Source organism: Molothrus aeneus, chromosome 8 (genome assembly GCF_037042795.1).
Source record: "Molothrus aeneus isolate 106 chromosome 8, BPBGC_Maene_1.0, whole genome shotgun sequence".
Classification (NCBI taxonomy): Eukaryota; Metazoa; Chordata; class Aves; order Passeriformes; family Icteridae; genus Molothrus; species Molothrus aeneus.
This window is the reverse complement of record NC_089653.1, coordinates 3,921,533-4,043,428: the sequence shown is the minus strand read 5'-3', so window position 1 is coordinate 4,043,428 and position 121,896 is coordinate 3,921,533. Positions and strand designations below refer to the sequence as shown.

At 48.2% G+C, this 121,896-nt stretch overlaps 2 protein-coding genes across 4 annotated transcripts; both read right to left on the bottom strand.

Annotated features, from left to right (window-relative positions):
- Positions 1–645: 645 nt before the first annotated feature.
- LOC136559600 (putative neutral ceramidase C) lies at positions 646–17,429 on the bottom strand. The gene is made up of 20 exons (XM_066554909.1): positions 17,303–17,429; positions 15,808–15,896; positions 14,693–14,842; positions 13,418–13,594; positions 12,970–13,097; positions 12,495–12,572; positions 11,895–12,015; positions 11,103–11,228; positions 10,735–10,821; positions 8,696–8,800; positions 8,461–8,542; positions 8,030–8,145; positions 6,502–6,596; positions 5,603–5,642; positions 4,683–4,778; positions 4,077–4,172; positions 3,357–3,506; positions 2,556–2,615; positions 1,690–1,778; positions 646–835 (listed from the first exon to the last, which is right to left on the bottom strand). Exons 1-20 carry the CDS (start codon positions 17,427–17,429, stop codon positions 646–648), a joined length of 2,202 nt encoding a protein of 733 aa, XP_066411006.1.
- A 6,786-nt stretch (positions 17,430–24,215) lies between these two features.
- On the bottom strand, positions 24,216–118,609 carry SGMS1 (sphingomyelin synthase 1). Of its 3 annotated transcripts, XM_066554374.1 has the most exons (9): positions 118,495–118,609; positions 92,319–92,437; positions 70,453–70,702; positions 61,429–61,648; positions 38,951–39,776; positions 35,050–35,167; positions 31,633–31,786; positions 30,821–30,987; positions 24,216–26,893 (listed from the first exon to the last, which is right to left on the bottom strand). In XM_066554374.1, the coding sequence occupies exons 5-9, from the start codon at positions 39,568–39,570 to the stop codon at positions 26,711–26,713; spliced, it is 1,242 nt and encodes a 413-aa protein (XP_066410471.1). In that variant the 5' UTR covers positions 39,571–39,776; positions 61,429–61,648; positions 70,453–70,702; positions 92,319–92,437; positions 118,495–118,609; the 3' UTR covers positions 24,216–26,710. The 3 variants fall into 3 exon arrangements, with proteins under 3 accessions (XP_066410471.1, XP_066410472.1, XP_066410473.1); XM_066554375.1 differs by lacking the exon at positions 70,453–70,702; XM_066554376.1 differs by lacking the exons at positions 61,429–61,648; positions 70,453–70,702.
- Positions 118,610–121,896: the final 3,287 nt, after the last annotated feature.

Here is a 121,896-nt window from a genome sequence, read left to right as displayed (position 1 = left end):
CCTCCTGGGAAGATCCTCTACGTTCCTGGGGACTTTTTTGTGGTGGAACCCTTTCAGCCAACGCATCTGGGCGCTGTCCTTGTACCCTGCAGTGGTATTTTCATTCTGTGCTTGTGTGAACTCTTTATGGGCTGGAGAGGAACCACAAACCCTTCTGGTGACCCACCTGTAGGTGACTCTGGGTGCCCTGCTGGCCTTGGGTCCTTCCTGGTGCTCCAGCAAAGCAGCCTGGGGTCTGTTCAGGGCAGCCTCACCCACAGCTTTAACTCATGAATTCAGTTTTACTGATTTCCATCTAATTGCCTCCAGGAGAGCCTATTCACCATCAACAGGCACAGGTTTAATGACTAAAGAAGAATTTCCATCATCATTACAATAAGAATCAGCTGAAACCTGGCCTGGCCAGGACAGGAACCACTTGAATGAGGACACATGAGGAGACACAGCTGCAGGGAAAAGCCAAAACTTCCCAGGAAGTCGATCTTTGCACATCAAATGACAACCAGCACCACTCAAGGGGCAGCAGTGACAAAAAATCCCTCCCAGAACATCATGGAATCACCTGGAGCTGGGAGAGAACCCACAAGAACCATCCAAAGCCCAGACACCAAATCTCCTGTTTATTCCTTTAGGGAAGGGGGTCACCTATGGAGCTGTGAGTTGAAATGCTGAGGATGAGCCCTCAAAGGGGACAGAGATGACACGAAAGAGGGTGGCCCTCTTCTTGTAGTGCCCGAAGTAGCACAGCCGGTACGTGCCGGGCTCCGTGCCAGCCGGGATGTGCCACTCCAGGGTCACGTTGCTCTGGCCACGGGAGCCTTTGCTCCAGTAAAACCTGCAAAACAGGCCCAAAACTGCAGTCAGCAAGGAAATCCACCTTTCAGTGGACCTCACTGCGTGCCATGAGATAAAATACACTTCCCTGGAGCGTCTTCAAGTCCTCTCTGTGCAGGGGCAGAGCTAAACTGAGAGAGTGAATATTCACTTCAATCACAAAATCTATAATTATTGAGCTCAGGACTTTTGGCACCCATTCCCACATCAAAAGCCCATTTTCTTTTAGAGACTCCTTGTGCAAAAGCCTTTCTCCAACCCCCAACACTCTGCAGAGAGTGCTCAGCCTCGAAACCCCACACATCATCTGGACACGAGGGACTTTTCAGCTGGCTCTGAGGGAGCCCTTCTTGGGAAGCTGAGGAAGATTCACCCACAGCTCTGAAAGGTGTCACCAGCCTTGCTGCTTTGTGGATATTTCTCCAGATAGCTGACATCTCCAGCCTTCACGTTTGTTTCTTCCAAGCTTTTAAAAATTATTATCTGTTTATTCTGCACAGCACATCTGGACAGTTTCCCCTGTGAGTGTCTCCTGTTTTCTCTTTGGCATCTTATTCATCCCCACAATGTGCCAGAGGGATGGATATAGGCTAGGAACAAGCTGCACCACAAACCTTCTGTAATTCCTGCCCTTCCTCCTCCCTTTCCCAAATTTGCAAGCCTCCATTCCAGACTCTGGAGCCAAGGGGAACACCAGTTTTGCCAAATTATCCCCCTAAATATGATCTGGAGAGCATCACCTGCAGGGCCAAGACTAACCTGAGGCTAACCGGAGCTCTGGAATGAAGCCCTTCAGGTTAGACTGGAATGAGTCCCTGGATCCTGTGGGACAGGGAAATTGCTCAGGAGACCCACCTTGTGTCCCAGGAGGCGTCGTTCAGCACCACACTCCAGCTGCTGGAAATGCTGGAGTATCTCTCCACTGTCAGGAAGTTATGCACAGTCTGGAATAAAAACACCAGAGTCAGGGCAGACACTGAAGGTACAGGCAGGTCCCCACCTTCTGTGGCACTTTAAACTGGATAGGGACTCTGCTTCCTCATACTTTACTGGCAAATGTGGGAATTGCTGTTACATTTTACTGCCAAAGCACAAATTTAAGCTGATAAATGATGTGAAGAACTTATATGTAGGAAGAAAATAGGCAGTCACAATGTCCATGCAAGGTGAGTGATGGAATGAATTAAGTGCTTTTCTAATTTCCTTTGTTTTGTTAAAATAAAGCAGCAGGGTGGTAGGATGGAAATTAGAGACCAGGTTTGCCCTGGATACCAGCCTGGCCTAACACAGACAGCTTCAATAATATAAAGAGATCATAAACAGCCCAAATTCACTTCGTTGCCCCAAAAAGCTTTCTGATGGTTTGAATTCCCAAAGCACAGCATTCCCATCTTCCCCTGATCTCCCAGCAAAGAAAAAATCCTACCCAAATATCCATTAATCCCAAACACCCCAGTTGTAACATCATTCCATCAATCCCAAACACCCCAATTCCAGCACCATTCCATCAATCCCAAACACCCCAGTTCCAGCACCATTCCATCAGTCCCAAACACCCCAATTCCAGCACCATTCCATCAATCCCAAACACCCCAGTTCCAGCACCATTCCATCAATCCCAAACACCCCAATTCCAGCACCATTCCATCAATCCCAAACACCCCAGTTCCAGCACCATTCCATCAAACACCCCGGTTCCAGCACCATTCCACCACACTTACTGCATTCTCTGCAGAGTTCCTGGGGTTTCCACCCACAAAAGTCACTTTGGCAACTTCTCCCTGAGGGGGAAATTGAGATTGGTATTAAAGGCTGAGCAGCACATTAGGAGCATCCTTTGAAGAGGCCATTTGATGTATTTAAGGGCGGGTTGGTTTTGTGATGTTTTATTGTGCTTGGTTTGTTGTTGCTGTTGTTTTAAATTATTTATAATTTGACTTGTTGCAGCAGCAGTGGACAATCTGTGCTTTGAACTGCTGCTCTGGGCCTTGCCATTCCACTGTGTGCTGGATAAACTCCACCAGTGCACACAGAAAAGGGAGGAAATAAGGGAGATTTTTCAGAATGCCTCCCTGCCTTACTGCAGGGAGTGAGGAGACAGCAATGAGGTGAAACTCTTGCTCTGAACATCTTATCTAAACGCTGAGCATTGAAAACAGAACCATTTCTGACATTTTGATTTCATTTCATTTACATTCCACGGCAGAGGCATCAAAGGTGACCTGATTGCTGCTTGTAAAAAATCCCTGTAAAATATTTGCCTGCTTAATCAACTGCTATTTTGTTTTGAAGCAGAAGGGGAAATCTGCTTTGTGCTGAGTGAGGGGCTTTTATTTCCCCCTTTTTCCACCCATTTTATTCCCATTCAGCACAGTGGCATGGAAATGCTCTGTCCCTGCCTACCAGAGAGATGAAACCTGGTTTGGTCTGAGGGCACCACAACTCACAGGCTTGTGGGGTGAGGGGCAAGGCTTTAAACACAATTTCTCCAGCAGGTTTTAGGGCTTCCCTGAAGCTCTCACCTCTCGATACTTTGGTCTCACTTCTTCCAGCACATCCCCAAAGGTTTTTCCGGCCGGCGCGTTCTCGGCGCTCAGAGAAGGCAGCAGGGTCAGGCTGGTTACGTTGAAAAATGGGGGCTCTGGACCAGGGGACAGCTCCTGAGTGCCATTCTGGGAGAGGGAAGATGTGCTTGTCAAACATCCACATGGACAGCCAGGATTCCCTGAGGAACCACAGCTCTGCCTCCCAGCCTCTGCTGGCACAGATTGTAGGAATAATAAAGTGGGCGTGAAAGGAAAGCAGAGGATCTCCAGCTGTGCAGGAGCAATCCCTGCAGGACACCTGCTGCCCTGTTGCTGGGGTCTCCTAAACCCAGCCCCAGAACATCCCAGGATATTCCTGCCCACTGTTCCTGCCCATTTCACATGGTCACAGTGGTGATGGGCACCGCTGGGTACACCAAAACCACAGCAGATTTTTTTTCCTTTTGGTAGAAAAGCAGCAACTTCAGGCTGTGCTGAACGTTTAGAAGTACTGATTTCCTACACTTGGAGCTGCAAAACCACCAGAATTTCCCAAGTGGTGTCAGGGCCCCATTACAGGAATTATTTTCATACCGTTTCTCAAAGTGGATTCTGAAGAGAAGGCACAGCAGTCAGGTGGCCTCGGTGAGGAACAGCCACCACCATTAAGATTTAGATGTCCCCAGCAGCCTGTGGCATATAGGAAAAGCTGCTTACCAGAGCAATAGCCTTGGCCAGGCCCCTGTACAGCTGGATGTAAGCAGAAAGGGTGTGTGGCCCATAAATAGTCGAGGCAGCCTCGTACCGTTGAAGCTGGAAAGGACAAATTTGGGAGAGGAGGGTTGGGAGGGCTCCTGAGTGGTTTGCACATCCCATCCCAGCCAGCTCAAGATCAGCACTGGGTTGTTTATTCCCTTTCTGATAAGGAGACAGCCCCAACAACTTGCCAGAGTATTTCTGCTGCAATTTCAGGTTACTCCTCATTCTCCAGCCTGCTGCAAACAGGAAGGGCCTGTTTGCTCTTCCAGTTTTCACCCTCTTTGTTTCTCCAATTAGCACAGTTTTCACCCTCTTTGCTCTTCCAATGAGCACAGTTTTCACCCTCTTTTAAAGGCTAATGATGCAACTTGCCACCCCTCCAACTTTTTGGGGTGGGATTCTTCCAACTCCAGTTCTTCCAACCTTCCCTCCCAGTTCTCCCTTCCTGTTTTTGTGGCAAAGTAGAAGAACTCTAAGCACACATAATTTCAAAGGAATTATTAGCCCCTGGAGCCAAAAGGTGAACTCAGTTAGACAGATTCAATCCCCAGTTTTAACACTTACCTGGTATTCCTCATAGGTGGTGATGTAGTGGGTGTAGACATTGCACAGACCTGCAATCACAACGTTCATCCCTGGTGTCCCATGGGAATCAAATTCCTAAGGAAGGAAATAAAACCCTTACCTTGAAACAAAGGAAATAAAATCCTTACCTTGAAACAACTTCTTAATGCACAACTATACTGGGTTTTTTTATTGTTGTTATTGTTATATCAATATTGTTATTATTGTTATGTTAGTTGGTACTATTATTATTATTATTCAGGACAGAATACAAAGTTATGGTGGGAAGGGGGCTGGATGCCCAGGAATGCAAACCTAGAGAGCAATTTGCCTTTTTTAAGATCACCTATTCACTCCCCAAAGAAAAAGAGGACAAAGGACCTCACATTCCAGTAAATCTAGGTTTGGTTTTTTTTTTTGGAAGCTGATGTCTGTATACTCCTAAAAAACTCAGGGATATAAGTATGAGAAAGGCCCAGTGAATTGTGGAGACAGCATCTAGGATTGGGATTTTATTTAGGCTGCAGCCAGGATGTGTCAATCAAATGCAAAAAATACTTTTGCCTTTTTTTTTTTTTTTTTTTTTCAGTTGTTCTCATGTTGCAGAATCCTGGTAGGGATCAAGGAGCTGAACCCCTCCATCCCAGAGCCAAACTTCTGCTGGCATCAATTGTGCCTGGATCCCTGTGGAATTGGCTTAATGGACTGAAACCCGATCAGTTGGTGTTTTGGGGAGGATATTCATTTCTCCTGCCTGTCAGAAAGCAGATGGAAAATCTGTCTGAAGAAAATGGGAGAAGGAAACATCTGTGGGACACGAGCCCCATGAGCCCAGCTGGAAGGAGAGGAGGGAAAAAGCAGGAGGCTCAAGAAAAGAGAATTCCAGATGTGCTGCACTCAGGGGAACCTCAGCAACTCACACTTTGAACAGCTTCCCGCAGCCTGCGTCCAGACATGGTCCTGGGGCATGGAGGGAACAAAGTCAGGCTCCGGAATCATGGAATCTCACAATCATTGAGGCTGGAAAATCCCTGCCAGCCCATGGAGTGCCAGCTGTGCCCAGTGCCCACCTTGTCCCCAGCCCAGAGCCCTGAGTGCCACCTCCAGCCCTTGCTGGGACACCTGCAGGGCTGGGCACTGCAAAGCTCCCTGGGCAGCCCCTGCCAAGGCCTGAGCACCCTTTGCATGCAGAAATTGCTGCTGCTGTCCAAGCTGAGCCTCCCCTGGCCCAGCTTGAGGCCCTTTGCCCTTGTCCTGTCCCTGTTCCCTGGCAGCACAGCCCAACCCCCCTGGAGTTGGGTTCTAAAGCAGGAATTGCTGGCTGGATTTGCAGCACCCACCAGAAATTCCCACAGCAGCTCCAGCACTGCCCAACATCCCTTAAGGTGCTCAAGTTCATCCAAACTCCCAACATCCCTCTGTGCTCAAGTTCAACCAAAACACCTCAAAACTTTTCACACCCATCACCACAGCCAGGGAGGGGCTGGAGGCACCCTGGGGCAGAGTAGAAATAAAGGTACAAGAGATAAATCATTATCCTATTGAAATTTGCATCAACAACAGTCAGTACAATTTGTCATTGTGGCGTTTGTGGTGCCAAAAACAGAATCAAAGTTAACAGATCCTTTGGTTTCCTTGAAACTGTGTTTTGTTATAACCAAAATTATTCAGGATGCCTGTGTTCATCTCAGTCGTTCTCAGGGTGAGTCTGGGGACAATTTTGAGCCTACCCCCCTTTCTACCTGCAGGCAGAACTGTTCCAGGAGGTTTGAGTGAAATCTGGCTGCAGTAAATGCAGCAAGAGCCAAGGAATACCCACGTGAACTCCCCGGGCACGGCAAGGATTGCCAGGGAGCCGATGGCAGCAATCTGCACATCCACGATGTCTGGGTGCCAGGGGTGGGGCCAGGTCATCTGAGGGGGAGGAAAAAATGCATATAAATACTCTGAATCAGTGAAAAAAATAATCTGAGGTGCTCTCCTTCCTACAGTCACCATCCAGGCAGATAAATTTATTTATTTAAAATTTATTTGTAAATTAATTTATATAATATATATTATATATGTAATATTATATATTACATATAATATTATATATTTTATATATTATTAATAATATATAATATATCCTATATATTATATATTATTTATATGTTAATATATAGTATTAATATTATATATTATATATTATAGAATATTATATATTTTATATTATAATATATTATATATTTATATAAAATTTATTTGTAAATTACTTTATATAATATATATTATGTATGCAATATTATATATTACATATTATAATATATATTATATATTTTATATATTATTAATAATGTATATTATATATCCTATATATTATATATTTTATATAGCAATACATTATTGATATTATATATTATTAAATATATATTTTATACTATAATATATATTTATATAAAATTTATTTTTAAATTAAATTTATTTGTGAAACATGTGAGAAGGTGTTTTACCTTCATGTGATGTCTGACCATAAGGGTCACATAAGGCACAAGTAAATACTATGGGTAAGGCCAAAAAAACCCTAAATAAGGTGTTGCCAGAGGGGCAGCTTTGGCAAAGTGGGTAAAGAAGGTCAGGGTAGCACCTAGAAACTCCTCACCTGCATGGAAAAAGGATAGAATTGGGATTGATGAGGAGATGAAAAATCCCACTCCAGCAAGACAAAAAATGGTTTTTTTTCTTTTCTGAGGAGCAATTTGCTGGGGGCAAAACATGAATGACAAAAGCTTGTGAAGCACATCAGAAGCAGGAGGGCTGCCAGAGCATCCCTAAAATGTGCTAAAGCCCTAAGAATAAAGTGTAATTTGCTCTCAGTAACACCATCCTGCATGGAGGAGGAGGCTGGGAGGAGCTGGGGCCTCTTCTGGGGAGAGCTGAGGTGAGGAGCTGATTGAACACGAAGTGACAGCAGGGAAGCTTTTACCGAGGCCGGTGAAAGGAAGAACAATTCATTTCCTTACCCAGATGGCCTCGTTTAAGTGCTCTGAAGAACCCTGGACATGATCCCTCTGCACAGCAGCAACGTTTGCCTCCGTGCCAAGGGAGCATCAGGGGGGAAAAGGGGCAGCAACTTCCAGTTAGAGTTGGAAAGCAGAGCTCAGAAAACACCAAGCCATGCCCTGAGCATGGGGATGGGCTGCATCAGTGGAGCAGCAGCTCTGCAGAGCCCATGCAGCCTGTGCTCCCTCCTTGTCCTTCAGCAGACATCACAAACACTGCCTGGATCTCCCTGACGGGCCCATGAGGGATTGGGATCCCTGATCCCAGCCCAGTGATCCCTGCACTCCCCACAGGTGTGTCCTTACCTCTCCTGTGTTGAAGAGGATGGGTTTGGGTTTGTGGCAGGCTTTGGTTTCGTTCGAGGGCTCTCCCAGCAGCTGGTCCCGGATTTGATCCCAAAATGGGTCCCCTTCCACTGAGCCTTGAGGGGGAAACACCTTTAAACTCTGTTCCTCAGCTGCCCCAGCAGCTCTCAGACACTCCCTGCTCCCAGGGAAGGAGGACAAATGAGCAGGACAGTCCCACAACAGCCCTTTCTTCTCCCTGATCCCCATCTCATCCCCTTGCTCTCCTTCCTTTGGCCATATCCTTTTCCCAAATGCAACACAGACAAACCTGGAAGGTTTGTTTGGTTTCCTGCACCTTCCCAAAACCCATCCCTTTGGAGGCTGTGAAGTGACTCCAGGGCTGTCAGTCCATCTGGGGGATGCCCCACTGGGATCTGCCCCCAAATTACCTTGGGTGAAGTTGAAAGCCCCCACTCCATCAATAGTGCCCGCAGCAAAGCTGTGCCCCAGGGCTGGTTTACAGGTCTGAACCTAAAGCAGGAGGGGAGAAGAACAGGAAAAAGAGACAAACCCCATTTTTCCTCACAGTGGCAGGTGCTGCTGCAGGAAAGGATGGATCAAACCCCATTTTCCCTCACAGTGGCAGGTGCTGCTGGGGAACAGGGATTTTCCTGCTGCTCTCACCGTGTGTGTGGCGTTGAGCTCCACGGACACGCTGCTCATGTTCACCCACTGGTGGGCTGAGCTCAGGGGTCCTCTCACCTCCTGGGAGGCCTTTTCATACAGCTCCTAAGGGACACATGAGGTGGAAAAAAATCCCTGTGGGACCAGCGGTCAGGAAGAGCCATATGGATATTTGCTCATGTTAACGTGTCGCCACATTTCTCTTCCCAGAGAAAAGCAAGGCACAATTCTTCCTGAGAGTATTTCTGAGATTCTCATTGTCTGAACCTCAGAGAAAGGAAAAACAATTCTTATCTCATTTGCTGTGCCTGTGTTTGTGCAAAAGTAGAATGCAATATGGAGATTGTTTATCCAGAGTGATGGGGTTTTGTTTCCTTGTGTGTGTTGGGACTGTGGGGTGACAGTCACGAGATTCTGTGCATTGTGTGCAGAGTTGAGTGCTTGGCAGGTTCAGTTTAGATGTAATGTAATATAGTGTAATATAATATAGAATAATATAGTATAATAAAGTAATTCATTAGCCTTCTGATAAGACGGAGTCAGATGCATCATTCTCTCCCCCCTATCGGGGGTTGCCTGCAAATTCTATATTAATGCAAATCTCTAATTCCCAAAGTCCCTTTGTTTCTGTCACCCCAGAGCCCTGCAAGCTCTCCTTGTCTCAGGGATGGAGGACACTTCTCTTTTACAGCTGAAAAATGTCCCTATTTCAGCAGGATGGCAACTCCCTTCCCCTGGTTGCCACCTCTTGGCATTTCTCACATTTTAGACCAAGCAGAAAAAATGTTTTCTGTGAGAAAGCAGAAGTTTTGCTCTGCTCACTGCCTCAAAGTGCTGCAGGTATTTTCTGCAGTCCTGACAGCTGAAGGTATTTACCACACACACTCAGCCCCTCAGGGAATGGTTTCCAGCCTCAGGTTGGTCCATGGGAAGGGCTGCCAGAAGTTTTACAGGTTTAATGACATTCCTGGAAGGAGCTGAGGGCACAGCCTTGGAAGGGCAGGAGTCTGAGGTGCTAAAGACAACAGCAGTGGGGTTTTCTCCCCTGTGGTTGAGGCACACACCAGCACTCCTGGACTGGGGACAGGGGCACCTAAAGGAAAAGCCACCACCAAGGCTCCTGCTCTCCCTCCTCTGCTGGACACACTGCAGTTCCCACAAGCTCCAGTCCCTGAAATGCTGCCAAAGACTCTCCTTGCACTCACTGCTCTCATCACACAGGAGGGAAACCAGAAAATTCAGTCCAGGGTGGCTTCAGAGCCCACAGGTGACAAAGGGGAGCCTTTAGGGCTGAGGAAATGCAGGGCCAAGCAGAGCGAGGGGAGCACCCTCTGTGGGGGCTTCAGCCACACATTTTACCTCACCTTTGTGTCACTTTGGGAATGTGATGACAAACTGGCCCACAAGTGGGGTATGGTGGTGCCTCTGAGCTCTCCCAGGAGGATTCTCCCCATCATGATGCCTTTGAGATGAATGGGAGGGAGGGGGAGAGGATAAGAGGGGACATTCTCATCATATCCCAGTGAGGAATACTGAGATCAAAACCCCAAACCAGCATTTTCAAACACCTGCAAGGATGTATCTAAATGAATGTATGTGTTTTAAGTCCAAATTCATGTTAAAGTATGGTTTTTAAGTCTAAATTCAGGTTTCCAATCAGATGTGTTGTACCTGTGGAAATTTTTCCCTACCATTAAGATTTCCTACAATGTCCTAACAAATTCCAGGCTCTGAGGTCCTCTTGATTCCAGCAGGCAGAGTCATCACCAGCTGGTTGCAGAGATCATTTACTCAATAAAAACAAAATCAAGGAACTTTGGAGTAATTTGAATCTACAAGCATCCACCAAAACAGGTACAAGATAGATAAAATATGGAATGTAGGAGCTAGAAGATAGAATATGGAATATAGGAGCTAGAAGATAGAATATGGAATATCCAGAGGGAAGGGATCCACAAGGCTCATCAAGTTGCTCAAATGAGCATGAGTTCCTGTCATAGCAGCACTCACACACACTCAGAGAGCAGAATATCCCTTACCTTTGCTTTCAAGTAGATATTTTGCCCTATAATCCTGGTGCTCTCAAACATATCCTTCCCGGGCCCCTTGGCCATGCACATGGCTGCCTGTTGGGAAATTTGTGTGGTGATCAGTGGTTATGGAGAGCATCTGGCACTGCCAGACTGTGGGAACTGAGGGCTCCTTGCAGGCCACATCAAAATTATCCCCAGGGTTGCTACACTCAAGTTAAATTTGGGGCGAACAACCGGAAAATCGGGTGCGCGAGGGACAAAGCGCAGTAAATTCCTGGAAGTGGCATCCAGGATGGCCCAAAAAGAGGGGATTTTTTACTTTTTAGTGCTTTCCCCGCGCGCAGTGGTGAAGCAGAGGGTGGGGACACACTCACCCCTCCGATGGGACAGGTGCTCTGGGGGTTGTCACACGACTCGCCCGTGTTGGCGCAGAAGGGGCCCCGCGTGTTGGGGGACACGTCTCCCAGGTTGGACGAGGCAAAGGCAGCCACAAAAGAGCCCTGCCAAGGACAGAGGAACCTTACAGGGCCTTGCGGGGAAAGCTGCAAAGCCCAGCCCTCCCCACAGCTGCTGTGCTCACCAAGCAGGACCCTGGATTATTCCCAGAGTCACTGGGAGCTCTGGGATGGGGGTCTAGGCACATCCCAGGAGGAGCAGGGGAGGATTGGATGCACATGGCGCCATTTCAGGGAGAACTTCACACCTCCTTGGTGTGCAGACTGTGTTTCCTCCTCCTCCTCCTCCACCTCCTCTTCCACCTTGGCTCTCCCCCAGCTTCTCATGTTGCTGATCAGATGTTTATGGGTCATTGGAGCACCTGGCACAGGATTTTTATCCTTCCAGGCACTGACCATGACTGATTTATGGAGTGAGGACTATTGATACTGACTGCAGGGACACTTCAAGGCTTGAGCACTTCCAGGGATAGGGCAACCACAACCTCCCCAGATTTTAATTAAAATAAATGTGAGTTATTCCTCAAGTCTGAATAACTGCCACTGATTACTAGCTTGGAAAGTCAAAAATATACCTTCCAATTTCCCTTCTGAAAAAGGAAATAAATCAAAGCATTCACCACAGTCCTTGTGTTCCTGTGTGTCCCTGCTGTCCCACCTGACCCCTCCCTGTCCCAGCCCTGTTTCCCCCATTCCCTTGGGTGCTCCCACCTCTCCAGGGAGCATTCCCTTGTTCTTCTCCTGCTCAAACAGGTAGGAGGCATAGCCCACATTGTCACTGTTCACCAGGTGGTTGGAGTTGTTCATGCTCACCGGGTGCACGGCAAACCAGCTGAGCAAGGGTCAAAATTGAAATTAAAGTGAAATTACAAAAGGGAAAATCTGTTCACTCCATGCAGCAGCAATTGACCTATTGAATTTCAATCCTATTGAGTTTTCCTATTCCAAATTTGTGGGAATTTTCTTTGGGAGAATACACACAGAGACTCACGGTGCTTAGGGATGGATTAACAAGAGCAGATTATTCCCCTCCTGTCCCTTCCTAACCAGGAGGGCTCATGGCTGTAACAATCCAGGCCGTGAGACAACAAGAATTTGTCTTGGTGGCCTCACTATCAGGGCCACCAAGAGCTCCTTCAGACCTGAACTGACTCTTGCAGTAACCCATAAATTCTATTTTGCAGGGATTTTTATATTCAAAGGAACCAGGAGGAGTCAGTGATGTAAAAAAGGGGAACAAATGGAACAGCTTCATTCCTATAAAAAATAATGAAGGTATGGAGAAAAACCTGCTGCTCTGCTGGTCAGTACCTGATGAGGCCTAGCTCGTGTCCATCCTCATCTACCATCTTCAGCAGCACCATTTCTTTGTCTGTGTTGGATGAATACCTGGATGGGAACAAAGCAGGGAAATCCCATCAGAGTCAGGGCTGTGCTCTGATCCTCTGGCAGGTTAAATCCCCACTAGGCTGAGCAAGGATGTGAAAAGGTCATTCCAGGTACCACCAGCACACAGCAAGGCCTTGGAGAAGCACCTGGAACCAGGTGGGAAGGTGAGGGGGGAGCTGTGGCTGTCACTGTCCTCAGGAACTGCTCCTCCAGGGAATGGAGAGAACACAAATCCATGCACCAAGGATGGCACTTCAATGCCCTATGACTCTTTATTTGTTAAATAAAGCAGAAAGTCTCATCCTTCACCAATTCCTCGTGCTTGGAGAGGGCAGCTACAGCTTTCAAGCTCTTTTCAAGCAGTTAATTTTTTCCCTCCTGCCTGGGGAGGTTTTACCTGTTGCGCTCGGACTCCGGGTTGGCGAGGTAGGAGAAGGGGCTCCGGTTGATCTGGCTGTTTTCTACTGTGCCTCTGTTTATGAAGAGCCTTCCTTTCTTCATGTTCTCATGGGCAATATCTATGCTCTGCAAAGCAGCAAGACAGGGACTATCAGCCTGTGGGAGGCTATCTGGAAAATCTCGTTTTTTCCCTCCCTGTCCATCCCCAGACCTTTCTTGGAGTTTGGGGGTGCTTGTTTGGGATTTTTTCCTAAACTCATGTAAAATTCTCAAAAATTACAACAACATTTTAACACTACCAACAGCTGTCTCTGAAGAAAGGGTTCAAAGCTCCTGCTTTTTGAGCTGCAAACAAGCAAGCCCACCTCCAAGCAGGCAGGTGCCACCCCAAACACCCCAGCCAGAGCTGTGCTGGGCTCCAGCACCCTGAACTGGGCAACACCAACCTTCACAATGCCATTCACGATGGACTTGAGGGTTGGCTGGACGAGCCCCTTGCTGGTGATCCAGAACAGGGTGTACTGGAAGTACCCCCCAGGCCCTGAGTGGGTGTGGGTCCCGCTGAGGATGACGTTGTCCTGCCGGTACAGCTCGCCGTACTTGCTCCGCAGCTGCTTCAGCACCTGGGGGGGAGGAAGTGCTCCTAAAAACCCTTCTTGAGCCCAAAAAATCCTCAGCCAACCATCCATCCCCCTCCTCACCCTTCTCTTTCTGCCTGGTGCAACAAGGAGTTGTAGCTGTTGGCTTGGCAGGAGGATCAAAATAGGAATATCTGGTAAAAGACCTTTATATCCAACCCAAAGCACATCCCAGGAGGATCCACAGCCCTCCAGCACCTCCCTATCATTGTCACTGCTTTGTAATGAAGGGATGGGACTAGTTTTGGGCTAAGAACCATTTATTGCTCAGATAAACATCAGTCTCAGAGGCTGTGAGGTTTTAGAGGAGCAAGCACTCGGCCATAGCTCAAAGTAGTCACAAGTTCTTTGTTACAAGGCAATATAGAGCTTTCTACACCAATGGATAGGTGCCACAAGGTTCATTTTGCTTTTCCAACCTATGACCTTTGCTTCACTGTGGATACTTTTGTCCAATGGGCTTCTGTCACACTTATATGCTTCCATTATAACTTCTAAACTCTCAGCTCACCCCATACAACCACACCTCTACATTATAAACCCTTCACCATCTTATCAATGCAGTTTTCTACATTTTAAACCCTTCACCACCTTATCAATACAGTTTTCTGCATTATAAACCCTTCACCACCTTATCAATACAGTTTTCTGCATTATAAACCCTTCACCATCTTATCAATGCAGTTTTCTGCATTATAAACCCTTCACCATCTCATCAGTGCAGTTTTTCACTTACTTAAGGCATATTCTTACTTACAACCATAGAAACACAAATTTATGGTTTTTCTGCTTAATGTCTGTGTGTTTTATTTTTACATCAATCCAAACTCCTTCTAAGGCTGCAGATCAAACCCTTCAGTGTCTGTGGAAGTTTCTGGCTTTGTGATTCACATCCCTCTGCTGCATTGGAGGCACCATGATAAATTAGTTGTGATTCCAATGAACTCCTGGTAATCCTCCCACTAACAGGAGAGCGAGCACAGTCCAGCCTCACTTACTGAGCTCTTCTCCAGCAGAGGCACAGCATCAGCCCAAGGAGATCCCAAGGGATTGCTCCCAGCCCTCCCCTGCAGCCCCTTGTACCTCCAGCCGGACTCTCTGGGACACCATGCCGATGTCGGCGCTGACGAAGACGACGCGTCGGGAGCCCTGGGGCTCTGCCACGATGAAGGCTCGGCTGTAGAGGCGGGAGAGGAGCCCCCCGCCCACCTGGTCGGGGTTGGCATAGCCCATCTGCAAGAGAGGAGCTCTCTGGGCACTTCTGTTGGTCACAGTGACTTTGAGATACGTACAAGTCTCTTTGCCCAGCCCGGCGGTCGAAGGAGGAGTCAGGACTCCTCTGGTCTTGTTCTCAAGGTTGTTTATTGTTTCTTATCTATAAAATTCTTTCTCTGGCCTGCTGAGGTCCGTTCAGCAGGACAGTTCCAGGCACTCTGCCTGCCCCTGGGGCGGTGTTATCTTTTTATTCTAAAAACTACGTGTGCATTATTTACCATAACTTCCCAATACCCATCACCTGTGTTAGACAGTGAGCTTCTACCTGAAACCAATCCAAAAGTGCCAGCAGGACCCAGATCATGGAGGCCAAGCAGAAGAAAGAATAAGGACAGGGCACGCCCAAATTCCTCCATCTTGGGACCCCGAGCCTCCTTTCTAAAAACCCCAAAAATCTATTTTTCACCCCGTGACAAACTAACTATTATTCTAAACAAACACTCTTGACTTGTAATTCTTCATATAAAGGTAATTTGCTCCATGAGTCAAAATCAAAGTCACAGGTGCCTTGGGCTCTGTGCCAGGGTCCTTGAGCCCCCTGGCAGGGGCTGGAGCCATCCAGGACAGCCAGAGGGATGTCCTGAGTTCTGACAGAGCTCCATCATAAATACTGAGCCATTTATTCCTCTACTTTTCCCAGGTAGATTTGCCCAGGGGTCATTCAACAACTCCGAGCTGCAGCTCTGCCTTGCCCCGCATTCCATGGAATGGTTGGGCTTGGAAGGGGTCTCAAAGCCCATCCCCTCCCAACCTGCCACCAGCCCACATTGCTCCAAACCTCCAGGAAATTTCAACTTATGTTTGAGGGCAACGCACATTTGGCAAGGCAAAGGCTCTAAACAGGAAATCCTGCCCAAAAAAGTACTCCCAAAGGATGAAAAATCAGAATTTCAGCAACCCCATGAGGAATTTCACCAACTCACCAGAGGCACCTGTGCCACAGGGCCCGTGCAATCAGCTCTGCCAACACCCACCAGGTACTTGGCCTCCTCCACTGTGTTGTTTGTGCAGTCTGTAAGAACATCAAATGGCAGATCAGTGAACACACCAGCCAGCAGAACTGGGGACAGAAGAGGCCAAAGGGCTCTGGCTGAGTGCTCTGAGGGGATTTCCAGCGAGCTCTCCACGTGCAGAGGCTGTGAAGGCCCCTGGGGTGGCAAAGCAGGCATGAAGAACACCCAGGGAGCTCTCCAGAGGGTCACTGGGCTCTGTCAGATGGGTGGTGATGCACAGAGAGGGGGAACCAGCCCAGCAGTCCCAGTTAAACCCTCTAAGCCCACCAGTACCACACAGGAACCAGATCCAAGTGCTGTTTGACACAGCCAATTCAGCTCAGCTGTGGTAAGAAAAAAGGGATGGTGTGTCAGGAGCTTCTGGGAAAGGATGAGGGAAGAGAGAAGGGCACATCCAACACATCCTGTGTCCAGGGCTGGTGCCCTGGTCTTCCCCCAGAAAAGCACAGCCGAGCCAGCTGAAGCTCAGAGTTGGGAAAAACAGTTCTGAGAAGTGATTTCCAGGCAAATGGTGAGGAAAATTTCTCCCAAAGGAGATCAAATCTCACCCCAACCAACAGGAAGGTGCAGGAATCCTTCCAGGATGGGCAAACCCGTGGAAGAAAAGCCATGGATGGCTATCAAATCATAATCAATCAGAAAAGCTATCTGCATCTCAGGAAATCCCAGAGCCACAAATCACTGCAGGCTGAGATAACACTGTGGGAAAACATGAAATATTTCTGTGTGCTTGCCCTGTTCCCACAGCCCTCCCCAGGCAGCTGCTTTGGGATCAGGGGATGCTCCTTCTTCCCAGCCTGGCCTCTCCTGGGCTGTCACTTGAAACACAGGAGAAGGGAAACACTCACACTGGCCACAGGCTGATGCCAGTTCTGTCATTTAAAATGACACCAGCCAAATGAGACACCCCTTTAGAAATACCCATCCTCCTCCCCCAAGAGTTCTGACACGGAGGAGAATCACTTGTGCAAAACTCTGGCATGTTATAGCCTAAAACCATGAAGTTTTGAGTCCCAAATGTGAATTACATCCAATTGGAGACCAAAATCTGGAAGCTGCAAGGTCCCACTGGCAGGATGTTGAGTCCAGGGGATGTGCCTGGGGACGGGGTTGGAGGCATCTGTGGGCTGTGATGGGGTTGGTCAAATCCTGGGAGTGAGGGGCTCTCAGCAGGCACAGAGAGGGAAGGGAGGATGGAAGGAAGGGATGGATCCCTGCAGCCCTGGGGCTGTGCATCCACGCCCAGAGCGCTGCTGCTGTGCTTGGGTGGAAGGAGCACGAGCACAGTGGTGGTGACAGCTCAGCAGTGACCTGGAGACCTCCCCCTGTCCCCCTCTCACTGAAACCCTGCCCTGGGCACCCCCTGGAGCAGGGGCCCTGGAGGGGCTGGGGTAGCTCCACTTGCCATTGGTGTTTTTGGTGAGGAAGTGCAGGACCAGGAGCGCCACGGTGAGGGAGATCATCAGCACCAGGCACGCGATCAGGATCAGCTCCAGCTTGGAGAAGGAGCACCTGGACCTCTTTCCAGCCATGGTGGGGCCACTGTGGGAGCAGAAGGGAGCCCGTGGGACATCCCAGTGAGGGGCACATCCCAGCCAGAGCTCACATCCCACCCTCACAGAGCTGTTTGTTGCTGTGCTGGTGTGAGGGTCCCCAGGACGAGGTGAGAGGATTTGACTCCAAGTTCTCAGAAGGCTGATTATTATATTATATTATATTATATTATATTATATTATATTATATTATATTATATTATATTATATTATATTATATTATATACTAAAACTATACTAAAGAAAGAGAAAGGATCCAGACAGAAGGCTAGAAAAGAATGAATACTAAAAACCCATGACTGACCAGAGAGCCTGACACAGCTGGGCTGGGATTGGTCATTAATTAAAAACAATTCACATGGAACCAATCAAAGATGCACCTGTTGGCAAGCAACCTCCAAACCACATTCCAAGCAATCAGATAATTATTGTTTACATTTCTTTTCTGAGGTTTCTCAGCTTCTCAGGAGAAAAATCCTGGCCAAGGGATTGTTCAGAAAATATCACGGTGACAGTTTGTGTCCCCCAGCCCAGCATCAGAGACAGCAGCAGCACAGAGAAGGATGGGAAATGGAGATTTATCTTTCAGCTTATGACAAAAATGTGTCACTCCCTGACACCAGACCTGACAGCACAAATTCCCAGCCCTGTGTCTCCCAACACACTTTGCTCACCCCTCTGAAGAGATCTGGGAACAAACCCCACAATATTCCACCAGGTCCTGTGTTCTCTGAGTGGCTGTAGGAGATGCTGAAGCTCAGCATAATACTGTCACCATAATAAACATCAATTTAGGAATCTCCCAACCCACACCAGTCTGTGATTATTCTGTGATTAGAGAGGGAAGAATGAGGCAAAGAATCTGATTTTCCTGGTTGGAACCTTTGCCAGCTCTGGTGAAGCTCCTGCCTGCAGGTTATTCCTCACAGGGAATGTGCCCTGGAAACAATGAACCCACAGGAAACAACTGCTGGAATGAGCCCTTCTGCTCCTGACAAGGCTGCAGTGATGAGAAATGACATCAGCAGAGAGCCAAGTGGTCACTGAGCCTTGCTCCAGGTGACCTCTCCTATCAGCTCCTTCTGCCACAGCACTCGTGGCCAGGGCTGAATGTCACAGAGCAAATATTTTAGTGACAACAAATCTAAAGCCACAGGTTTCCTTCCTGCCCTCCTTGTTCCCTGAGCTGTCCAGAACTATCCCAGCACCAGCCTGGATCCCATCAGCACCACACACACCCACTCTGCTCACCACCCCACTGATCAAACTGCCCCAAAACCACTGCAAGGTGCAAACCCCAACCCTCTGGGATCCCAGGGGATCTCCTTACCTGAGCTCCCCTGCCTGTCCCAGCAGCTCCCAGCTCCAGACTGGAAAGTTCAGCTGGAAAATTCTTGCTGAATAACCCCATGAGTCAAGCGTGGCACAAGATAAGGAGAAACCAATCAATAATTGGGATCCCACAAGGAGGTCATGGAAGGTTTTTCCCTGGTGTGTTTCTCTTGAGCTGCACACAGCATCTCCCTCTCCCAAAATGACCTTGCCAGGACTGCTCTGCTGCTCGAGGAATTTGGGAAGGGGATGATTTTTCTTCCTCTGCCCTATCACAGCTTGTCCAGCCTGTGGAATTGTGGCTGGATGTGACTCCTGATTCTCATGGAAGTTCAGTGCTCAGGGTTTCCACGCTCTACTTGAAGAACTTGGAAACGTGATTGTATTTTAAGTGCAAAATACTTTTTTTTCTATTTAGCAAAAACTTTATTTGTTGAAACCCAGCTTTTTTCCTCCACCTGTTTCAAGTGCCAGCTAGGCCAGGATAAATTCTCCAGCTGCTCAAACAGCTTTATCCAAAGGCTTTTGGCACTTTGCTCATCCCCAGAGGGACAGGACCCATCACACCCTGAGATGTTGGTGCAGCAGGGAGGGAAGACCCAACCAGCCACAGCCCTTTCTCCCTCCTGCATTATGGTGGGAATTAAAATCTGGGAGCACCTCTGGGATTTGCCTCCCCTCTCAGGGAAGGGAAAAGAGTTTCCATCACCTTTCCCTGGGTGCATCCCTGCTCCAAGGATCAGCATGGCAGGAACGGCTGCGTCAGCGCCTCAAGGTCACGTTCAGCTCTGCCCTTTGGCTCCGGTGCTTTTTGGACTGGCTGCTGGGGAGAAACAAGATTGCCAGATACCTTATCTTCCTTGGCTGTAATTCCCAAGGAACCTGCAGGGCCTGGAAACAGCCCTGTGGGCTGGCAGAGCTCCCTGGGAATGCTCAGGTCCCAAATCCTTGGGGGGAACTGGAGGGGACAGGCACAACCATGGAGCAGCTGCTCTGCTGGCACAGGGAGGAGCCAGGAACAGGCTGGGCAAGAGCAAGAGCTCTTCCTGCAGGTGGAGCATCAGGAAAAGCTGATTAGAGATGGAGTTTTAGGGAATTGTTCTTGTGATGGAGACTCCTGCCAGCCTCACCCCACAAAATGCAAACAGCTGAGGACAAGTGGCTCGGTAACCACCTGTGGCTGGGGGTGGAGGAGGGAAAGGAAGACTGGTGACAGCTCAAAACATGCCCTGGGCACTATATTTCAGGTTTTTTTCCTGTTGAGGTTCTGGGCACACACAGCTCCCCACCTCCCCTTGGCAGTGTCCAGGCCCAGAACTGCAGAAGCAAGGAGCTTTTTGGTGCAGAAAAGGCACTTTCTGGGCTGCAAACACCTCAGCTTAAAGTGCTAAGGGCTGGGTAGGTCTCTCTGAATGCCTCCCTGCCTGTGGCAATGTGAGGAAGGTGAGAAGTTCCCATAGACCATCCTCCTTCCCCAGACCAGGCGTCCTCCAGCTGCTCCCCGGTGCCATTTTGTGCCAAATCAGTCTAAAGAAAGTGATTTTTTTTTTTTTTAATTTTTTTTTCCAATCTCCATCCTGCTGAAAAAAGGTTCCTCCCCATCAGTGCTACCACGGGACTCTCTGTGACCTCCCCAGGGGCTGCAAACAGCGCAGGGATTCCATCCTGAGCAGGAGAAGTGTTCAAACCCAGCTGGGATGAATGGATCCACCGAAGGAACCAGGCACAGCTGGCACAGGGGAAACCCCTCAACACAGGTGGCCAAATGTGCATTTCTTCCCTCACTGAACCTTCTGCTTCCACATCATTAAGAAAGAGGATTCAAACTACCTCTACACTGGAAAAATAAATAAATTAAGACAATTTACTTTGAAATATAAACCCATGAAGCATTTCCTTCCCTTTCCTCATTTTTCAGTCCCTCATCCCTCCCGAGCCAGACCAGAATATTTCAGAGAAGTGGCCCTTTCCTACAGCACCCAAATTTCACTCTAAAACCAGCATTTCCTGGTCCCTTGGAGAGCTGACTTTCTGTAAACCATCCAAGCTGGGACTGGGTAAAACTAAAACTAACTGGGTAAAACCAAACTTTTCTCTTAAATATGCTCAGGCCATGATATTGTCTGTAAACTTTCTGAAACAAAACCTCTTCTGATGGGGCAATGAAGAGACTAAAAATTACTTTAAAAAAATAAATTAGAAGGATTCCTGAAACTGGCTGCATAATTTTTGTCCCACTTGTTCTAGGGGGGAAAAAAATCCCTTTTTTCACCTGTAATGATGGGCAATTCCCCAGTACCAGTGCCTCACTCAACCCAGCAGAACAGAAACCTTGATTCCAGCCTGTTTGCTACACCCTGGCCAGGTCCTGAGCAGAAAACTGGGATAACCATCAGCTCAGCATGAGCAGGTGGCTGGTGCAGAGCTGAGACCCTGGGTGTGAGGGCCCTCAGAGCTCTCACAGCAGTGAAGAGGCCTCTTACATAATGTTGTTTATTGAACAGAAAATGGCCAAAGTCCTTTCTGCTCAGGGCTCAGGGTGGCAGGAGATAAAAGTGTTTGCACAGAGCTGACAGCAAGAACCCTGCCAGGCTTTGGCAAGGACACCCCAGGGCTGCTCTGTGTGAAAATCCAACACCACACGTGGGTTTTCTTCTCTGCTCTAAACACACAGCCCTGCTCCAAGCAGCAGCTGGAAGTGGGAGCACTTCTTTGTGGTGGCAAAAAGTGATTTTCCTGCTGGAAAACACCCACATGGAGAGTTTAGGAGGAGCAGGTTGAAGGGAAAGGTAGCAAAATTGCAATTTCTGAACTCAAAATCCTGCAGAGGTCAATGAGTGGCAGCTGAGCTGAAGGGATACCTGGCAAATTTAATTAAAATGTTGTCCTGGGGGTCTTTGCCTTTCCTTCCCCACCCTCCCTGGCCTTGCCTCAAGAGCAGGAACTCTCCTGCCCTTCTGCAAAATCAACTCATGGTGACTTTTTGCTGCTAATAATTTATGGCCAGACATGTGAACACCCCAAAATTCCCCAGGTGATGTGCCTTACATCTACCCAGGGGTTAAAGCTTCACCACAAATAGAGAATATTTTGCCACCCCTCATCAGAAGCTGCAGCAGTAGCCCCAGGGAAGCATCAGTCCCAGGAAGAGCCAAGCAGCACATGCCAAGCTAAAAAACTCTGGCACAAAACTGGGAAAACCTCAACACCCAGAAAGAGCAATGCAGACTTGGGTAGATCCAAATTCAATCCCAATGGGGTTTTTTGGGGGGGGAAAAATGGTCATAAAATGAATAAGGTGGGCTGCTCTGTGTCCACCCATGCCATCAGGGGCTGAGCTGCTGCTGCTGCTGAAAGCCAAATTATGGGAGCCCTGTCTGCTCCCAAACCTGCTCCTTCCATCATCTTGGAATCACAGAATATCCTGATTTGGGTGAGACCCCCCCAGGAACCATGAAAATCCAACTCCTGGTCCTGCAGAGTGCCTGAGAGTGGTGGCCAAACCTTTATTGATTTAAACAAAGGGTGCCATGCCCAAACCCTGGTTCTCACTGGCAATCCCTGCCCAAGCTCTGCAGCACACATGGACAGCCAGGGGCAGGAGAGGCACTGAGAGGATGCAAAAGGAAACCACAGAACCTTCTGGCAAACATTTGTGACCAATAGCTGATGAGCTGGATGGGAGAAGTTGCCAAAACAGGAATTTGTGGCTTCTCTTTGGGCAGTGCTCTGGCAGCAGGAAGAGAATGAGCACTGAGCTGTGTTCTGAGGAAAAAGAGGAGGGGGAGGTTGATGGGATTGGGATTGATCTTTCCAGAGCACAGGAAAGCAAAGGGATCACTGCCTTTGCTCTTGTGCTCCTCCAACACCTCCCATGCCTGCATTTAACCTTCCCCACATTCCTGTACCCAGATGGATCTCAGCAACATCAGTGCCCACCCTCCTGGCAGAGATCCTGCTGTGCCCAGCTCTTTCCCCACCCTGAACCTTCCTTTTCCAGCCTTTTCTGGTGCAGGCCCCTCTTCCCACTTTCAGCTTCCTGTCCAGGTTTGCCCCTCCACATCCAAACCTGGCCCTGCCTGTCCTCTAAAGGCACCCTGAGAGCTCAGCTGGAGGCCACAGAGGATGGATTCACCAGGAGATCCACGAGTTCTGTGGGGTTGGGGCAGCACAATGCCAGATTCCAGCTCTTACAGCCTGGTGGTTTGCTGTGTTCACCTCTCTGAGGGGCACCAAGCAAAGAGGAGCAGCAGGAGCTGGGAGGGAGAGGCAACAATGCACCAGGGCAAGGGAATCACTGGGGTGGTGGTTCAGCCTCCAACTGGGACAAGATTGTCCCTAGAAGTCACCCAAGGATCCAGCCCAGGAACACAAAGCTCAGAGGCCAGGTGATGGCAGAGGAGCCCCAGCAGCCCTGGCTGCATTCTCCAGACTGCAGAGGCTGCAGGTGCATCTTACCTGAAGTTTGGGGCTGTTGAAAATCCCAATGCAAGATGTTTTTCATTCCCATCTGTATGGCAGATTACCTTTGTCAAGTGGGCAGTTTGCCTGATCTCTCTCTTTGAGTGACCACATTCACACCTCCCTGGGAGGGGACATCTGCTGATAACAGCTACTGAATGTCCCTGCATGGCTGATAAGAACTGTAACATCCCATTGGGAGATGCTCCGCCCAGAGGGAGGAGCCAAGCATTGCTACCCAGATATAATCCAGAGGTTTTGAGACACCAGCACGGCTTTCTCCACGGGATTCCCCAGAGGAACAGCAGCTGCCTCTCCTCCACTGGATCTTCAGAGGAAGAACACATCCCTCTCTACAGGACCCCCCTTGCTCCAGCAGAACCACCCCTGACACTGCAGGAGGGCTGCAGCCACATTTCCAATGGGACTGCCACCAACACCCTGACCCACAGGGTGTCAGGCTGGGTTCTGACTCTGTCAGTGTTGTTCTAGTGTACTGCATTGTTTATTTTATCATTTTATTTTTTACCTTCCCTATTAAAGAACTGTTATTCCTGCCCCCATATTTTTGCCTGGGAGCCCCTTAATTTCAAATTCATAGCGATTCAGAGGGGTGGGGAGGGTTCACATTCTCCATTTCAGGAGAGGCTCCTGCCTTCCTTAGCAGACTCCTGGCTTTCCAAACCAAGACAGGGGGAAAACACAGAGGGAAATTTGGGATCCTGGCCATCAGCACCATGCCCTGACCCCGAGGCAGGTCCCATCCCACCCAGCCAAGGCAGCACAAGCTCCACAGCCTGGAGTGAGCCAATGCACAGCACCTCTGTCCCAAACCCAACCTGGGCCCCTGCTCCAGAGGCAGCAGCCCCCATTCCCAGGCTCCCTCCCCGAGGCAGCAGCAGGCCCTGCTGAGCACAGATGGGACCATGAGGAGCCAGAGCCATGCACAAAGTCACACACCACAAGGCAGGGTTGAGCAGATTCCATTTAATGTCATGTGCATATATATCCATACATTTATTTATGTCAATGGTTCGGGTGTGCGTGATGCCAGGTCTTGAAAAATCTACTCCTCAGGTTACGTCTGGGAGCACCCAATCTCTCAAAAATCACCTCAAAAATCAGCTGGGCTGGGCTTGGGCTGTTGAAAAACCCACTTTTAGCCCCAAAAAGCAGTGAATTGAAGGCAGAGCAGGCAGAGCTGAGCCCTAAATTCCCACCCAGCTCTGCAAATGCTGTTGCAAAGGGCTTGGCCAAGGAACCCCTCCCTCCTTGCATCCCTCCATCCCTCCCAGGGAGACAGAACTGATAAGGAACATCCCCAGGCAGAGCAGCAGAAGCAGCACCCCATCAGCTCTCCAGGGTTTTGGCCAAGGCTGAGAAACAGGGCAGAGAGGCAGAGATAAAACATCCCCAAAAAAAGAAAAAAAAGGAAAAGGGGAAGGGAAAAGGGAAAAGGGAAAAGGGAAAAGGGAAAAGGGAAAAGGGAAGGGAAGGGAAGGAAAGGAAAGGAAAGGAAAGGAAAGGAAAGGAAAGGAAAGGAAAGGAAAGGAAAGGAAAGGAAAGGAAAGGAAAGGAAAGGAAAGGAAAAAGGATTACAATAAAAATGACACTTTCACCACCACGGACGCACAGAAATTGGCTTTTCTTCTCTTTTTTTTTTTTTTTCTGGCAGCTGCTGGGGGAAGGGATGCCCACCCTGCCCTGTGCTGCGTCCCAGCAGTTGCAGGGTAGATTTTTCAAGGCCTGGAGATGGCTCCCAGGAAGGCTCCTCCCGATTGCATAGCATTTATTTCAGATAATTAAGGCACTGTTTTGCCCAACAGCAATTCCACATCAATGCAGTTTCCATACAGTCCACATCGGATGGCCTACAGTGCAATAACATCAACTTAAAGGCAAGGTTTGGAAGAATAAACCCAGCTTTAAATTTCAACTGAATTATTAAGAAGATAAAAGGAAACTACATTTTTCAAAAGCCTTTTTTATTTTCCTTCACCATTGTTGTTTTACAATACAAATATCACCTTGTGAATACACAAAAAACCTACAGAAGATAACTCTGCTTCACGTAAAATACAGAATGGATATATATATATATATATTTATATATATATTTTTCTCTTCTTCATTCTTTTTTTTTTTTTATAAAAACTATTTTTGTTCTGCACATTGGCAAGTTTAGGATAGGAGACTTCCCCAAACATACAGTATGTATGGTAGGAGTGGAAACTTAAGAATTCCATGCAGTTTCTGCACAAATATTTTAAAGAAATAGATTATCTTTGTTGTTTTTCAACAACACTCCGACAAGGGGATGGAGAAACCATTCATAGTTCACTCAGTGATCATTTGTAAAATTCTTAAAAAACAGGAATTCATGGCTGTTTTGCTTTTTAAAACCCAGCTACCAAGTAGAACAATAAAGTGATTCTTTTTTAGCTTGACCTGCCCACAATGTGTGAGCAAGGTCGGACCCTTTTTTATTTGGTGGGGTGGGAGGTTTTTCCCTACACGTGGCAATTTCAACATTATAAGCAAATTTCCAGTTTAATTTAGCTATAAATGCAAAAATTAGTCATTATACAGTATATATAATTCTGCTTTCATGGAATACTTTATTTTAAATAAAAACATTTAAGACTGCCTACTGACCATACAATCAAGACAAGAAAGGCACTAGAAACATAGACAAATCTCTCTCTCTCCCAAGAAGCATTTTCTTTAAATTTTTTTAACTCTCTATTCTCTGACATGTAAAAATCTTTTTAAATTTAATTTTTTTTTTCATACACATTTTGAAAAATAAAGTTAGGAAATACTTAGAAAATCACTTTACATTTTTTCTCTCTCTTTTTTTTGGTTTTTTTTTTCTTTTTTTTCTTTTTTTTGCACTTTTTTGACACAGTCAGTCACTGCAGAATCTACAAAACCAGGATTTACCAAACCTTTCTGTGTCTATCATCTTATTCGTAGCGCAGGTGCAACAGGTAGAAAGATTTCTTGATTTCACCCAAGGCAGATATTTAGAAACCTTCATATAGTCATTTGCTAGAAAATGGCTTACAGCCCAATCTTTGGGGCAAGAGATATGAAAAGTATGTTTTCCCAAGAAAATAATATGCTTTGTTCCCAGATGTGACTGGAAAGACCAGAACTCATGATATAAAAGCTTTTTCATCTATGTTGTCGCATCATATACAAAGGAACATGGTGATGGGCAAATGCAAATCCCAACTCTATCAACAAGAAATGTATAACAGTGCATGATCAGTTAAATTCTCTTTTATTGTTGTCCAACGCAGATCCTTTGGAGAGAAAAAAAGATCACAGTGCTTACCAGGTAACTGAACAGGTCAGGTCCAGGGGAGCTGCTAAAGAAAGGGCTGGGGAGCGGCGGGTTTTTGTTTATGGCATCTTCTCTGGGAGTTGTGAGCACTTGGGGCAGGTCCTGCAGGGTGACACTGTTACCTGGTGTCACTCACCAGGCGGCTGTACTTGACCTGCCGGCCCCGCGCCAGCGCCGGACACCGCAGGGGCCAGTGGTACGAGCGAGGTACAATGCCTTGCACATTCTTCTCAAAGTACTGGAAGGGCTTGTACCACCACACCCTTGCAAGGAGGTTCGTTTGGGAAGCTTCTTTTAGCACCTGCAGGGGAAGGAGGACAAAAGGAGGATTGCTGAATGGTGGGTCCTTTATTCACACCACCATTCGTTCCTTCGTCCGTCGGTGGTTGGTGCATGGTTGGTGAGGTGTGATTTCAGGGTGTACCTCAGAACCTTGGGTCCCTCCCCTGATCATTCCCTCCCAGGTGTGTCAGTCACCTCTCCTTTCCCCTCCCAGCACTGTCTGTCAATCCTGGAATTCCAGAAGGGCATCGAGTGATTGGCAGTCCAAAGGATGCCCTCTACCCCTGGGGGGGGGCATTGGGCCACCCAGGATTTGTACTGATACTTTCCCTACTCATCTCCCTGGCCCTATTCTCCCCCAACCTCCTAGGAGACCCAGAAAACTTTACACCCTGCCCTGTCCCTTGAGACCTCCTCTCCTGTACCTGGTTGGTGGCTCCCTACCCCTTCCCTCCTCCCTTGTAGGTCCCACCTCGTTATTCCACTGGTTTGGTGCTGCCTGAAGCAAAACACCACAGCCATATTTGCCTAATTGCCAATTAGGTGCCCTCTGATGTTCACTCAGCTTGGGAGGCACTGGGTTCTGTGCCCACGCTCTGCAGCTCCTGTCTCACAAGAGCTGAGGATTCCACACACAATCCAGAGGATTCCACACTTTCACTCTGCTCCTGGGCTCCCAGAGCAGTGGTGGTTCCAAGCTGGAAGTGCTGGAGTCAGGAGTGCCCCCAGTCCTGCTGAGGAATTGCTTCAGCAGAGCTTTGGTGTGGGAATGTTCCTGTCCTGCTGCCTGGTGTGACTGGGGAGGTGGCTGGGGTAAAAGAACAACAACCACACAGTCCAAAGAGCTCTGCTGGAGCTCTTGCTGGTCTCAGAGGCCTGTGGGCCAGGATAAAGCTCTGGATCCAAACCCTCCATCAGAACTGACTCCATTCCTTCACCATCACCTTAAAGCTTCTCCACAGAGGAAAACCTGAGGAGTGGACCCTGTGAAGGGAAGAGGCTCCATCCCACCACCACCAGAGCTCCTGTAGGCCTGGACTTGTCCCCACGTGCCCAGCTACAGCACCCAGCCAGCCAAAAGTGTCTGTGGGGTGAGACACCACACACCCAGCCAGGCAAAAGTGTCTGTGGGGTGAAACACCACACACCCAGCCAGCCAAAAGTGTCTGTGGGGTGAAACACCACACACCCAGGCAGCCAAAAGTGTCTGTGGGGTGAAGCACCACACACCCAGCCAGCCAGAAGTGTCTCTGGGGTGAAACACCACACACCCAGCCAGCCAAAAGTGTCCCTGGGGTGAAGCACGACACATCCAGCTACCCAAAAGTGTCTCTGGGGTGAAGCACCACACACCCAGCCAGCCAGAAGTGTCTCTGGAGTGAAGCACCACAGTGCCGCTGTTTGGTTCAGCAGCAAGGGCCAGACAAGCTCAGGCACGTCCCATCCAGCTATATTGGTAAATATTCCAATAGGTGCTGTCCTGCTTCCTGCTGCTCCCAAAATCTCACCTCCCAAACAGATCCCAGTCTCCCTGCACACACCAAACCTGCTCACCCCTGCCTGCAGGACCTCAGTTGTTTGATGGGCCCACAGGAAAGAAGGAGTGGCCCAAAACAGGTGTCTGCTCTCCTTTGGGAATGAAAACACCATCCCAAAGCAGGATGTTCTGTAAGGATGTGCTCTGTAAGTGCCTCTGAAATTCCATGGGGCTCAGGAATCACTTTGGGGCTGGCTGTGTGCTTGTGGAGCTATGGGAATACATCACACAGGACTCCATTTTCTTCATGGAGGAAAAAGCCCCTTCCTTATTCATGTAACTCCTTTTTAAACAGTTTTACAGACCTCGTGTGTGACTCCAACTGGTCAGGAGCTTTCTTGCCAATTACTTATTTATTAGTAACAAATTGTTATTCTGTATTGATTGGTCACTCAAACTCTCAGTGTGGATGTGCAGGAGAAGTTGTTTGTGAGAGATAGTTTTCATTTTTCTATCTAACTGTGTAAAAACAGTTTATACAGGTGCTGGTTGTTTTTCACCCAGGAACAGATTGTTATGCTAACAAACTGCTCACACCAGGATTGCTTTCACATGGGAACTTGCACAGTGCTAGCTTCCCTTAGAATAAATGACAGGCCAGCCAGAGCAGGCTTGATTTTATAAAGCCTTTCTTTATCATTTTTCTACCTTACTGCAACGTGGAGCCATGAGCAGGGCACATCCCAACCCATCTGGAGGAAGTCAGAACCCTGCCCTGCCCTCCACATGCTCCCAGACTGCTCCCACCTACCTTCTGCTTCTCTCAGCCATGAGCAAGCCCCAGACCAACCACATCCAACCCCTCTGCTGCCTGTTATCCACACCAGAGCCAGGGATCCCTGTATCCACCCACCCAAAGGGAACATGAGCACACGTGTGCACACGAGCACACACAGGGCTCGTATGCTTGAGTTTCATCTCCATGTCAAGCTCATGTGTCAAATAAATCCATTGATGCTTTTAAGGCCAGGCACAAGGCCTAGCAGGAGGAAGGAGAGAGCAGCACACCAATGTGTGCTCAGGGAAGGAGCCAGGGACTGGCATTTCCCAACATCCTGGCAGCTCAGGGCAGCAGTGCTGAGCCACCTCAGGCAGCAGGACAGGAACGTTCCACACCAAAGCTCTGCTGAAGCAATTCCTCAGCAGGACTGGGGGCACTCCTGACTCCAGCACTTCCAGCTTGGAACCACCACTGCTCTGGGAGCCCAGGAGCAGAGTGAAAGCGTGGAATCCTCTGGATTGTGTGTGGAATCCTCAGCTCTTGTGTGACAGGAGCTGCAGAGCGTGGGCACAGAACCCAGTGCCTCCCAAGCTGAGTGAACATCAGAGGGCACCTAATTGGCAATTAGGCAAATATGGCTGTGGTGTTTTGCTTCAGGCAGCACCAAACCAGTGGAATAACGAGGGGGGACCTACATGACCTTTAGGGCCCCTTCCAGCCCATGATGATTCTGTGATAGGATCTAAAATCTGCACTGTCATAATATAAATTCATCTTCTACCATTGTAGGAGGTTTTTATTACACACAATTAACAGCATATGCCACAGATAAGCCAAAGATCTTTGACCATGAGCACAGAAAATATTTGGACACCAATGTGCTGCTATGGAGCTAAAAATGTCTCTTAACTCCTTTGTCCACTATCCAAGGGCAAGACTTGTGCATTTCCTCTCAGAGAGCCACGGAACATGCACAGCTGGAAGGGACCCACAGAGATCACTGATCCAGCCTGTTCTTGCAAAGACACCCCAACAATCCCACCCTGGGCATCCCTGGAGGTGTCCAAGCTCTCCTGGAGCTCTGGCAGCCTCGGGGCTGTGCCCATTCCCTGGGGAGCCTGGACCCAGCACCCTCTGGGGGAAGAACCTTTCCTGATCTCCAGCCTGACCCTGCCCTGCACAGCAGAGGAGGTTTCACCTTCCTCAGCACTGTCAGCTCCTTCCTGATTGCTCCAGTTCACCAGCCAGGAGAACTCTCCACCCCCTGGAAACACTTTCAAAAACCAGTTCCTTTTTAGCTGAGGCCTCCTCCTGCACCTCGAGGGACCTGTGGCACAAGCCACAGAGCACAGGAAACCCCCAGCTGGCCTCAGCCACCAAACTAAACAAAACCAAGGCAAAAGAATCGAAATGGTTTGTTGTTCTGTCAAAAATGTGGCCACCTGGCCCAAATTCAGTAAAGACTTCAAAAAACTGAGGTTACCCAGGGGTGGGAGAGCCCTGCCTGCCTTTGGGAAGCCCTTCCCATATTTTTGTGGTCAAGAACCCAATGAAATGATCCCTCTTTCTCCCCTACAGACCAAATAACTGGGAGGAAGAGAGAGACTCTCCACAGGACATGGGTGAGCCTGGATATTCTCACCCCCCCAGGCTAGAGCAGGAGCACCCAAGGAGTGGCAGGAACTCACTTGCTGGTTGGCCATTGTGTGGTACCACCAGAATAGCCTTGTAGTGATGTAGTAAGCCACCACCACGTCCACAGTGTAGTGGTCATGAGCAAGGAGGATGCAGAACATCCCCACCATGCTGAGAGCCCAGCAGAGCCAGTGGTACCACCAGAGTCGCCGTGGGGAATCTGCAAAGAAGCACAAGCAGGGGTTACTCCCAAGTGGAAGCTTATCAGGACAACTGCAGTGATTAGCAGAGGTCATGGACTGCAATCCTGGCTGACACAGAGATGCCTGGGCTCAGATTAACAGCAGGAATGCTGAGATCACAAAATAAGTATCACTCTCTTAAAGGTGGAACTTTAAAATTGTACTCAGGGGTCATGAGATCCTTGGAAATGAGAAAGGTTATGAAATCTTTTGAGAAAGATATCATATATTCTGGCCAGTCAAATCAACCTGCTTGTGTTTAGATTGTATTTGGGGAAGGAATTGTTCCCTGGCAGGGTGGGCAGGCCCTGGTTCAGATTCCCAGAGCAGCTGGGGCTGCCCCTGCATCCCTGGCAGTGCCCAAGGCCAGGCTGGACAGGGCTGGGAGCAGCCTGGATAGGGGAAGGTGCCCCTGCCATAGAGGGGGTGGGATGAGATGGCTTTTAGGTCCCTCCCAACCCAAACCCTTACAATCCCTCTAGTGTGAAGAATTTTCCCCCAATACCCAGCATGAGGCTGTTATGGAACACACAGATATTTCAACTGGAACTGGGCTGATGAGCACAACAGAAACCCCTCAGTGAGGAAGGCAGCACACCAGGGGAGGGCAGCAGGGCACTCACACTCTTTGATGAACAGGTAGGTGAGGGTGAGGATGACGGTGTGGCCGCTGTACAGGTAATCCCCACACATGTTGTGGGAGCCCGTGATGGACAAGCCTCCGCCAGCAATCAACTTCATTATCCTTCTCAGGTGAGATTCCCAGTCTCCAAAGAGCTGGTGGGACAGCAAAACACAAAAGCACAGTAAAATATCACAGCTCAAAGCAATGGTTTTAAGCAGCAATTTGGCCTTTCAGTTCTCTATTGTATTTGCAGGGTGCCCATGGCAGGGAGGAATGATGAATCTGACTCCATGTTCTCAGAAGGTTAATTTATTACTTTATAATATTATATTATATTAAAGAATGCTATATTATATTAAAGAATACTATACTATACTATACTAAAGAATACAAGAAGAAGGATACCTACTAAATGCTCAAAAGCTAATAATGAAAACTCGTGACTCTCTCCAGAGTCCCAACACAGCTTGGCCCCAACTGGCCAAAGAGTGAAAACAACTCCCAGCAGAATCCAATGAAACAATCTCCAAACACATTCCACATGTGAGCACAACACAGGAGAAGCAAATGAGATAAGAATTGTTTTCCTTTTCTCTGAGGCTTCTCAGCTTCCCAGGAGAAAAATCCTGGGCAAATGGATTTTATCAGAGAATGTGAATGCCACAGTTCTGCTCCCCTTCTGCTTGGATCCACAAGATCAATCAGCAGATAAATAAATCCTCAGCTTTTCCCAAAAGCTGGCAGCACATTTCTAGCAGGAAAAAGACTGGGAATGAGACATGAGTGTTTTGATGCTTTGCACCTCTTGTAGCTGGTGCTCAGGTGAGATTTTCCTTCTGTTCAAGAGGCAGCACACTCTAAAATAAACAAGGTTTAATTTAGTTCATGTTGTTGGTAACAGCACAGGCCCTGCTGGTGATCATCCAACAGAAACCAGGAGGAACTGCCCAGACTGAACAGCCAAAGCCAGGATCTGATGAACAGAGGAGCATCTCAGTCCAAACCCCAAGGCCTTGGAAAATCCTGCTAGATCATTTCCTTCTGCTTCCCACTCCAAGAGAAACATCTGTGCTGTCTGTCAGAGCACAGGGCCACACTTGTGCTTTGAATCCAAACAGGGATCTCCCTCCACACCCAGATTTGCTCTGACCCACCCCAGCCATGACACTGGCTCATGGAATATTCCTGGAAAAACTTCAGTTTGCCCAAGGAAAGCCAAATCCAAGCAAACCAAGTCCTTCCCAGAGGACACTCTGCTCCCCCTCCCGAGTGACCGAGGGCAGCTGGCACTGCCCAACACTTTTGCTGCTCTTAACCAAGGCCAAATATTAAACAAATTCACAAAAACTGTAAGCCATGGGCCAACCAGGATGTGTGGAGAAGCTCTGGGACCTATCAGGAAGCAGGGACTAATGGATCAATGCACACCTGTGCTGCATCCTCACCTAATTTTATGGTGTTTGCAAATCCAAGGACACCACTGAACTGTCAGAAGGAAACACACACACACACACACACACCCCCAGGCTGGCCATTATGTTTTTATTTTAAAGCTTGGCCTTGCTTTAAGAAGTGGAAATTAATAATTTCTGACAGACTGGAACATGTTCTTTGCAGGAATTAAACATTTCCTGCTAACAGTTGCTCACAAACACTAAACTGCTCCCCAAAGCCCACTTTTCACAATCACACAGAACTCAATAAGGTGTTGAGAGGTTATTCTTTTCCCACCAGGACATTTAGGGCTTTCAAGAAAACTCCTTAATCTTATCAGGGCCCTCAGTTTGTCTCTACTTGAGTAATGAGAAGGATTTGCCAAGGCCATAAATTCCCCAAATTCCCCAAACAGGCAGATTTATTCACTTCAGCCCATAAATACCTGTGTTCTCTCTTTTTAAATTTCCGAGCAGCAGGCTGTTCAAGCACAGGGCTGAATCCTTTCCTACTCATTTCTCTTTCCAAAATCCCTCAAAAAACACAAAGTTCTGCCTTGGCAAACACTGGCTGGACTTCCCTGAGGAACCAAAGCTTTATTTGGATGTGCCAATCCTCACCAAAACAACGCCAGCACATGAATCAAGTCCAATCAGGATTTTACAACCTGTACCTCAGCACGTGGATCAAGTCCAATCAGGCTTTTATTACCTGTACCTCAGTGATTTTTACAACTTCCAGCTGACTTATGGCTGTGCTTGTGCCCTTTCTCCTGCTTCAGCTGTGTCACAGCACAGCCAGCCCCAGGAACTGCAGCAAGGACCAGGATTCCAGCAATGCTGGAGTGACCAGGGGTGGATGCAACACCACCAGCTCTGTCCCATCTCCACCCTGAGCATTGAATCACCCTCCCAGAGTGACCACAAGGGTCAACACCTCTGTCCCAGTAGCCTGGTTTCAGCCACAGCTTTCACAATTTATCCCTGGGAGTCAGGGCTGGACTGGGGAGGAGGTGAGAAGTCCTTGTGCTAACAGAATTGCAAAAATATGTGCAGGAGACAGCCTTAGGAAAGTTTCTCTGGGCCATTTTCAACCACAAATCCTATTTAGATTTGACACACTGAGGTGTGTATTCATTTAGAAATCAGTGACTCACACATGGCAAAGGTTGCACACCTTCAGCAGCTTCAGTGGGGACAGGAACATGCTGATCATGCAAATTAGCTGAAAATGCCACAGAATTTGGGTAGCTCAGTGCTTTGAAAAGGCTGAGAATCCCTGCACCTCCACTGAGAGGGCAGCCAGTGACCTGCAGAAGGGTGTCCCTGTCACACCAAACCAGCACTCTCAAATTAAAATTATAGAATGGTTTGGGCTGGTTTGGGCTTGAAGTTCACCCATTCCACCCCTGCCATGTCAGGGACACCTTCCACCATCCCAGGCTGCTCTGGGCCCCAATGTCCAGCCTGGCCTTGGGCACTGCCAGGGATCCAGGGGCAGCCCCAGCTGCTCTGGGCACCCTGTGCCAGGGCCTGCCCACCCTGCCAGGGAACAATTCCTCATTCCCAATGTCCCATCCAGCCCTGCCCTCTGTCAATCTGAACCCATTCCCTGTGTCCTGTCCCTCCAGTTCCTGTTGCAGGGTCCCTCTCCAGCTCCCCTGTGTCCCTTCAGGCCCTGGCAGGAGCTGTGAGGTCTCCCCACACCCTTCCCTTCTCCAGGCTGAGCATTCCCAGCTCTCCCAGCCTGGCTCCAGACCCCTCAGCATCTCCATGACCTCCTCTGGACCTGCTCCAACAATTCCATGTCCTCCTTATGTTGGAGACACCAGAACTGTGCACAGAATTCCAGGTGGGCTCTCACCTGAGCAGGGCAGGGGGGCAGAATCCCCTCCCTCAGAAACACTTTTTTGACAAAGCAGTTTTGGGAAGAGCAGGATGAAGGGGAAACAGGCAGATGAGGGCAGGCAGGAGGAATTTACCTTTGGAGAGCACTTGAAATGCATTCCAGGTACTGGGAGTGTAGTCACATACATGGTAATACACCGGTACAGGTATAGTGTGCCAACGATACAGAAAAATCTTCTGCTAATTATAGACCTGGCAGGGAGAAAAAACAGGCACAAATAAGGAGGCAAACAAAATCCACAAAGGGAAATAAAACAAAGCAGCAGCTGGTTCCTCCTGATGCTTTGGAAACTCGTGACACTATCAGCTTACACCTGGGAATGCTGAACTACCCCACAAATATTCCCACGCCTTCCAGGCCAGGAACACAGCAGCAACACAGCTCACACTGCCTTTGAAGGTGAATACAGGAAATCTAAGGATTAGGATGCAAAAGCCTGTGCAGACTGGCTGCTGAAGACATTAAAGGGGATTTCATGCCCCACACCCCTCCATTACTGTGGCCAGTCACTGATTTCCTATCTGAGGCAGGGGATAAAGTTACAGGATTTTCATTGTGGGATGAAAAGGAGTAAGTTTATTTCAGCTGACACACAATTCAGTGATTACAAAGGGTCTCCTGTATAACCCAGAGGAGTGAGAGAACACATCTTCCTGAGCAGCATTATAAAGGAAGCAGTTCACATCAGCAAGGAAAGCTCCCAAATAAAAATGCAGAACTGGCCTGGCTGCAGGACAGGGTGTTTGCAGGGAAGCCACTCAGCAGCCACAGCTGCAGAGACATTTATTAGTGAGGGCTGATGCTCACAGAGAGGGCAGATGCACATCTGGGGTACTGTGAGGTGCTTCTGCAAAACCAGCATGAGCACCTGGGGGTAAAGGATGGATGGGCTCAGGAGGGACAGCCAGCCCCACAACCTAAAAACACCTCCAAGAAAGACAATTAAACCTCTCCTGGCACATCCACCAGGACAGGAGCAGCCTCTGGAGAGATCCTAAGGAGAGATCACTGCCAGGGTTACAGAAATCAGGGGTAAATCCAATTACAGCAATCGCCCTTCATGTGCCACTGGCTACAGACCCTGTGGGTTTGGGTCATTTTAAATCACTGCTCTTTGCACTCATGGCCATTTCAAGCTGCAGGTTCTGGCATTCATAGAATCCAAGAACAGAGTGGATTGGAAGAAACCTTCAAGATCATCTCATTCCACTGTCCCCAAGTGCTCCAAGCCCCAGTGTCCAGCCTGGCCTTGGGCACTGCCAGGGATCCAGGGGCAGCCCCAGCTGCTCTGGGCACCCTGTGCCAGGGCCTGCCCACCCTGCCAGGGAACAATTCCTCATTCCCAATATCCCATCCAGCCCTGCCCTCTGGCACTGGGAAGCCATTCCCTGGGTCCTGTCCCTCCAAGCCCTTCAAAAGAGTCTCTCTCCTTCCTTCTTGGAGGTTCCCTTCAGGCACTGGAATTCAGTCGTTGCTATTTTGCTCACTTAAAAAAAATAATATTCCTATCAAGCTGAGCTCTTTCAAAAATCAAAATTGGCCAGCTTTTACATTTTTCAGTGCTTTTGGCACGGTTATTAAACTGGAGTGCTCCACTCTTGGAGGGGTATGAGTTTGCAGTGCCAGATCAGTAACACCTTGAGTGCCTTGATTTATCAGGAAAAATTCAACTCTTGCAGGCTAAACACATTTTGCACTGGAGTACTCTCTGCTGTAACACACTATTCCAGACTTTTTTCTTCCCTCTCCTGGTGTAAACATGTGAGTTAAGAATGATAATTATTAATCTTGTTCCACAAACTGAAATTTAAGTGTGGAGGGCACCACTCCAGTAGAGCAGGGGTTCTCCTCTGCAGAATTTTTCCTCTCATATCTCACCCCTGTGGCTTTTAGAACCAGACACGAACCTGTTTTTTTTCTTTTTAACATTAAGGCAAACAGGGAGTTGGGGATTAAAGGCTGAGCAACACCATATTCTGAGAGACCAAAGAAGCATTTTTCCAAGCACTGAATTTCTTTTTTTAATCAAAACTACCACTTGATTTTGCTGGATTTGGCATATTTTAACTTGGGAAAATCTGAGAGAGCTCTGCACTGTAATAGAAAGTAAAAATAAATGTAAAACCCCTCCTATTTCCCTTTCTGCCAGGAGGATTTGTGTGAATGTGAGACTCAGAGCCAGCCAGCAAGTCCAACCTCCACATGTATTCCTGGCCCAGAGAGCTCCAGCCCAGCTCTGCAGACCTCAGCAGGGAGCAGGCTGCTCCTTCAGCCCCATGAGCCAAACACAATCCTGGCATTGTGCTTCTCCCACAGCATCTGGGAATGCTTCCCAGGGAAGTTCATCTGCCTCAGCAGCTTCCTTGAGCTCCCTGTGGAAACTCCAGAGTGCCCAGCCAGACCTGCTCCTGCCTTCTGGAGAGACACCAGCCCAATCCCATGCCATGGACAGCATTAGAATCATGGAATCACAGAACGTTTGCCTTGGAAAGGACCTTAAAGCCCATCCAGTGCCACCCCTGCCATGGGGGCAGGGACACCTTCCACCGTCCCAGGCTGCTCCAAGCCCCAGTGTCCAACTTGGCCCTGGGCACCTCCAGGGATGAGGAAGCAGAAGTGAGGAAGGCCCATCTGGCCCAATGCCCTCCCTTTATTCCTGAATTAAGTTTCAAAGGGAGGGGATAACCCCACCACAAAAGGGATTCAGCTTTTCTGCAGCACTGAGTCACCACCCCTTTGGTGTGCACCATCCAAAACCACAAGAACAAGGTTCTCCAGATGAAGCCACCTCACTGGGCTCCTGTTCCTGCCAGCACCTCCTGCTCTTCCCTTTCTCCTGCTCTTCCCTTTCTCCTGCTCAGCCACAGCTCGGGACCTTGATCCCTCTGCTCATGGATAGAAAAGAGGGATTTTGGTCCTTGAAACATTCCATGATCAGTGCATAGACTGACCAAGCTCTGGGACTCCCTGGCATTTTCCCCTAACACCAGAAAAGGCCCTTCCAAAGGGGACTTGCCATGGCAGAGGGTTGGAATGGGATGACATTTAGGGTCTCCTCCAGCCCCAAACATTCTGTGATTCCATAACAAAAATAAAAACAGACACCCCAAGGCAAATGGGGACACAGTATGGGGGAACCTTCACAGTGATGTGTATGAACCTTCACATACATCACTGCCAGTGACACCAATGTATGTATGTTACATCAACTCAACCCACATCTCACTGCTTCAACATCTCCAAGGATTCTGCTGTTCCTCACCTACAGGCTCTGCTCAGCTCCACCACAGGGTGTTTGATCCCTGGGATGGCCCTATTAACCCCACACCTCCTTCTTGGGGGCAATCCCACACTCACCCCCTCTGGCTGTTTCCCTTTGGTTTAAAATCATGGAATATCCTGAGCTGCAAGGGACCCACAAGGATCATTGATCCAGCTCCAGCCCCTGCACAGATACCCCAATAATCCCACTCCATACATCCTTGGGAGCATTGCACAAACCCTCCTGGAGCTCTGGCAGCCTCGGGGCTGTGCTTATTCCCTGGGCAGCCTGGGCAGTGCCCAGCACCCTCTGGGGGAGAACCTTGCCCTGAATTCCAACCCAAACCTCCCCTGGCACAGCTCCAGCCATTCCCTTGGATCCTGGTTCACAGCTGCCCTCACAAAAGCATGAATTGTGTTCTCTCTGAACAAACAGTGAGTTCAGAACATCATTTCATCCAATCCATGGCTTTTCACCCATGGAAAAGGTTTGAGTTAACCACTCAGAAAAACACGAGCAGGGGCGTTGCTCAGCTTCTCAGGGAACATTTGGACCTCTGCCTTCTGCACAAGCAGCTCACACTGCATGCTACTTCACCTTTGAAAACTGAGATTAGAAGATCACAAGAAGCTTCATTTTGTTTGGGTGCAAACCAGCATATGCCCTCCAAAAGCTGTCAGAAGCACTCAAGTTTTGAAAAGGTTTTACTTACTTGTATTTTAAGAGCAGCCACTGAACAAACCACAGTCCTACAAGGATCATGCCGTTGATTTCACAAATAGAAAAAGCCCATTGCACCCGATCAAAGCGATCAAAAAATGCATCTGGGAGGGGAGGCTGCACCTCCTTGGGAGGCACTCGTTCATGAACCACCGAGATAGTCACCGTGGTGAAGACAAAACAAAAAAGTGCATAAATAAAAGCCAGGAAAGTCTTGCCCCACTCCATGGGATACTGCGAGCGCTCCGGCTCGGGCATGGGGATCTTGATCATCTCCTTCTTGAACCCGTTGGGGACGCCCCCATTGAGCTTGAGCGCGGCGCCGAAGCCGTTCTGGCGCGCGGCATCGCCGGCGCGCACGTGCCCGTTGGCGTGGCCGTTCTTGTGAGCCTCCATGTGGTGAGCCATCTTCAGCCCCTCGATCATGTTCAACAGCCGCTGCCCGCTGTCGGAAGACACCCGGGACAGAGGGGATTTCTTGAAATCCTCCTCCGTCAGGTTGATGAGGTCCCGCCCGGTGAAGTTCTTCAGGGGCTCACAGTACTCCGGCATGGCATTGTCCGTCAGCCAGCCGGTCACCTCCTCGGGTGACCACAGCACCACTTCTTTCATCTCGCCAGGGACGGTGGCACATGGGCTTTTTAAAGTGGGCAGCAGTCACTGCGGCTCCAGCGTGGTGGGAAGCTCCTCCTTGGCTTCATCTTGTTGTCCCTGGAATGGGTTTGGCCAGAGGCAGAGCCTGTCCCTACCCAGCCGACACCGGCGTGCGGCCAGCGTAGGAAATGCTCTACTTCATCTTCGTGTTGGCATTCTTCTTCCTGGGAAGGGGGAGAGAAACACAGAACCAGGCATTAGCACGACATTCAGCGTCAAAATTCCTGCACAAAACCAGCTGTGCTTGGGTTGGGACGGACAACAGACTCTGGAGACTTGAGCTCCAGCCTTTTACACACAGCACCGTCCTTCCCGAGCTCACCATTGGTTTCTTAAAACAACACCACCTTGAACACCACTTGGCAGCTGTGGGAAGCTTCCCTACTGCTCTGTGTTTGTTACATTTTCCATTTCAATGCTCTAGTCCATGAGCAACACCCAAACTCCTCTAACAATCACCATACTCATGGATTTAAGGAGCTACAGAGCAAACATTTGGTATTATTTGTGGTAGAAACCTCTTCTACCCCTTACAGACTGGTACCTTAATGGAATGTGTAGCACCAGTGATTGAATGCAAAGTCTGTTTTTCATTCTGCAAGGCAAAAATCATAAAATCACAAAATCCCAGACTGGTTTGGGTTGGAAGGGACCTTAAAGTTCATCCCATTCCATGGGCAGGGACACCTTCCACTAGACCAGCTTGCTCCAAGCCCCAAGCCAACCCACCCTAAAACTCCTCCAGGTGCCACATATACTCATCAACACTAAAAAATTGATGTAGGTAAGGAAGGATCTACTCTCTGGGTCAAAAGAGCAGCAGGAAAATCAATAATCAAGCAGATTAGCCTGAAAATAAACTGAAGCATTTAGGTTTGTAAGTATTTAGTAGCTCTGTGAGGTAAATTTGACTGTTACCAGGGTATACTGCTCCAATTCAAAGAAATGTTGTCTACCAGATTAAAAAAAAGGAACCAGGAGAAATTTTTTATTGTTGTTTTTTTTTAAAAGAGGAACTAGGTAAGAAACTTCTATACCTAATGAATTGCAGAAATAGCTTAGAAAAGCTGATTGCTTCAAGTACAAAAGTTACAAGCACACACAAGTTACTTGCTTGGAATCTCCTCCTAAATTTTTGAGACACAAGCAGCAAACAAAGTAATGATGGCAGTAACCACCAGCAAATCCTCAGGTGTGAGGTGTTTATTCAAGCAAAAACCAAAACTGCTCCTCCCCAGAGCAAGGAGAGGAAAGCAGTGGAAGCCCCACCATCCCACAGACCACGTGCTCTGCTGCAGCTCATAAACATGAAGTGAGAAGGTAACAGCACAGGGAAAAAAACCACTTCATATTTTCAAAAGTCAAATCAAGCCTTTATCAGCTGAAAGAATATTTTTAGCCTCTTACAGGCTCCCAAGTGTTTGTGTTTCATCAAAGGGAGCAAAGTTGTGACTGAGGAAAACCAAAATAATTTACCCTACTGGCACGATTTGAGCTGAAGTGGCTCAAAACAGATACAGTGCTTTACTCCTATGTAAACATGACCACACTGCACACCAATTCATTTTCTGACCTGTTACCTCTAAACTCAGCAAGAAACACAAGGTGCAGTTTTTAATTTGTTTTTCCATGGCAGGAACTGTGATGGTAGATAAAAGAAAAAGCCTTGGATGGAAGGATTGGCAGTACTTTGGACAGGCCACCTGTCACTTCTGGACACCAGGAATGTGCAGACATTTAAATCCACAGAGCAAGGGATGAAGATGACTCTTCCACTTTGTGCAAATCTGTGTTGTTTTAGAGCAGAAGTGAGGATACAGCTCTATTTGCTTCCTTTTCTTTCAATGCTGAGGAAGGCTTTCAAGCCACAGATTGCTTCATTATTCACGTTGTGTTTAGCAAATCAGTATTTAGTTACAGAGCTCTGAACATGGAAAAAGGATAGCTTGAATTATGCATGGTAACCCACATTAGAAGCTCCTACAAGGCCAGGACTGAGCAGCAGCTCAGCTCCACCTGCCCATCTCCATGTGCTCATTTCAAATCCCAGCTCTGGCAGCACAAATTCCCAACAGACAATCCTAACAGGCTTCTTGTTGCTTCCCAGGATGGTGCCTCACAATGTATAAAGCCAAAGTTATTTATTTTTAATGCTGGTTCCCCAGCTGAGCTCTGGGCCTGCAGCAGCCATCCAGCCTGGCTTTGGGGTTGTCTGAGCACTCTGTGGGCACACAAGGTGGGCCACTATTAACTAAACCTTTTCAGTTTGCAACACTGGAGTGCCTAAATCCCAGTTTCCCAAATCCCTGAACCTGACAGAGCAGCCTCCTGCCCACCCTGACAACATTTAAAGACACAGTTCAGGAGCCTACAGACAACCTTCAAACCACATCTCCATTGCTAAGAAAGGTCTAGATTGGACACTAGGAAAAACTTCTCCATGGAAAAAGTTGTCCAGCCCTGGAATAGGTTGCCCAGGGCAGTGGCAGAGTCATCATCCCTGCCTGGAGGGATTTAAAACATTTGTAGATGTGGCACTTGGGGACAGGGGTTAGTGGTGGCCTTGGGAGTGCTTGGGGGAATGGTTGGACTTGATGAGCTTAGAGGGCTTTTCCAACCTAAACCATTCCATGAAAGCTTCCAGCAGGTTCTAAGATGAGCTCCAGATGGAAAAATCTGTTGCCAGCTGCAAATAGGACTTGGATACTGGCACAAGAGTCCCAAAATGCTGGTGTGACCCCAGGATACCTGGCCTGGCAGCCTGACAAAAACCAACAGAAGTGTGCCTTGCAGTAAAACTGCAGGTTTGGGCAATATTGCTGGAAACTACCATCAGTTCCAAAATGTGCTCTCACACCACCAGTGGAAATCACTATCAAGCACCTTTTGTAAAAGCAGAGTAAATGATACAGGAGGAAAGGTAATCCTCTGCCAAGGACACAGGCCATGGAGATGAGTTGTTTTCACTGAAAGTTAAAATGAGGAAAACCAACTAAAAATTTTAACTCCACTTCTTATTCAAGACTGTTTTCACAGCCTGTCTAATGGGGGAGGAAAAGGCAAAAAAGCTTCTTTACTCACACCTTCCAGCTTGTCACATTAAAAATTCCTCACTCCCTATGGTGCATCCATGAAAGCCTGATGGGGTGTGGTTTGCAGGAACTATGGGTGACTCACAGCTCTCCCTGAGCCCTTCCCTTCCACAAAAGGTCTTCTCCTCTCCTGAAGACAGAAGGTGGGGAGCAGTGTCAGCTGCAGCCAGGCCACATGCCCAGGCTCAGCGTGGTCCCAAGAGGATGAGGCACACACAAACCTCCCCAGCTCTGCCACAGGTTCTTTAGCCCAGGTAAATAAAAATTCCCTCCATCTGCAGCACAGCTGCCTCATTAAGGAGCCTGAACCCGACAAGGAATTATAAATAACAATGTGATTATCATAACAATACCAACTGCACCGTGATAGTGATGCTGTGGAAAACCAGTACCTCAAAATACCCACACAAGAGTGAGCAGGATGAAACAACCTCATCAAGGGCTCCAGGTGGCACCTCCTTGTGTTTACAGGACCTTTTTCTGCTGTTGCCAGAAAACACTGAAGTGCTAACTCAAAACATGGGGAGTAATTCCCACCAACATTTCCACCCACACCTTGGCCAGGGCCATGCCAGAGGGTTAAACAAGGATTTGGGGTGCACCTGCTACAACCCTGCCCATCAAGACCTGCTCTTCTCAGATCAGCTGGGCACGAGGAGCAAAGGTGGGAGCATCAACCTTTTTGGTTAAAAGAACAAGATAATCAGCCATGAATTCATCAGCTGATGAATTCTCTCTCTCCACATGAGAATCATGGAATGATCTGGCTTGGGAGGGACCTTAAAGCTCATCCAGCATCACCCCTGCCATGCGCAGGGACACCTTCCATTGTCCCAGGCTGCTCCAGCCTGGCCTTGGGCACTGCCAGGGATCCAGGGGCAGCCCCAGCTGCTCTGGGCACCCTGTGCCAGGGCCTGCCCACCCTGCCAGGGAGCAATTCCTAATTCCCATCCTAATTCCCAATGTCCCATCCATTCCTGCCCTCTGTCGTTTTGAAGCCATTCCCTGTGTCCTGTCCCTCCATGCCTTGTCCCCAGTCCCTCTCCAGCTCTCCTGGAGCCCCTTTAGGCCCTGGCAGGGGCTCTGAGCTCTCCCTGGAGCCTTCTCCTCTCCAGGTGAGGACCCCCAGCTCTCCCAGGCTGGCTCTAGAGGGGCTCCAGCCCCGGAGCATCTCCAAGGCCTCCTCTGGACTTGCTCCAATAGCTCCACATCTTTCCTGTGCTGAGGACAAGGCCCAGGTCTGGGGTCTCCTCGCAAGCAGAAATGGTTCATTCTCACAATTAACACTGATGAGACAAAACCACATCCACTCAAACCAGTAAAAAAACACCTCCCTTATCTGTTTGTTCCTCTTGAAACTCCTCCTAAAGCTCTTTGAAACCCAACCAAAGCAAAGAAAGCCTAAGCCTTCAGAAACCAAATTGTGCCCTGCTCGTGTTTGTGCTTTTACTCTCTAAGTTTTGCTGCCAGGGCAACAGTCACTATAGAAATCAGTCAAATAAAAAGCTATTTCAGCAACTTGTCACCAGGAGCCAGGAAATCCTTTCAGAGGCAGTGGTGTGCTCCAGTTGCAACCCTCAGCATCCTTCCCAGACAGCCCAGAAAAGTTGAGAGGATTCAACTCTCAGTGAAAAAATGAGAGTCTAAATGAGAGAGGTTCATAAGCACAGCTGGAAGGTACAATAGGGACATTTTGGCCCTTGGAAACCAAACTTTGAGGTTCACACTGATAATGTGTGCACACAAATAAGCAGAGAAAGCAAGCTGCTGTAAGGACTGAAGATTCACGCTTTATAACCCAGCCCAGCAGTGAATTCCCCATGAATGATGAGCAGGAGTCACACAGAGACCGAGTGCCCCAAATATAAAAGCTGGGAGCTCTTGTCCTGTGTTTCTTAGAGCACAAAACAAACTGTTCACAGCAGCAGGGCCTGAGTCACTGCTACAGTCACCTCCTGTCCAGGCATTTCATCATGGCCAACAATAACACTCTGACACCTCAATAACTGGACATCCTGTACTTGACAAGCACCTCTGCACACCAATTTGCAATGGAAGGGAGCTGCCTGCCACAAATTATGTGCTGGGTAGCCCTAACAAGCTCCCAAACAGTGTTTCCCTCCCTCTAGGACAGGCTTGCCTCCAAACCAGCATCACTCCTTCTGCACCACTAACAAGCAAGAAACTGCTGGCAGTGTAAAACAAGCCAGTAAAGCTGGGTTTGTGCTGGAAATGCAAATATATGCAAATATAAAATAGCTGTAAGTATAACACTGAGGCACAGGTGGGCTCACAAGTTGCACAGAGCTCTAAGACAGGTTTCCAAGGCCAGCCTCAGATGGAAAACATTGGCCTGTGGACAGGAAGTCAGAGCAAGTGGAGCTACTAATATGAAAAGAGAGGCTGGGATGAAAATGCAAAGCAACGCCCACATCCCCTGAACACAGCTCCTTACACAGCTTCAGAGGGAGCAAAAGCCCTGCCTGAATACTACATCAATCCCTGAGCAGCCTGCTTTTTTTCTAAATTACTTGATACCAAGAAGAAAAAGAAACCCTCACCATATATTTTCTATTCTAACTGAAATTAAAAAAATTTCACCCAGAAATGAAAATCCACTCATGGGGGTAATAGCTCAGAACACAAGCCCAGAGTTGAGCATGGAGGATTTAAAACCCAAAGTACTTGCAGCACATTTGGATAACCAAACAGGTCCCATCTCCAGATGGGAACACCACCAGGGAGGATTTCCCTCCCTGAGACTCCACCAGAGCTTGGAGCAGCCTGGTCTTAGTGGAAAGTGTCCCTGCCCATGGCAGAAACTGAAATTGGATGATCTCCAGGGCCCCTTCCAACCCAAACAATTCCCTAATTCTGTGGTTTACAGCCCTACAGCTCAGCTTTCTTCCTCTCCCATCTTCCTGGTGCTTGGCAGAAGTTATGAAAACCAGCAAACCCTCAGGAGGAGGCCTCACCTGACCAGCACTCACCCCAGGAGCAGCTGCTAAGCAGGGCTTTTATTTTCCCAGGACAGAAATCCTGCTTCCAATGATCCTGGAATGGAAAGGATGGAGCAGGGCAGGTTTAAGTTGCAATTATTTCAGGCTGGGAAGTTGCCACAAGTCAGGGAGGCAGAGCCTTTCTGCCCATTCCAGGTGTAACCTAAGCACCCATCCTATTTTATACTCCATTCCACAATCCTAATGTCCCAGTCCAAAAAAATTCAACATCTGCAATGGAAATGGGACCAATATTAGCTTATTTTTGTACAGCTGCAATAGGAAATCCATGCTCCCTGCCCCAAATACAAAGGGGGGTGTGAAAATGTTAACAGAACATCACAAATCTTTAAAAATTAGTTTAAACTGGATATCAGGAAAAAATTCTCCCCTGTGAGGGTGGGCAGGCCCTGGCACAGGGTGCCCAGGGAAGCTGTGGCTGCCCCTGGATCCCTGGCAGTGCCCAAGGCCAGGCTGGAATGGAGCACCTGCAGAAGGTGGAACCCATGGCACCCATGGCAGGAGGTGGAACAAGATGAGCTTTAGGATCCTTCCAACCCAAAGCACTCTGTGATTTTATGAATAAGCTGCTCAGACACCAGGATCTTCAATGCTTCAGCAGCTTCCTACAGCAGAACCAACCCCATAAACCACCCCAGGCCCCTTGGGCACCACCCCACGCTCCAACCTTGCCCAGGTGGGATGTGGACAGAGCAGCCCTAAGTGCTGTGGGCTCTGTGCTCAGGCAGCAGCAGGCTCTGTGGCCAGCAGAGCAGAGCTGAGCACAGATCCCTGTGCTGCCTCAGGATCTGGGTCAGGCAGAGCCAGGGCAGGGCTGGAAACAGAGCCCCATGTCCTCGTGCAACCCCGCAGACAATCGGGCACTGAGAGTGCGCAGCGTTGCTCCTGACACTGCCCAAGCTCCCCACACTGACACACAACTACAGAACAGCCTCAAAGGAAAACAGATGGAACACTGAAAAGGCAGGAAAAGTGTGGGCTTTTTCCCTACAAGGCAGGGCAAAAGGATGGAAGCAGGAAAATAAGGAGAGGCTAAACGTTTGTGACACGCTCCATATTTTAATTCAATTAGTGCAGGTGTTTTGAGGTTTTTGTGAGGGTTTTTTTACCTCCAGTGACTACCTAAAAGCCATTTATTATTAGAAAGTCAGATTTGTTGGAAACCTCTGGGAATCTAAGTGGCAGCATGAATTTAAAAATTAAAAAATCATGGGAACAGAAAGGGAAGTTGTGCCCAAGGAAACTGAGAGCAGTCTTGTGACTGATGGTAACGTGGCTCTGAAATGCAGACTCCAGCATAATTTGCCAAACCAGCCATGCAGATTAGGAAAAGGAAACCTGGCAGAAATCACAGAGAAAACAGATCTTCACTGAAGACTTAAATCAGTTACTTGGCATATTTTTTTAATATTAGGGTTTGTAACTGGCCATGTAAGAGACAGTAGCCAGACCACAACAGTTGCTCCCTCCCAAGTGCCTTTGCCAGGATTGTAACTAAAGCAAAAGAAAACTAAATTTACACGCTACGATTCCCAGCCTAGAATAATATTTCCATTTTTCATTAGCAATATAAATATTTTATTTCAAACATCCTGCTTTTGAAGTCCCAACACATCAGACCCACATCAAAGACTCCAAGCCTCCAGAGTTGAAATGTGAATATCTTCATGCACAATGCTGTTCTCTGCACTTCAGCTGTTACTTTTCATAAACCCACCCAAAAAGACACACCATCAACATTATTCATTTTCAATGCCATTCCTTTTGGAAAACAAAACAATCCCTGGATTTGCCTTTATTAATTTAGTTTCATGTAACACTGAGTGTTCCTTGGTCTGAAAGACAAAACACAACACGTATTCAAGATTACTCTTGGTATAAATAGTCTGAATTTTTGAACACAGAGTTCTCCTCTTTCCAGCAATACCTACTCAGAGTTGCACCAAAAATCAAATAAGTCTCTTCAAGACATGTATCTGCAGGAAGGAGAGAAAGGCCCTTATTGCATAGTTGGTCTTGAAAAATCATAAACACAAGAAAGGGAAGAAAAAGGAAAAAATCCCAAACCATCTTGACTGCCAACAAATTATGGGTGTACAGCCTGCATGGTGGGGATGTGTCTTGGAGCCAGATCTCCTGACATTGCAGATGAACTGTCCTGGCATCTTCCTTTTTGTGGTTATGCTACAAGCAGGAAAAACCCTCTCTGTTTATTTGCCAAATCCCAGAACCTTTCTTTACTCTCCATCACAGGAAGCCAATTCCCTCTGTTTGCAGTGCAGATCTTCCACTTGGCCTTGACAGCAAAGCCAGTGGGGCTGGGGACACAAACCCTCCCCTTCCCAGCCCAGCCATCAGCTCCCCCTTCTTCAACACCACAAGGAGGGTGCCCAACAGCTCAGAGCAGCTCTGGTCCCTGCTCCAGGGGTCTCTGGCTTTTGCCTTTGACAGGCAAACTTTCATCATTGCTTCTCAGTGTTTTGGGCACTGAATGCCACACTTTGATGATTCAACAAGCTCCAAATTTCAGAATTTGGCCTCCAGAAACCCAAGGTATTCTTTGCCCAGTGCTGCAAAGTAGCTTTATCTGTGTGTCAGACTATTCCTCCTCATTCCATCCACTGTTCCTACTCAGCTGCTCTCAATCTATGTCAGATGTGACACTGCTCCCATCAGTGATCTGTGACACCAGCAAATCCTGCTCAAATCTTGCTGCTGACAACAAGTGGGCACTGAACCTAAAGAACAGGAAAACACAAACATCCTCCCTGAAACATGAAGCATTTTAACTTACAATTTTAACTGATAGATGATTGAAGATCACAAAATAACACTGAAAACACACACTTCCTTCCACACTGACAGCAATGGTGACAGTACCACCAGGTACATGTCAAACAACTGCCCAGATCACAAGCAGAGTCACTTGAAGCCATAACAGTGTGTTCAAAGGCTGCAAAATATGTTTTACATATTCCTCTCAGCTCAAAAGTTATGATCAATTAGGTTCACAAAGAGGCAGAAATAAAAGAAGATAAAAAAACTCAGATCTCACCATTTAACTGTTCTGGAAATCATGAATATTTCAATAACCACCTGAAAGCCTCAGAAGTAAATTCCTCCTGCAGACACATCCAATTGCTTCTAAATTCCTTTTCTAGTGGCACATTTGAGGCACAGGGATGTGCCTGTGTCATGCTGAACTAACAACACCTTTATGGAGATGTCCATCAGACACCTGGCTATGGATGATCCCAAGGAACATCTCTGGAACTGTGGCTCTCAGCCATCCTTTCTTCTGCAAATCACTCCACAACCTGACACACTGAACAGGAAAGTCTGCATGGCTGGGTAACAGATCCACAGGCTGAACTGGTAGGATTTGAGCACATCGATTAAATCAGTTCCAAAGGTAACCTGCAATTCCAGCCAAACAAGGGAATCTCAGCCGGAGGTCCTGGCTAAGTGTGAGCAGCTTGTGTTCCTGCCATGGAAATGAAGCTGTGTTTAAAAATAGAATCCCAGAATGGTTTGGGTTGGAAGGGACCTTAAAGCCCTTCCAGTGCCACCCCTGCCATGGCAGGGACACCTTCCACTGTCCCAGGCTGCTCCAAGCCCTTTCCAGCCTGGCCTTGGGCACTGCCAGGGATCCAGGGGCAGCCACAGCTGCTCTGGGCACCCTGTGCCAGGGCCTGCCCACCCTCCCAGCCAAGAACTTTTTCCTGATATCCAATCTAACCCTGCTCTCTGTCAGTTTGAAATGGAATATTTTACCTTCCAAAGTCCCCCACCTGGGGAATGCTGCCATCCACCACTCACCCACAGCCCATGAAACAGCAAAGCAACCCGAAACAGAGTGCAAAGCTCAGCCAGCACTTTGTCCACCCTTCACAGCCAAAAATAACTAAAACCACTTCCATCAGATGCCTCCTGAATGGGTGGGCATGTGATCCCTCTCCTCCTGCCACAGAAGGGATGAAAGGGTGTCCAGCTGCCAGCACAGTCTCGAGCAAACTTTCCTCACCAGTCTAAACATTTTCTTTTACTAAAAGAAGGCAAGCCAAAACTTACAGCACAGACTGGAAGATGCCCTCCTGCATGTGTTTCCTCTTGTTATAAATAACAAATAGTTACTGGCTTTTGCATTTATGTAATAATTTTTTTGCAGGTTATTATTGATCACAACATCCTGAAATAGCACAATTTGTAATTACTGCTTTTGATCTAGTATAATCTGTCAGTTTATATATGCACCCTATAGCTTTTATAAGTAGCAGTGTCATATATACTATCTTAGACTGTAGCATAATGTTGAAATTATTTTTTCATGTAACTAACTCAGAAAATGGTGTAAAAGAATTCAAAGTGATTTCCTCCATTTGGGGACTGTCTTATCTGAAAGACAAGATAACAGAAACAGAAACTAGAGCCCCCAAAAACAGGAAGAATTTATTGACCCTCATTATCAGGGAATGAAAATACAAGAAGAAGAAAAAAAAATATATCGGTTTCATCTGCAAGATGGCATGAAGACAAGTCAAAGGTTACAACTCAAAAGAATGTTTGAATATGTATAAACCCTTATGAATATACATGTACCCCCTACAATGTAACAGCATATAAAAAACATATGGTTTAAGAATGGTTTTAAAGAGAAAATGGTTTAAGTTCACTGTGTGCAAATAGCCCAGCATCCCAGTACTTGGATTTATCTCTTTCATCCCTTAATAAACTTTTATAAAACTTTTCAATAGTGAGCTGTGTTTCTTACACTCTCACAAGGCTGTGCATTAGAGCAGCCCTGCAGGGCACCCTCCACACACTGCTCCCAGCAAACACAGCCCATTGCTTAGATAATCTCAGTTGGTTCAGGCACTCAAAAGCCACATCCACCCTTGGAAAAAACAATTAATAAAAGCCAGCATTCCATCCTGGGACGTGGACACAGGAATTAACTATTTAATTAACAAAAGAACGCCCGTGGCTTCGGGAGGATCACTGCAGAACCGAGCCTGGCTTTCACACTGCTGTCACACAAACAGTTAAATGCAACAAGGCCCAGCCCTGCATCTTACAGCAGCCAGAACTGCAGGAACTCAGTGGCTCTGCTCTTCTTCCAGAAAGAGGAACCCAAACAAAGCAACCTCCATCCCTTCTGAGGCAAAGTATTGCATGACCCAGCAGCTCCAGAGGCATCTGGCTTAAGGATCTTTAATTATTTGTTGTTGTTAAGTGTGAAGAGATGAGAGGAGGGAGGGAGAGGAGGAAAGATCTCAATCTGCAGGTGGGTGAAGCTCAGATTAGCAAAGTATTAAGGAGAGGAAGGCAGGGATGCCAATGAGGTGCTGCCTGAAAATAGCCCCACTCTGACCTATCTGCTCTCCCAGCTGGATCAGGAGATCCATGGCCATGGAGCCAGGGCTCTGTGACTCCTGGGGAAGGATGGGAAATTGCAAGAGTATTGGAAAAAGCTGCTGAGGCTGAAGAGAAAAGGGGAATGGCCAAGTAGATAATGAAGCAGCAGTCTGAATTTTTCAACAGAGGGTCCCTTCTTTCCAGCAACACCTGCTCAGAATTGCACCAAAAATCAAAGAAGTCTCTTCAAGTCATGCATGTGCAGGAAGGAGAGGAAGGCTCTTGTTGCATAGTTGGTCTAGAAAAATCAGAAGGAGATGCAGGAGAGTGTGATGTTCCTTTCCATGTCCCTGCAGCACAGCCACACAAAGGTTGCTGGGAATAAGCCCTTCCATAGGTAAATCCTCAGGATCCACTATCCCTGCTGCCTGTGAGCAAGCATACAAAACCAGGGAATGCCAATTCTGCCGCTGTTTTGGATGTGCAGGGGCTCCTCTGAGCAGGAGGGGTGAGGTAAGATGTTCTGGTACTGCAGGAATTCATCTGGGGGTTGAGACTGGATGCTGGGGAGGGATTGTTCCCTGAGAGGGTGGGGAGGCCCAGGGGGCATCAAGGTGTCCTTGCCCATGGCAGGGCTTGGGATGAGAGGATCTTTAAGGTCCCTTCCAAGCAGAACCATGCTGGGACTGTGTGATCTGACAAGGAGCCCTTGGGAGCAGGAAAAGCCCATGGAGACACCTCATGCCAGGCTCTGTGACTCCCCAGAATTCCCTCCAGGCCTGGGAAATGCATATGGGCCTCCAGAATATCTGAGGAGTACAAAACAAATCAGGGGCACCCAGCCCACAACCAGACCTGCTCTACAGGACTGTCCTCAAGCTGTGCTCTGACATGCAACTTTTAGATCAATCTCCCACACCTCCTAAACCTGATAAAATATAACATTTCAATAAGAGGTTATTAAAAAGGAAACAAAAAAATCTTCCTGCAAGCCACACAAGAGCTGTTGAAATGACTACTGGTGGGAAAAATACAAGTGGTGTTCTGGAAACAAGATAAAGTAGTAAAGTACACACCAGAAGATGTTAAACAGTCACAGAAGTTGGAGTTTGGGGGTTGTTCAGGCCTTTCTGTTTTGTTTGTGTGGTTTTTCGAGGTAAGGGTGGGGCTACTAGATATAGCACAGGATATAAATACACATGAGGTTCTCTTTTAAAAGTACATAGATTATCATCTTATCGTCCTTGGGCATTGCAAAAGCTTTTCACTGGGTCTGAAAATAACATAAATCCACAAATATTTCATGTGGGTGAGGGCATAAAAGTACAGAGGCAGAGATCCTGCTGAAATATGCAGCTCACCCTGTGTGGCACCACAACAGCACTGACAAAAGTCTAATTCTAGGTTTGATTTCACATCAGCAGTGAAACAATGCAGGGTCTGGAATTTATTTGATCCCAAGACAAACTTGTTCTGGCCTGGATCAGTCTGAAATGTAAGACATGCCACATTTGGCACCATGTAAATTCAGATTTAATGGGGACACAGTTGAGCTCAGCCCAGAAAAGCCAGCAGCTCCTGGACAGCACAAGGAGACCACGTTCCTGGCCGGTTTTGGGATTTCTTGCCCTCCCCAAACACAATCTGCAGGAGACAGGCTGCCAGCAGCAAGGCTGAAGGCTCTCCTTCCTTTCTGGAGGAGCAAGGAGGAAGGATCAATATTCAGAAAGCTCTTGAGGAGCAGTGGAACAGCCCCTGGGGAGCAGAGCAGACACAGCGCCAGCCCAAAATTCAGGAAACCTGGAGCTCCTTAGCCCACTAAAAGCCACTTTTTGCCAAGTAACCAATTTCCTTACACTCTCCAGTAAATAAAACATGAAGGGCAGGCAGAGACATAAAATATGAATGCATCCAGGTCCGAAAGCAACAGGCCCTGTTATTGTAGATGCTGCATAAATCATTGAGGACAAGGGGACTTGTGTCCCCTAAGGCAGGGCACAGAATTTGGGGTCAGACAGCAGGCAAGGGAGCTGGATATGAAGAAATGTTGCATCTATGTTCTCCTTTGTGATCTGCACTGCCTAAAAATAGCAGAAACCACTTTAGTTCATGGATTATTTAGACAGGCCAGATGGGTGAAAGGCAGAATCAAGCCTAAAGACAAACATCAGATGATTTTGGTGTGGGCCTCTACCAAACCCAGCACTTGGAATGGGATGGAACAGCACAGAATCCCAGAATGGTCTGGAATTGATAAAAATTGATAAAACCCATCCTGCCATGGGCAGGGACACCTTTCACTGTCCCAGGCTGCTCCAAATGTCCAGCCTGGCCTTGGACACTTCCAGCCACAGCTGCTCTGGGCCTGCCCACCCACAGGGAATTCAGCCAGAATGACCAAAATGCTCCTTTCTGTCTGACTTCCCTGCCTGGGGCCATGACAGCAGTTATGAACAGCACTGCTGAAACTCACTGCTGTATGTTTTCCAGAGCTTTGCCACACAAACACAACATCTTTAGAATTTCAAGTGTTTGCAGTTACAAGTGTTGCTGTGGCAAATTTCTCTAGGGAGGAGTAACAGCTACTTTATGGAAAACTTGCTCCCACAATCACTGCCATCTCCTTTTTCTTGAGATTTTTTTTATTTCAGGCAGCTGACTGATAAATAACACTGCTGCTTCCAACACACAACATCTTGCCTTTTTTGTGTTTGTACAATTTGATTGAAAAGGCACAGCAGCTTTCAGACAGCTGGTGGCAGACAACAACCTCCAAGTTCATTCATGACAACCCTGGAGGCAGCTGAAAACCACTTTCCACTGTGCAAATGTGACCCCAAGTATTTTTGGACTACCTTTTTACTACTCTGTATTTACAGAGTGGACTTGAGGTGATCTTGCAGGCAGATGGATGAGCTCAGGATGTGCTCAGCTGTGTAAGTGAATTCTCTAGGACAGGACATGCAAAGCTCCAAGCCAGTAGTGCTCAGGTCCTTCAGGGACTTTACATTTCTCTTTCCTACCTTATAGGAGTACAAAGCTCAACAGGTCCCCACTGAAGATCCAGAAATTGCCAAGTCTGCCCTAACACTCAGCTTATGGATACCTCCTCCTCTGAGGTTCAACAGAACTGAAAGTAATCTTCAGCCCAAAGTTATTTCTGAGTGTAAATTCACAGAATCCCAGAAGAGTATGGGTTGGGAGGGACCTTAAAGCCCATACAGTTCCACCCCCTGCCATGGCAGGGACACCTTCCACTGTCCCAGGCTGCTCCAACCTGGCCTGAGACACTTCCAGGGATGCAGGGACAGTCACAGCTGCTCTTTGCAGCTCTGCTCACCTGTTTTCAAAGGTATTTTTTAGGCAGGACTCCCTCTCTGCTTCAAAGCTCTGCATGGCAGAGCATGGAGGCAAACTGTATTATGCAGGAATCTCACAAAATCAGGGAAATCACTAAGAAAAAGCAGGAGCATTCCTCTCAGAGTGAGACCTAGGCAAGAACCAGCAGGAATGTTTGTGCTCTTTGGTTTTTTTCTTCCTTATTTTCCTTTCCACCTTGGTAGTCCGTTCTTCCTTCTCTCCTTTCCTCCATCCTGTGAGGCTCCTTCCAACCCCAGGTCAGACCCCTTCCAGCCCAGTGGCACAATCCAGATGAAAAATCACCAGGATCAGGAGAAAGTGGAGAGGCTGCTTGAACCAGGGAAATGCCAAACCACCACCAGAAAGAGAGGGCAAAGTGTTTTAGATAACTTTGTGGTGTCTCCTCATCCTCCTCCCCACTCAAAAGAAGGAGAATCAGCGTGAAAGGATCCCAAGAACTGTAAATAAATGATGACCCTGTTCATCAATGAGCTCAGGCTGCAATGAAATGAAAGCCACAGCAGGCTCTGTATCACTCACAATAAACCCCTCCAACAGAATCACTCCTGCACTGATGGTTCAATTATGCCTGGGCAGAATGTTACACAACATTAAACATTAACAAAAGTCTGAGCCTGGGTCACTTTTCCCCCAGATAAATCCAAATCAGTAGCCCAGTGCTCTTAGCTTAAGTAACTCAGAATTACCAGATGAATTCTTTTCCCACCTTTCCTTTCACATCTGATAAAAGCCAGGCCACCACACAGAGAGAAAAATGTTTGCACACAGTCCCTGTGCTAAACAGTTATATTGTTATCATTTTAAATCCATGTGGTTTGGGAGAGAGGTGCTGATGTAAATTTAGTAGCTCAGAAATTAAACCAGGGGCAAACTGTTCTGGGCTATGAGGCTTCACTCTCAGCTCCCCAGAAGCATTTCTTCCCTCCTCTAAATCCTGTTCCCAGCAAACAGTTGCCCCACTTCTGTTCCCAAAAGCTGCAAGGAGACCCATGAAGGCAAACACAGCAGAAAGCTGCTTTCATTTCTCATTTGGCTTTTGCAATATCACTTTTCATAACTCCACCAGAATTAGAGATCCCCTCACCACCTGAAACATCTGCCCACTCTCTCTGTGCAACTGTAGTAAGAAAAAATAAAGTTTCTCAAGTTTTGCCCAGGGCAGATCACAGGATGCCAGGGTGTGTGAGGCTGCAGGAGCTCAGTGGGCACCTGGTGTCCCCTCCCTGCTCCAGCAGGGCCATCCCAGAGGCCAGGGCACAGCATTGTGTGCAGCCAGCTGTGGCCCAGCCCCAGGGAGGAGAGCCCCCAGGCTGTGTGGGCAATGTGCTCAGGGCTGGGCAGTGCCCAGGGCAGAAGTTGTGCCTCCTGTGCAGGGCAATTGCTGGGCTCAGGCCCTGCCCGTGGCTCTGGGGCCATTGCTGGGCCCCGGAGCAGAGCCTGGGCCCTGCTCTGCCCCTCCCTGCAGCCAGGGCCAGCCAGGCCTGAGGGCCCCTCTCAGCTGGGGCTCCTCTCCAGGCTGAGCAGCCCCAGCTCCCTCAGCCTTGCCTGGGCACCCACAGCCTCCAGGCCCTTGCTCAGCTCCAGCAGCTCCTGGCCCTGCTGTGCTCAGCATCCAGAGCTGGACACAGCACTCCAGAGGTGCCTCCAGGGCTGCCCCGGGGCCAGGATCCCTCCCTGCCCTGCTGCCAATGCTCTGCTGCTGCCCCAGGCTCCATTGGCCTCCTTGGGCCAGGACACTCTGCTGGTCCAGGGACAGCTCGGTGTCCCCCAGGACACTCTGCTGGCTCAGGGACAGCTCGGTGTCCCCAGGACACTCTGCTGGCTCAGGGACAGCTCAGTGTCCCCCAGGACACTCTGAGGGCACAGGGACAGCTCGGTGTCCCCAGGACACTCTGAGGGCACAGGAACAGCTCGGTGTCCCCAGGACACTCTGCTGGCTCAGGGACAGCTCGGTGTCCCCCCAGGACACTCTGAGGGCACAGGGACAGCTCAGTGTCCCCCCAGGACACTCTGAGGGCACAGGGACAGCTCGGTGTCCCCCAGGTCTGTCCCACAGAGCTGCTCCAGCAGCTCCTCCCCAGCCTGTGCTGTTGGTGGGGTTGTTGTTTGTTGCTTTAACCTCAGTACAACATCCAAACACTCTGAGAGAGCTGAACAATGCCAGGATTTAGGTGGGGTGTGACTGGTTTAGAACAGCCAAACCAATGTCCCCAGAGCAAAGCAGGTGGCTGAGATGAAAAGGGAAAATTGCAAAACACCAAAGGAGTTCGAAATAATATGGAAAAAATCCAGAAAGGTGGGAAGATGAAACTGAAATCAAACTGAAATCAAAGTTACACCAAAACTCCCTTGCTGGTGGTTTTTTAACTAAATCCTTCTCACCCTTGATGCTTAATACCCAACAATCCCAAAGCATCAGCTTCTCCAATAGAAATAAACTGGAGTCAAATGTCTTCAACTTCCTTGTTTTAAAAAATAAATCAAGTATTACAGCATCCATGTTCTTAGTGGTGAAAAACCTGCTTGACTGCTGAAGTGATATTTTAAATTTACAAGAAAACAGTGTTATATCTATCACTGAGACCAATGAATTTTTACTCCTGGTTATGAAAAGCAGCCCAGTAATTTGTGAGAAATCATGCTGAAGTGTTGTGAAACTTAACTGAATAAAAATACCTGCTTGTCTTCAAGATTCTCTTTCAGAGGTTGAAGTGAAACTTCAGTTCTTAAATTCCCTTTTAAAAGACAGAACAATTCCAGGTAAAGGGAAACTGATACTGAATTCCACCTTGTATTCAAGCTTCTCAAAAAGAATAAATGCTGTTTGTCTCCAAAATATTTGCCCAGGAAACATGACAGGTTTTCTGAACTAAGTATTAGATAAACATTCTTTAGCTATGATAAATAACTGCTGCAGTCCCTTCACCACATCCTTTGCAGGGAATGCTTGGTACAGGATCCATGCTGGGTTTTAGGATCTATCTAGGATATCTGAAATGCCCCTGGATATTTCTTTCTCAGCACTGTACAGGTTGGGTCACTGTTTATCAGTGTGTGGCTGGGAGTGCTACAACAACAGCAGCTGAACCAAGGAGAACTCAAACTGTTCTAAAAGCTGATAAAGAGTTTTAAAAAATATTTTAAAAAGCAAATAAAAATAAACTCAAACCTTCAAAATCAAAGGGAAAAAAAAGGCACCAGGAAAAAAACTTTTCCCAAAGAAAATAATGTCTTTCCTAACTGAATTTTAAGAATTCAGTTGTTTTAGGAAAGGCAACAGAAAATATATCAGAAGGACCAGTGATAACCACAAGGAACAGTGATAAACACTGAAGGCTGGTGACAAAACACTGTACAGCAAACACTTCCTAAAAGCAACTTTAAGGTCCATAGTTTCCAAAGCAGAGTTATTTCCCCTTGGCTTGTCTGTTGACACTTCACACACTTATTGCAAAATAAAGTCTCTTCTGAGAGTGTCATATTACACATTCACATTCAGTGAAATCACACCCTCACAATTTTTTGGTTTTGCTTTTTTTTCCCCCAAGTAGAACTCTCCTCATAAAACAGCAGAATAAGAACAATTCAAAGAGCAGAGTACATCTCCTAAAATCTTTGTCCTTAACTTGGGCAGACTAACCCAGATGAGCTTCAACCCAACCTTTCCAATGGGAACCTTCACCTGAATTCCAGTCCCTGCAACCTGGGACTGTGTCACCTGTGCCAGCAGAGCTCAACAAGCTTTCCTCAGAGGCATCCCCCTCCTCCTCTCCTGTGCCTGGGTGGAAAACCTGCTCTTTTGCTGGTCTTCTGCAAGAAAATCTGCTCTTTTCCTGCTTTTCTGCAGACAAGGAGCACGAGCGAGTCCTTCCCCTTTCGGTGGCAGCAGCGAGTTGTGAGAGCAGCCCTGCTGGATGCTGAAACCATAGCTCACATTTCCTAATCCACCTTTCTAATTTTAACCAGAGTCATTTCCCCCACCTCCTCTGCCATGCAGACAGCTGCAGAAAGCAGCTGGAGACAACAGAGTGCTCCATCAGGGCAATTTTCCTGGCAAAAAACCATCCTCAGGCCAGAGGAGACTGCACAAGGGACATTGCCAAGGTGTGCTCCTTCTGCTTGTCCCTTGTGGCCACAACAGCTCTGACTGCACACAGAGTGTAGCAATCTGGTTACCCAGAGGACTGTGGCTCACCTGAACTGGCTGTGATCCCACTCAGCACCTCTTGTCCCTAAAAACTCAAAGGAGAAAGGCTCCAGCAAGGATCCAGAGCATGGATCTGCTCCTGTACTGGGCTCTCCCAGGGAGGAGGGACCACTCTGCCCTCTGTAAGGCAGCATCACCACCTGACACAACACTTGGCAACACTTGCTGGGGTGTCCCCAGCACAGAGACCTCCTTCCATAAGCTCCCAGCTCCTGGGGAAAGGTCTGGAGTCACCTTCTCCTCCAGGTTTGGATATCTCCTCCCCCAGGTGTCAGACACACAGCAACCCCTGAATTCTCTCCTCACATGGGAGAGCAGCTTTAAAAAGCTCAGCTTTAAAAAGCTAATGTGCAGCCAGGCTGTAAAGTTAACCAAGCAAAAAGGGCACTTTCCTGAGCAGCAGGAGCAGTTTGGAGCTTTCCCAGGCAGCTGGAAAGCTGGGCACACAGAGCACAGGCTGTGCAGGGTGCTGAGCTGTGCCAAATTTGGGCACACAGCACTTGGGGCATGGGCTAGCACTGAAAGTGGGGTCCAGCTTTCTGAGCTGTGCCCTCCAATTGGATTCATTTTCTCCCTGGAGATGCCTGATAATGCCCTGGTAGGACCAGGCAGACCTTTGGCAGAAGGCAGCCAGGCTGAGAGTTTGGCACTTGAAACAGACCCGACTAAGGGGGGGAAGGCACAACTCCAACACCGACTCAGGGAGCTTAGAGGAGTTTAGCTGGAAGTTTTGAGTCATGCTCTTGGACATGGGCAGCTAGAACAGCTTAAGCCCTTCTTGAACCCTTTTTCTTTTGTTCAGGACACGGCTGCAAACATCACAAATGGAACTACTTCTGCTGTTGTCCATGTGCTACAGATTTTCCATGCTTTAAGTTACTCACACAAAACAAACTCACTGCCAAGATGATCAATCAAAATGTAAAGCAACTGCAGACAGGACTGTACAGACTCTGAGTATTAAATGCTCCAGAGAAACCCATCACTTACATGCCTACAGAAACAAAAGTCAACCAGAACAGAAGTCTGGGGTGGAATTAAGCACAGCAAGACCCACAGCAGATCTTCCCAGCTCAAAGGGATTTGAATCACAGGATGCCAGGAAACGAAGCTGCTGAGCAAAACACTCCATCAGCCATAAACCCACGTGAAATCACATTTCATTAATGAATGACAGTGTTTACAAGTAAGTAAATGCTGTGTTTTCCCTCTGCCTTAGCTGGAGCTGCTCTCTTAGGAAAAAGACCTCAGGGTGAGCAGGTCCTCTCCCATCATTAATCCACTGGACTACAGCACTTTGTTAACAGGCACAGAAACCACAGCAGCAGCAAACACCCACGTGTGAAACCAAGATCTGCAAGTAATTTCATTTCTTACCTTCTGGAAAAGGGGAATTTCAGGGAAACCTCTTTAGCATCTTTTACAGGCACCAGGCCTGTGGGTTAATGATTTACCTGACAGTGCTGTTAAGCAGATTAGATAAGAGTGGTTTTGTTATGGTCTGTTTTCCTGCCTTTGTCTGCATAACCAAATCAACTGGCAAATGAATAAGGCAGGGTATTACTTGACAGAGCAGGAAGAAATTAATGCTCCTCTCAGCTTGCTCACACCATCCTGCTATAAAAACACATTTTTTATACAGATACACGTGCCCATCTATACACACACAGCCTAAAAACCAACGCCTGGAGTAGCTCTTCTCTGTGTGTACACTTGTGTGTTCATATACACAAATATATGTATCAAAAATACACACAGATCAGCCACTGCAGGCAGTTTGGTTCAGTTTCTTCCCCAGAAGTCAAGTAAAAAAAAAACCAAACTCCTTGACTCATCGCTCTAAATCTATTAGAAAGCTTCCAGCTTAAAGCATTGAGTTTCAAAGAGGTTTAGGATGAGCAGAAGAGGCGGCCATGCCCAAAACACACAAATAGGATCACAGCCCCTGGAAAGACTCTGCAGGGGATCCAGGGATAAAGTTCTGCTCCCCTGTGCCCTCCGAGAGGGTTTCTGTGTTCTCCCAGTGACTCACGGGCTGTTCACGCCCAAGGCCACGCTGCTGTACACTCACAGCTGTGTTCATGCTGCGGGGCAGCGGTGACACCGTGACACACGGGGAGCAGGCACAGGCACAGGCACTCTACAACACCACACAAAGTCTAAAACACCTTCTTCCTCCTGCTCCTTCCTAGAAACACGGCAAACAACCGCCCTGGGGATATCTGGCAGCAGTCAAGGGGGAGGTCAGGCATGGGGAGAGCTGCCCGAGGTGCCAAAGGGGAGAGCAGATTGTCCCTGGCTTTTAGTTTGTGCCGTTGTCACGCTGTGTAACTCTGGTTCTCTGCCACAGGTGCGCTGCAAACAAACCTCCAAACCCAGAAACCAGGGGGAGATTCCGTGGCCCGGCAGGAGATGAAGCTGCCTGATGGAAACACAACCCTGCCACAACCTGGGGGACCAGCCATGGGCAGGTCACTGCTGTCCCACAGGCTGGCTGGTTTCTAGTAAAAAAGACCTCAAGCTAAACTAAAAACTAAGATTAAAACGAAGCAGCGAACAACAAAGTAACCACAAGTTTAAGCGCCACTTTCAAAAAAGTCACCCAAGCAAAAAGACAAGCAACTCCCCATAGCTGTGCTGTACACCTGGCTGTATCTAAGCCCCTCTGTGTCTCCCCAAACGCAGCCTCCGGCGGTCCAACAGAGCCAAACACCCCCTTTACACTCAAACGGGACCATGCGGAGAGGAAAGAGCTACTCACTGCTGGAAATGAGGCGGCAGAGAGCAGCAGAAAACGCGGCTTCTCCCCTTCCAGCCGCAGCCGCTCCCGGCAGCAGGACGGGGACACGGCGGCGGCGCGGCCACTCCCGGAGCGCGGAGCCCCGACTTCCTTCGCCTTCAAAGTTCGCCTTTCAACTTCCCCCGGGCTGGGCTTCCTCAGTGCTCCTCTGCCAGCTGCTCGCCAGCCCCGCGGGAAGCTCCTGCGGAGGGAAAGGCGGAGAGGTGAGCGGAGATCCAGAGGGGATGGAGCGGCAGCGCTGCCGCCGCTCCTCCCGCGGGCGCGCCAGTGCGTCAGCACCGGGAGAGGAGGGGACGGAGCGCCCGCCACAGGAGGAACAACGGCCAGAGCAGCGGCGAGAGGAGGAGGAGGAGGAGGAGGAGGAGGCCGGGAGTGCCAGCCCGGCCGGGGGTGGTGCAACAGATCCCGGCAGTGCTGCCCTACCGGCAAACAGCGCCTGAAACACGGGGAAATGGGGACATCACCCATGTTCGGTCTGGTGATTCCTACTGTGCGCACGGAACGCTTTCATAAAGTGTCACTTTAAAGCAGGGAGGAAGGATTCCTTTTTCCAGTATATATCGGTACCAGATGTTAAATCTTACCCTAGAAATGAAAAAAAAAACCGCTCCACCAAAAAGAAAAGTCGTGTTCCACCACACTAACACAAAGCAACAACCAATTCCCCAAGCTTTCCATGAATTTTTGGCTCCACCAGCAGCAGAGTCCCTGGCCAGGCAGCATCGCCACCCTTCCCCTCGAGGGCTGGCATCCAGCCTGTATCCCAAAGGCCACAGCAAGGGCTGGAAGCACACAGGATCTCCTGCCCGTGGATCCAGCGGGAAAGGCTGGTGAAAGCATCCCAGGTGAGAGGGAGCAGAGGATGCCTGCTGGCCGCCGCCTCGGGACAGCGGGGAATTGCTGTAATTCGGTACAAAACCACAACACAAAGCAGGCTGAGTCATGTTGGGAACACTGATGGGATGAGCAGCAGTGCTGGCAGTGTTTTCCAGCAGAGCACGGACTCTCCCGAGCCTGCTGGATCCAACAGAGACACTGTCCAGGAGTGAAGTCAGAGGCGTAGGAAGCAGCCTGCTTCCACGCCACGGATGAAATAATGTGGAAACTTAAAAATAGGCACTAGCAGTAACAAATAGCAGCATTTCTGAGCTCCATCCCGAGAGAGGGAGCCTGTTGCCAGGAATACCGAGGAATCTGCAGAGCCACAGGGTGGAAAAAGAATTTTCAGAAGCTGCACACAGAAATCCTTCCACAGTCATCCTATCACACAGAAAACAAGTATTTTAAAGGAGTAGCTGCTTTGGGGTTTGTTAGTAGATCCACACCCCTGAACATGGCCCAGCAGTGCCTTTTCCTAACACACAGAGACAGCCAAATATCCAGTGGAACAATGTGCTCACCATCAGCTCCTCCACAAAGTTTAGACACCTAAAAATGGCCTATGGTCAAGTTCAACTCAGCCCATTTTATTTAAAATCTGAGACATGGAATGAGGCACCAGTGAGCTCTGTTTTTGTTTCCCAGCAGTCTTTTAGTGACTGGGCTCTGTAACACTCAACAGATGTCATCTGCCCAACCTGGCCCCCCTTTCCAGGAGGGATTCTGGAGTGAAAACAGTAATTGCTCATCACCTAAAGATTCCTTAGACATAATTCAGTCAGTACCAATCCTGTAAATCCCTCCCACTGAGAATATATATGAGGAATCCACAGCTTAATTAGAAGATGCCACAGGCCAAGAAGGACTCCTTGTTATGCTGAGGACACTCGTGTCTACTCTGGGCCCTCACACACCTCTCAGGACAGCACAAGTCACCTGGTGAGGCCAGAGGCCAACTCAGTAACTCCCTCCAGACAATAAATGTGTTCATATTTGACAGAAATGCTCTTGTGCTCCTCCAGCAGATCTTATCTTGGTGATATTTCTTTCCCCCATGATCCAGGCCTGTGTGAGTTCAGTGACCTCAAGGCACATAACAAAGGCAGCCCTGTGTTCCCAGGAGTAAGGTGGGGCCAGAAGGGAGAACAGAAGACAGTTGGACGAGTATTACAGGTAATTAAAAGTGAGCTTTGAGAACACCTTTTCAACCGTGGTGCATTTAAATACTGCATCTGTCCAGACAGATACAACATAACACCCTGCAAAGCCCTAAACAAATAAAAAGAAACACAATCAACTCTTCCACTGGATGTGCAAAGGAGGGTGTTTTTTTCCCCTACACAGTGCAGCCAGGACATATTTAGCCTAAGGGCTGAGAGAGAGGACAGCCTGAGCTGATGACATAATTTTCTTTCTATAGGACTGGATATCTGGGACTACTGCCCTCAGTTCAGTGGCTGTTGCTGTTTCACCTCTATCTTTCCCCATCCTGTTTCAACAGGAGAGTGACAATCGCCCCAAAAACGCCTGAAGAACAGAGATGGCCACAGAGATGTTGTTTTTTTCCCACCAAAACAGGAGCAATGTGACAAAAACCAGATTTGAGGCTGACTGCTGGCACTGAGGAGAAAGGGCAGCTACGCCAGAGCTCCAGTGCTGATGTGTGTTGATCATTCAAGCACCACGTGCATTTGGAATGTCCTTCCAAAGGCCTGGGAAAAGGCTTTCCTTGCCCTGACAGCTTAAATCTGCCTAAAGACCAAAAACAGTCAGATTATGTTGAGCTCCCTTCTACCCTATCCATCAGAAAATGTGTTGAGGGTGGCAACAAAAGTCTAGGGCAAGTGAGAAAAAACTGCTCAGTATCCCAGGGTCCCTGAGGCTGGAAAATCCCTGCCAGCCCATGGAGTGCCAGCTGTGCCCAGTGCCCACCTTGTGCCCAGCCCAGAGCACTGAGTGCCACCTCCAGCCCTTGCTGGGACACCTGCAGGGCTGGGCACTGCAAAGCTCCCTGGGCAGCCCCTGCCAAGGCCTGAGCACCCTTTGCATGCAGAAATTGCTGCTGCTGTCCAAGCTGAGCCTCCCCTGGCCCAGCTTGAGGCCCTTTGCCCTTGTCCTGTCCCTGTTCCCTGGCAGCACAGCCCGGCCCCCCCTGGCTGTCCCCTCCTGGCAGGGAGTTGTGCAGAGCCACAAGGGCCCCCTGAGCCTCCTTTGCTCCAGGCTCAGCCCCTTCCCAGCTCCCTCAGCCCCTCCTGGGGCTCCAGCCCCTCCATGTTTGGGGACCCAGAACTGGACCCAGCCCTGGAGGTCCCTGAGCAGCAGGGCCAGCCCAGCACTGTGACTGTGTGATGTGTTCACAGGGCTTCACATCAGCAATGTAAATCTATACATCCACCTCACATATACCAAAAAATCTTCAAAGCATTTTTTTTTGTCTGTCCATTCAAGTAACTTGTCCTGGTCACTGACACTTCAAAAAAATGTGCTACAGGAGAATTATAAAGCTACTCTGACCTTAAAAGTGTTTGCATTAAAACACTTAGAGAAGTAATGTGAAACTTCATTATTACACGTGTAATTAAATAATAATTATTATTTCATCTGTGTTACAGCATTAAAAGCCATTACAACTTCTTATGTAGAAGGCTCTTAATGGACAGCTACTTTTGAAACTAAAAATACTGATATTAATGGGGTTGTGAGAGAAACTAAAAACTCTGAAACAGCTGAGTTTAAAATCTCAGAAGTACTATCAGAACAACTTCCAGAAGCAGCAGGTGAAGTGCTTAGGTGTGTTTGCTAAGACAAAGGGAGATTCCAGAGCGCTGATGTGCTCATCAGTTCCAGCAATGAAGTCTCCCGGGAGGAATGCTGTGTCATGTAATGTGTGACTCACAGAGCAACGTCCGCAGGAAACCACTCTGCTCCCTCTCTCCCTAAAAAAAAACTCAGCCTTGCCTGCAAGTTGAACTGAGTTCCCTGAGCAGAATTCCTCCAATTTCAGCATCATGTGCTCCAGCACGTATGCAAGAGGGAAGGTGTATTTTAAACCCTGGCAGCAAACCAGAATCGTCTGGAAAATCAGCTGGAAGCTCCTCCTGCTCCCGGTTCAGCAGGGAGTGAAGAAACACCTCGTGCTGCTGTGTTTGGACACGTGGTTGTCCTTTGCCCTCACAGCAGCAGTTCTGCAACCCGGGATGCTCTGCCTGGCTGAGCTGAGCCCGGGCACTCCCCGTCCACTCAAACCCTACAAACCCCTGGACACACTGGCACAGCTCTGAGGGATCACACACCTTCCCTGTGTCACTCTGAAAGGGATGGCAGGGGCAGCAGTGGGATCCCAAACCCCTGAGGTCCACCAGGATACGGGAACTCCCAGTGAGGTGTGTTCACTCCATGCCACCCATCATCCAAGCAGCTCCTGGAGCTCTCATCTAATCTAAATGGATAAAACCCTCACTCTGCTCATCAGGGGTGCTGCCCAGGTGCCCAGCCTTCTGATCTTTTTGGTACAAGGCTGTGGTTGACCTTTAGATCCTTGGAGAAACACATGGACTGTCCCAGGGGTGGCTCTGCAGAGCTGAACACCCAGCACCTCTCCAGGGAAAACACTCTGGAATGGCAATTCCATCCAGGGTATGTGCAATCACAAACCCAGGTCAAAGCAAGAATTTAATACTACTGAGGTCCCTTTTGAGCCTGGAAGAGTGAAGCTTTCCATAAAAGAGAAAAATAGAAAGGAGACACCCTTTTCAAACCCCCCACTCAACAATAAGGACATTTTTATGTGGGTATCATTCCCACGTGACTGCATTCCACATCCAGCACCTTCAGCTTGGGAAGTGCCACTCCTATCCCCTGATCCATTTATTCTGCCCTCCCAGAAATCTCATCACCCAGGTGTGTTAAAAACCTCTGGTTAAAAAGGTCACCGCCTCAAAATTCCAATTTGTTTCTGTCTCTTCCAAACCCAAAATTTCAACCCAAAGGCCTCTGTTACAGAGAGTTTCCTCACCAAACAGTGTAATGGGACATAGACTGGTGTCCCACTGATTTTTCCATCTAAAGAGTTTGCTGTTTGCCCCACACCTTGGGACAAGGCTACTGGTTTCTATAGCAGCAGTTTGGAACTGTCAGATGCTCTGGCTTTGTTAAGGCCTTAGACACCATCAAGCAAAATAAACGTTTCAAAACAACAAACCCAAAGCAACCAAAAAATAATAATAAAAAAATAAACCCAGCCACAACCCTAAAAACAAAGCAGGAGTTAATACAGGATGATGCTTGGTGCTAAAGTTCAACAGCAGGGCTCGTGGGTGTGGAGGGGGCTTTTTCCTGTTAAAGATAAATCAACCCTGTCTGCACATCCTGAGTGTTTGCTTGCACGCCACAGCCACACCAAGCAGTGAGAAATCCACTCCTGGGGCTCTTCAGCAAGATGTTTGTTATCTCAAACACCTGATTACACCTCCTGCTCCTGCCAGGCAGCAGACCCAGCACTGGGACACTCTACTCCAAGAGAGTGAAGATCAAACACCCATCACCAATTCATCCCAGCCTCCAGTTCCCAATTCATCCCAGCCTCCAGGTCCCTTCTCCCTAGGGAGCTGGCAGTCAATATCCAAAGGTTAAACAGCCCTGACATGTCCACCTATCCAATACCTTTGTCATTAATAAGCATGATGTGGATCAATACTCACACACACACTTCCTCTGCCCCAAGGGCAAAGGGAACAAGTCATCAGGAGCGATAAGGAGCTGGTTGTGAGGGCTGCAGGGTGTTGTATTCCCAGGATCCCATTTCAGGGCTCCAAACATGGCTGAGCTGTGCAATCCCATCATTCCAGCTCTCATCCTCCTGCTTGTGACTTCCCCGGCCACAAGTTCACCTGGGTTCTCAGGATGACCTTAATTAAGAGCTGCAAAGAACAGATTATGCTCAGGAAGCCAGAGGCATTAATCTCAAAGGCTTAAAAGGTTTTCAGGGGAAGTGTGTTTATATGTCCCCTTATCTCATCCTACAAAAAAGGGAATAGGCAGCAATGCCACCACAAGCAAAGGCTGTTTTGGTGTCACTCAGATAAAATCTAACTGTACTTTTATCTCCACCAATGATCAAAATGCAATAAAAATTTGGCCTGCTAGACCTTATTTTTATAACTTTGACCTTCAGTCCAATTTATTCTTAAAAAATGTTCAAGCTGTGTGTAAGCATGAAAAATAACAGCCTGGTCCTCCTACCAGGACCATTAAAATTCTGCTTTCTGGGATATATGTCCTAAAAAAATCAGCATTCAATGAAATCCCAACTCGTATTTCTTACAGGGACACTTTCCTACAAACATTTGAATTATGTGTCTCTCACTACAATTCCAAACAGGAACTTGAACAAGGGAACTGAAGGAACTTCATCCTGCTCCCACCAAAGCCAAGCCTCAGCAGCTTTGACCACAAAAAACATAAAAACATGGAATGGTTTGGATTGGAAGGGACCTTAAAGCTCATCCCATTCCACCCCTGCCATGGCAGGGACACTTTCCACCATCCCAGGGTGCTCCAAGCCCCAAAGTCCATCCTGGCCTTGGGCACTTCAGGGATCCAGGGGCAGCCACAGCTGCTCTGGGCACCTGCTCTGTCTGGGCTTCATCATGTGTTGCAATTTGAAATGTAAGGAACTTTTAGAACTTTGGGTTTGTAAGTTAAAGAATTTTGTAAGTTAAAGAATTGTTTAGAATTAAATATAGGATTTGATATGAGATCTTGGGAAAGGCTTTTGAACTTAAGTACTAGAAGTAAAAATGTAGATTTATAGTTTAAAGGAGAAGCATGTAAAATTAAATTTAGAAAAAGAGTTTTAGAATTTAAAATATAAAAAAATAAAGTAGTTACAAAAGTAAATAAAGAGATTAAAATATAGTACTGCAAGTTTGTGCGTTATAACATAAATAACTAAAAAAACTTATAGTATAACATAAATCCATAAGACAAAATATTTAAAAAATAAGTCAAAAACATAAATATCCTTATTAACAGTGTTTTATTAGTAAATAACTCCTAAAAATCTTGTAACTAAAAGTCTTGTGACTTTCTACACCATACTGTAACAATATGAACCAAACTCATCCTTCCTACCTATAAAAAAAGATAAAAAAATAAACCACATCATCAAAACCAACTCCAAAGTCCCATCTCTAACTCATTCAAAACTCCTTCAAAAATCCCCATAATCACACACTAATTAAACTAAACTTAAATAAACATATTATGCTGCAGCACACACAGAGCAGCTAAATCAAGGCATGGCCAAATACCTTTCCCCTGGCATTCATCATGCCTATTTTGGCTGGCATTTACTGTGCTGGCACTTGCATTTCTGTTCTTGACACCAGTCACAACACACAGATTATGTTCCTGTTTTCAAACCCCAGAACACCAAAAACCCCTCTCCAGGAGCAGACTCAAGGGGCTTCACTCTGCTGGACACTGACAGGAGAAGGGTCTGGAGCTGCTGGAGTGAGTCCAGAGGAGGCCATGGAGATGCTCCAAGGGCTGGAGCCCCTCTGGAGCCAGGCTGGGAGAGCTGGGGAGGAGAAGGCTCCAGGAGAGCTCAGAGCCCCTGCCAGGGCCTAAAGGGGCTCCAAGGGAGCTGGAGAGGGACTGGGGACAAGGGATGGAGGCACAGGACACAGGGAATGGCTTCCAGTGCCAGAGGGCAGGGCTGGATGGGATATTGGGAATGAGGAATTGTTCCCTGGCAGGGTGGGCAGGCCCTGGCACAGGGTGCCCAGAGCAGCTGGGGCTGCCCCTGGATCCCTGGCAGTGCCCAAGGCCAGGCTGGAGCAGCCTGGGACAGTGGAAGGTGTCCCTGCCATGGCAGGGTGGAATGGGATGGGATTTAATGTCCCTTCCAACCCAAACCATTCCATGATTCAGTGATTCTGTGATGCCCTGCTGCCTCCTGGTTATTGCCAATGGATTCCCAAGGTATCACAGAGCTGATTTCACAGGAGTTACGTGGGGTAGGTGTGTATCTCAAACTGGGGACACCACCATCCCTGCCATGCCCTCAGTCAAAGAAACCCCTGCTATTTTTCAGGACCTGTAGCTACTCCCAAAGGCTGACCTCACTTGGGTACTGTTGTGCTGCACCCACGATTTCCTAGAGCAAGAACAGCCCCATTTCTCCTCCATCCACACCAAAGAGCTCCAATCCAGAACATTTCCAAAGAACTTCCACTGCCTGTTGTGTTTCCTAAAAATCACTGTCAGAGGTTTATCCCTGCAATTACAGGTGACAAAAATGTAGTTTGGTTAGGAGTTAAAAATATCTAACAGGGAGTAAAACAGTGAAGGTAAATACTTCAACTTTCTAGAGAGGCAGACTCTCTCTCTTGGCTGTTTATTTATGCTGGACTGTTATATTTGCTGAGGGATTGGCACTTCTGCAAAAAACCAAGGCTCAAACATGCTCAGCTTCATACTGAGCACTTCAAAACCTTCCAGTGTTACTTTCTGTGTCTTCTACAGCTCACCAGCAGCAAAAAGTAGCAAATGCAGCTTCAGATGTCAGAAAACCTTGGCCTTAACCAAAAGTAAATGCTCTAATTTTGCAAACTACATTATAAACACAATACAGACAATTCAGTTTGTACCTTTATAAAACTAGCACCTAAATTTCTTATTTTAGATTCAGACCTAGCACAATAATAATAGAAAGGCTTGGGAAGTTTCAGAGCCAGGGTTCTGAAGAGCTTAGAAAGGTACAGATGAGGCAAAATTCAGCTTTACTGTAAGAAAATCACTTCCACGGTGCAATCACAGTATTTGGGGAGCAGGGGGGAGAAGGAAAAGCCCCTGTGCATCACCCGATGAGGGGGCACAGCAATCCCTGAGCTGCGATGCTGTGCATGCAAGCAGCTGATGAGACAAGTCTCGCTGGATTATTAAAGAGCCATTGTCCTGAGCCTGGAGGCTTTCGGCAACTCATTTCACAGCTCCTCTCTAAAAACCACGCCAGAGTTTCACGCCTCCACCTCCCGGAATGAGAAGTTCACGGCTTTTGGGGGTGGATGTCGGTGCAGTAGTCAAACAGAAAAAGGCGTTTACCTTGCCAGGCTTCCTGTCCTTGCCAGGTGATCATTTCCTCCGAGTCCCCAGGCCTCCCTTCTCACCAGCAGGAGAAGAAAGGAATGCTTTGCTTTCTCCTGCAGCTCGGAATGCTTTCTCCTGCGGCTTTGCTTTCAGTTTGGCTCAGACAGACGGAGAGATTTCTTCCAAAGCAAACACTCCTGCAACGTCACGGCGGATATAAATAGGCAGAGGAGAAGGAGGGAGAAGCACGGCCCTTCTGGAGAGACTGCAAACACGCAAGGAGGGGAGAATATCAGACAGAAAGAAAGCTTTTCTTTTCCTAAAGCTACACACAGCCTCGACTCGGACACCACAGCCAGGCTGAAGGAGCCAAGAGAAATATTGCACGCATGCAGCCAGAGAGGGAGGTTCTCTCATATCCCGGGCTCTGCCAGGAGCTGTGCTATTTCTGCTGCCACCCTGGAGCTCGCACACACGGCTGCACGTCCAAATAAACACCAGCAAAGCACCTGCACCCACCCACCCAGCTGGGCACGCAGGAGAGCCTGCAGAGCTCCAGGGGCCATTGCCCAGAGAAGCTGGGGATGCCCCTGCATCCCTGGAAGTGACCATGGACAGGTTGGATGGGGCTTGGAACACCCTGGGATGCTGGATCTCATCTCATGCATCTCATCTCTCTCCTCTGCCCCTGGGAGTGGAGCTCATCCTTACACAGAGGCAAGAACTGGTCAGGGGTGTGAAGGTCTGGGCATTTCTGGCTGCACTGTCCATGGAGCTCAGAGCCCTCAAAGGAGGGAGCTGCACCACAGCCCTGGACTTAAGGAGAACAGGCATCATCTTCAGGGGTATGCCTGGAGAACCCCAGGGGCTTGGAGAGGAAAGGGACCCAAAAGAGCTGGTTGACAAAAAGAGGCCCCAAAGAGCTAGTTGATAAAAAGAAAAAGGGGCCCAAAAGAGCTGGCTGATAAAAAGAAAAAGGGGCCCAAAAGAGCTGGCTGATAAAAAGAAAAAGGGACCCAGAAGAGCTGGCTGATCACCTCCTCCAGGCTGAAGGACAGACCATCCTAACAAGCAGCTGATCCAGCTGAGTGGGCAGGAGGCCCCCATGGAGGAGCACAGAGCTCCTGATCAGAGCCAAGTGCAAAGAGCAGGGCAGGGGCAGGTGAGCCAGGAGGAATCTGGGAACATTGGTCCTGCAGGTGATCCAGGAGGAATCTGGGAACATTGGTCCTGCAGGTGAGCCAGGAGGAATCTGGGACATTGATCCTGCAGGTGATCCAGGAGGAATCTGGGAACACTGATCCTGCAGGTGATCCAGGAGCAATCTGGGAACATTGGTCCTGCAGGTGATCCAGGAGGAATCTGGGAACATTGGTCCTGCAGGTGATCCAGGAGGAATCTGAGAACATTGATCCTGCAGGTGATCCAGGAGGAATCTGGGAACATTGATCCTGCAGGTGATCCAGGAGGAATCTGGAAACACTGATCCTGCAGGTGAGCCAGGAGGAATCTGGAAACACTGATCCTGCAGGTGAGCCAGGAGGAATCTGGGACATTGATCCTGCAGGTGATCCAGGAGGAATCTGGAAACACTGATCCTGCAGGTGATCCAGGAGGAATCTGGGAACATTGATCCTGCAGGTGAGCCAGGAGGAATCTGGGAACATTGATCCTGCAGGTGAGCCAGGAGGAATCTGGAAATACTGATCCTGCAGGTGATCCAGGAGGGATCTGGGAACATTGATCCTGCAGGTGATCCAGGAGGAATCTGGAAATACTGATCCTGCAGGTGATCCAGAAGCAATCTGGGAACATTGATCCTGCAGGTGATCCAGGAGGAATCTGGAAATACTGATCCTGCAGGTGATCCAGGAGGGATCTGGGAGCACTGATCCTGCAGGTGAGCCAGGAGGAATCTGGAAACACTGATCCTGCAGGTGATCCAGGAGGGATCTGGGAGCACTGATGGGGCAGAGATGGGGTTAAGAGAGCCAGAACACACCTGAAATTGAATCTGACAAGGGGTGTGAAGGGTGCCAGTGAGGCCAACCTTCAGGAACTGCAGGCCCCTGAGGCCAAAGGGGAAATCCAGACAAGGAAGACTCATCCTTAGTGGAAAAGGATCAGGTTAGGGGACATAGGCTGGACATATTCATCCCATGGGACCTGATGGGATGGATTCACAAGTGCTGAGGGAGCTGGCTGCTGTCACTGTGAGGCCACACTTGGTGAACTTTGGAAACCATCTCCAGTGACCTGAAGGACAAGAGGGTGATCAGGAGAGTCAGCATGGACATACAAAGGGAGGAAATCCTGTTTCACCAGCCTGACCTCCTCCTAGGATGAAACAATCTCGGTGGTTGGAGGGAGTGCAGAGGATGCTGTCTGTCTTGGCTTTGGCAAGACTTTCAACACTGGCTCTTCTCACACCCTCAGATGAGCTGGCAAAGTGTGGAGCAGCCAGGAGGGCAGGGAGGTGGGTGGAAAAGCAGCCCAGTAGGGAGAGGTCAGTGCCACAAAGTCCAGTTGGAGGACAGACACCTTCCACAGGCTGATATGAGAGCCAAAATCCTTTAACCTTTTCTACTGACCTGGAGGATGCACAGAGTGTGCCCTCAGCACTTTGCTGGTGACACAATAACTGGGGTGAGTGGCCAGTACACCAGAGGGTCACACTGCCACTTGGATCAACTCTAAAAGGCTGGAGCAAAGGGCAGGCAAGAGCCTCAAAGTGTTCAAACAAAACATCACCAGGGGGAGAGTGACCCCAGGAGCCAGCACAGGCTGGGGACAGCTCTGCCAAGCAGGACAGATGACAACAACTCCCAAGAGCCAGCAAAAAAAGCCACCAGCTGCATGACAAGAGTGATCCTTCCCCTCTACTCAGCCCAGGTGACACCATTCCTGAAGTTCTGCACTCCTCAGTGGCAGAGACACGGGCAGAGTCTGGCAAATGGCCCTGGACAAGCAGCTCTGGGTGACCCTGCTTGCCAAGGTGACCTTGCAGAGGTCCATGCCAGGCTCAGGCAGGCTGGGATCCCCTGAGCCTTCAGCCAGTCCCTCTCCCAGCCTGGATGTGATCTGTGATACCCCCAGGAACCCAGGAGCAGCACCTCAGCCCCTGTAAGGCACAGTGCCACAATGTCACAGCGCTGACAGGGCACCCCCCAGCCCAGCAGCAACACCTGACCTGTGCCCTGTCTCACTCCTGAGGCCCAGACTCAGCTCCCAGCCCTTGCTCACTCACCTGGGCCATGGTTTGGCTCCACTTCTGCTTTCTCAGTATGACACAGGGGTCACAGACAAGTGAACAGGCCAGGCAGGAGGTGTTTCATCACTCCCATTCCATAAAGGTCCCTTACAGTCTCCATCTCCCTCGATTTTTGCTTCCCTTCTGCCTTTTTTTTTCTTTTCCTCAAACATCACCACTGGGATGAATGCTTTAAAAAAGCCCTCAGCCCCACAAATGCTCTGTTACACCTCTAAAAACCAGAGGATGATTATCCTCTGTTAGAACAAAGCAAGAAGAGTCAGACATGGATATCACTTAGGTTTACAGGCCAAAATCTTCATTAACTTAGCAGGTAACTACTTCTTGCTGGTGTAAACCAACAGAAATACTAAAGTTTTTTATTTGAAGGCACAAGAGATAAATTAAAATTTTGATTTCTTTAAATCTCCAACATTCCCTGTTCCCACAGCTGGAGTTGGTTTGGCAAAAAGAGGCCAAGTGAGAGCCATCAGCAATAGAGGGAAGTACAAAATTGATCTTAAAATTCTCAATATTTCACCCTAAAGAGGAGGGATAGGGAAGACTCCATGCAATACCCATGGTTTTGTCCAAAAACTCCTAATAAAACATGTTTCTCTCTAACTGTCAGTGCATTTGCCTTGCCTGCTTCTCAGTTTAGCACACCTCCTCCTCCTCCTTCTCCTCTCTTTGCAAATACACTGGGGGCAGAGCAGGGACAGGGAGAGCCCAGCTGGGCTCTGCTGTGGTGGCAGCTGGCACAGCTGGGGCCAGGGCACTCGGGGTCTCTTCACACAGCAAAAAAAAAAAAAAAACCAAAAACCAAAAAACAACCCAACAAACAAACAAAAAAACCCAAAAAAACAACCAACCAAACAAACAAAAAATAGGCACCAGTGCAGTTTTAAACTGACTCCCTGCAAGCATTGGCTCACAGGGATTTAAGGCCATCCAGGGTTCTGGCTTCTTGCCATAGGTGTTGTCCCTGTGCTAGCCTGGTGTCACCAAACCCAGATGCCCCATGTTGCAAGGAACTCTTGGGGTCAGCTGGCCCAGTCCCTGCCCCAAGCAGGTGCATTTTCTGCCAGGGTCTGTGGCCCTAAGCCATACCATGGTTCCATCCAGGAGCTTGGGAAGGTTTTTACGGACTGTTCCCCTTGTGGCTACCAAGCTGGATTCTAGTGTAACACGAAAGGATGGGCTGGGAAGTGTCTGAGAGCAGCCCTGGGGAAGGCCCTGGGGGTGCTGGGGGTGAGAGCTGGGAGCCAGAACCCCCCCGTGCCCTGGGCTGAGCCCCAGCGTGGGCAGCAGGGGAGGGGGGGATTCTGCCCCTGTGCCCCTGGGCTCAGGTGAGACCCCACCTGCAGAGCTGCCCCAGCCCTGGGGCCAGCACAGGAGGGACCTGGAGCTGCTGCAGAGAGCCCAGGGCAGGCACCAGGATGGGCAGAGGGATGGAGCAGCTCTGCTGGGAGGAAAGGCTGGCACAGCTGGGGCTGCTCACCTGGAGAGGAGAAGCTCTGGGGTGACCAAACTGGGGCCTGAAGGAGCTGATGGGAAAGATGGAGAGAGATCCTTTAGAAGTGATGGAGTGACAAGGGGGATGGCTTCCCAGTGCCAGAGGGCAGGGCTGGATGGGACATTGGGAATGAGGAATTGTTCCCTGGCAGGGTGGGCAGGCCCTGGCACAGGGTGCCCAGAGCAGCTGGGGCTGCCCCTGGATCCCTGGCAGTGCCCAAGGCCAGGCTGGACACTGGGGCTTGGAGCAGCCTGGGACAGTGGAAGGTGTCCCTGCCATGGCAGGGGTGGGATGAGATGGGATTTAGAGTTCCTTTTAACTCTTCTGGGATTCCTTGAGTAGGTGCACCAAGAGGCAGCCCCAAAACAAGATCTGCACAGGGGCTCAGGTTCTCAGCTCACAGTTTCATCTTTACAGTTCCTGCAGCTGTGAACACAAAGACCAGAGCAGCATCTCCAAATATCAAAGCAGCTCCTCCTGGGGAGGCTGAGGACTTGCCTTACACTTGTGGCACTCAGGACACACAACAATTCCCATTTATACAGGACTTTTCTCCTGGGCAGCACAAGCAACTGTTTCATACTGAATCAAAGCCCATAAAGCAGAACCAACTAAACACAGAAAGAACTACTCTGGACTTGGAGGGAAAAGAGAGGCTGCTAATTCCAGCCCAGCTCAGCTCCTCACTGCCAGCAAAGCATCACCAGCCCTGTCTCTGTGTTACCCTGCTGTTACCCTGGACAGTGGCTCCTTCCCCAGCTGGAAGGTACCAGGAGGTTGCAGCTGGCACTGAAACCCAGAACAAAGCAAACCAGTGGGGAATCAGGGATGCTGCATGTCCAGCACATTGCTGAGATCCACCTCAAGGATCCTGGCATGCTGCTGGCAGAAAAAGGAACAATTGGCCAAAGTTTCAGGGAATCAGAGAAATAAAAACACAGGCACACACATATTAAGATAAATAATTACATATGGAAATTGCACATCAATCCAGAAGCAGCCAGGACTCCATCCTGCCCCGAAGAAGCAGATCTGGAGCCTGGGGATCACCTGACTCAGCTACATAGTCAAAATGTATTTTTGGAGTGGTCCTGAATCCAAAAAGCAGGAACTGAAGCACAGGGAACATCCCTACACTCACTGAGGGCATGGATGGGGACCAACCATAAAACCAACACAGCACAGCCAGGTTTCCATCACAGACTCACCCAGCAGGAACCCAAACAGAGTTCAGGATCATTCATCTGGTGACAAAAGGAGCAGTGTTCCTTCCCCAAATACACCATGTAACAGGGCAGTGTGACAGAGATGGACACAGCAGCTCTCCCTCCTGCCTAGGAAATGCTGCAGGACTTTGTGTGGTCAATGTGTCACAAATTCAGAAAGATTTTGGCACAAAAGACCCCCATTATTCATTAAACACTTGCAATACCAAGATATTCCCCTCCTAAGTCACTGCCCTTGCTTAGTTGCTCTTGCTGTTATGAATGTGACCCTTTGTTTATACAGCAAAAGACTGGTTTTGGTACACTACTAAATAAAGGAAAATTCAAGCTTCCACATCCATCATGCAGCTCTTAAATAACAGGAAAAAACTCACTTTGTCTTCAGCATCCCAAAATGGACCAGGCTTTTCAGGGCTTTCAGTGCTAAATGAAAGCTGACTGTAGAAAATTCCCTTGTAAATGTTTATTATTCTAATTGTAACCTCTGGACATTTTTAGGGCCAATAAAAAAACGAGATCAAAACCCAAGAGAGCAAATAATCCACACGGGGATTCTCTCCTGCCTGTGCTGGTTCAAAAGTCATTCTGAGATTTGGGGGATATTTTTATTTTTAAACCTTTGTTTAATTTCTTGTACTGGAAGCATTAAATCCCACCACAATGTGAGATCAAACCAAGTCTCTTAAAAAGGAAGGGAGGATTCCCATGGGAAACAACACTGTCCAATATAAATACCCCATAGAGCCCACTGGGCAGCAGAAACCCCTTTTTAATTTGTCTTTTCAAGGTGAAAGGAACTCAAGGGACACCTTGTGCCAATACACTCTGGGTAAGCACTTCCCCAGGCTCTGCTGGATCCTGCAGAGCCCTTTCATCCATCCAAACTCTCCAAAAGTGTTCAAAACATTTCTCTCAAGCCTTAATTGCACCTTTATGCATCCAAACCAGATCCACTGCCATGGTTCCACAATAATTTTCATGCTCAGATCCACTCCTTTGGCTTTCACCAGGGGAACAGACCACAAAATCCTTTTGGATTTTGGACCAAGAGTGAGATTTTGGACAAGAGTGAGAGCAGCCAGACACTGTGTCACCTGCAGAGCCTCATCAGAGTGACACAGGGACCACAGGTAGCCCAGAATCTCCAGGACAGCAGCTCTGTTGTTCTTCTTTGTTCTCCTGCCCACAAAGGTAATCCCTTAGGTGCAAGCAGACACCCTGCAGGGTGTTTTGGAGAGTTACTAAGAGGAGAACAAACAAACAACCAAACAACAAAAGCCAAAATTGGGCTGCTGGGGTGAGCAGCTGCCTGCAGGGATAAATTCACTTGCAGACAGCACCGTGCTAGTGCCAAAAGGCTTTCCCCAGTCATCCTGACCTTTGTTCCTTGGCCAGCCTCGTCCAAAAAAAGCACTGAGAAGCACCATTCCTGTGCCTCACAATTCTGGCACTCCTGGCTCTATTATAGCCTTCAGTCTTCTCCCATTTGATCATCAATCCAAGTAACAAATCCATAATTTAGCTGTTTTGCTTCCCTGCCCACCCCACCACACCACACTCCCATAAGCTGGAAAATGCCCCTTCCTAGAGCTTTGGTGGCCAGTGGCCCCTCAGTTTGATCTGCTGCTTGTTTTGTTCCACCTGCCATGGCACCTGGCATTTCCTTGTCAAACACAAGCTGAATTTTCCAAGTCTATTCCAGAGTGCACATGAAGGCAAAGTGGAGATGCCCCTGCCCTTGACCTACAGATGAGAAAAGTCACTGCTCTCTGGGGGTATCATCCCTCTTGCCTGTGCAAAGACATCCCCTGGAGACCTCACTTTGTATCTGTGCTGCCCTTAAACCCTTGTCCTCCCTCTATGTCACAGTTTCCATTTGATTCCTGAGCTCCTTGTGGGGCTTTGTTTGGAGGGTTCTCCCCCTCCTTGTTTATTTTAATCCATAAACCTACACACCCATAGCTCCAAAAATAAGAAGTCACAGCAGAAAAAGGCCTCCAACACAGCAAAAAAAAAAAACAAACCCTTAAGCACGTTATCAATACAAAAGCACTTTCAAACGTAGAAATTCAAAATCCCAACAGCACCAAGCAAAAGCAATAATGAATTTTTTTTTTTTAATGAGCCCAGGTGAATAGACAGGATGCCACTGAAGTGACCTGTGTGACAAGTCACAGCTGTTTGTTGGGGAAAAAAGTGTCACAACTGCTCTCGACACTTCAGATCCAGCTCCTCCCTTTAGTTCCAGATCCCTGCATTAACTGAGCTGGCCTCATATCAGAGTTCTCTCCCATCTCCAGCTTTTCTGTCCCTGCAACCTCTGTCTCACACCACAGCTCTCAGACTTTTCAGCAGTGTCCCAGCAGTACTTTGCAGGTGATAACATGCAGGAAACAGCTTCTTGTAGGCCATTCCAAGGGTAAGAATCAGCAAGAAAAGGCCATTGCAGGCAGCTTATGAAACACTGATACAAGAGGAGCAGGCAATCCTGGAGGTGAAGGACACCCAGACAGGTTTTCTTTGGGGAAAAGGAAGAAACCTGACATCAAGACAGGTCAAAGTTTTTACATCTTACCTAGATGAAGGGAATTATCTCCTAATTAAGTATTTCACACTTACAATGGTTACAATGGCAAATCTCTGGATTCAGGGTAACCATCCTCTGACATGCACCCAAACCGCAGAATCATGGAATGGTTTGGGTTGGAGGAGACCTTAACCTCCCAACCCTCTGCCACACAAGCAATCAGTGACTAAATAACAGGCCAAGGACTTTTCCTAAGCAATTTATGCTTAAATCATCACAGACTGTGCAGAAGACACAGGGAAAAAAATTAAAAGTATGAGTTAATAGAGTCTTGCTGCTTCCTTCTGCACACAGGCTTGTTTTTTTCCTGCAATTACAGAGGAGGGATTTTTTTTCCAGCACCACTTTCAGCTGCCACAAGCAGGCTATTGTTTGGATTTAGCCAGGCAGCAGCAGTCCCCATGCAAACCCAGGGCAGCAGGATGGACTGCCTGGAACTGAACCACAACAGAAGGGAATTCAGTGCCATTAGGATGAGAAGAGAGATTTGTACTAAATACCTGCTTGGAGCAAAGCCAGAGGAAGCACATCAAAGGAATCCTGGGATACTTCCCAACATCCAGGTGCCCAGAGGGATGTTGTGCATCAGGTGACAGCTCAGCAGCCTCTTCCCAGCACACATCTCCCAGCTTGTGTCCCAAATAAACCCAGGCAGCCCCAAACTGCTCAGACTACATCTCTGCCTCCTCCCCCGCACACCAGGGCATCCTCTCCCATTGAAGAAGTGATTCCCCAGCCCTTGGACACACCAGAATGAGTCATCTGGGTGCACTGATGCCTTCACTCTGAAAACTCCTGCTCGTCCCCGGCGGAGCACTGAAATGCTGTGAGCTCACTTGTAGCTGTGGCAACAGAAATGCAAATCCTGCCACACTGAAAAACTTCACCACCGACTCCTCCACTACACGGGGACTATGTGTGAGCAAAACCAGTTTTTTCTTCTTGCTCCCTGAGGATAAATTGGGTTTGTGAAAGCTTTGCCCTAAAGCAAAAATCCAATTGGCAGGGCAGAGTTAAACCAGACATACGTTGCTTTAGCTGTGCTTCAGTGCACACAGAAAACAGGTACAGAAGAGTTTGGAAACAGGGCACAAAACCAGGTTTGAGGTCTCTCACTGCAAGGGCTCTACTCAGTGTTTACACCTGGTGAGGAGCTACTCCATTTGCAGCCTCAGCAAATACCATGGCTGGTTTAATACAATAAAGTTACAGTGGATATAAGACAGGAGCAGAAAATGGCTTTAAGTTAATTGTTCCCTGGAGGGGTGGGCAGGCCCTGGCACAGGGTGCCCAGAGCAGCTGTGGCTGCCCCTGGATCCCTGGCAGTGGCCCAAGGCCAGGCTGGAGCAGCCTGGGACAGTGGAAGGTGTCCCTGCCATGGCAGGGTTGGAATAAGATGGGCTTTAATGTCCCTTCCAACCCAAATCATTTTATAATTCTCTAATTAAATTATCCATTTTTCAAAATAAATCAGAAGTATTTTCAAAATAAATCATTAAAAATATCAGCATATTTGGATGCAAACCCAAGAGCTTTTCTTGGGGGATAAGTAGGATATTTCTCACAAAAATGCAGGCAGTAACTGCATACAGCAACCAGGGGTTAAAAACAACTGATGGGGGTGGTGAAGAAAGAGGAAAAAAAAGAAAAACAAAGAGCAAGCCTCACCTAACAGGTTTCCAGCAGCAAAACCTGTGTGAACTGCAAGACCCAGACTGCAAATTTAGGTGACGATTGTGAATCTTTGGTGAGAATTGTACCTCACTCGCAGGGTATCTACCTGTGGTTTGCAGAAACTTCTCAGACAAGCTTCACTATCCTGAATGGCAAACAAAGAGCAAACTCCCACCGGTGCTTCCTGCATGTTGAGAAGTTTGGGTGGGGAACTGGGAGATTTCTGGGCTTGGTGTTGTTTTGGAGCCTTTGTGTTTTGTGGTGCTCTTTGTTCCCCTTTCAATTTGGGTTAGCGAGTGCCAACCGTTTGCAGGGAGTGAAAACCCTGCAACCTCAGCTTCACCTGTGAGTGAGCAGAGGCAGTGTAATCCCACAGGCAGGTTATGCCATCTGGGAGCAAAGCAAAGGAGCTAAAAGCAGAGGAAAAGCAGAGTTACCATGGGAGACCAGGATGCGTCACTTCTCTTGGCTCTCCTGGCGCCACGTGACGCCTCAGCCGCCAGTGAAGAACTCAGCAGATGGGATAGGGGAAAAAAAAATATTAAAAGGTCCCTAGATTATAGCAAAGTTTAGGCTTTAAAATTTACTGCTTATGGCTACAGAAATAGAGGCAACAATATTTATCTATAAACCAAACTATCTGTCTATAAATCTATTGCCACGGAGCAGTAAATACACGCTTTCCCTTCCAGCAGTCGTCACCATCTACACTTTTCAGTTCCCTACAGTAAATTTAGTCCAGGCACATGCAGAAATAGCACCCCTGCCATCTCAGAGAGAACTATCACTTGCCTTTCAGAGGAGGCAAAGCAGGTCAGTAGTTTCCACCTTGCTCATAAATACAGAAGCAGCCACTTGACAGCAACAGACATGAGCAGTCAGAGTTCGAGAGGTCAGAAAAGGGATGAATCACTTGGAATTTACTCTCCAAGTTATCACACAGGTCATCAAGCCCATGCCTTGGGGTGGAGCGCTCTGAACCAAGAGTTTCTTTCCATTTTCAAGGCATGGCTGTTGGGCATGTGTGTACAGCATGTCAGTGACCCCACACACGCTCACTCACACTTGGGTTTCCACCCCACCCAGACCAGGATCAATTCTCAAACAGCTCCTGCTCCAAGTCTTTCTTCTCTGCACAAAATCCTAGAGTAGTCCAGTGTTTGAGGATTTCTCCCCTCCTTTTACAGCAGCCAGTTTCTTTCTAGCAGATCAAAACAGCTCTGATTCAAAGGACATTATTCCAACTCCATCCTCCTCCACCTCCCAAAGCCTCCTGACACCCACACGCCGCTGAACGTCAACAACTCCAGGGAAATTCAGTCCTTGCAGATGGCACCAAGCAGCCCCCTGGGTGTGGTAAAAAGCTCTGTGCAGCTGAGAAACCTTCACCCTCACTGGGTGAAGGTGCAATCCCAGCCTTCCAGCTCTACCCAAACATTGCAGCAGGCTGGCAATGGAGTGTGCAGGGAGCCTCCAGTGCACCAGGGTAACCTGAGCATCACCCCAGCAGCAGCTGCCACCCCAACCCACCCACTCCCAGCACGCTCCAGACTGCAGGATTTTGGGAAAGGAGCACAGCCCAACCAGCCAAGACAGCTGCTGCTATCATCTGCTCCTGAACACCAGCTTTCTGTCACCTGAATCACTTGCTATTCCTGCTTGCCTGTTTCCCATTACCCACCAAAAGTAGGAAATAGTCTGGAAGCCAAGAAATCCCACATTTCATCTGCTACTCCAGGTTGTAGCCCGTGTTACGCAGCTACACAACAGCTGGGTGTTATTTCTGACCTGCTTACAAAAGCAAGTTTCAGGTTTCTGAAACAAAAAGTTTAACACAGACATTGATACCTTTTACAACAAGGGGCAGGGGCACAGCTGGGTGCACACAATGCTGTGCCCTGGCCTCTGGGATGGCCCTGCTGGAGCAGGGAGGGGACACCAGGTGCCCACTGAGCCCCTGCAGCCTCACACACCCTGGGATTCCTCCCAGCTCTGCTTTAATAACTGTTCCCTGAGCCAGGAGACACTGTCTTCAACAGCTTTTAACTGGGTTTTATCCAGCCTGCTTTGAACCTCTCACCTTCCAGCACCATCCTGGCCACCAGGAATACCACAGCAGAACTGTGCACCAGCAAAAGAAAAGCTTTCCCTTTTATAAGCTCGTTGCTTCCTTCCTTGTTGTTTTGGTTTTTTGGGATTTTCTTTTGGGTACAGTCATCTTCTTTGGAAGATGCAAAGCTCCCAATCTGCTTAACATTCCTCTCCTCGCTTCCTCCCCTCACAATCGTTTCTGCTCCATGCTAAAGGGACAAAGTTTATTTATCTCCTTTTCTACAACAGCTGTTCCATGCCTTTGATCAGCTTCATCATCCTTTGCTGAACCTTTTTCTTTTTGGAGATGGAGGGTTTAGGACATGGAGAATCGTGGAGAAAAAAGTGATTTCTAAACTTATTTTTACAGTTGCTTGTTCTGTTATCTACTCCTTCCCTAAGAATATTTATGCATTTACTACTTTGACTTTGCAGCTATTTGCAGTGAAGAAACCTCCCAATTCAGAAAAAAAGGCTCCCAAGAGCAGAACAAACCCCAAAACTAATAATGCTTTTGCTTTCTGCCAGTGTTGCAGAAAACAAGCATTAGGCTTCAGAGACAGGAAAGAGCCTGCAAAATGCAGTAACCTCTCAATAACTTGAAACAGAGGCTTCCAAAATTTTTCTTAAACCTCAGCAGCAGAGCAAGGAATTAACCACATCCCTGGCTGTGCATGTGCCTTCCTCCCTCTCAGCTGAAGAGATCAAATAAATACACATACACATACCTAGGTCACCTACATTTATTATTTCCTCATGCAGCACCAGCAAAGTGACCCCTAAGGAGGTGCACAGAAAATGACCTGGATTTTTATTAGTAACCAATTGCTGCTCTCCAGCCTCACTGACCCTGCAGCACACACCTGATTCCTGCTCAACACACCTGGGTTTCCTCTTTTCATGTGCACAGTGCCCACAGTTCTGTGTCATGAATATTCACACTACACCCAGGGGAGAGCTGTAGCCTCAAACTCCTGCTGGGACACAGATCTTTAAATTTTTAATTGTCTTCCCCCTGTTTTCAGGGTCTCAAACTCATGGGATGACAACACAGGATTGCTTTGAAGTGTCCCATTTTCACCCCACCTCAAATTACCACAGAGAAGCAGATCCTGGCTGAGTATCAGAATTCTCCAGATAAAACTTAACAACCAGTGCATCAACATGGAAACAATGGGTGGGTTTTTGTAAACAAAGGGAGAAGAGCTTCAGATTTAGCAAGACTTTTACAAGGATGGTGCCTCTTGTACAAGCAAGAAGCAGAAGGACTCAAAACAAAAATTTGCTGTTTTATTAAGCTCACTTATCTAAGTTTTTAGAGTTGCTTTTTGCAAGGCTGTGGTGTAAAAACAAAGCTGCTCCTTGGGGCAATTTGTCAGGTACTCCTACTGCAGGGTTCTGTATGCTAGAACAGAAAGGAGGGATGAGAACAGGGATTTCACTGAAATGACCATGTAGAACCCCCCCTTGAGAAGAAAGAGAATAAACAGGTCCACAAAAAACAGACTCTCTTAGATATTCTGATGTCTCAGGTTTTAGCTTTTATATTTTTCAGATTCTGTGCTGCTTTAATGTGTAGTTCTGAGATTCATACCAGGGGATGGTGAGCTCTCTTCACAGATAAAATAATTCCTTTTTATATGGAATTATTTATCCTTAATAATGCTAGATAAAACAATTCCTTCTCTAGCTGGGGACCAAGGACAAATGATCCAAATCTCAGGCCCAGGAGCACAAACAACGTGGGCTGGAGAGAGAAAAACAAGCAGGATGGGACTTCATAACCCAAAGCTGTAATTGGACAATGAACTGCAATATGCAAATGGAGCAGAACTGATCAAAGTGACAGACCCTGTGACCAGGTGTCCATTTTGTGCCCATTTTGGTTCACCTTGGGTGCAGCCCTGGCTGGGCTCTTGTGCTGCCCAGGGTGGATCCATGGAGGAGATCCTTTTAATAAATCCCTGCTTTATTCTGTAACTCTGTTCTAGGTCAGCCTTCTCAAGGCATCAATTCCTTGGAATTTCAGCAGCAATTTCTGCATGCAAAGGGTGCTCAGGCCTTGGCAGGGGCTGCCCAGGGAGCTTTGCAGTGCCCAGCCCTGCAGGTGTCCCAGCAAGGGCTGGAGGTGGCACTCAGTGCTCTGGGCTGGGCACAAGGTGGGCACTGGGCACAACTGGCACTGGATGATCCCAGAGGTCTTTGCCACCCCAATGATTTTAATGAGTCCATAAATGTCAGGTTTCAAAGGAGTTCCCCCTTATAAAATTCAAACCACCTATCTGTGGACTGTGAAACAGCATTCCTCTGCTGGGGGCCACTCTTCAGGCAGCCAGGCTGTTGGGTGCTGTGTCCCCCTCTTTTTCCAGGATGTCACCTCTCTCCAGACCATCTCTCCACCCCATTTTCCCTCTGTACAGGGACACCTTCCTGCCCTGCCCGTGTCCTCAGAGGTTCTGAGCACAGAACTCATGTGCTGGCTTTGAGCAATCCTCACAAAGCACCAACACAGCCTTGTGCTGAGTATTACTGGAGTGTAAGAAAAATCATTTAGAGAAGCAGCAGCTACAAGAGAGCTCCTTGCTTTATCTCCTCTGTAAACAGCTTTTAAACTGCCAGCTACAGCTAGGAGCTGGAGACAGAGGAGACATCCCTGCAGCTGCTGACAGGTGAGTTTATTGGAGCTTCAGCACAAGCATTTTCAAGATGAAAGAGCACAAGGAGGGCGCTGAAAGACAACTGACAGCTTGAGGAGTACGCACTGGTTTTCAAATTGTTTCTGTGATGTAGGGTAATGCTTGTGATCACAGCATTCACCGGGAATTAGATCATCCATTTAGCAGCAAGTTTGCCTGATCAACTGTCTGGGGACTTCAAACAGATCAGCAAAACTGCAGAGCTGGAGACACTGCCTTGGTATTCGGCTGCCTTCCCTGAGAAGCTTCACAGAGACCAAAACACAGGCGGGGAAATCCTAACAAAACATCCAGAGCAAGTTGGGGGCTGGCCCTGAATTTGGGAAGCAGCAACTGGATTTTTATTAGTAACCAATGCCCAGGCAGGGCACAGAGCACCAGGGCCTGGGGCAGACACAAGGAGCTGCCTCAGCTCATCTGGATCAGCACCAGCACCCACAAAACACCTGGAACCACCCCAGATATTAACATATCCTAAGAATGACACAGACTTTGTGTAAAGCCTGTCCCTCACCTTTCTGCCTTTCCATATGTGCCACACAGAGCTCAGGGAGCTCCCCAGCTTTCCAAGAAAGTCCTAGCAAAGCCTGGGGAATTGAGTGATGTGTCAGTGTCTGGAGATGGCTGTGAGGATGCTCCACAATGCAGGAAGCTGGAGATGGGAGCATGCTCTGGACAGGAGGATATTTAAACCTGTCTGGATGCAGCAGGGATGCACACATGATTGGAACAGCTGGGACAGTCACACAGGACTCTGGTGACAGAGCAAACATCCTGTGCTGGCACTACAAAATCCCTCAGTATGTTCAGATCAAATATTTCACACACCCTTTGCTATGTATTTATCCCTGCACAGCAAAATATGTTAGATATAACTTTTTGTCTTCTTAAGCAGTACAGGAAAATCTGTCAAACAGCTTCTGACAGCCTTGCACTGCTCCCTGGGAATGGGGACAGCAGAGGCAGGGCAGCACAGGCCAGGGAAAAACCTTTCATTTTCATGCATCTTGCAAACACAGAGAGAGAAACATTTAGGGAGTGAACTGAAACAAAGCATCTTGTGCAAGAATCCCAATAACTGTATTATCTGCTAAACAATAGAACTGCAAAACCGTGGAGTCATTTTAAACAAGTGCATCTGTCATTAAGATAATGACCAAGTGAGTCAGTGCTTATCCAGTAAGAGATATTTAAAACAATCACAGAAAGTACCTTAAAGCTCATCTCATTCCCTCCCTGTCATGTGTAAGGACACCTTCCACCATCGCAGGCTGCTCCAAGCCCCAAACTCCAGCCTGGCCTTGGGCACTGCCAGGGATCCAGGGGCAGCCCCAGCTGCTCTGGGCACCCTGACCCTTGGGCCTGCCAGGGAACAATTCCTCATTCCCAAGATCCCACCCATCCCTGCCCCCTGGCACTGGGAAACCATTCCCTGTGTCCTGTCACCCCATCCCTTGTCCCCAGTCCCTCTCCATCTTTCCCATCAGCTCCTTCAGGCCCCAGTTTGGTCACCCCAGAGCTTCTCCTCTCCAGGTGAGCAGCCCCAGCTGTGCCAGCCTTTCCTCCCAGCAGAGCTGCTCCATCCCTCTGCCCATCCTGGTGCCTGCCCTGGGCTCTGTGCAGCAGCTCCAGGTCCCTCCTGTGCTGGGCCAGCTCTGCAGGTGGGGTCTCACCTGAGCACAGGGGCAGAGGGTTTAATTCAACACAGGAGCAGAGCCTGTTCCACCCATCCAAGGACTGAGGGAAAACAACTGATTAACCCCCTAGCTGTCCCAAAAGGCACAAAGCCAGGGGTGCTGCCCTCAGCCTGTGCCTCCGGAGTGCAGAGCAGGAGGCACCTTCAGTCCCCCAGCGTGGTTTGAATCCAGCTCTGCTGATTGCCAAGAAAGCAGAGAGCAAAACAAGATTAGAGCTCAGCAAGACAGCGTGGCCCTCGTGAATCCAAATAAACAAGACATTTTGAACTATTTCCAGCATGACTTCAGCACAAAATAACATTTGCACATCAGTGTAATAGCTGATGTTTTAACTGCTTGCTGAGGGAGCAGTCACGCACTGCAGCCCCCAGTTCAGTGGTGCTGCTCAGCCTTCAAAGGAGGCAAAAAGAGCTGCAAAAGAGCAGTGCTGCACTTGAAAGCCTTTCAGAAAGCACTAAATGTATTTGTGCTCACTCTTGAAGCCGAGGAGAACACAGCCCTGTCCCCACATGCCTTGGGTGGATGATGGGGCACTTGAAAGGAGCTGGGATGGCTTTGAAAGAAAGTCTGCATTGCAGGCCACGGGTGGTTGGTTATTGAGTTAAAAGTAAGAATAATTTAGGTGTCACTTCTTAATTGGATAGTTTATCATCAAATCCCAGCTGAAACCTCCTGGGTTCCAGAGGCAGGGAGGAAAGGGAGCCAAAGCCAAGGGGCACAAGTCCAGAGGATGCAACACAGGAGGGAAAACCCATTTTTCCTTTGAACCTGTGCAAGGACTGGTGACACACCCTCACAGGAAATCCCATTACTGGGGGCCCTAAGCCATGAATCAATCCCAGAGTTATTCAGAGGCAGCCCCAGGACAAAGGAACAGTCAGATGCTAATTCAGGCCACAAAGCTGGAGAGAGAACGTTCCCTCTTTGGATTAAGGATTCATCATCAGCAAGTACAACCTATTTTCATTAACTGCAGCCATTTCCTGCTGCCACATCCTTTCCATTTTCCTGGAAACACGGGAGCAGCTACATGTCTGAAGGCAAATAAATTAGGAGACAAGAAGGAAATTATCTACAGCACCCAGAACAAGCCAAGCCACTGAAGAAAGCAGCTAAAAAATCTACCAAATCCCAACTTCATTGAACACAGGCTATATAAAATCTCTGCTCCAAAATTCCATTAAACCTTTAGTTTTGCAAAGATGTAATTGTCTGGAGAGGCTGTGGATGCCCCATCCCTGGAAGTGTCCAAGGCCAGGCTGGATGGGGCCTGGAGCAACCAGGGATGGTGGAAGCTGTCCCTGCTTGTACCAAAACCAGCCAGGCACATCCTGCAGCACCCTCTGAAAACATCCCCACCTCTCTGGGACAGTTTTGATGAATGCATCTCAAGCTGTGTCAGGGAAAATATAGGTTGGATATCAGGAAGAAGTTTTTCACACAAAGAGTGATAAAATATTGAAATGGCCTGCCCAGGGAGGTGGTGGAGTCACCATCCCTGGATGTGTTTAAACAAAGACTGGATGTGGCACCCTGGTTTGGTTGAGGTGTTTAGGGCTGGTTTGATGTTCTTGAAGGTCTCTCCCAACCCAGTGATTCTGTGAAAAGCTGGGAGGAATCATCAAACATTTAGGTTGGAAAAGACCTTCAAGAACACTGAGTCCAACCTCCTTAGTCAGCAGCAGCTTCAAGCTCAGACTTGCAGCAAAACAAACCAAAGGTGTCACTTAAAAAGCCAATGTCACAATCAAAGTGTGGCCTACAGAGGACACAGAAAAACTCCACATGATTCATAAATTCCCCCCAAGGTGCTTTTATGTGCACAGGACAACACCCAGGAAACAGCCACCACTTCGAACAAAGATTATTTGAAATTCACAGGGTGGTGAGGTTTTGTGGATGATGGATTTTTGAGTTTGTGGGAACTTTTTTGGTGGTGCTGTTTCATTTTCTATTTAAACATCTGCTCTAGTCACCTGTTGCCCACTTAACTGGGAGATCTCACCACTGAGTGCTGTGCACTGGAATTTACTGTTAACCATTCCAACCCTTGCTGTATTCACACACAACTCTATTCCTGAGCAAACAACTTAAGCAGGAATATTTCCAAAAGACTGCACATATGCTCCCTTCCCATGGAGCTAAATTTGGTAGGTATGAGCATACCTGGCTGTAACAAGCTGAAACAAAAATCACTGAGGCACAGAAACTGAGTTCCAGGCATAAACCCCTGCTTTCCACTGCTCTAAATAGTCCCTGTTACACTGTGATTACACAGCAAGCAGTGCTTGCTCTGCTCTCTGAGCCCAGGGTTTCTCCTTCATAGCCACTGAAATTCAAGTTTAAAAGAGAATACAGCAAGCAGCTCTGTCAAGCACATTCAGTGCCAAGCTGGAGGATGAGTATATTTATATAACAAAAGGCTTCCTGGATTATTTTAAGGCTCAACTTCTGCAAAGAGAACAATTGATGAAAGGGATGTTTTTCCTTTGTTTAAAAAAATAATACTCGTACCAAGAAGAAAAAAAAAAAAAAAGCCATTGAAGAGACAGCAGTGCCTGAAAATTCCGCTGTGAGATCCCTGGATCACAGCAGAGTCATCCACATGCTCTCTGACCCCACGAGTACAGAGCCTGTGCTGTCACAGATTGAGATAAATACAGCAAAAACCAGAGGTCACAGACACCAAAGCAGCTGCAAGTGAGTATCTGCACAGAAATGATGAGCTGTGCCACAGAGTCACAGAATTATTTTAGGCTGGAAAATCCCTGCCAGCCCATGGAGTGCCAGCTGTGCCCAGTGCCCACCTTGTGCCCAGCCCAGAGCCCTGAGTGCCACCTCCAGCCCTTGCTGGGACACCTGCAGGGCTGGGCACTGCAAAGCTCCCTGGGCAGCCCCTGCCAAGGACTGAAATTGAATTCTAAAATTGAATGCTAGAACTGGGATTATGAGTGTGGAGTTTGAATAGAAGTGTGTGATATCACATAGTGGAAGACTTAGTTTAGTATTTTAGAATACAGTAATATATATAAACAAGATGGAGGTTTCAGGGCAGAGGCTGGTCCTTCTCCACCTTCTTCTCCATGGGTTTGGGTGGTTTTGTGTAACTGGATAAAAAAGTCTGCATTGCAGGCCAGGGGTAGTTGGTTATTGGGTTAAAAGTAAAAATAATTCAGGTGTCATTTCTTAATTGGACAGTTTATCCTTAAAAGGCCTTGTAGAGAGAGAGATGAGGCTCCATTTTTAGTTTGTTAGAGTGAAGTGCTGTAGAACTCAGGGTTTGTGAGACTGTAACTGAGATAAGAACTAATTCACCCTTTGCATGCAGAAATTGCTGCTGCTGTCCAAGCTGAGCCTCCCCTGGCCCAGCTTGAGGCCCTTTGCCCTTGTCCTGTCCCTGTTCCCTGGCAGCACAGCCCGGCCCCCCCTGGCTGTCCCCTCCTGGCAGGGAGTTGTGCAGAGCCACAAGGGCCCCCTGAGCCTCCTTTGCTCCAGGCTCAGCCCCTTCCCAGCTCCCTCAGCCCCTCCTGGGGCTCCAGCTCCTCCAGGTCCTTCCTGGACTGGGGACCCAGAACTGGACCCAGCCCTGGAGGTCCCTCAGCAGGGCCAGCCCAGGGGACAGGCCCTGCCCTGGGCAAGGGAACAACCCAACAACACAGACCCAGCCACACCTGGATTGAATCTTCTCCCTTTAGCACAGAGCAGAGCAGCCTCCTCTGCACCTCTTGATGTCCAAGCCTGATTAAAGCTGCATTAAACTTTAAGTAATAGATGCCTGCATTATTCATCACTGCTGTGTATTGGATGCAGAGCAAACAGAAGCTGAATCAATGCAGTGATAGGAGATTCAGGTGTCTGCTTAAAGCCTCCTGCTCCCAACACTGATGCACTTGAAGAAGGGTGGGGAAAGTAGAAATTTTCACAAGTGCTGTAAACAAGCCTTGGCATTATTACAGGTTGTCCAGAACAGTGACACAGAGGCAGCTTTCAGAGAGCAACAAGTGCAAAAAACCTGCTCATCATTCATCTGACCTGTGACACACAAAAGTATCATTTCCCTCTATTTGAGCAGACTTGGTGTTTAGTCACAGCATTTTTCTCAGGATTTCTCGTGGTACTTCTTAGAGATTCCGTGGAAAAGCCACTGAAAATCTGAATTATACAGCCTTTGAGATCCAGAGGGATGCAGTATTGGGACAGCCACTGGAGAGGGGCTAAACCCAAATTTTCCAAAGACAAACATGCTCAGCTCCCTGAATTCTCTCTGCAGGGAGAATTCAGCTGGATTAGGAAGAATCACAACTGAAAGGTGCTTTTCTGCTCTGTCTCCCACCACAGTCTCTCACAATCTGCCAGTTGAGGCTCACTAATATTCCAGAACATTTTCAGGAAAAAGGCAAAAGTTTTCCCAACTAGGAATGGGAGGCATGAGAGACTTGGCTCACTCAGGGTGCTGGACACAGGGGCTGCACACAAACAAATAACAGCTTTTAGAACACTCTTCCTCAGAATCTTTACACCCAAAACTCCACTTTTATTTCCTGATTCTCACTACAACTCCCCTCTACCTCTTCAATCAGTCATGGAGCTTTCCAGCATGGATCAAACCCAACAAAACCATGACAAATCTTATGAGATGCCTTTCAGCAAATCCTCACACAGCTTCAAAGGATTACTGAAAGACAAAAACACAACTATAAGCAGCAATAAAGGGCATACACCCTGTTTATTCTCTCTTTGCAGGTCATTTATCTATGCCAAAGCCAGAGCTGGGAACAGAACACAGGTATTCCAGCCCCCTTTCTGGCTGTCTACTCAATATATCACCAGTTTCCACAGCCAGAAGGGCAAAAATTTCCTTACAAGCAGAGTTTTGGGATCATTTATTCACAATCTACACCTTCAAGTTCTGCTCTTAGTCATCCTTCCCTGCAAGCAGGCAGAAAGAACTGATCTAAGGGATCTTTCAGCTTCTTTCCCCAAGATTTTACAATTTAATGCTGGAGTTAGACAGTTTGTGAAATATCCAAAATGTCCATAAAGAAGAACTTGCCCCAACTCAGGTCACAGTAAACAAGGTACTGAATGAACACATCACTCCAAAACACACTTGAAAATGCAAAATGCAAGATGCCCTGACCTACCTGAAACTGCTTTTCTAGCCAGAGCACTCGATGCATCAGCTTAGAAACTCATTTGGAACAGGAGAGTGGAAGCTCAGACCTGCAGCTGCTGGCAGCTTCTCATGCAGTCATGAGAGTCACTGTTAACAAAACAGCAAACGAATAAAAATAAGGACATTGAAGAGGTGGAGCTAAGAGCAAGCCTTCATCAGAGCATCAGGAGGTGTTTCAGTGTGAAGATGACCTCAAGGTCCAACAAGAGTTTGGATATACAGGGAAGGCCATGCTAACATGGAATCATGGGATGGTTGGGTTGGGTTGGGAGGGACCTCAAAGCTCATCTCATTCCACCCCTGCCATGGCAGGGACACCTTCCACTACCCCAGGTGGCTCCAAACTCCATCCAACCTGGCCTTGGACACTTCCAGGGATAGAGCAGCTGCATTTTAAAAATAGCATTTCCCACAGGACACAGAAAGAGAGAATATCCTTGTGTCCAAACAGGCCTAGATGAGGGTTGGAGGATGTCACCAAAGGGGTATCAGGGACAGCCAAAAGGTGATACAGAGACTCCACCCTCAGAAGGCATGAAAAGCCACTTTATTATCAGAAATCCACAGATCTTATAGAAACAATTGTGCACCTAAACCTGATTGGCCTTAAGGAATCTTCTCTCACATTATTGGTGAACTATGAATAGCACACTCTGGAGAACCATATCTATAAACAATGGTCATAGAGAGATCAGAATTAAGTTTTCCACAGCTTCTACACACCTTGCCATGATTTTCCTGGGAGAACCACGTCTCTCTCTGTTGAGAAGATATGAAATTACTACAGGAGGAGACCACCACCCCTAGAACAACATGGGTTTCCCACTGCTGACCACCCTGCTAAACCCAGAGCACCTTTTCTTAACTACAAGAGCAATGCAGAGAACTCATGGGATACACACTGCCACGTGGAGCCCCAAGTAAAGAAATTAACCTCAGTGTTTGCTCTGCAGGGAGCTGCTGAAGTGACCCTGGAGCAAAGGAGGAAAGCTGGAAGCCTTTCCTGATAGGCTCAAAATAACCAGAATCATTTAGGAGAGAGAGGAAGAAGCAAAGAGAAACAAACCCAGAATGCTCATGGCCAAAATCCTCAGGTGGCAGCACCCAGGGACCAGGTCTCTCCCCACCCCTGTGCCCAGCTCTGCCAGCAGCAGCACACAAACCACTCATCCTGCCCTGGAAAGCAAAGCCACTCTTCATCCCATCCCTCCAGCCTCCAAGGGAGGCAAAACCAGGGTGGAGATTTGGAGTAGAACCAGCCCTGTGCTGCACTCTTCCAACTCAGCTTTCACTCTTAGATAAAGGAAAAGCAGAGGTCCCCCTGCTCCATTCACATTAGCTAGTGCAATTCATACATTTCCACTCAAATACCAGTTGGGGAGGAAGAGGGGATAAATAAATCCAATTCTGCTTATGAAGCAGCACCAAACCCAAGGAGCTGTCTGCCAGGAAACAAGCAGATGGAAGCCTAGTAATTCTAATTTCTTGAGGCTCCTTTTTAGCTACATTTAGGATTGCTTAGAAATTTGCTTTTCAGTTTTTACACTGCCTCACCTTCAGTGAGTGCTGCAGGGAGGGGGACACCAGGCACCTCCACCTGCAGGCCAGAAGATTCTTCTGTCCACAGGCTGAGGAAGAGGCTCTGTCTAGATGGACAAGCAGAGCCATGGAAAAGCCAGGGAAAGCTTTTCAAGCCTCTTGCCCTGCCTGCTGTAGGACCATGAGAGGTGTCACCCATCCCAGAAGATTCTTCTGTGCCACAGGCTGGAAATCAAACAGCTTTTGTCCATCTGGAGAGAGCCATGGAAAATCCAGAGAAAGCCTTTCCAGCCTCCTGTAGGACCATGAGAGGTGTCAGCCATGGCAGGAAGGCCCTGTTTCCATGAGTAACCGGCCCTTATCTCACCAGAGCAGCCCTCTCAGGCTTATCACATCTCTTATCTGCAGAGTTGCTGAGCCTCAAAAGCCACCCCAGGAGGAAGCCCCACACCCTGCCTGGCCCCTCTTCCAGCCATGATAGCTCTCCTGGATCTCAGAGTGGTGCTCACACACAAACACCCATTTTTGATGAGCAAGCTGTGAATCAGCAGCATTTGCTGGGAGAATCCCTCACTGCTCCCTCGCAGCTGCAGCCTCTCCCTCTCCTCTCCATGGAGCCTGCAAGGACACGTTTGCTGCCACATCCAGAATGATTTCTGGGCTGGTGAAAGGACAGGAGGAGCAACTCACAGTGACAGTTTGGGTGCTGGCAGCTGTGCTGGCAGCAGGACTGCGTGGCAAGGTTTGATTAGAGCTCTGTGCTGTGGCACACACAGCACTGCCCAACTCTAACACTGCTAATACACTTCTTAGAAAATATAAGGGCTGTCTTCCCCAAATCAATGAGTCTGGATGCCAAACTCCTCCCTCCCCTGAGGGAGGCCCTTCTGCTTGCAGAAGGTTCAGGGCCCTGCTTCCCTAAACTCAGTATCCCTGTGGAAACAGTGCAGCTCCTGGAGTTGCTAAGTGATGCTGAGCTGGGGAATATCTGCACATAAATGACAAGCTGTGCCACAGAATTATTTAGGCTGGAAAAGCATCCTGCCCAATGCTATTTACAGAAAGGCTGATAAAGTTCTGGAATGGTCTGCCCAGGGAGGTGGTGGAATCACCATCCCTGGATGTGTTTAAAAACAGACTGGATGTGGCTCTGGGTGCCAGGGTTTGGTTGAGGTGTTGGGGCTGGGTTGGACTCAATGATCTTGGAGATTTCTTCCATCCCAGTGATTCTATGAATTCTGTGAATTTCAGCATCTAACGTGACCTCTGGCTGTGACACCCCCTGCTCTGACACCCACAACATTTCCTTCATGCAGGATCACCAGCTGAGAAGAAATTTGGGAGGTTTTGATGCTGTGAGGATTAATGAGTGAAATTAGCACCAGCCTCATTCTCTGTGTCACAGCACAGCTCAGAACCACCAGGCAACAGGACCCAAACACCTCCAAGCTCTGCTGCCCCAGAAGATTCCCCATTTCCCAGCACAGCATCCCCAGCACAGCCTGCAGCAGGCTCAGAGTGGGAGCTCTGACTGATGCACCTGGAGATGCCACAGCCAGTGGAGAGCTGCAGGATTCCCAGAGAGAGCACATGATTCCTCTCATTAATATTCCAGTCTTTGCCAGGTGAATGCCACCATCCTTATTATCCATGTAGAATTACAAGCAAACCAGGATTTAGGAAAGTGGCTACATCTGAGTGCTGAGGGCCACTTTTGTAGACTTTACAGAACTCCTTGTGCTGTTCATCAGCAAAGCTTTGCAGCTGAGGATTCTCCTGTGTCTTTTCCTTCCCACTTCCCACATCCACACAAGCAGCACCATGGCAAAAAGAGCAAGAGGAGACTCTTGTCTTATTTTCTTATTCCATTTAACCAGCAGGGATCAGGAATATCTGTGAGGGCTGAAGAATGCTGCTTGGAGAAGGCAACCCCATGACCAGAGCAGCCTGGCACAGGGTATTTCCATATTTCACTACTTCTTTTTTGCACCATTTCACCAGTGTTGAAGTAGTCTTTAAAATACTCTGGAGAAACTCAGCCTAAATAGATCACTCCCACAAGTTCACCAAGCCAGTTTGCTTGTGGATTGAAGAAATCAAATTAATTGATTTAGAGACAACGTAAGGGATTTTGAGAGGACATTTAGCTGATGTCTAAGATGTCATTTTAATCCTCCTCACAGTTAATTCTTTGAGTGTAGAGAGCCAGTAAAATTTGTGGTGCAGCCCTTACACAGAAAAACATCTCCACAGGCGTGCTAATCAGGGAACTATTTTGCAAATTGTTCCTAATCTACAGCTGCTTGTCTCTGCTCTCTTCCTGCAGAGACAATAAAATCATCCAGCTAATAGCAATGTGAAAGGGAAGGAATGATCCTCATTTGGTTTAAGTAGACAGATATGCACTAGGGAACCACTAAATAGTGCAGTGATGAACTCAGGGAGGCAGCCCAGAAACATCCCTTCCATCTTTTGGGCATGGAAGGCTGCTAGGAGACCTGCCAGCATGATGCAAACTCATTCCTAGTGTCCCAAAAAGTGAAAAAATTTGTTACTGCAATCAACATCAACATCATTATGTGAATTAGTAGGATTTGCTCATAGGATTATTTTTTTTCTTAGTTCTTGCAGTATCATGGTGACCTGAATAGACCCGACCTCTGCAGCAGGAGATTCTTTCCCTGTTTCCAAAATAATCATTCCTGTTCCCAGACCTCCTCCTTATCCTTTCAAAAAACACCTTCCAGGGCACATTCCTCTCCACAAACCCAGCCCCAGTGTTGCTATGACCCTTCTCATCCCATAGGGAGCCAAGTGCCCCATGGAAACCTCAGCCCTACGTGGATGCCTGGACACTGAGAAATGACTTGGTACATACAATGATAGATATTTTCAACTGTCCCCAAAGGGTGAGATGCTCAGAATTCCCCACATTCACCCAAAAATACTTTGAAGAGAAAAGGAAAGATTGGTTAATTCCAAGAAAGCAAGTTATGGCTAGGTCAGAAAACATTAATAACATGAAACACAGTGTAACTACTCACTGTTGAGACCTGGTCAGGGTGTGCATAGCCAGACCCATCAAGATAAAAATCCAGAATCTGATCATTTAGACCTGTTAGGGATAAGGAATTCAGGGAATGACCAGAGTTATGGATTGTAATGACATCAGAGAAGTTTCCTGTTGTCCACCACCAATAGGAACCACTTCATATTGCTTATACAGATTAATTTTACCAATAAAGCTGGTGCTTGGCATCTCATGAACCATTTTCCAGTGACTGGTACCCATTCTGGTTTTGCAGGAGGATGGGATGAAAGCTGAGGACTCCATGACAAGCTTGGTCTACATGCTCCAGCTAAAGAGATGGAGACAGAAATGGTTCACCTTGACCTGTAGATGAAGTCAGAATTCCCACTGTACTTAAATCCATGACTTCACAGCCAAAAGCCTCCCTGTCAAGCTATCCACTGATTCAGAAATGAGCTACAGCAGTTTGAATTTAGCTCTTCCCATTTTGCAAGTGCCTTGAAACAACAGCACCTCAGACATATTCCACCTTTTAACAGGTAAGAGCTGAGATTCAGCCATTGCAAAGACAGAAAGCACAATAATTGCTCCAGAAAAAGAGGTCCTCAAGGATCAGATTTCCAAGATTTCCAAGTTTTTAACACCAGAACAATCCCTAGGAGGAAGAGACTTCCCTAAGTGGGACATGACTCCTGCAGAGCAGTGGTGTGATGGCCTGGGAAGGAGGAGAGAGACCAGGATGGCTCCTGGTGCTTCCCTGCACATCCCAAAGGGAGGATGGGCAGAGCAGAGAGACAGAGTCACTTACAGCCTGCAGAGACCACATCTCATTAGAGAATTTATATTTTCCTCACACAGCATAGTCCAACCTGTTCCTGCAATTCATACTGAAAAATCTGTTAATAGGAATTGCTCCCCAGCAAGGACAGAAAGTCTGTGAAAGCCCCAGCTCCTGTGAGGTGCTCTGTTTCAGAATTTCCAATTTGAATTGGAAATTTAATTGTTTTCCAATTGAAATTGGAAATTAAATTGTTGCCAATTTAAATTGGAAGTCCCTTTAAATTTAAATTTTGGTACAAATAAAAAGTGCAAATACAAAGGTTTATAGCTGAATATAATCAATAGAATAACATCAATAGTAATAATAATAATAGTAATAATAATAGTAATAATAATATTGATAGAATAATATATAATCATATAGATAATAATATACATATAAAAATAAATATACTCTATAAATCTGGATTAGATATAGATATAGATATAGATATAAATGGCAGACACATAAATGTAGTAACAGACCACAGAGCAGGGCAGCAGCCCAGACCTGCTGCCTGCTCCTCCAGCCCCAGCAGGGTTAAGAGCATTAGTGCAGACTCAGGGGGACAGGATCCTGAGCTGGTGACTGCCTGAATGTGTCCTTTGTGAGCCACTCCAGGCACAGAGCTTGCTCCAAGGACACGTGGAGCACAGCCAATTCCAAAGGGATGCTATGGCTCTCCTGGGCAGGGAGGTCAGGGGATACTTCTCAGGACAGCTAAAAACAACCTGTTCCATGAAGAACCCCGAGAGCTCCACTGAAATGGGAAAAAAATGCACCTAAAACACATTCTGCTCAAGTGGCAAATACCTCACAATGAGCCCAAGCAGTTTTCAGTAATTAAAAAATCTTGTGAGTATAAAAAATGTGCTGCTGGCACTTCAATTTATAAAGGAGGCTTCTTTGAGCTCTTAAAATATAATTCCATATATGGGTCCCATCTAAAGTGAGGATTTGCACAATAATTGTGTTGATATCAGCCCAGCAAACTCCCAGGCATGCAGCTATCGCTTGTTAACCTTTGTAATTCATCTTCCTGCCCAGGAAAACACCATCAAAGAAAGGCTGAACATGGGAAAAGGGAAAATATGGCCCCCATGGCACCTCTAGGAAGGAGTCAGCACACCCAAGACCAGGGATGGCTTTTTGCAGATTCCCCTTGGTGCTGCAAACACTCAATGCAAAGTCAGGGTTTTGCCTCCACTGTTAGAACCCTCAAAGTCAGTCACCCCAAGCTTTAGGGGTTTTTGTTTCCTTTATAGCCTCGTGCAACAGAAAAACCACAAACAAGCAAAAGCACAGAGAAGAAGCAAAAATGAAACCATGACCCAAAACCCTAACCCTCAAAGCTGCTCAGCCTTAGCAGTTGAATCAACATTTAAGAGCAGCAAAACTGCCCCAACCAGACAAGGTTCTGCTTGAGGCTTTGGCTGCTTTCTGCTCCAGGAGCTTCCTGAGCATGGATTTAGCAACTTTTTGGGAAATTTCTCATCCCAGGAGCTGCTCAGCTTCCCTCCACTCCCTGCAACTTGATCCCACTGAAACTCTTTGTATTCGCAACACTGTCTGGCAAGGATTCTGGCATGTCCCTAAGAGAGGAGTCCAGGATTCCAGTCCCTGCCTCATCCCATCTTTCCCAGTCACAAGAGTGCAAAAAAATCCTTTTTTCTGGCTCCCAGGCCATGCAGCTCTGTTTAAATTACTGCCTAACAAGCTGGGAGGGTTTGGTCTCTCATAGACATCAGGTTGGGGAAAACTCTTCCTCTCTGCAAATAGGAGAGACTTTGGAAGTTCTTTACTGTAAATCAGCAAATACCAGAAATGTGCTTTTCCTCTGGAAGCAAAGCAGATTTTATCGCAGTAGGTTCCTCCATGATTCCTAAGATACCACATTATGATTTTCCAGCACATTTCTGGCTGCTCCTAGTTACTTACCCAGCAATATCCAGTGGAAATTTGGGGGAGAAAAGCTGACTGCAGACTGTTCCATCAACAAAAAAAAATAAGCAGGTTATGGATGCCAGTAATTTTTCATCCAATAAATGGCTTGGAATGTGATATGCCAATCAAAATTACCATTTAAATATGACATGTTGCCCCACTCCATCCCACTCCTGGCCATCAACTCTGTTAGAGGTCCTTGTTCCCACTGCACTTTCCCCCATGGCTGCATTCCACTCTGGGGCTAAAGGTTGCCTGTAAGCACTTTGAACAGTATGTGAAAAGCTTTGTTTATCCAAAAATATTTTAGCTCTGAGAAACATTAAAGCAAGATGTAGATTTCAGCATTTGCACAGCAAAGAACTGCAACTCCTACAGATATTGCCAGAAACTTGTTTTTCTTTAAGGCTTTCCAGCTATGATAAAGCAAAGCTACAAACAAAAAGTGTCATCTTTTAGTAATGGGCTACAGCGGGTTGTCACAGCCAGGCTGTAATTTCTGTCTTGCTCACTTTTTCAGAGCAGATAATTGATCAAACAGTAGGAAAAACCTGATGGTGCAGCAGGGAAACCCAAAACTTACGGGTTCTTCCCCAGTAAGCAGCTCTAGAGAAGCACTATCAAAATAAAGGGAATTTCCCTGCAGCCTGGCCCACAGTTTCCCTTACAGAAGTGAAATCCAGCCAGCCTGCAGATCACCTGCTGTTCTCCAGCCCTAAAACCCACCTTAAAACACAACTTTGCCCCAAGCACTCAGCAAGGCTGTGGTTTAAAACAAGAGGAATCAAGCACAGGGGTCACCAGAGACAGTCAAACAACAACCCCAATTCAGCTGATCCCAGTTATCCCAGGGGAACAGGACTGCAGGACAGGAATATTTAGAATGTTATGGCCTAAAAGCAGCTCATTTTCCAGCTCAGAGCTCTTCTCATTTGCAGGAGACACAATCCCTGTTTCAGCAGAGGAAATAAAATGTGCTGGACTCTGTTACCAAGGCCAGGCTAGTGAGACTGGGGAATTCTTTGGGAGAGGGCAGGGGACATTTATCTCCCACCCCACTGGTTTTGGAGCAGTTATCAATTAGTGCATTTTCCTGGGCTGAATCCTTATCTATCTCAACAGGCTCACCATCCCAGAGTTCCAGATCCACGTTTTTCTTGGGATATGGTTTGGTTCTTTTCCTCCTGCCAGGGAATTCCCCACCAGCAGCTGGTTCTGCACCAGTTCCTTACATCCATCAACTGCCTAATTATCAATGGACTTACCTCTTTCTGCTGCCACAATAGAATTAACCAAGTATAAACAGAAAAAAAAACCAAAAACCCACACAGACCTTCACTTACTCCTGCTGTCTTCCAAGCTAGAATTTGCCTGGTATGATTTTAAACCAGACTTTATTTGCTTTTTTTTTTCCTTACACCTGGGAGAAAAGCAGTTACACCAGGCATGCTAAGTGCCAAAATTAGCTGGTTTGCCTAAATGCAACACATCAACCCAGCTGCAGCACTTCCTGAGGTACAGACTACACAGTCAGCAAGTGACACAAAATCCTCAGTGCTTAGTTCAAGAGAAAAAGGGAGGGGAAAGAACTGTTTTACACCTCTGAGAGCACAGGAGGGGCAGAAAGGCAGGCTTGTCATACACTAAAAGGCTCACACAGCACCACCACCACCTTTATAAAGGAGATCTCCCTCTCCCTTTGTCCAAAGACCCTTTCCAAAGCTGTGGAAAGTAATTCTGAACCACACAGAGGTCATCATGCAAGAGGCACCAGAGCTGGGGCCAGCTGCCAGCTCAAACAGATATTTCAGTCCTTGCTGCCAAAGCACAAAGAGCAACAGGCAAAGCTGCCCTGGACCCATGAATTTAATGTCAACACTAAAGCAGACAAAGAGGTTGGAATACAGAAGTGACCTTCAGGTCTCACTGTCCACTCCATTTCTTCTCCAAACACCAGAGAAGTGCCACAACTGTCCCAGTGAAGTCATCAGTCTGGCACAGGCAGAGCAGGCCCAGTGCCCTTTCTGTGCTCTTTCTGTGGTGACAGAGCAGCCCACAGCCACCTCACCCGAGACCTTTCCAAGCCACTGCAGAGCATGGCAGCACAGCAAATAAATCTGTCCCTTCCTTTTCAGAGATCTACAAGGGTTATCCTCACCTCAGGGAAACTCTAACAACCTTTCTGCCTTCTCCAAATCCTGGTTTGTTTTTTTCTTTAATTTGGAGTGTGGATTAAGAGCAGGCCAGAGAGCAGAGCTCAGTCCCAGTTGCTGGTGACAGCCTGCACTGCTCAGCCCCAGCTGGAGCTCCCTGACCAGCACGAAGTCTCTCAGCACAGAGAGTGTGTGTGTGTACACAGCAATAAAAGCTAAAATCAGTGATGCTGTCTCATTTCCCACTCCTCTGCACAACACAATTTATTTTTAGGTCATAACTCCTGATTGCAGGATGGAAAAAAAGGATGGGCACAGGCACAACAGCTGCAAGCAAACTTGGAAACATCAAAAATAGGATATTTCCACTTGATGTTTTGTTAAAACAGCTACACCTTCACCTCACACTGAGTATTTCTGGAGCCAAGATTTGTCCTGGCACATGGATGTCACCTTCTCATGTGGCTTCCCAGCAGGCACAGAGCCTGGCATCATCCCAAAAGCTGTGCCAGGGGAGGGTCAGCTGGGACATCAGGAGGAATTTCTTCCTGGAAAGGGTGGGCAGGGAGGTCACTCAGGGCTGGTGACAAAGTGGGGATGGGGCACAGCTTGGACTCCATGGTCTGGGATGTGTTTTCCAACCTAAATACCTAATTTAGGAGCCTTCTGAGCTACAGCAAATGCTGCCTTTTTTTTTTTTTTGTCTCTTGCTTCACAGGGAAAGAACAGGATTGAACAAGCTGGGTCAGGTGTGGGGGAGGAATATTGAGCAGGTAAATCCTGAGTGGTGGCTGAGCAAGGAAATGTCTGCTGTGAGGAGCCACAAGTCACTGAAACTCCTTTCCAAGTAACCAAACCCAACACACCACAACAGAGCAAGAGCTCCACAGGGAGACCTGGGCAGCAAATCCTGCACAAAGCAGAAAACCAGAGCTGAGGAAAAATCAGCAAACTGCCCATTAGCAAGCACACCTCCTCCTGAAGCAGCTCTCTTGCTGGAGAGCCCATTGTCACCTCAGCCAGCCAGCAAGGAAGGGATGCACACCCACAAGTGCCTGCAGCAGCCTGAAGCTCTGCTGCAGCTCCTTCCTCCCCTCTCTCACAGCTTTTTATTTCTTAAACGTATCAAGCACGTCTCACAAGCCTCTCACAGCCACTTAAAGCCAGGGGTTAAGTGCAGCTCAAGTGAGGCAGCATTTCTGCTGTTACACTCCAATTGTCTCACATGTTGCTTTTTCTGTTGCTGCCACGGGCATCAGAGGGAAGCAGGAAGGAGCTGGAAGGCAGCAAGTGAAGGTACAGGCACAGGGAAACAACTCCAGGGTGGCTCTGGACAGGCTGGGAGGGCTTTATTCTCCTAAATCCCACAAACTGACCTGTTCCCAGGCTGTCCAGAGACAGGGGATGTGCTCTCCAGGTGCTGGCAATGCTCTATTCTCCCAAATCCCACAAACAGAGCCTGTTCCCAGGCTGTCCAGAGACAGGGGATGTGCTCTCCAGGTGCTGGCAGTGCTCTATTCTCCCAAATCCCACAAACACAGCCTGTTCCCTGAGTGTCCAGAAGCAGGGGATGTGCTCTCCACATACTGGGAGAGCTTTATTCTCCCAAATCCCACAAACAGAGCCTGTTCCCTGCAAACACAGCCTGTCCCCTGGCTGTCCAGAGGCAGAGGATGTGCTCTCCAGGTGTTGGGATGGCTCTCCTCCCAAATCCTACAAACAGAGCCTGTTCCCTGCAAACAGAGCCTGTTCCCTGAGTGTCCAGGGGCAGGGGATGTGCTCTCCAGGTGCTGGGAGTGCTTTATTCTCCCAAATCCTGCAAAAAGACCCTGTTCCCTGCAAACAGAGCCTGTTCTCTGGCTAGGGCTGTGCTCTCCAGGTGCTTTATTCTCCCAAATCCTGCAAAAAGACCCTGTTCCCTGCAAACAGAGCCTGTTCCAGAGGCTGGGGATGTGCTCTCCAGGTGCTGGCAGTGCTCTATTCTCCCAAATCCCACAAACAGAGCCTGTTCCCTGAGTGTCCAGAGGCTGGGGATGTGCTTTCCACATACTAGGAGGGCTTTATTCTCCTAAATCCCACAAACAGAGCCTGTTCCCTGAGTGTCCAGAAGCAGGGGATGTGCTCTCCAGGTGCTGGGAGTGCTTTATTATCCCAAATTCTACAAAAAGAGCCTGTTCCCTGAATGTCCAAAGGCAGGGGATGTGCTCTCCAGGTGCTGGCAGTGCTCTATTCTCCCAAATCCCACAAACACAGCCTGTTCCCTGAGTGTCCAGAGGCTGGGGATGTGCTCTCCAGGTGCAGGCAGTGCTCTATTCTCCCAAATCCCACAAACACAGCCTGCTCCCTGCAAACACAGCCTGTCCCCTGGCTGTCCAGAGGCAGGGGATGCGCTCTCCAGGTGCTGGGATGGCTCTATTCTCCCAAATCCCACAAACAGAGCCTGTTCCCTGAGTGTCCAGAAGCAGGGGATGTGCTCTCCACATACTGGGAGTGCTTTATTCCCTCGTGGCAGGGGAGCAGCAAAGCTCCTGCCAGGAGATCATGCCCAGGGAGGGACCACAGAGCTCAAACTCCCAAAGAGGCTTTGCCCTCAGCTGCCCCACACATCAAATTCAGCAGGAACATTTCCCTCCTGACACTGACTTGAGTCTCCTGGGAAAAGATTCTTCTGGCCACTGCAAAGAAAGGATAAATGAGCCACCTGCACACGAGGAATCCAAGCTGGGCTTGCACTTGATTCATTTGCTGCAGGTAAAGCTACAAAATGACACCTGTGACAATCAGCTGTGTGTTTAATTAGTAGAAAGCAGCTGTAAGAGCAGCAATTGCTCTCTGCTAACCATCCACACACATCCCCAGACTGATGGAAAAGACCTCTAAACCTCAGGAAGAGATTTTAAACAGGCTTGACACCAATATGAACAAGTTGCTGGAGTTGAGAGGTCATTCCTGTGGAAGAACAGCACAATGTGTCCATAAATAAACTAACTCAACAAAACAAGTACAGCTGAGCCCTAAGGAAGCAAAATAAATTAAACAAATTGAAACTTCCAGCTACAGAAGTTAAGTCAACTTTCAGAGGTTCCCATAGTTTGCAGCAGAAATTGGTTTCATGTCCTCAAAGTTTTTTACCTTCTGTCTTGGCCTCAAAGCCATCAACTTGGGGAAGGAATTTAACTTGGAAAAGGTATTTTCTGGAGAACACACCCCAGCCAGGCTACAGTAATTGCTTTTTAATCTTGCTTCTTTCAGGCATTGCTGCAACAATCCTCCTGTGTGGGTAAACAAATGGTAAGGGATGGCATTTCCCAGGATTTGATGGGTGTACAGGTAGAAATTCCATATTAAAAAAAAAAAATATATCCTTTCAGAGTGAGCTTTGGAGAACACTCTGTTAGCTAAGGCTCTGCCTTCCTGATGGAAAAATCCCTTTGGGACAAGCAAACCTGGCCACGCACTCTCAGCATGAGATCTGGCACCTGGCAAAGTCCTGCTGGCTGTTCTGCAGGGGCACTTGGCTGGAATTCCACAGCTTTTCCTGGAATTCCCACCCCCAGCATCAAGAGCTGCAATTAGTGAACACACATTTTCATTTTGAGCAGAATCAGATTGTGATTTCCCTCTGGTCCCCCCCATTCCCACCATCCCACCCCAAAGTTTTCACACTTGGTTTTGCAGTGGTTTTGGTATTTCAGCAGGAGCTGCCTTTCCCTTTTTTTTCTCCTGAAAGTTTCTGTGGTAAACTTTGACACCCAGTTACCAAACTGTGGCTTTTGAAAGATTCACAAGTTCCCTAAAGAAACCAAAATACTGGATTGGAACAGAGGGGAGGGAGTTGCCTGCTGTGGTTTGCTCCTGTTAAAATACCCAGCTGAGAGTCTGGAGGCTGCACCTGCACAGATGTGAGGGATTAATAATATCTTCCAAAAAGGTTTGTGAACAAGGAAAATACAACTGGCTTTTGCACTATTTCCCCTTTTTGAGAGGCCATTTCCTGCAAAGCATCCTTTACTCAAGTTTTCCATTAGCTTTCCAAACAGTCTCTTCCAGCTTCACCATTCATCAGATGATTTATGAGAGGTGCAAAAGCACTACATTGGCAGGAAAGAGAAAAACTGAGCTCCACAAATATATTTGCAAATTTGACTTGAACAAAGCAACATTTTTTTTTTTGCTAAAAATGAAGAGAAAATAAGGTGGAAAATTGAGCTAAATCTTCCATAAAATGGGAAAGTGCTGCTGGGGCTGCAGACAATCCTGTGCTCAAAAGCAAGGAGTCACTATCAGTAAAACAAACCTTCCCTGGAATGCAGAGATGCCTTGTTCAAAAGGGATGACAGGAACACAACAGCAAGAGGAGCACTGCATAAAACCACCAAAGTCATCACAATAACCAAACCCATTTGAAAATGGTTGTTTGTCCCCATTTCTGTGGAACAGCTCAAACCAGGGATTGATTGTCTGCTTTCAGTTCCCAATGTAAGCAAGAAATTTAAGCTCCCTTGTCCTCAGAAATACCAGCAGAACAAGATATCCCATTTGTCAGCTAAAGAAACTTTTCTATTGCAGATGTGACGAGCCAGCTGGCCTCATATCTGGCAAAAAATGCAGTTTCTGGATCCACCTCTTCAAAACTGGACACACCTCAGCATCAGGAATCTGTTCCATCCCTCTAAGAGCCATCTGCAATATCTTGGGGCTCTGGCCAAGCAATTAATTCCTCCTAATTGCTGGAATGGGACCACCCCTAGCTGGAATTGCAGCCAGCTCTCCCTCCCTGCCCTGCCCTTGGGGGGATGCTGACCCCTGACTCCAGCTTCAGGCACTGTGCTGGGAAGAGCAGCCCTTGGAAATGGGATCCTGGAGGGGAACATGCAGGGGGTGGCCTGCAGGACCTGGCACACTGACATCTGGGAAAAGCAGCCCTTGGAAATGGGATTCTGGAGGGGAACAGAATCCAGGGGGTGTCCTGCAGGACAAGCAGGACCTGGCACAGTGACACCTGGGACCTGGCAGCCCTTGGAAATGCGATCCTGGAGGGGAACATGCAGGGGGTGGCCTGCAGGACCTGGCACAGTGACACCTGGGACCTGGCAGCCCTTGGAAATGGGATCCTGGAGGGGAACATGCAGGGGGTGTCCTGCAGGACCTGGCACAGTGACACCTGGGAAAAGCAGCCCTTGGAAATGGGATCCTGGAGGGGAACATGCAGGGGGTGGCCTGCAGGACCTGGCACAGTGACACCTGGGACCTGGCAGCCCTTGGAAATGGGATCCTGGAGGGGAACATGCAGGGGGTGTCCTGCAGGACCTGGCACAGTGACATCTGGGAAAAGCAGCCCTTGGAAATGGGATCCTGGAGGGGAACATGCAGGGGGTGTCCTGCAGGACAAGCAGGACCTGGCACAGTGACACGTGGGACCTGGCAGCAGCAGCACTGGGATGCCTCCAGCTCCATCCTGGCTCACCACAGGGAGCTTGGGGACAAGGCAGACACGTCCCCTGACAGCCTGCAGGGTGAGAGGATCCTCCCTCCTCTGCCCTGCAGCTCTGCTCAGTGCTTTGCTTCTTAAACAAAGGGGAAGGAAGTGTGGCAGAGCATCCTCCCAATCCCCACAACCCACACTTGGAAGGGTGTCCTAATCCTCACAATCCTAAATTTTGAGGGGTGTCCCAATCCCCACAATCCACACTTGGAGGGGTGTCCTAATCCTCACAATCCTAAACTTTGAGGGATGTCCCTGTCCCCCACAACCCACACTTGGAGGGGTGTCCCAGTTTCCCTAGAAGAGTGTCCCAATCCCTATATTCCTGCACTTGGAAGATGTCCCAGTCCTGCATTTTGAGGGTTGTCCCAATGCCCAAAATCCTGCATTTTGAGGGGTGTCCCAATGCCCAAAACCCTGCATTTTGAGGGGTGTCCCAATGCCCACAACCCTGCATTTTGAGGGGTGTCCCAATGCCCACAACCCTGCATTTTGAGGGGTGTCCCAATGCCCACAACCCTGCATTTTGAGGGGTGTCCCAATGCCCACAACCCTGCATTTTGAGGGGTGTCCCAATGCCCAAAATCCTGCACTTGGAAGTTTGCTCAACAAACTGGCAGGGGAAAGGATGAAAAACAACTTGGATGACACAACCCAGCTGCAAAAAAGGGAGCTGAAGTCCCAAAAGCAGCAGAAGGTTCTGCCCTCATCAAATACAGACACAGATCTTCCTATACAGGATTTAAGATGGACTGACACACCTTGCAAAAGCAGTTTAATTAAGGAAAAAATAAAGTATCTTCCATAAACTGTAATACAAAAGAAAAATCAACACAGCCCCTAAATTTCTGATGCTGGCCTTACCAAACCAGGCTTTGTTTCCTTCTTCAGCACATTAAAAATCCAATTTATGCTTCAATGACTGAATCACCAGTTGTTACAAACTATCTACATCACTTTCATCCCCTCCCTGAAATTTCTAGGAAATTCATTGCATCTGCACATGACAGGAAGAATCCAAGTTTGAACAACATTCCTGCATTCTGAGCACAGGGAACAGCAGACAAACAGGGGGCTGACCTGCCAAAGGCAGCTGGTGCTGAAATGCCAAATTCCCCTTCCCTCTCCCCAAAAAGCCCAAATGCAGCACAGGGGTCCCAAAGCAAGGCAGGACTTGGGGCTCACAGGAAAGGAGAGGGTCTGAGGAGATGGGAGTGGACACCAGGACATGGACCCAGAGGAACAGCAAGCAGACCAGGCCAGGAAAGCCTCAAGGACTGCTCCCAGAGGTGATTCCCAAGTGTGGGATTTTATCTGCATTTCTGAGCCTTGCACAAACCCCCCTCACTCCGACGCCAAGAGGCAGCACCAGAGGTGTTAAACCAAACTTGGGAATATTTGCAAAGTCCCACTGAGAATACTTGTATTAAAGGTTGTGCTTAAAACCATGTGATGGCTTTGCTGCACATCAATACTGCCATGGAGGAATTATTTAAGTACACAGCTCTGTAAGCACCTAAGGAAGTGTCCAGATAAGGAATAGCTCTGCTCCTTCTCCTTCCCTTCCCACTTGTCTGAGGCACTGCAGGAACGGTGCTGCCCTCACCCTGCCACTGTAAATCATAGCAATAAAACCCCCAATTAAAACCAAAAAGGGACTTTTTGCTCAAGACAATCGGGCAGGACAATCTGTCTTCTAAAGGCCTGACTTGAACACTTCATTTTTTTAAAAGTCCAGCCCAAATAAAAATAAGTAGGTTATTAAGCACTCAGCAGTTCCTTCACATAAAAGTCCATGGAGTAATTCACTGCTTTTATGAAAAACTAAATGTTTTTAAAGAAGACCAGGAAAGGAAACAAATCCTCAGAAGAAGATAACACTGCCTCTAGAGAAGCCACTACAGAAACCTTTCCTCTTTTTATTTATTTTAATTCTTCACCCACTTTTAAGGCTGTAAAGACAGCAACATCAGCATGTTCAGCTCTCCAAATTCTTCTCCTGTCACTTTGCAGTGTCTATGGAAATAAATGGACTTTTCCTCCCTTCCAGCTGAAGTTTGTGGGGCCTCTTCCATGACCATCAACACCACACAGACAAAAGGGTGCAAGAACTCCACACCACCGTGCTGCACTCAAGCATTGCTCCAGCACCCCAAATGCAGCAATCCCAGGCAAAGAGACTCCACAACACCTGAGCACTTCCTCCCAACAGGGACTAACTGAACAGGGAACAGCCTGGGGTGCAAATGTTACACTGGAATACACCCCACAAGCTGCACTGGGCTCTGTCCCAACTCTCCTCGTTTAGGGCAGTACTGGAAGCAAGCAAGTGTGAGCATTTCCAGCTGTCTGCACCCATCCTGTCACTGCACTGGCTGCTCACCACCACCAGCAAGTGTCCTCCAGTTATTCCCAAAAGCAAGACCCATTTCAGCTCAGTCTACTACAGCTGCCTCTTTTTTTTAATGAAAATAAAACTCAACAATACCTCAGTCCCAAACACAAAGTTTGTTGACACAGCTGACAGTCACTGGAGAAGTTACTGCAGTTTAGGGGTGCAGAAAATGTCATTAAAGCTTTGCATGAGCCAGACCTAAAAGCAGCCCATTACTGATATTCCCTGTGCTGCTGTTTCCCTCAGTGCTGTTATTTCCCTCTTGATAAGGCCCCATCCTGCCAGGCAAACCACAGAGTCTGTCCCCAAAACCTCTTGGAACACCCTTTAAATGTGGAATCTGAAGACAAGGTGAGCAAAGAAAATACTGGTCATTAATAGCCATTAATTAAATCAGCCCAGAAAGCTCACTTGGAACAGATTTACCCCAGCCTTGGGCTTGTCTGAATGAAAGCTGCACCTGAAAGCAGAGGCTCAGTGATAGTGATCAGAGGTTACAGCTCTGAGGTGTGCCCTCCTCCCCTGGGTGCCAGGCTGGGAAGCCTGTGCCTGCCACAAGCCACCCTGCCACCACAAGCACTGCCTCACTGAGGAACACAGGCTGGGAAATTCAGCAGGCTCCTCTCCAGTGAGCACAGAACCATCCCATCCTGGCTTGGAAGGGACCTTCAAGATACTCTCTGATGAGTTCTGCACATGCAGTGAGCCCAGAGTTTGGAACCTGCACCTTGCAAAGGTTGGGAGCTCCGTGTCCCCAGAGCTGCCTGTGTCAGGAACACACACCCAAGCCCCTCTGCAAGGTGTGTCAGGGTGTCTCTACATGAATACAAGGCTCCCACCCCATAATACTCATGGTGAAAAGCACAGCAAGACAGAGGCAGGCAAAGCTTGATCCACATCACAGTTTCTGGGAAGCTTAGAGCAGAAGGGCCAAGCTCTCCCTGGGTTCTTATCCCATGCCTGGTTTATTATCCAGTCTTCAAATAAACACAAGTCATTAATTGATTAGCATGACATCACATCCTGCAGGCTGGATTTCAACACACAGCCATAACAGTGGAACCACGTGAAGAAATACAGCATTCCCTAGGATTTCTGATCTGCTTTCCAACCTTTTACCTTGGAAAGACCTAAATGGATGTCCTGAACATGGAAACAAGATCCCCAGGGAGTTAATAAACAGAAGGCAAAACAATCTGTGAAATCAATCAACATTTTCTAGAGTGGACAATTATTTTAAATATTTGCTTATATCCAGCTACAAATGGGCAGCATTAAAGCACAATTACAGTGTGAGGGTGATTACAAAGTTATGAGGTTAAAGGAGATTGTTTGCATTAAGTACAAGAAGTCCAACAGGAAGAATCATAAAAGGATTTCAGACTGGCAGCCACTCAATAAAGTGGCCAAGCAAAGTTCCCTGCAGACAGTTATTATAAATGATGCTGCTCAATTCACTTGTGCCCTGATGGACCATGAGTTAAGGAGCAGCAGTCAGAAATTAAGATAGCTAAGGAGTAGTTCATTAAGAACATCACCTCAGCTGGCCAGGCACAGAGGAGAAAACAGCTAATGGCCTTCAGTGCATCAATCTGGAGCACCTGGATCCAGTATCAGCTGGGGCTCAGGTTCCCTCTGCTCCCCTGGCACTGACTCAAGCCTGCAGGGTATGGCCCCACACCAGCTGGGAATCCCTCTCCCCAAAGCAGCCCATCTCCTTCTCTGGGCATTTTCAAACCCCAGTGGGACCCTGAGAAACCTGACATTTCTTTGGGGTTAGGCCTGCTCAGAGGAGGAAGTAATTTAGATTTGCCTGTGGTTTGTGATTGTCACCTCCACAAGTGTCCTCCCAGCCACTTGCACTTCCTGAAGCCGTGGCTGAACTCTGGCATTCCCTCTCAAAAACATTTTGATTCTTGGATACAAGACACGTGGCTGGATGGGTCTGTGTCTTCTCAGCACAGACACTCAATTTTTTGCAAGCAAAGGAATTCTGAACAAACCATCAGAACTCAAATAATCCCCTTCTGATAAATGTGCTTAGGGCCCTGGTTTTGTTTTTAAAATGGCCTTTGATAACCCATCTATTTATGTTTTGAAAGGGAGAAAAAATGAATTGGGAAACTGCACAGGCACAAAAACAAAGGCAATATCTGACAAAGAGTTTTGTTAATTTGTGGGTAATTGCTCATTACTGCAAAATGAGGTTTTTGCAGTGCTTCACGGAGAGCAGATAAGAACCCCCAGCCCATTAGTGAGTATTGCTTTTGGCAAAGGGTGGAGAGCCTCCATAAAACCATGATTCCATTAAACAGGGATCCTGCCATCCCAAAAGCACCCAGGGAAAGGGAACAACGTGTTCTGTTGAGTCATTTAGCAGGGATCTTCACGTGCTTGCACTCACCCTCCTCTGTCCCCTCTTGCCTTGCTCACAGCTCTGCTTTGGGCATCACCTCCCCACCACTGCCTCTGCTGAGCACCCTAAAACTCAGCCCTTTGGAACATGGCTGTTCCTCTCCCTTCCTCTAAGTGGGGGTTACTTTCTTATTCCACTAAAAATGTATTCAACATCCCACAGGCCACTGGCAGCCCCTGTAAGGGGGCAAAGCTCACCCACAAGTGCTGGATTTTCCTTCCCAGCTAAACCAGGTGGGGTTTGAGTTCTGCTGCAGCACAGAATCCCAGGATGGTTTGGGTTGGAAGGGACCTCAAAACCCAACCAGTGCCACCCCCAGCCATGCCAGGGACACCTTCCACTGTCCCAGGCTGCTCCAAGCTCCGTCCAGCCTGGCCTGGGACACTTCCAAGCTCCGTCCAACCTGGCCTGGGACACTTCACAACTTTGGTGGCTGCCAGCACTGAAGGAGGACACCCTGGAGTGCTCTCTCTGGGAACAGCTCACCACTCACATGGCCAAGCAGGTATTCCAGCAGCAATCACTCTCAAGGCACTTTCAAGGTCTTTTTCATCATCCTAACAGCAGAGCCATTTTTAAGCCTTTCAAACAGTTTTAAATTAACTTTCCCTGAGAAATTTTGCCAGAGCAATATAACCTGGCTGTGTAAAACTCCAGGCAGGGACACACAGAAGACAAAGAGCAGGGCTGAGAGAGGAGGAGACACTCGATTTTGATGGAGCTGTTTCATTACTATGCAGATTCAAAGCCATTCCTGCAGTTACTGAAGCACTACCCCAGCCCTCCTAGCAAGCAAAAATCCATTTTGTGTACAAATAGGGCTTTTACAGCTTTGGCACAGTGCTCAACTGCAGAGTCAAACTTTTCAATGCCTGATAAAATTTTACTTGAAAGTGGCAGGAGAGCTCATGCCAGGAGCCTGTATGAAATGCCAGCTCAGTGGCAGAAGGTCAAAGCCTGGTATCAGGAGATTTAATGGAAGTGTTTCCAGACAAACTTCTTAAAAGCACTGTGCTGTCTAGGGAACCACATATTTACACACTTGGAAAGCCAAGGACCAAGCTTTCTGACTCTTTTCCAAGCCAGGGTTATTTCTTTAACACTTTATCTCACAAAAAGCACAGCAGTAGGCTCTCCTTTTCTATGCCTATCCAACCCTTGGGGTATTTGGCTGAAGTTAAGAATAATTAACTGTTTATTGACACAGTTTTTGTTTTGCAGGAAAAAAAATAATTAAAAAAAACCACAAATACAGAAAACATCAACCAAACAAAAACCACCCCAGCCCCAACCAGAACAGCAAATTCTCAGATGCAGAAGTTGCTAATATCCTGACTAAAAACCCCAGAAGACAGAGACAGACAACTGAGTTTAAAGACCAACAGCCCAAACAATTAACCTTTCCCCAGCAGCACCTAAAGCTATGGCTGGAGAAGCAGGAATTTCAATTGCACTGAAAGGCTCAATGATCTTTACCATTTTTACAGAAGTATTTAAGGTTAAGTTGGTGTCAACAATGACCCTGAGTAGACGTCAAGCATTAAGACTTTCAACATAGTGCATCTTGCCAGCTGTCACCAATGTACAAAGGGACACTAAAACCCCATCAAACCCTGATCTGTCTGCTCAGGGTCTCCCCTTCCATCTACACAAATGCAATGGTGGATTCATTCTCTCTTAAGAGCAGATTTGCAAGTGCTCCTCCACTCTCCCATTAAAGCATTTCAATTGTCTGCCTCTGCCATTTTAACAAATTCAAGTATAAGACTTTAAATTCAATTAGCACAAATCTCAGTGCTCCCAACATTAAATTTGCAAGTGACATTTAGTGGCATTCAACACACACGGAGCTAAGCTAATACACTAATGGACCAGCAAGGGAAATTGTAAAACACTCCCAATTGCAATGCTCTTTTTTAGTAAAGGAAATTAAAGGAGTAGGCTGCAGTGGACAGGAGGAGATGGCAGCTATGAAAAATCCTTCTTAAGCCAAGGCTGCAAAAGCTCTCGTCTCCAGATCCACCTGCTCAGAAAGGGGCAATTTTAAGGCTCTTTCAGTCCTTCAGACAGGATTTACCTGGTTTTACTTCAGTTTCTTTCCACCTTTTTTTTGCTGAAGGCTTAGACAGCACAGCCCCACTGTGTGTTGTTCCCCAGACACAGAGAGCAGGATAAAATTCCCAAGCCTTGTCCCACACAGCTGATAAGGATGTGACAGTGCCCACAGCACCCCAAAGAGCCAGCCCAGCAAAGCCACCTGAGGAATTCTGCTACCACACCTCTGCCTCACCCTGCTTGCTAAGGAAGCTGCCACTTTTCCTGCACTAGAAAAACCCAAAGCTACTGCACTTCAGAGATTCCTTTTTTTTCCCCAACTGGTAATATGCTTTGCTTTAGTTCCATTTAAACAGAAAAAGCTGCCTTCGAGCAGTTTCAAAATCAGGGAGACACAAGGCAGACCAGGCTGGCAAGTCAGAGAGAAAAAATGTGTTAAGAGTCATGTGTGGCTCTAAGCAGAGGGAGATTTATTTTGTTGTGCATTTAAATCTAAGCAAATTAGCAAATCAGGCAGAAGCTAGGGAAGATGCTTTCCCAATAAGGATTTATCAGTGGTTTTCTTTGATTATGGATGTGTAATTGGGCAGCAGAGCAGGACTGCAGCAGCACACAAAGGAAACATCACCAGGACATCTGCCCCACTCGAGATTTGCTCCCCTGGTTTGGGTGAGTCAGCTGTAAAACCCAGCAACAGCAAAACTGCATTTCTTTAAGAAACATGTTACAGTCTCCAAAAGCAAGTTTTCTCTTTCCAGCTCTTGATCAAGGACTATCAGAACAAAGCTCATGGGTTACTTTCAAGAATTTGGAGGGCTTTTCCTCCCCTCGACTACAACACCACATTTGATAAGACGAGAAACAATACAGACAACTATTTTAGAGATGTTTAAATCCCAGAATGGTTTGGACTGGAAGGCACCTCAAAGACCCTCTTCTCTTTCCACCCCACTGCCATGGGCAGGGACACCTTCCACCAAGCCCCACTACACAGTTACACCTGGCAGTTTATCAGGATGGATGCTCTTTCATGAAAAGGCAAAGAAACCTGCACCAAACCTCTGCTAAGCAGATTTTCAATAAAATATGACTGGGATGAAATCATCTCAAAAAGCTGGTAGGTTTCACACATTCCTCAGTCTTCTGCATTTCCCCCAGCATTTTGGGGAAGGAGGGGGACAGGATTTAATAATTAACTTAATGCTGTCACACCACACACTTTGGGAAACCAAGCTATAGTAAAAGCTGGAGATTCCATGCAGAACACCAGCCCTTCCAGAGGGCTCCTGCCCCTCTCTGTGTGCTGGTGCCCTGGGCCCAAAAAACCTCCAATGACACCAAAAATCCTTTGGAAAGCACTGCCAGTACCTGGGAGCTCAGTTCATGACCACCAGATCCAAGAAACCTCTAAAAAAATCAGGGTTTTGAGCTCCTTTTAAGCTCAGCTCCACTTCAGAGCCGAACAGTTGGGTTTGATGTGCTGCACTTGAATCACGACTGAAATAGCATCAGGTGCTCTGCTCCACTTCAGCAAAGAACAGCCTGGACCTACCTGGCTGGGCAGCCTTAGAAATCCCTCCTGCCCTCCACCAGTCCCTGCAAACCTCCCCAGGAAACAGGGACCTCGTGCCATGGCCAACAAAAGCAGCCTTCAGGCCTGGGTGCAACACTCCTTCACTCTCTGACGATGCTATATGGATTTATTCTATTACTCAAACAATCCAGCCCCTTGTTGGAGAAAGGGCTTATTTCTGAGCAATAGAAATATTTCTTTTTTTTTTTTTCCCCTTACAGGATGTCCTGCTGCCCCAATTAAAAAGCCTTTAATTCCGCAACCCTTCCTTACGGCCAGGCTGAAATTGCTTTTAAATCTGAGTAAGTCCCAGGCCACCCATATTTAGTGCACCAATTAACCAACGTTGAATGATGCACAGAGGCAGCAACTAGAAGAAGGAAGAACTTTTAAGCCACTATCACCCACAGTGCACGGGTCCAGTTCAAGGGAACTCAAGAATTATCTAATTAAAAGCAGCACCTATTCAAGTTTGATAAGTGTTGAGAGAAGCAATGAGATCCATGGAAAACAACAAATCACTGCCTTTTCACCATTAACTCTAAGCAGTCAAATAATATCTATAACGCTTCCAAGTCCAGAAAATCCTCCACCTACTTGGATTTATTAAATTTGTGTCACAATTAAAGCTAATTAACATGAGAGACGCTGTTCCCAGGTTGATAATGTGGAAGGAGAAAGAAGTGTAATAATTTGGGAATCACCATTTGTTGCACAGATCACAAACACAGTCCAAAGGCATCTGAGCTGAATTTAGTTCTGCTCCACATGCCCAAAAACTCAGAAAAATCACAGCAATCTGTCTGGATTTAGAGGGGGTTCATTACCCATATTTTAAAAGCAGCCTTTACCTTTTGTCTGCCACCAACCAGGGCGACTGCCCTCTCTTTCCAAACTCCACACAACTTCACAAAGCTGGAGCAATTTTAACACCCACAAAATACCACACAAATCAGGATGCAACCCCCAATACAGCATCCACTCCCCAAAAAAACACAGCCAAGCCCAAATCCACCCAGATTCATAGCACCACCTCCATTGACTTCAGCCAGGTGGTTTGTACTGGTTCTGTGTTTTGCACTGCTTCACAGAAGCCAAAAAAAAAAAAAAAAAATAAAGCATATTCAGCCATGTGGACCTGGGGGAGAAGGGAGTCTGAAGGCATCACTACAAATGCTGCTGTCACACCAGGCTGCACCATCAGCCAAAGTGACACGAGGACGTTCATCGACATCCCGGTGCTGCTCTGCTAGGAGAGGCTGCCTGCATCAGCAAGCTTCAGCAGCACCATGTCAATATGGCAGAGCTCCCATTTCTTACAAATAATCATCTTTTTCTCACTCTTCCCACCCTCACTCCGTGTATTTACGGTGCCTTGAAGGCACCGAGGCACTCTTTAATGAGGTTTTCACACAAGACAGAATAAATTAGAAACCTTGATCAAAACAGGGCCTCCAGCAGGAACACAGTACAAAGACAGCCCCATGCCTTATACACCGTGAAAAATCCAAATACTGCAGCCAGGCAATCAGCAAACCATTCCACGAGCAAACAGGGAGCACAGCCTCCTGCCAGCGTGCCCGTGATGGAGAAGTCTCTCCTTTTCATCCCCGTTCTGTTCATCACCAAGAGGGGGACAAAGCCGTCATCCCATTGCCACCCCACAAACCTAGCGAGGGCAGAGCCCCAATGGGGATGGGATGGGATGGAGCTGCTCGCACTCACAGCAGATGCTTCCAGCTCCCTCTGGAGCAGGGAGCATCCTGCCTTTGCATGCCAGCAAGCAGAGGGACCGGAGCTCCCAGGCTGAGGGGAGCGGGCTCAGCCCCACACCGCCACCTGCGCTAAGGGCAGGTGTCCCCCGGAGCCTCTGGGGCAGGGAGCACCAGACCCGACACTCCAGCACCCTGGGAAGGAGGGACAGACCTGACCGGGCTGAAGGGAACAGAGCCTCTCCTGGGGCTGAGGGGGCTGCAGAGCTCCCCCAGAACCACCTGCAACCGCCCGGGCTCGGGCTCGGGCTCCCGCAGCTCCCCCGGGACCCGCTGCGGCCCCACGAGCTCGGGGACCCGCAGCTCCCCGTGAAGGGCTGCGGCCCCCGAACCGGGGATGCAGAGCTCCCCCGGGCACAGCACCGAGCTGCTGTGGGCTCCCTGAGCTGGGCTCCCAGAGCTGCCGTGGGGCTCCCGTGGCCGCAGCCCCGACCTGGGCTCCCAGAGCCGCCGGAGCCGCAGCCCTGAGCTGGGCTCCGGGAGCCACCGTGGCCGCAGCCCCGAGCTGGGCTCCCGGAGCTGCCGTGGGCTCCCGCGGCTACGGCCCCGAGCTGGGCTCCTGGAGCTGCCGTGGCCGCAGCCCGAGCTGGGCTCCCAGAGCTCCTGTGGGCTCCCATGGCCGCAGCTCCGGGCTGGGCTCCCAGGCTCGCCAGGGCAGAGCAGACCGCACCTTCGCGGTGCGCCCGGGGCCCAGATCCGCCCGTGCTGCGGGGTCGGAGCTCTGTCACACCCCCGAGCTGAGCCGCCCGAAGCCCCCCACGGAGCCTGCGGGGGCCGGAGCTCTCCTCGCATCCTGCGGGGCTGCGGGGGCCGCCGCCGGGATGAGGAGCTGGAACCCGCCGCGGCACGTCCCTGCTGGGGCGGCGGCGGCCGCGTCCCCGCTGTCACCGCCGGTGTCCCGTCCCGCCGCCACCCGCGGGCCTGCGCCGAGCCGGAGGCCGCTGCTTCGCCGCTCACTCACCGTGCGGAGCCGCGGCTCGCTGCGGGCCGGGTGGGTGCGGCCGCCGGGCGGGTCCCCGGGCGGTGCGGCGGCTCCAGCCCGCTGCCCGTGTCCCGTTTCCAGTACCCCGTTGCCGTGTCCCGTGCGGCGGCCGCGGGCGGGGCGGGGGCACCGCACGTCACGTGACCGCCGTGTCATCCCGGCCGCCATCTTGTGCCCGTCCCTGCGTGCCGGGGAGCGCTGCGCCTCAACATTCCCATCCCCATTCCCCTTCGCATTCCCATTCCCTTTCCCCTTCCCATCCCCGTTCCCGGAGGGATCCACAGCCTCCCCTGCCCAGCACAGCACCAGCCCGCTGCTCGCTGTGTTTTACAGAATCCCAGGGTCCCTGAGGCTGGAAAATCCCTGCCAGCCCATGGAGTGCCAGCTGTGCCCAGTGCCCACCTTGTGCCCAGCCCAGAGCACTGAGTGCCACCTCCAGCCCTTGCTGGGACACCTGCAGGGCTGGGCACTGCAAAGCTCCCTGGACAGCCCCTGCCAAGGCCTGAGCACCCTTTGCATGCAGAAATTGCTGCTGCTGTCCAAGCTGAGCCTCCCCTGGCCCAGCTTGAGGCCCTTTGGCCTTGTCCTGTCCCTGTTCCCTGGCAGCACAGCCCGGCCCCCCCTGGCTGTCCCCTCCTGGCAGGGAGTTGTGCAGAGCCACAAGGGCGCCCTGAGCCTCCTTTGCTCCAGGCTCAGCCCCTTCCCAGCTCCCTCAGCCCCTCCATGTCCTTCCTGGATTGGGGACCAGAACTGGACGCAGCCCTCAGGGTGGCCTCAAAGAAGCCACCCTGCACCCTTCTGAGGATGCCCCCAAAATATTAAGTTCTGCCATCAGTGTAGCTTGCTCAGAGCAGCTGAGCTCTCCTCCTAAATCCATCTGGCAGCTTTCCAGTACCTATAGGAAATCTACAGGAAAGATGGAGAGGGACTTTTTAGAAGAGCATGTAGTGCCAGGACAAGGTGGAATGGCTTCCCAGTGCCAGAAGGCAGGGATGGATGGGATGTTGGGGAGAATTCCCTCATGATCCTGGACTGGGATGAACATGTCCTGTCCCAAAATCCCCAAAAGCAGAGTGCAGGGTGTTGGAGCAAACTCTGCTACCTGCCTTTATTTCACTCTGCAGGAGCTCTACCAGCCATTGGGCTTCAGTTCTCTGTCAGCTCTGGAGATGTCAGAAGTCAGATGTTATTAATAAAATCTCAGTTAAAATAAACTCACAGGACAATTTAGCTTAGGGGCAACCCCTTGGTGTCACCATCTCCAGGTAGAAAGAGGCTCACATTTTGTTCCATAAACACTAACACCCATTTCAAACCTTGCACTTCATAAATTGTGACTTCTAACACAAAACTGGTTTTTTTTCCCATGCCAAAAGATCAAAATCATTTCCTGGTGCCCACAGAGGGGTCCCTGCATGTGCTGTGCCTGGTTCCCTGCAGGGCTGTTCCCCAGCGTGGGAAGATCTGCAAGGTCTGATTAAAACTTTTCCCATATTTCAGGCATTTTTCCAACCAGGAGATTGTGCAGATAGCACAGCCACACATCCAGCTCCCCCTGTCCCAGGCATGGGAGGATGACAACACATATGGGAGGGACTGGATGTACCGGTGTGTTTCAGTAACACTGAGCAAGAGACATGTTTTGCTGATCTTGGCACATAAACAAAACAAAATATTAAAAAAAAACAACCTCGTGACTTATCCCAATCAACAAGTGATTGCAGACATTACCCAAGCAAAATTCAAAATTAAGTTTGAATAAATAGTAATTTATGCAGTGGGACAGGTGAAACACAATGGTGTCCTGGGCCTCTGTAAAGAGCTGTCAGATCCTGCACTTTCTAAAAATGGAGTTGAGCCATTCAGAGAGAAAATTCTCTGTGTAATAAAATGCAAATTTAGAGCTAGCTTGAAAGTTATTTAAAGTCTGCTGTGACCTGCAGCTTCTCACAGATTTTCATCAGTGCCAGTGAAGAGTGGACAAGTTTTGTTTGACCTCAGGATCCAGGCAACAGCTTTCACCCTGTGCAGGCTGTTTGGTAGTTAGGAGGGAAAACAGATGGAAGAGAATGGCTTTGGAGAAAGGTTCTGGAGAAGTCCAGGAGAGTGGTGCTGGGGACACCAATGCCAACAGCTTTGATTCTCTCATCCCCAAGGAGGGATTTATTTGTGAGTAGATCTCATACTGGCAGCTGTGTTCTGGTTTTTCCCAGGTTGATCAGGCTGGTTTGCATGAGGAAGAGGAAACCAGGAAGAGTTTAGGAATAGGGAAGGGTTTTGGGGGTGCTGCTGCATCTCCCTTGGGGCAGTGGAGCCTTTGGAGGGTTTGGCAATCCCAATCCCAATTTATCTTTCCATTTGCTCCCCTTGTGTGATGCCATCAAGGCAGGGGGGTTAAGGGGGTTCCTGCATTTCAGCAGGCGCTGTTTCCTTCCTGACTATGGTTTCTTGCCACCCCATCTCACAATGCTCTAATAGGATTAATGTTGTTGACACTTCCCTGTACAATGAATCCCCCCTTCCCGGGGTTGTTCCCCCAGGATGGGCGTTTTCCGGCAGATAATAGGAACCTGAAGCCTGTGCAAATTGGTTCCCTGGGAGCCTGACCTCCCTATTGGGAATGACAAAGGGCCATCCAAGAGGCTTAGGAATAGCTGTCCTGAGCTGCTGCCTGGGCTTAATCCTGCTGAGCCACTACAAACAACATTTCCTGCCTGGCTACAACCAGCCCCCAAGTGTGAGGGACATTCCACCAAGGCCAGGTTGGATGGGGCTCGGAGCCCTGGAAGGTGTCCCTGCCCATGGATGAGCTCAGCTAGGAGTTTCTTCTGCTGGAGCTTGGAATAAATTGATTAATCAGAATCAATGTGAATGGAGCAACAGTGAAATGCTAATAGGTCACAATCATTAGGCACTGATCAATAATCCATAAATCAATGATGTTCTGTTGTTGTTCTATTTCTAGAGTCCCATACTGCTGTCATTATCAGATTTCTAAAGTCCATACCTCCTTGATGTATTCTTGCAGCTGCAGATCTTCACAGCACAGACTCCTTCTTCTGCATGCTACTTACTCTCTCTCAGGTCAGGGCTCCTCCAAGGCTCTTCCTGCCTGGCCAACCCACCCCCTTTTATCCCATTTATCTTCATTGGTCACAGCTGCAGCCCAATTAAGGACATCACAGCTGCAGCCCATCAAGGGCAACTGGGACCTCTGGGGCAAAGCCTCTATACAGATATTCAAATACAAAACATTTCCTCTACTATAATGTTCCAATGGAAGAGATATTTTTATTTAGAAAGGGATGTTGATTATTAGCATGCTGACACTTTATTAATGAAATAATATTAAACTAACTTAGGTAAAATTTCAATTGCCTT

Coding starts and splice junctions, on each gene's coding strand:
- LOC136559600 (XM_066554909.1), bottom strand. CDS start 17,429: ATGGCTGGAAAGAGGTCCAGGTGCTCCTTCTCCAAGCTGGAGCTGATC. Junction 13,595..14,692: donor CCCAGAGAGTCCGGCTGGAG/GTACAAGGGGCT, acceptor CCTCCCCCCCAG/GTGCTGAAGCAGCTGCGGAG. Junction 10,822..11,102: donor GCACCTGTCCCATCGGAGGG/GTGAGTGTGTCC, acceptor ATTTCCCAACAG/GCAGCCATGTGCATGGCCAA.
- SGMS1 (XM_066554374.1), bottom strand. CDS start 39,570: ATGAAAGAAGTGGTGCTGTGGTCACCCGAGGAGGTGACCGGCTGGCTG. Junction 31,787..35,049: donor ATTTCAAGTGCTCTCCAAAG/GTAAATTCCTCC, acceptor CTGTCCCACCAG/CTCTTTGGAGACTGGGAATC. Junction 30,988..31,632: donor CTACCTGTTCATCAAAGAGT/GTGAGTGCCCTG, acceptor GCTTCTTTGCAG/ATTCCCCACGGCGACTCTGG.